General features: G+C 32.5%; 10 protein-coding genes and 1 non-coding gene across 11 annotated transcripts; 6 read left to right on the forward strand and 5 right to left on the reverse strand.

Moving 5' to 3' along the window:
• Window positions 1-222: 222 nt before the first annotated feature.
• On the forward strand, window positions 223-7145 carry LOC25492935 (long-chain-alcohol oxidase FAO1). The gene is made up of 4 exons (XM_013601264.3): window positions 223-567; window positions 4298-4570; window positions 4685-5756; window positions 6161-7145. Exons 1-4 carry the CDS (start codon window positions 322-324, stop codon window positions 6865-6867), a joined length of 2298 nt encoding a protein of 765 aa, XP_013456718.2. The 5' UTR covers window positions 223-321; the 3' UTR covers window positions 6868-7145.
• An 8122-nt stretch (window positions 7146-15267) lies between these two features.
• Window positions 15268-19282, forward strand: LOC11441349 (long-chain-alcohol oxidase FAO1). The gene is made up of 4 exons (XM_003607608.4): window positions 15268-15560; window positions 16403-16675; window positions 16802-17876; window positions 18414-19282. Exons 1-4 carry the CDS (start codon window positions 15342-15344, stop codon window positions 19109-19111), a joined length of 2265 nt encoding a protein of 754 aa, XP_003607656.2. The 5' UTR covers window positions 15268-15341; the 3' UTR covers window positions 19112-19282.
• A 4400-nt stretch (window positions 19283-23682) lies between these two features.
• LOC11440873 (AP-5 complex subunit zeta-1) lies at window positions 23683-34389 on the forward strand. Its single transcript, XM_003607625.4, has 17 exons — window positions 23683-23931; window positions 24024-24164; window positions 24264-24355; window positions 25367-25463; window positions 26345-26388; window positions 27722-27810; window positions 28023-28114; window positions 29357-29503; window positions 30227-30374; window positions 30501-30577; window positions 30870-30941; window positions 31599-31646; window positions 31724-31851; window positions 31940-32099; window positions 32178-32388; window positions 32640-32710; window positions 34118-34389. The coding sequence occupies exons 1-16, from the start codon at window positions 23821-23823 to the stop codon at window positions 32687-32689; spliced, it is 1707 nt and encodes a 568-aa protein (XP_003607673.2). The 5' UTR covers window positions 23683-23820; the 3' UTR covers window positions 32690-32710; window positions 34118-34389.
• Window positions 34390-51206: 16817 nt separating this feature from the next.
• LOC11444629 (uncharacterized) lies at window positions 51207-53003 on the forward strand. The gene is made up of 2 exons (XM_003607603.4): window positions 51207-51674; window positions 52720-53003. The coding sequence occupies exons 1-2, from the start codon at window positions 51333-51335 to the stop codon at window positions 52819-52821; spliced, it is 444 nt and encodes a 147-aa protein (XP_003607651.1). The 5' UTR covers window positions 51207-51332; the 3' UTR covers window positions 52822-53003.
• Window positions 53004-60571: 7568 nt separating this feature from the next.
• Window positions 60572-66270, reverse strand: LOC11440872 (electron transfer flavoprotein subunit alpha, mitochondrial). Its single transcript, XM_003607604.4, has 8 exons — window positions 66045-66270; window positions 65773-65961; window positions 64700-64911; window positions 63124-63287; window positions 62709-62864; window positions 61967-62019; window positions 60979-61119; window positions 60572-60867 (listed from the first exon to the last, which is right to left on the reverse strand). Exons 1-8 carry the CDS (start codon window positions 66123-66125, stop codon window positions 60790-60792), a joined length of 1074 nt encoding a protein of 357 aa, XP_003607652.1. The 5' UTR covers window positions 66126-66270; the 3' UTR covers window positions 60572-60789.
• Window positions 63352-63475, reverse strand: LOC112421519 (U11 spliceosomal RNA). The gene has a single exon (XR_003011845.1). It is a non-coding gene; the product is annotated as a U11 spliceosomal RNA (small nuclear RNA).
• Window positions 66271-69288: 3018 nt separating the features above from the next.
• Window positions 69289-78382, forward strand: LOC11445916 (protein disulfide-isomerase 5-4). Its single transcript, XM_003607605.4, has 15 exons — window positions 69289-69489; window positions 69961-70051; window positions 70170-70264; window positions 71076-71133; window positions 71258-71442; window positions 71575-71632; window positions 72101-72141; window positions 72255-72329; window positions 73326-73382; window positions 75888-75954; window positions 76062-76196; window positions 76549-76770; window positions 77658-77810; window positions 77902-77979; window positions 78105-78382. Exons 1-15 carry the CDS (start codon window positions 69449-69451, stop codon window positions 78180-78182), a joined length of 1434 nt encoding a protein of 477 aa, XP_003607653.1. The 5' UTR covers window positions 69289-69448; the 3' UTR covers window positions 78183-78382.
• A 293-nt stretch (window positions 78383-78675) lies between these two features.
• On the reverse strand, window positions 78676-79743 carry LOC11443374 (early nodulin-like protein 1). Its single transcript, XM_003607630.4, has 2 exons — window positions 79485-79743; window positions 78676-79384 (listed from the first exon to the last, which is right to left on the reverse strand). The coding sequence occupies exons 1-2, from the start codon at window positions 79678-79680 to the stop codon at window positions 78912-78914; spliced, it is 669 nt and encodes a 222-aa protein (XP_003607678.2). The 5' UTR covers window positions 79681-79743; the 3' UTR covers window positions 78676-78911.
• A 2045-nt stretch (window positions 79744-81788) lies between these two features.
• On the forward strand, window positions 81789-85974 carry LOC11443375 (TBC1 domain family member 17). Its single transcript, XM_003607631.4, has 10 exons — window positions 81789-82244; window positions 82826-82921; window positions 83146-83249; window positions 83384-83637; window positions 83787-83909; window positions 84209-84297; window positions 84542-84647; window positions 84829-84926; window positions 85216-85470; window positions 85580-85974. Exons 1-10 carry the CDS (start codon window positions 82155-82157, stop codon window positions 85673-85675), a joined length of 1311 nt encoding a protein of 436 aa, XP_003607679.2. The 5' UTR covers window positions 81789-82154; the 3' UTR covers window positions 85676-85974.
• Window positions 85975-86755: 781 nt separating this feature from the next.
• LOC11443905 (small ribosomal subunit protein S13, mitochondrial) lies at window positions 86756-88859 on the reverse strand. The gene is made up of 4 exons (XM_024781317.2): window positions 88702-88859; window positions 87711-87822; window positions 87277-87510; window positions 86756-87170 (listed from the first exon to the last, which is right to left on the reverse strand). Exons 2-4 carry the CDS (start codon window positions 87768-87770, stop codon window positions 87018-87020), a joined length of 447 nt encoding a protein of 148 aa, XP_024637085.1. The 5' UTR covers window positions 87771-87822; window positions 88702-88859; the 3' UTR covers window positions 86756-87017.
• A 2357-nt stretch (window positions 88860-91216) lies between these two features.
• On the reverse strand, window positions 91217-93981 carry LOC11446281 (thiamine thiazole synthase, chloroplastic). The gene is made up of 3 exons (XM_003607633.4): window positions 93506-93981; window positions 92034-92522; window positions 91217-91530 (listed from the first exon to the last, which is right to left on the reverse strand). Exons 1-3 carry the CDS (start codon window positions 93911-93913, stop codon window positions 91375-91377), a joined length of 1053 nt encoding a protein of 350 aa, XP_003607681.1. The 5' UTR covers window positions 93914-93981; the 3' UTR covers window positions 91217-91374.
• Between the last annotated feature and the right edge of the window lie 13960 nt (window positions 93982-107941).

Below are 107941 nucleotides of genomic sequence, written 5' to 3' on the forward strand. Positions count from 1 at the left end.
TGAATACCACAATACTTTTTCATGATAAAAAAATCTTTTAAAATCCCTTAGAATCATGATCCAATACACTCCTTTAGATTTTAGTCAATTGCATATCCCTTTCTTTCATATCTTCCGCTTCCAACTCCCCACATTTATTTCACTTAAATAATTAGATATCAGTATATCAGATTCTCCTATATATATATATAGAGGTATATTTATCTCAATATCCATACACATAACTACACGCCATATATGTTGGTCCAAAAATAATATTATATACCATATATTAATTCTTTTCATATCTGTATTAACTAGTTCTTTTATAAGGTGTTGATCATGAGTGATCACAATACAGAAAGAAAGATGAGAAGAGAGTGTCATCCATTGTTGAGTGGTGTGAGAGAGAATAGCAAATACAAACATGGATTTTCTGTAGCTGAGATGGAGTCACTCACAAGCATATGTGAAGTTGTGTTGCCTTCATTGCCAATGGATGATGCTCTTACAAAAGATGATGAATCAAGCAAGGATGTGCAGTCTTTCTTCAACATCTCTGCTTCTATGTATCCAATCCCTGACGAGGTATATATATGTTTATATATGTGTGTGTGTATTTACTTTTGTCTTTCTGTGTTTTCTTTCCCCTCTTTTGATCCAAAAGAAATTCCTGAATGCAAGAAAACTGATCCATGTGCAAGTGGGTGGGACTCACACTTAGGTTCCATATGGCTGCGTTGTGCTTGTTCATGTATCGGGTGAAGTTGGTTTAACCTAAAATTTCAAATTTTTGATCGAGGATAATATACATAATACACTCCTGTAAAACTTAACTCGACGAACAATGTTGAAATTGATATGTCGGATGTTTTCATCTGAAATTGAATCCAAAACATAGTCCCATAATTCGTGTACTAGCCTGAGAACCGCGAACAGGTTTGCACGAACCGGTTCATTGTACTTTTGCGAACCCATTCGTCAAAATTCACAAGGGAATTCTCAGAAATACACGTACCAACAACGAACCATCTAAGAGACACTAGAAAAATAAAATAAAAAACCTAGAACTAATTAAGAGAATGCCTAGGGGCGTGATCCTGCTCTTGAAGAGAGGAATAAGCCATGGTCCCCCCAATTAAAGGCATGAGATTCTCTCTGTTATTCAATATGAATTACGAAAGGAAGTTTCTTTATTTATAACATAGCTTTCCACTAGTTGATGTGGGACAATTTTAACTACTAGTACTCATTCTTTTCAAACCTCAACTTTTATAGTTCATGCCTAAATTATGTTTTAGATCCTTATAAATAGGTGCGTTTCCAACATTAGTCCCTACTTAAATTTTATTAAATTTTTTATCTCCAATTTATTTTTCCGTTAGTAAAATAGGTCCTCGCTGTTAATTGTTGCTGATTGAGCAAACGGTGAAGCACACGTGGATGCCACATCTAACTTTTTTTTTGTTGGGTTAAATATGTTTTTAGTCCTATAAAATTGAGGCATTTTAAGTTTAGTCCTTACTTAATTTTAATAATTGTTTTAGTCCTTACAAAAATACCATGCACTCAGTATTAGTCTCTGTTTAGTTTAAATTTGTTTAATTTATGCTTAAACTCTTGAGTTTTTTAACAATTTTTTGTAGACGTGTTAAAAACATTACTAAAAGTTCCTCTGCAAAAAATTATCGCAAAATTTGATTTATATGTCCAAATTTTATTATTTTTATCTTTAATTTTTATCGTTTTCAAAAATTCATATTTAATTTGTTTCATGTTAAAAAAATTCTAAATTTTAGTAATTGAACCTTTCATAGTGTTCTAAACTTGTCTCAAAAAAATCGTTCAGAAATTTAAGAGTTTAAGGATAATTAAACAAACTTTGTTTTAGCAGGACTAAAATTAGAAGTAATTTTTTTTTGTAAGGACTAAAAAAACCTACTAAAACTAGTTATGATAGTATTTTCATCATGAAAAGATATTTTTGACTAGTAATTATTCCAAAAAAAACTATCAATTCGGCAACAAAACCACTCGTGCCCGACAATGCAAGAGAAGTGATCGATAAGATAGTGAAAATCGTGAATATTTTTGGTATTGGGATAGCCATTCCGCCCATTTCGTCAAGATAAAGAAGACATAGTTTATCATAACTAGTTCCTGCCAAGACAAAAAGGGCAGCGCCAATAAATCCATGAGATATTATTTCTAAAACGGCCCCGTTGAGCCCAATATCACTTATAGAACTAATTCCTAAAATTATGAAACTCATATGAGATACCGAAGAATAAGCTATTCTTTTTTGGTTTAAATATGTCTTTAGTCCTTGCACTTTCATCAGATTTTGGCATTGGTCCCTACACTTTTTTTGTTTGGAATTGGTCCCTGCACTTTGTAAAAATATTGGTATTGGTCCCTCTATTAACTTTCTGTAAAAAAAAACACAAAACTATTGGTATTGGTCCCTGCACTTTGTAAAAATATTGGTATTGGTTCCTGCACTTTGTAAAAATATTGATATTGGTGCCACGTGGCGTGAAATGATTGGGCCACGTGGCACTCCGTTGGTTTTGTGTTTTTTTTTTAACAGACAGTTAACAGAGGGACCAATACCAATATTTTTACAAAGTGCAGGGACCAATGCCAAAATCTGATGAAAGTGCAGAGACCAATGACACATTTAAACCTTCTTTTTTTTAAAATTACGTTGACCAAAAGATGTTGAATCGGCATAGTTTATTTGAATAGAACCTAATATCATTAACGAGGGGCAAAATATTGAATGAGCGTGGGAAAATAATTCCATATTAATTCGAACCAACCCATATCCTCCCATTTCATGCAAAACTAGTGGTAGTATACAAGAGTTTAAGCATAAATTGAACAAATTTGAATTGAGCAGGGACTAATACTAAGTGCATAGTATTTTTGTAAGGACAAAAACAACGATTAGAATTAAGTAAGGACTAAACTTAAAATGCCTCAATTTTTTAGGGACTAAAAACATATTTAACCAACAAAAAAGTCAGATGTGGCATCCATGTGTGCTTCGTTGTTTGCTCAATCAACAACAATTAACAGCGATGACCTATTTTGCTAATGGAAAAAAACGTTGGGGACCAAAAATTTAATAAAATTTAAGTAGGGACTAATGTTAGAAACGCGCCTATTTATAGGGACCTAAAACATAATTAACCCTACTTTCATTGTTTATTTTATATTTTTAATTAAATAATTTTGTTATCAATAGTATACTGATTATTAAATTTACACTTACAATGAATCCAAACGTACCAACTATATATACCCCTTTACATACCGAATTTTTTAAAAGTGAAAAACCGCGTACCCGAATTCGTACCATATATGAAAGTGAATTACGAATCATGTGACTATGATCCAAAATACACACTCATAAACATTTAGTGTAAAAGTTATAACTTATGGTATTCCAAAAAACAAAAATTACAACTTATAACTTACTATAAGGTTCTCCCAAGAAAACTTACTATAAGGTTTAAACATTAGTTAACACTTGTCTTAATTTAACAATTAAAATTGATCAGCTATGGTGTGGTTAACGCAACTTATATGGATAGCCAATATAATATGATTATAAAATAAAATAAAATAAAAATAGATAGTCAATAGAAAAACTCAAAATGTTTGGGATTAGTGCAACATAATATAAAGAAGTAAATTTATATATGCAAGGGCTAAAATAAATTTAGAAGAAGTGTTTCCCTTACATTACAAGTAAATTTTAAACGGATTGAGTGCAACATAATATAAAGATCTAGAGAAATGATATTTGTACAACCATTTTGGTACAATTTTTGTACAACTTTCTCTCTCATACTCACATTTTTATTTTCTCTCTTCCTTTTTCACTCTCTATTGTTTTTAACCAATGAGAAGAGAGAAGAATAAAATTGTCTTAAAGGTTGTACCAATATAATTGTCAAAATATCACGATTAGAGTCTATCCATTTAGGGTCGACAACTATTTAACACCAAGCCAAATTAAAAATGTTGGACAGGAGCGACGTGAAAAATCCAAGTTCAACATAGAAATAGTGTTTGACGTCAGTCGTGAAGTGTACATGGGAAAATTCACTTCTAAAATTAAAAACAATTTTATAAAGAGTGACACCCCTCGTCTTACAAACTTATTTTTAAGAGTCAAAAATCTTTAATTTGAACACCTGCAAATGATGGTTACCCTCATCTAATATATCTTATTTAAACAAAATGTTGTCTACATGATTGAATTCATATATCATATAATATCATGTTCTAAATTGTTCAATGCCAACAGGTTGCTGAGATGCTAGTGAAGAGCGGTGTAACAGAAGCAGTAATATTGATAAGGGTGATTCTATGGCTTCTGGCAACGAGGTTGGGCACTTTATTGATTTGTGGTTTGCTCTGTCTTAGCAAGAAATGGCCATTTATCAACAACTTCTCAAGCTTGTCTTTGGATAAAAGAGAAAAGATTGTGCAGAGGGCTCTCAAGCTTAGGTTCCTCACTCCTTTTAGACTCGCATTCGCTTACATCAAAGTCCTATGTCTCTTTGTTTTCTTCTCTTGGGTATATATTATTTCTTCAACCTTGCTGCAAAGTGCCATTTTGTACACTCACAATAATTAAAATTAAACTTCTTATTGAAATATAACAATACTTAAGAAAGTGGACATATTGTAGGTTGATGAAAATGGTGATAATCCAGCATGGAAAGCCATTGGATATGAGGTATCAACAGCTGATGAGAAAATGACCAATGACACCAAAAAGAGACCCCTTGAAAAAGGAATTATAGAAATCATGCATGAACATGACACAACTCTTCAACAATCTCTATCTAACAAAGGCCTCAATGTTACACTTGACTCCAAAAACAACATCCTCAAAATCAAATGTGATGCAGTAGTTGTTGGTTCTGGCTGTGGAGGAGGTGTAGCAGCTTCTGTCCTATCAAAAGCTGGCTACAAAGTGGTTGTTCTCGAGAAAGGAAACTATTTTGTTCCCAAAGATTATTCATCTCTAGAAGGTCCTTCAATGGACCAACAATATGAAAAAGGAGGTATGTTAGCTTCTGTTGATTCAAGAATAGTTCTTTTTGCAGGTTCAACAGTAGGTGGTGGTTCAGCTGTGAATTGGTCAGCATGCATAAGAACACCACAGAATGTGTTAAAAGAATGGTCAGATGAACACAAACTTCCCCTCTTTGAAACCTTAGAGTATCTATCTGCTATGGAAACCGTGTGTGAGAGGATTGGTGTCAATGAAAATTGTACACAAGAAGGATTCCAAAATCAAGTATTAAGAAAAGGGTGCCAAAATCTTGGCTTAAAAGTTGATTATGTGCCAAGAAATTCACCAGGGAATCATTATTGTGGTTCATGTGGTTATGGTTGTCCAAAAGGTGAGAAACAAGGGACTCAAGCTACATGGCTTGTAGATGCTGTTGATAAAGGTGCTGTGATAATAACAGGATGCAAAGCTGAGAGATTCTTGTTTGATAATAATTATAAGAATGCCAATACCAGAAAGAAGAAGAAATGTTTGGGAGTGTTGGCCAAGACTTTAAACAGTAGAGTCACAATGAAGCTACAGATTGAGGCCAAAGTGACAATTTCTGCAGGTGGGGCAATTCTTACACCACCATTATTGATCTCTAGTGGTTTAAAGAACAAAAACATTGGTAGGAATCTTCATCTCCATCCTGTACTAATGACATGGGGATACTTTCCAGAATCAAAATCAGATCTCAAAGGTAATAAAAATATAAAATTTTGTTAGAGTTTAGTTATCAATGATTTTCCGGATGACTAATCTCCGTCACAGAACCTGACTAGTCACTTTTAGTGGGGTGTACCCTCCCAACCACCATTCACAAGTTTCAAACCACGAGACTTTGTTTAAGAGATCCAAGTTCATTTCCACTCATACCAATGTAAAGAGTGTTAGAGTTTAGTTTGTTAAGATTTTAGATAGTTTATTAATCTTCTCCTAATATCTTAACTAGTTACATGTTTGGTACACGGTGTATTGGAGTGATATTCGAGTGAGGGGATTTTAATAACCAAACTCACCGCGATATCAAACAAACAAAAACCAAACTTTGACCAAGCTTATTTTTTCTATGAGCTGAATTTTCATCTATCTGATTTGTCACAGGTAAAATCTACGAGGGAGGTATAATCACATCTGTCCACAAAGTATCTTCATCATTAAATGATCATTCAATATCAGATACAAGAGCAATAATTGAGACACCATTACTAGGACCATCATCATTTGCATCAATATATCCATGGGAATCAGGACTTGACTTCAAACAAAGAATGCTAAAATATCCAAGAACAGCACACTTAATCACAATAATAAGAGACAAAGCAAGTGGACAAGTAAAAACAGAGGGAAGAATCAGCTACAAATTGAATTCAATTGACAGAGAGAATATGAGAGCTGGTTTACAACAAGGACTAAGAATTCTAATAGCAGCAGGAGCAGTTGAAGTAGGAACACACAGAAGTGATGGTCAGAGAATTAAGTGTAATGAGAACACTGGCGAAAAGGAAATTGAAGAGTTTATAGATAGTGTTTATCCAATGGAAGGAGCATTGTGGCCAGGTGAGAATTGGAATTTGTATACTTCTGCTCATCAAATGGGGAGTTGTAGAATGGGAGTGAATGAAAAGGAAGGTGCTGTTGATGAAAATGGTGAGAGTTGGGAAGCTGAAGGGTTGTTTGTTTGTGATGCTAGTGTTCTTCCAACTGCTGTTGGTGTTAATCCTATGATCACTATTCAATCAACTGCATTTTGTATTTCAAATAGGATTGTAGATTTTCTTCGAAAGGGGCAAGAATCAAAAGATTGTTGATTGTTTTCTACGCATACTTGAGTTGACAATGAGTTTGATGATTTCACGGTGAACCACGTTAATTTTTGCAGTAGCTATGCTTTATAGAGCTTCAATTAAATTACAATATCACTTTGATTCCCGTCAAACTCACGGTGACAAAATAAAAGATTGCTAAATTATGGTAATGTGTACTCATGTTTGATTATATATCAAATATAAGTTGTAATCATATCTTCAAAATATTTAACTTTATGTGAGATGGATGTTTCATGTTCAAGCATCATTGTGTTGTTCAAGTTATTGCTGATACTTGTAAGAAACTTTCCTTTTTTTTTTATCATATATATGAGATGAGATATTGGTAGGTAATTCTAACATGAATAAAATCTGTTTCTTTTTATAATGTAATTTGTACCCTAAGGACATAAAATAAGGATTTAAAAATGAAATTAAAAGAGGTAGTGTTTTTCTTCATTTTAAATAAGCTTAAGTTCACTTAATTTAAAAGAGAGTCAGTGTTTTGAGTGTTAGGTTTGATTGTCAAGTTTCTTAATTAAAGAAGGAGGTTTAAAAATATTAGATATTGGAGAAGTCTCACATTACTTAGTGTGGTGAAGTAAGAGGAAGACCAAGGTTATATATTGGACCTAGGTTCTTTGTTTTTAGATGCACCATTCAATGGCACTTTAAGCTTATATCTGACTTAGTTTAAATATTTTCTTTGTGGGAGAGTGGTTGTGCTGGGGCATTTGGGGTGAGAGTGAGAAAAGTCTATATGTTGGGGCATTGGGATGAGAGTGAGAGAAGTCTATATGTTATAAAAAAACTCACATGGTAATAATTCTCTGGTTGTTGTTTGTTTAGACAACAGTCGTGGTTTTTCTCCGATTTTGGAGTTTCCACGTTATATTCTTGTTTTTGTGTTGTGATTGTGCTTATTTTTCTTCTTCAGCCCTTATTTCCTAACAGTGGTATCAAGAGCTTCGATTCAGTAAGATATAACAATTTTTAGTATGCTTTGTGGATGCATCATTGTCTGATCTTCCACATCAGAAAAAAGAAGTGTGGTATTGTGCAACATTGTGAAGGTGCTGAAGAAGGGTGGTATTGTGCACTTGCTATGTCTTATTCAAGCGCAATGAAGTTTGTCATAGAGAAGTTTGATGAAAGAATCAACTTTGCCTTGAGGAAAGTACAAGTCAAGGAAGTGTTGATATTGTAACGTCCTGATTTTTAGTTTATTATCATTTTAATTATTTATATTTAATTGTTTATTTGATGTGTTTGATTTAATGGGTTAGTTAATTTTCATTAGATATCGAGGAGTAAAGGGTAATTTGGTAATTTAAGTGTGAAGGGTATTTTGATTATTTAGGAGTGGAGGGTATTTTTTCGACATTAGTAGAAACTTTTAGGAATTAATTAAGAGAATATAAGTGTATAAGTAAAATGGGGTATAAGTGAAGTAATTGTGTAGTGTTTTCTTTGTGAGGAATGATGGAGACTAAGCCCAATAAAGTTTAGTGAACCAAATCCAATACAAGTGGATATAAATAAGGAATTCCGCTCTTTACCCAAGAGATTTTGCTCGCGCCCAACTGAAATACCGAAAATACTCCTGCGTGAGTTAACTCACGCATGTGTTAAAATTGGCGCAATTTAACTCACGCAACATGCTGTTTTAAAGACAAACAGAATCTCATTTCCTCATTTCTCATCTAAAATCTCCAAAATCTCTCTCAATCACCCAAATCCAAAATTCCTTCAAATTCAAATCAAACAACACTCCATTAACAAGTAAGTTTTCATAATCAAACACCATTAGGCTTTTATGTTTATATGTTAGATTTTTTAGATTTAGGGTTTGTTTAAATTTTGGTTTTTTTTTAAGAAATCATACAATGTTTACATGAAAATGACTAGTGTTGCTTAAATGTTTAGATGTTTGCATGTTTATGTTGTAGTTATGAGTTTTAGGGTTTATGTATAATTTGCACTCCAAATGTTTGATGAAATATTTGAATGAGTTTTTCATTGATTGTTTTTAATTTCTTATTGTGTAGATTTGAAGCAATGGTCGATATGTTCGACGTTCAGACACAATTCAACGGTGGAGAACCTCAGAGGTTGAAGGTTCGGTACCTTGGTGTCACGTTAAGAGGTCTCAAGGATCAATTGCATGAATTCAACCAAGTAGTCAACCCCGAAGACACAATGAGGATGGAATAGGTTCAGTATAAACGTCCAACGTTCGACGATGGGAGAATATTATTCAGTTGGGTGGAATTAACGAACGACAATGACGTGACGAGCATGTTTTTGGAGCACAACATGTTACCGTGGATCGATATGTGTGTAAAGTTGCTGAGATCAACTGAAGACATTCTCAACAGTTTGATTCCGCTAGAAGATCATGATTAGGTAGGGAATGCACCTTCCAACTACAACAATTGTCTTACCTTTGAAATGAGATAATTCAAACTTGCTAAACGACAGCTCTCAAGCATTCACCCGGAAGTTCTATTGTTCCTTTCAAAACAACATGTATTATTCAAAATCAACTATATAAGTTATGATATCAAATTTCTTCATATAAGATGAGTGTCCTAGAATGCACCTCATTCTTTATGTGATGACTCATCTTATACGAGAGAATTCGATATGATAACATATATAGTTGATTCTGCATAATACATGTTGTTCTGAAAGGAACAATTAAACTTTCGGGTGAATGCTTGAGAGCTGTTATTTAGCAAGTTTGAATTTATCCCATTTCAGAGGTAACACAATTGTTGTACCACATATCTCTACCCGAATGTAATGTAATGTTATGACATATTTAGGAACTTAATGTAATGTAACTTTTATTCAAATTTATTTAATATGCAACTTTATTTGAATTTATTTAATACACAATTTTTATTCGAATTCACGCTGAGTTTAATGTAATGTTTAATGGTGATTTGTGTTGGATAGTAATTTAATGGAGGAAATGTTTATTGAGAAGTAAGGTTAGGTTGTGTAATGAGTGTGATTATTAAATAATATGAATACATGTTGATATGTTTTGACATGATGAAGAAACTAAATGATGATGATATATGACGTTGCTATGATGATGATGAATTATTAATGGGAATAAATGTTGATGTGGTGATGAAATGATTTGTTAGTGTATGGATGTATTGATTTGATGATGCTTTGATTATTGGTGTGTTGTTATGCTATATGATGAAGTGATCATGTAACATGAACTATATGAAGTAGCGCATTGTCAAGTCTATACTTGGTATCCATGCGTCATGGTCGGTCCTATTTAATGACGGATGGATTAATCGGTAATATACCTCTGATTATCCAAATATTTAAAGACGGAGGATCACTCGGTAACACAACTCCGACATCCAAAACTTGGTACCACATGCATATAGAGTCAACTAGAACATCACATACATATGAGTCTATGTGAAAGATACATACTATACTATGTGACTCTATGTGAAGATGTTTGAATTGATTATGTGTATTTATGTGGAAGATGTGTGATTTGATTATGGTGATGAGGTGTGAAATCTATGTATTCAATTTGGTGATTATATGGTGATGTGAATACTTGCATATATCTTTATGATGATGATTTGATATTCATTGTATCTACTTAAATACTTGAATGAGGATATGATATTTTAACTTGAATATGTGTATATACGATGTTGTGATCCTAATACTATACATGTGTTTGTATTTCCTCTATGTTGAATTTATATCTTACCCTAAGTGTGACAAATGGTCGCCTACATCCTTGTGGTGTAGACATGCAGGTTGAGGACGCATAGTCGACGTGAGTTCCCATAGACGGCTCGACACCTACTCGTCTTTTACGGCTTTGATCTTAGAGTCTTAGCTAGTAGTGCTATGATTAGGACGTTGGGATTATATTTATGTTATTGGCTTATGTTGAGGAGCCTAGGGTTCGTTTTGATGATGTATTTATTCTGAGATATGATGTGTGACTTTTATGTTGTTGAGATTTTTATTTTCGCTGCAACTGATTATTTACATGATGAACTATGCATGTTTTAGGATTAATGAAGAGTAACACCTTGAAGTATTTGATTAATTGTTGCATTTATAATTAAATATTGTTTGTGGGGTTTAAGGGTGTTACATATACAATCAGAATTACACAAGGCGCTGAAAGGAAACACTTCCAACATGGAGGCCGATAAGTGGGAGGAACTAGACTTAAGAACCGCAAGTGTAATTCTTCTGTGTTTGCCAAAGAATCTTCCTGCGAATGTGCAAAATTTGAGATCAGCCAAGGAATTCTGTAAAAAGCTCGAAGGGTTATATCAGGCAAAGAAAATCTCAAATCAGTTGTTTCCAAAGGAGAAATTCCACAATCTGCACATGGATGAGGGTACGAAAATCTTTAATCATCTTTGTACTTTGAATGATATTATTTTTGAGTTAGAATCTATTAAAGTTAAGATTTATGATGAAGATAAAGCGTTAAGCCTCATTTTGTCCCTTCCACCTTTTTATGTTCATCTCAAACTTGTTTTGATGTATGGGAAGGAAAGTTTGAGTTTTGAAGAAGTTGCAACTAAAATTAAAATTATTTCTGAAGAAAGGAGGATGAAAAGTGATGAAAGCACTTCATCAAGCTTAATGTTGCTAACTAAAAGTGGGGCTAATGGGAAGAGGATCGGTGCAAAGAATATGGCGTGTTGGAAGTGTGGAATGTCCTAGCATTTAAAGAGAAATTGTTCAGGTGGAGCAGTATCTGAAAAAGACTCTAAGAAAAGTGCTAGCAACATCTCCCTTGTTTTGGAAGATGATCGTGATCTTATCTAGAAGATAAAGTGTGTCTTTATGGTATTTCCGTTATACCATGCAAAAGGACAAGTTATTGCTAACGGATTCAAAACAACACACAGGCATTGGTTGACATTTATGTAAGGTTTGCGGTGAGATGTGTCGATGGCTGAAGAACTTCCTGAAAGCCAACATGGGAATTGCGCCATAATCTTTCAACAAGGTTTCGACGTGAAGAAATTCTTAGAATGGTTCAGTTTCAAGTTAAGTATACTCTTTATGGTGGAGTATGATTATCTGTATAGAAATTGAAAGATATTACCTATTGGAGATTGTTGGGTTTGATTGTCAAATTTCTTAAATAAAAAAGGAGATTAAAAAAATATTACCTATTGGAGAAGTCCCGCATTGCTTAGTGTGGTGAAGCAAAGGAAAGACCAATGCTATATATTCAACCTAGGTTCTCTATTTTTATATACACCAGTAAGTAGCACTTTAAGTTTATATCTGACTTAATTTAAATATTTATTTTATGAGATTGTGATTGTACTAGGGTAATAGGGTGAGTGTGAGAGAAGTCTATTTATTGTAAAAAAAAAAATCACATAATAACTATCTAGTTGTCTGTTTAGACAATAATCATGATTTTTTCTCAAGTTTTAAAATTTCCGCGTTATGTTCTTCCGTTAATTCCTAACATTGGGTTCATTCATATAATCAAAGTGATATACAATAAATAGTACTTACATGATCCACCGGTAAATAAAATGAAATTAAAGCACACACTTGAATAAAGAAAAAAAATTGAGGAAACATATGCATAGAAGTATCTATCATTGTGTTTTTTTATGTAGTTTAGTGGCTAAAAATTTGCATTTTACTCTTATATATATTATGCAATATCCCTATCAACTGAACTAAATTTATAGAATATAAATAACTATTATTTAATTAGTTAAAATAAAATATAATTTAATTAACCTCTATAAAAGATATATCCATTTTGACTTGTTAAAAAGAAAATTAAGTACCCCTAAAAATATATAAAATTTAGGTGTTTCTTCTTTTTTCTCTTCGTCATTTGCATGCGTCTAAATAAAAAATTACTTGGATTGCGACGAAGCAAGAATTTATCGTGATATATAGAACTGCGTTTTTTAGCTTGTCCGACCGCCAACCATGTGAAGTCAAGTTCCATTAATTTTGTGTCTTTTTTTTAATATATAAAATGACTTGTAACTAATTAATCATACAATAAATAAATAAATATATAAGCTGCAATTATTAAAGTGTATGTGTGGATATAGAAATTTTACATGATTTTGGCGTGTCTGATTATTATGTTTTTTTAGAGGCTGTCTGATTATTGTTAGAATTGACAATGTACCTAAATTTCGGTATAAGTGATATAAAAAATTTGCAATATGTTGAAAAACATGAACTAAATTATAAATTACATTTTGTCGTTGAAATTGAAAGTTTTTCTTTTCTTTAATAGTACATGCTGGTATGTTAATTGTTATATTAGTTAATGCATTGGTTAATAGCTTTCAATTGTGATCGTCTATTTCAAACAATCATACTGATAAAAAAATAATATGTCATTTAACTATGAATTTTTCAACTATTCCAAAGAGTCTTAAGTATGGTAAAGCAAAATGATAAAGGGAAAAATTGAGAAAAAAGATTGTTTTATTGATTGTATGTGTCGATTTTTTTTTTACAAGTACAGTACCTATAAACAAGCACGCACTAGTCCTACTGATCAAAACAACATGGCATACAAAATTTAGGCTTCCTTGGCTAATTCTGCGAGTAGTGTGTGAATTCTCTCAATGTTGGGGGTACGTGATGTAACACCCTCAGATCCCATATGCGATATTTAGCATTTAAACAATAGATAAATACAAGGTTTAAGGTGCTACGCCTTCATAATTTAAAAAGATATTAAACCTTGTATTTATCTTTTAAACGAATCTATTGTATTTATCTTTAAACATTAATTCTATTAAATAGATCCCAGTATTTTAAACACTAATTCCTCTTAAACAATAGATTCGTTGACACCAAATTTTAAACGTTGATTTCTTTTAATCTGAAGGCTTATATTTGTTCATTTAAAATATCATGTAAATCACCTAAGAGTATAATGTAGTATATCTTTTTATGATTTTCATTTCCTAATTTGTTTCATTGATTTTCTCCATTAGTATTTGCAATTTCCTAATTTGTTTCGGCCATTACCCTCTCCTCTTTCTTCATCCCCTTCATCTTCTTTGGTCTCTTTATTCCTCTTTGTTTATCCTATCTTTCTCTTTCTCTTATTATCAATTTCCAAATCATTTTATCATGCTCATTTTTATTTTATTTTTTACCATTTTTTCACAAATTTTCTTCATTGTATTTCCTATTTCCGTAGTGGATGGGTGTGAGATAAACTGAATTTACTTGCACTCCAATAAAAATTCCGTAGTGGATGGGTGTGAGATAAACTGAATTTACTTGCACTCCAATAAAAATAGTTCACATAAACAAAATTGAATTAATCGTATACATCATCTAGTGACATTTACATTAATTTGTCTATGCACGTATACATGAACAATTTTTGTTTTTTCAGTAAAACGTCAATTGCTTCCATCAATTCAGGTTGAATTAAATTTGCAATTGAATACTTGAATTCCTTTGCAAATTGACAATGTTAATGGCAATTGATATGCTAGTGAATTGAAAGCTATACAAACTCTCAAACAAAAAGTCATACTTGAACTCAAAGCATCCAATTCATCTAAATAAGTCACACATATGAATTCGTTACAATTTCATTATGAGAAGAGAGAATCCGGAGGAATAAATTAGGAAATGAAAATCACAATAAATATGATACATGATACTTTTAAGTTTTCATTTATTAGCATTTGGATCAAATGAAATCAATGGTTAGGATTTGGTGTTAACGAATCCGTTGACACCTGGTGTCAACGGATCCTGACTCATATATATATATATATATAATATTTTTACTTGTGAAAAAATATATATATATATTTTTAGAGATGCTAACGAAAAGGCGGGTACGTGTCCGTCTTTCCGTTCTCTTTATTGGACTAACGTTTGAAAATTATGAATGTTTTTTTTTTTTTTTATGAAATTTTGATTATTAAAAGTAAAAATATAAATGTTTTTTTTTTAATTATAATAAATCAAACTAACCATGATTATCTATTTCAATAACATCAACAATATAACAAAACAAATATGATATAAAATCTAATTTTTTGAATGACATCAACAATAATCTTTATTATAAAAAAAATTATTTAAGAGTATAATTGGGATAATTAAAAAGTAAGTACATATATACTCATATAGTTTTTATACTTTTTAAAGGATAAAAGACAAAAATTGAACATATATATACCCATATCATATTTGTTATACTTTTATTTTAATATTTAAATTTACTGTTATTTATTTCTTATGTGTATTGAAATTGAGGGTGATTTTTAAAAGAGAAAAAGACATTCATAGGAGTATTATCTCTATATATTCATGTGCTTATTATAGACTTTATATTAATTATTTTCATATATAACTCTCCCCTCGTTCTCCTTCAAAAGGAAAAACTCCACATTCTTTTCACATCAGTGATCACAACACAGAAAGAAAGAAAGATGAGAAGAGAGTGTCATCCATTGTTGAGTGGTATGAGAGAGAATCGCAAATACAAACATGGGTTTTCTGTGGCTGAGATGGAGTCACTCACAAGCATATGTGAAGTAATGTTCCCTTCACTGCCAATGGATGATGCTCTCACAAAAGATGATGAATCAAGCAAGGATGTGCAATCTTTCTTCAACATCTCTGCTTCTAAATATCCAATCCCTGACGAGGTATATATATATATGTATTCATCGGTGTTCTCTTGTATCTGATCCCTCCCTCTCCCTCTCTCTCTCTCTCGATCCGAAAGAAGTTCCTGAATGCAAGGAACAGCTTCGATGTGCATGGTGGGACCCACATTTATGTTCCATTATGTTACACGTAGCTGCTTTATGCATGCTCTTTGTTTTTTCAATCAAGCTAGACCAGGGGGCGTACTAGCTAACCTTATAGAGACGGGTAGCTTTGCCTGCCCCCAAAATTTATAATTTTATTAGTATTAGTAAGTGTATTTTGTGTTTAATTATCCAATAAAATATATTTAGCTATTTTAAATAATTTTATTTGTGTAAAATCAAGAGAAATAAAATAATCAAAAGATTACCACTTGTTTAAAAGATTTAATTTTTTGTCCCGTGAGTTTGGCTTAATTGATAAGGACGATGCATAATATATGTAAAGGTACGAAGTTCGAATCCCGAACACAAAAAAAAAAGATTTATTTTGACATTTTTCGATATCTTAAGCAACTAAAAATATAATATTATTAGCAATGAAAATTGTAAAGATAAGCTAAAAAATAAAATTACCTACTTGTTTAAATTGTAAATATAGATAAAGTCAATTATAGATGTGACAACTCTTGATAGCGACCTAATCTATGGTTTTTTTTTGCATATTTTGTTAGGATAAAACTTAGTGTATTTCTTTACATGTTGTATATTGTTTTTTAATTAAAAATTATATCTTATTTTTGAGAACAAACTTTTGAAAATTATGAATTTGAGGAAATCGTGAATAATTTAGTGAAATATCTTAGGAAAATTATGTCGTAAATTTTGAATGGCAACAGGTTGCTGAGATGTTCGAGAAGAGGGCTGTAATAGAAGCAGTAATATTGATTAGGGTGATTCTGTGGCTTCTAGCAACAAGGTTGGGCACTTTGTTGATTTGTGGTTTGCTATGTCTCAGTAAGAAATGGCCATTTATCAACAACTTCTCAAGCTTGTCTTTGGATAAAAGAGAAAAGATTGTACAAAGGGGTCTCAAGCATAAATTCCTCACTCCTTTTAGACTCGCATTCGTTTACATCAAAATCCTATGCCTCTTTGTTTTCTTCTCTTGGGTATATATTATTTCTTCAACCTTGCTACAAAACTTCTCTCACTTATAAATTATAATTAATTATATTTTTTACATTTGATCTAGTTGTCATATTCATATTATACATAAGAAAGAGGATATTTTGTAGGTTGATGAAAATGGTGATAATCCAGCATGGAAAGCCATTGGATATGAAGTATCAACAGCTGATGAGAAAATGATCAATGACACCAAAAAGAGACCCCTTGAAAAAGGAATTATAGAAATCATGCATGAACATGACACAACTCTTCAACAATCTCTATCTAACAAAGGCCTCAATGTTACACTTGACTCCAAAAACAACATCCTCAAAATCAAATGTGATGCAGTAGTTGTTGGTTCTGGCTGTGGAGGAGGTGTAGCAGCTTCTGTCCTATCAAAAGCTGGCTACAAAGTGGTTGTTCTCGAGAAAGGAAACTATTTTGTTCCCAAAGATTATTCATCTCTAGAAGGTCCTTCAATGGACCAACAATATGAAAATGGAGGGATCCTAGCTTCTATTGATTCAAGAATACTTATTTTGGCAGGTTCAACAGTAGGTGGTGGTTCAGCTGTTAATTGGTCAGCTTGCATTAAAACACCAGAAAAGGTGTTGAAAGAATGGTCAGAGAAACACAAACTTTCACTCTTTGATAGCATAGAGTATCTATCTGCTATGGAAACTGTGTGCGAGAGAATTGGTGTCAACGAAAATTGTACACAAGAAGGATTCCAAAATCAAGTATTAAGAAAAGGGTGTCAAAATCTTGGCTTAAAAGTTGATTATGTGCCAAGAAATTCACCAGGGAATCATTATTGTGGTTCATGTGGTTATGGTTGTCCAAAGGGAGAGAAACAAGGGACTCAAGCTACATGGCTTGTAGATGCTGTTGATAAAGGTGCTGTGATTATAACAGGATGTAAAGCTGAGAGATTCTTGTTTGAAAATAATTATAGGAATGCCAATACCAGAAAGAATAAGAAATGTTTGGGAGTTTTGGCGAAGACTTTAAATAGCGGAGTCACAATGAAGCTGCAATTTGAAGCAAAAGTAACAATTTCAGCAGGTGGAGCACTTCTAACACCTCCATTGATGATTTCTAGTGGTTTAACTAAGAATAAAAACATTGGTAGAAACCTTCATCTTCATCCTGTGCTAATGACATGGGGATACTTTCCAGAATCAAAATCAGATTTCAAAGGTAATATTAGAATTATAAAAATTATGTTAAACTTTAGTTTTTTTTTTTATAAACATGTTATTGGTGCGAAGTAACCACTGACTTCCCCGATAATTAGTCTCCGGTCTCCATTAGGAAGAATCCGGCTGGTCACCTAGTGAGATTCCCTCTCCCAACCATAAAATTTCCATTTATAAGCTGCGAACCTGAGACATTGTTTAGTGGATTTTAGTTTGGTTCCACTCGTAACAATGTAATGTTAGTTAGTTACAATTTTAGTTCTTTTGTTAATCTTCTCCTCAGCTCTATATAAAGAGCAGGGTGTAATCATTTTCATTATCTTCTAATTAATATGAAATCTAATGAGTTTTTTTTATCTATCAACATACAGTCTCTAATTGATCAAAATTCATACAAGCATCGCTAAATCATGTAGGACTAACATAAACTTCATGAGACTCGTTTAAGTTTCAAACAATTAAAGAGTGTACATTGCTAGCATAATTCTTTTTCCTAGGAGCTGAATCTTCATCTATTTGATCCCGTGATTCCCAACAGGTAAAGCGAATGAGGGAGGAATAATCACGTCTGTCCATAGAGTACCCTCATCATCAAATGATGATTCAATATCGGATACAAGAGCAATAATTGAAACACCGTTACTAGGACCATCATCATTTTCAGCACTATATCCATGGGAATCAGGACTGGACTACAAACAAAGAATGCTAAATTATCCAAGAACAGCACATTTCATAACAATAATAAGAGACAAAGCTGGTGGACAAGTAACAACAGAGCGAAGAATCAGCTACAAATTGAATTCAATCGACAAAGAGAATATGAGAGCCGGTATACAACAAGCACTAAGAATTTTAATAGCAGCAGGAGCAGTTGAAGTAGGAACACACAGAAGTGGTGGTCAGAGAATTAAGTGTAATGAGAACACCAGTGAGAAGGAAATTGAAGAGTTTATAGATAGTGTTTATCCAATGGAAGGAGCATTGTGGCCAGGTGAGAATTGGAATTTGTATACTTCTGCTCATCAAATGGGGAGTTGTAGAATGGGAGTGAATGAAAAGGAAGGTGCTGTTGATGAAAATGGTGAGAGTTGGGAAGCTGAAGGGTTGTTTGTTTGTGATGCTAGTGTTCTTCCAACTGCTGTTGGTGTTAATCCTATGATCACTATTCAATCAACTGCATTTTGTATTTCAAATAGGATTGTAGATTTTCTTCGAAAAAGGCAAGAACCATAAGATTGCTGATTTTCTTTCTACTTGTGTTTGGATTCCCCTGAGTTTGATGAAATCAAGGTAAATGACAATATTTTTTGCAAAAGTTACACTTTATACGGCTGTAATAAAATTACAATGTCAACGTGTTTCTGTCAAACTCGACAAAATAAAAGATCACCAAATTATGGTAATGTGAACTCATGTTTGATTATCAATTATAAATTGTAATAATATCTTACAAAAATATAAATTTTATGTATGAGATAGGAGTTTCATATTCAATTATAAGTTCAAATATATTAATTTTTCCTTTTCTTTTCTCTTTTTTAATGTCATTGCAATGGTTGGGGTTCGCCTAGTGGTTGATTTGGGATATTGGAGTGTGCTTCTCTTAAGGTCTCAAGTTCGATTCCCTTTAGTCCCCTCAAATTAATCGATTTTTGAATAAGATACCGAATTAAAAAAAAAATACCATTGCAGTAGTTCTTGAGTTATGAGCGACAGAACTAGGCATACCTCCAAAGAAAGTCAAGAAATTGATGAGTAGAAGTATACAAATTCCAATTCTTCCTCACTAAAAATCCTATTTTAGTGGGAAGAATTTCATTACCTTCTCTAAAAATTATCAAAATGAAATTTTTTTATTACTGCATCAAACAAAAGTATTGACAAATAAAAGTAATTTAATTGAATCACTTAAATTGTTTCAAGGTTAAGAATGACATTCCCGAGAATACATGGTTAGGAATTATACCAATGTTTATTATGAGATTGAGAAAAAAATATTCTAGGGTATAAAGGTTCCTAGGAATGAAGTAACTTTCCATGACTTCCATTATTCCCATGAATTTATTCTCATATAAAGAGATGGAAATGTGCATTCCCATGATATTATGCATAGATTTAAGAAGTAAAAAATGTAACTTCCAATTTTCGCATGAATGTCAAGTTATTTGCCAAACACTTTTTTTAATAAATTCCTATGAATCAAATTTTCATATTTTTATTTTCGACTATGTTATTCCTGACTGAGAATAATTTATGTTTCCCCAAAACAAACGTCCCCTAAGATTTAGCACGTGGTTCTAAAATGAATAAAATCTGTTTGTTCGTGAATAAAATCACCATGTCTTCTTCCCGCTAAAAGCATATCATCTTCCTCACTAAAAACCTAAGATTCTATCATATTCCTCTTCACCATTTATCCTATATATTTAATATGAATAAAATATGTTTCTTTTAAATTTTGATCAAGTTGATTCGGAAGAATTGTTGTTAGACGAAGTTGTTTGAGCTTTGTCTGATTCCCAACGGTGTGATGTCAAGTTTAATTATTTCGTGTTTTTTTTTTAAAAATGGATTTATATTTCCGTTAACATAACTCAGTTGGTAGGAATTTTGCATATTATATGTTTTTGTAAGGACATGATGGGACTAGCCAACATGCATGTTATCACAATGTCGGTTTTGAATTAGGGTTGTCTTGTAGTATTATGGCAATTGACATGAGTAGCAAATATGCTAGTTACGAAACAGAACGACGTCCAATGCAGAATGCCAACTGAAATGCATGCAAGCCATTACCTGTACCTGAAATTTTGGTACCATGGGTAGTTAGGTACAGTTGAGATCTATATGTACTTAGATCAACTGCAATGGGTTGTTGAAACCATGCTTCAAAATGTTGAAACCATTGCATGTGGGTGTTGAAAATGGAAAAAAAAAATAATGTGGAGGTGAGAGTAGATGAAAGAATTAAACATGTTGAATTCTGACGCGGGAGACCACGTGGCGCGTTTTCGCTGGCTGAAGCAGGCGCGTGAGCTGGAGGGAGTTTCGGAGAGAGAAAGTTAAATGGATAAAGTGAGGACACGTGGCTGGTTTCGATTGGCTGCTTGAATTTTTATCATTTTAATATTTTGGACTCAATTATTTCATTGCAAATAATTTATTCTTTTTTACCAAAATTCGTGATTTTTTTCTCTATAAATAGAGACTTGGATCATTTGATTTGGACACAGAAAAAAAAAAACCAAGTTTTTCACTCTCTTAATCTTAGTATTAGCTTTCTATTAGTTTTTCTTTTGAAGTTTTAGTCTTTATTTAGTGAAAATTGAAAGGGTAGAGTGTTGAATGAAAAAACCTTTGGAGAGGTAAAAATTGAAAGGGTGTTGAATTAAGAGAGAGAAAATGACGTGGAGTGTTGAGAATTGAAAAAATAGGTATTGAGGGTTGTTGAATATGTTTAACCATTATAAATGGTCTTAGATTATGTAAAGTTAGGTTTATCTGTCGTGTCAGTTATCTAGGGCTCTCCTTGAAAGCTTAGAGAGGAATAGAGGAAAATATTTGGACCAATGATTTACACGAAAATATAGAGATCTTTCAATAAAATTTAAGAGTTATTTTGTAGAGAATGGTAACTTAATGTTTATGATTAATATTTTTTAAATTTTGAAGATATTATAGTAGCATAAATTGAATTTGAAAAATTTCCTCGAAATCCTCCAATATAACTTTTTAATTCCTCTAAATGGTAGAAAACTAAACCCCTCCAAACCTTTCCATCTCAAAACTCTCTATTCTGTCCACCACTTTTTTTCCTTTTTTTTTTTTTTTTTTTTTTTACAAACTCTCTCCTCCCTTAAAACTCTCAAACATAACCTAGATGAATCTCAAATGCGAGAGAATGTTGCATGATAGTAATCAAAATATCTTTATTTTCTCAATAGGATGGGTGAATGAGTTTGAAAACTTGGAAAAGTGTTATGAATTAGGATTTAACATTTTCACCCAAGCGGAACTTGTGCATGTAAAATAAAGTGAAATCTGATATAGAAATTAATTGTTGCCTTTAGAATTGTAGGACTAAGATTCAGTTTCTTTCTATTGCTTGTTTGTTGTTATTAATTATGTTTGATTGTTTATGATGTCTCATTCGTTAGTTAAGTTGTTAGGGGTGACATTGAGCCACTAACGATGTTTTTACTCCAGATTTGTTAGCTGGTAATTTTTTAGGACAATATCAACAACGCTCCGCTCTCAATTATAAGCAAAAAAAATCAAACAAAGTTGATGTATTTAGTTAAAAATTTGAACCAGATACATCAACTTTATTTGACTTTTTTTTCCTTATAATTTAGATTGAAGTACTTTTTTGTCAAAACAAACTATTAAAAAAATTGGAAAAAAAATTGTTAGATGGATTAACCCGTTGAAGAACAGGATGAGGTAATGTTTGAGGCTTTGGCCCCACATTGTCGATGACGATGATCCTGCCTTCGTTGTTCTATAAGAAAATGAGTATGCAAAGGTTCTTGAACTTGAATTGAAGAATCCCTACTCTGATTTTGTTGTTTCCAAAGCGTTGGAAGAATTCGTCATAGCTTTAATGGTGAGATTGCGGGGCTCTATTTACGGCGTCGTTGTCGTGGGGCCTTTCGCCTCTTGCTTTTTCGTCGAAAAACAAACTGAATGAATTAGTTCCACCGTTAACAACAAGATTTAGTATTTATTTTATACATTATAGTTAATCATTGTATTTTCATTGCATTTCAAACTTAAATTGGTGAATTTCTCCACTTTGAGTTTGAGGGGTGACTATTACATTGTAGTTAATTAATTATAGTTACTTGATAGGTTACCTAGTGGTAACAAGAGTAGAAAGTTAGTTACTCCAAGTAGCTCTATAAATAAGCCACTTCAGTGTATCTCACATTCATTCTTTTATCAATCTATATTCATTCTACATGAATTTCTAAGAGTAACTCCCTCATAAAACTCTTATTTTGCTTTCTTATTGATCATTATGATATTCTTCCCAACAATTTCATGATTCATGATAATGCCTTCACTCATCCTATTTAAGTAAGAATGTATGATTTTGTCATCGTTTTTTTTAACAGGTCATTGCAATACACAAAAAAGTTCATACTCATGCTTAAAAGGGAAAAACATGAATTTAGGCGAAGAGTTTGCGGAGTGATGTATCTCATAGAGCTAGTATTTATATTATTATTATCAATGCAATGTGGATTAATTAAGTATCGATACAATCTCAACCTTTTGAAATATATTAATGCAATATAGACTATTAACTAAAGTGTCAATGAGAATATGAGATATATAAATCATTAAAGGATCGCGTTGGATTGAGACTAGTTAACTCACTAATATTTGACTGAGTTTGTTCAATTTATCCATCATCTATTTATTTCGTTTATGAGAGAGATAAACAAATGTGCTAGATTAGTGGGATCCATTTTAATAAGGGTAAAATTGGAATTAAAAGTGAGAAGCTATAAGCTATAAGCTCAAACGCTACTTGAAATAGCTTCTGAAAAATAGCTTATAAGCCCGTGAAATAAGCTATAAGCTCATGGTGAAAAAAAATGTTACTAAACAGAGCTTTTTTTGTCAAACGAACTTATAAGCTATCAGTTAAGAGCTATAAGCTCTTTTTTGAGTGTTACCAAATAGACCCTTAAAACAATTTCTCTTGTACTAAGAAATCAAACTTTCATAGTTATCCAACGGTCCTAAGAAAGGAGAACACGATGTATCTTCTTTATCTAGAACACATCTCGTCGTCTTGTTGACACTTGGCCTGTTACAGTTACCGTCGCTATTTTCCTCCTTCCATCTTCGTCTCTCTCACTCCAGCTATCATTTCTTCGTTCGCCACACTTCAAATCGATCTCAATTCTCACACAATTCGTTTCTAAGAAAGAATGTCAGAGCGTGACACTGGTTGGGATTTTCACCTCCGAACGCTATCTATCAGTGCCAGAGATTCCAACACCGCTAACGATCCCGCTTCCGATCCTTCTCTTCTTCATTCCGTACAACTCTCTCTCTCTCTCTCTCTCTCTCACATAATATCTATGATATGAGATAATTGTGTATTAATTATGGTTGTTATTGTTTTGATTAGGTGAAGAAGCTTCATGAACTATGCAAAACCGAAAACAACGAGGATTTAGTAGCTAGGGTTTATCCGCAGATTAACAAGATTTTTCAGCGTGCTGTTGCTTCACTTTCTCTATCTCAAACCTCCAATGGTCTTCTTTTACTTGTATGCTTTTTTTTTCTTCCTTCTCAATAGTAAATTTATTCTAATATGTGTTTTTTGTTCAATTCAATTTAATTCAGTGTTTTTTTATTTGGTTTTCAGGCAATTCTTCAGTTTTACCTCGACTTTGGGGAGGTTGTTCTTCATGATGCTGATCCTAGTCTTAGGACCTTTTTTCGTTCGTGCTTGAGCAGGTAATTATATCGTTAAGGATTAAAATAAAATGGAACAATTATTTTTGAATATTAACATTAGAGAGAGAGTTGGGGTAGAACCTATGGTAGAAAAATGGTCGAAACTAAGCTTAGGTGGTTTGAGCATGTAGAGAGAAGACTTGTAGATTATGTAGTAAGGATAGTAGATCAAATGAAGAGTAGTCAATCACTAGAGGCAGAGGAAGACCTAGAAAAACTATATGAGAATTATCTAGAGATTAATGAGTTGGATCGAAATATGGTACATGATAGAACATTATGACGTCGTTTGGTCCATGTATCCGACCCCACTTAGTGGGATAAGGCTTGCTTGTTGTATATTATTCTGAATATGTGAAACACTTGTCAATCTTGCTTGCAAAAATTCAAACCTAGCACAAAATGTATTTTAACTATGAATTGGAAGTGCAGATTGCACAATATGTCACATAAATCCAGAAGTTAAAAATACTCACAAAAATCTAAATTGTCATAACCTGTTTTAGACTTCTGTTGGAGTGAGATTACAAGGCTCAATCAAACATAACATCTAGTGGTTAATAATATATGATAATGAACATAAGCAGAAGACTAGGAATATATCAAAGAAATATGGAAAGCAATTCTTCGCCGTTGTTGTTCCTTCACACCGCCATTACTGAGAAACGAGAGCAGGAGAGTTGTGAACCACAGGTCAGGGAGTCTTGATGATTTGTTGGGTATGAGAAAATCTGGAAAATTTAACCTAGTCAGTCTCGATCAGGATTCATGATAATGTTCACCCCTAAAATTGTGTGAAAAGTTATTCCAATAGAACTTGCGCCATCTTCCCTGACCAACAGTAATTAAGAGGGGAGTTTTTGAATTTTACGTCTGAAATGTTTATCCTACTACCGTACAAACCACATCCTAGGAAAGGAGTTTTCCCCTACCTCCGCCTACTCTTATTTGAGGCTGTTATCACAAATGCTGGATTTATCATTCGATTGAATTATTTGTATCCTGTTTCAGGGAGTTTGCTGATCCTGTCGTCGCAGAAGCAATGATTGAATTTCTCATTATCAACAAGAAGAGAATTTTAACTTCCTTCCCTAACTTAATGCCTCAGGTATAACCTATGCTTTGCTGCACTGACGATTATGAAGAGTAACATGTAATAAAAAAATTAATAATTTATTTGAGTATATTTTCGTAGGCTTTGTTTGGGAGTTTGGAGGGGAAGGGATGGGAGGGTTTTGGATAGAAGGAAGGATTAAGTGAAAAGAATGGTGGGGTTTGGGAAAGGAGGGCTTTGGGGGGTTTAGTGTTCTTCATAATACCAAATCTCCCTATTTTGGGGGAACTCAAAAATGGTATTGGAGGAGGGGTTATATAAATTCTTCAAATTCAATTTATGTTGTTATAATATTCTTAAAATAAAAAATATATTAATTATAAGTTCTAATTTATCATTCTCTAAAAAAAATACTCTTTCAAATAATGTGAAAGACTTCTCAATTTATCCATATATTTCCCACCCCCAAAACCCTTCCCTCCAAACTCGCAAACAAAGCCTTAAGGTAGAATCTTTTGTTTAATTATTTTTATGTATTAAATTGATTGATAGGTAACTTGGTTAGTTATACGGTTAAAACTAGTTAGTTACAGGAGAAAACGGGTAATGGGCTAGTGTTGCATAGGTACATGTACGGGTACAGGTACGGGAATATGTCATTTTAATTTAAAATAAAATTTAGGTACGGGTATGCCAATAAAAAAATTTAAAAGAAAAATAGAGGTAGAGAATTTGTATAAAGAAAATAGAGGTAGAGAATTTATATAAATAAAATAGGGATAGACACTTTATGCGCATAATAGTAAGGGACAAGTAGGAAAAGGAAACTGATATAGGCACTTGTTTGAATTTGAATTGAAAAACCGAGGAGAAAAATTAAACATGAGGCCACAGTTAGGACCCTGATTTGATATATATGTCTGTTCTGTTTGCAGTTTTTTCCATTGTTGTTAAAGCTGATAGCTTGGAATGGTGAAAGGTATGTACTTTTTTACTTGGATTGATTTGGGGGAAGTTGGGTAAAGGGAACCAAGATAATTCTTTTTTTCTGTCATATTCTGGAAACAGTTAATACCATCTATAGGTGATCGTGTGCTCCTAAATCTTGAAATTCATAAGGATTTCTTTTCTTTCTATTTTCTTATTCAAACATTAATTTAAATGGAAAGAACTAGTATCAACAACAGGGGTGACAACTTGAAACTAAACACTGTACATGTTTGGTAAATATTGAAAAGGAAATCTGTTTAGTTGCTTATTGCAAGAAATTTGAAGTTGAACTTTCCATGATTTTTATTTTTATTAATTGTGCTGTTGACGATTTTCAAGAAGGATTTGTCAAAAAAGAATGATTTTCAAGGAATGTATCATCACTGCTTAAAGGAATCAAATATAATTGGTTCTTGGTATCATAATTTATTTTCACTTCTAATTAATATTACACGGTTCAGTAGCTATTTCTTTATGGAAATCTTTGTTTGGCATTTTCTGAGTGTAAGTTGTGTCCCAGGACCTTGGACAAGGTTTTGAGGACCAAGTCTGTTGGTTTTAGTAGAAGTACAAAAGGCAGAATTTGTGTTTAGGTGATATCGTATAGAAGAGTTTTACCCTTTGAAGCATGGGTACCTGTAAAACGGCGAAGTACTCGTACAGGGCACATACCCGGTACTGGTACATGTATTGTACTGGTCTAGTACTCCATTTTTCCTCATAATTTCATTGCGAATGAAATTTGTGGCTTCTTCTATACTAGTATGATAATGTAATATTATTATTGCATATGAAAACTTGTATTTTTTAAATGGGCGTATCTTGTACCCGGTACCGGTATCGTACCTATGCCTATGCATCCTAGGTTTTTACCCTGCATATATACTAATGGACAGGATAGGTTTCTGTATTGATTTTTTTGTTTTCTTTTGTTTGTATTTTCATTCTTTAGGAGGATATCTCTTCGTATTTTATTGCCTTCATCTTTTTATCTTAACAAAGTTATTCTTTCATCTGAAAATTAAGGAAAAGTATTTCGCTTTTCTAGCTTACTAAATGTTTGTACTTGAAGTCTTTAACTATTTTTCACTTACCATTTATTAGGAGCTAAAATTTCTTAATTATGAGGCAGCTTGCGTTGAAATAAGTTTAGTATTTGACATTTGTATAAGGTCCGAATTCCTCGTACCTACATTTGACCTGTTTTTTCCTTTTTATGGCATAGATATCTCACATGACTAGCATTATGTTGAATTGTGGTGTTAGAGTATTCCTAATAGACGGGGGATATTGCCTGAATATTTTTTTAACTACTCTTGCAGACTAGAGAAACAAATTTTAAAAGCCTTTCCGGGATTGATGTCACCTGGGTCATTTATTCCATTGTTTCCGTCTTTACTAGACTTGCCTAGTAAGTTAAAGTTATACGACCATTTATGTCTTGTGTATCATTTCATGTGTTAGAAAATATCTTAGTATAACAGGCCCCTAATCAAACTATTTGGATGTCAAATGTATTAAGCTTTAGAGCTTCAGGATATAATGATAATTGATAATCTTTTCCTTCTTATGTCCTTTAACAATAACTTAATCAATTCAACATTCTGTGCCCATCTTTGCTAGTTTTGGTAGTGGCATTGGAGAAGGTGGAAAAAAGCTCTGGACCATTAATTGGAAGCAGCATTGCTTCAATTCAGAAAAATACGGCTCCTAAGGTTATCTCTCATGCTTTGAATTTGTCCGAAGGCCATCCACAGTTGCATTTCTGGACAAGGTGGCATTTAGTATGCACAAACATAGTATTTGTGCACCATGCACAAGTTTTTTTATGACCATCAGATTAGATGAAGAACACATTAATATTATGGTCTCTCACTATCAGATTTCCCTCACTTTCTCTCTCTCTACCTCCTCCTCCTCTCTCTTCCCAACACTTCCCTCCACACCGTCACCTGCTCCTCCTCCTCCACCACCACCCAATCAGCCCCTCTAGCATCATCGCCCTCGTCCCCCACCCTCCTCCCACATCACCACCGCCATGCAAAACTCGAAGCCACCACCCTCTGTCTCATAGAACCCGATGGAATCATCATCCACTCCCTTCCTCTTTCCACCGTTACCATCTCCGGCGCCGCCGGTGGTGGCGATTTTGGATTGAAGCAGTTAATTTTCAATTACGTTTGCTTTCAAGGAAACAAACTGTGTTTTGCGGTCGAGAGGTTGTTCTGTTATGGCAGCTTTTCTGGATTTTACAGTTTCTAGATCTTAAAGAACGGTGTTTCGTAATGTCGTATGGAATGATTTGGTTGTGTACTTGAATTGGAGGAAGCAACATCAATTTGGACTTGTCATAGAGAAATGGGTCAATTCCAAAACAATAACTCATAAAATCATAATGATTGAAATGGTTCAATTATACCCAAAAATCTCAAAACATAGGTCAATTTCAGTACTGAGAAAAAGGTTGAGAGTTTCACTATGGTTGAAAACGAGGTAAAGGAAAATGAAGAAAATGGAAATGGCCAGACCAGGCGAGAAGCATCTTTGATATTGTGAGGATTTGATTAATTTGATCAAAGATTAACATAGTTTTGGATTTTTTTTTAATTTCTTATTATTTTATTTTATGACCTTTTCATTTCTAATTTTCAGAATTTGTAATTAGTTTGGTGGAGATGAAAACAATGATGAAGGAGATGAACAATCATAAGTTCTTAATTCATGTTGAATGTGAAAACTAGTACTGTGTCTGGTGTGGGTGGAAGTTTGTTGTTGGAAGGAGGTAAAGAGAGAAAGTGAGGGAGATATGATAGTGAGAGACCATGATAAAAATGTGTTATTCATTTAATCTAATGGTCATAAAAAACTTGTGCATGGTGCACAAATACTATGTTTGTGCATCCTACATGCCACCTCTGGACAATAGTATAAGTGAACTTAATTATTTTTTTATTTAGATGCTACTTGCCCTTATGGATGAAGCATATACTGGTTCGACGATAGAAGATGGTGGAGGAGATTTTGAATCTGAAGATAGCAGTGCAATTGATGTGACTGATCCTTTGTTCCTTGAGATCTTAAAGGATGAAAATGATGGTATCGCTGTATGTTTACCTTTGATCTTGTAATTCACCATTCTCAGTCCAATTTGTTTTGATTCTGAAGCTGTCGTGTTTACTGTCAATAGTCACTTAGCACTGAAGTATTTATAAAAAGTTCACTATCACTAATAAATAATACTAGTATTTTCACTCCAAAAATATATACGTATATACACACGCACTTTCAAGTATCTACACTTTTAGAAGGTTAATATCCACCCCTGATAATGAGTCCTCTTACATGAACATGTGACACTCACTCAACTCTAATATAATCACCCACATGGCATCTCTTATTTTTATTCTTCTCATTTTCCAAATTCAAGTTCAAATGGTTAATTATCCCTACATATTAAATTCAAATTAAATTCCTGGTAATTTTTAGTTTTATATTTAAAGTTTATTCTCTGAAGTTTTATTTTCTTTGTATAACATTTTGAAAAATAAAATAAATGCCAACAAACTAAAGTTTGAATTTGTATCACGTATATATGCATAATATATTTAAATATAATCTACACACACACAAGATATTTATTTACTAAATAATTTTAACGTTAAGGTTTGATTGAAAGAAAACCATGTATGGGATACAAAATAGATCAAGATAGACTTGTGTTACTCCTAAATATGTTTGATATTATAACTCCATTACAGTTCAAGGTTATTGTTTTTGGGATGTGAAGCTTAACTTATAATATTCAAGTAAATTCCATTTTATGTTAGGAACGGCCCTGGTCTTCACCAGTGATGACCACAATATTACAGACTGCAGCGAGTAATCCTTACTCTGATAGGCTGAAAGCAGTACTCCACCTGACGCCTCGTCTTCTTGATGTCTACTTTTCCATAGCATTGCGTGATGTAAATGATTGTAAGTTTTGTTAATACATATGCATATTTGACTTGGCATTAGTGTATTATCTTGAAAATTTTATTGCGAAAATATATGCATCACCTGGCGTTGTTGACGTTTCCCCATTCTTTTAAACACTTTCAGCTTTGATCTGTGCGTTGCTTCCCCTGCTTATGTCAAGATTTGCAACAATATTTCCAGACAAAGTATTCTCTTATGAGGTATCAATTATATCTTGTAAAAACTGTGAATGCTATGCTTTAGTTGGTCAGCGTATGTGGAAAGTCAATGCAAAATAGTCAAATATTAATTAACTGTTTTCCTATTCTATTGTTAATGCCTTCCGTAGTAAGGTTGCACCTTTTTGTGCGTCAAAGCATTAACTTTTGGGACACCTTTACCTTTGCCTAACTTGATATTGTTATAAATTACAACTTTTAAATTTTTCTTCTGTGACTTAAGTTGCTGTTTCATACCCACTGCTTTGCATTCTAAGTTCTCTTGTGCTTTTAGGTTCATAAGCGGCTTTTGGAGTTCATACTCTCCACATTTCAGCGCTACCCAAACTTCATTGCCCTCTTAAAGGTATCTTTCTGACACTGTACTGTTCTAATTTTTTATTTCACACGCAGTTCAACTTTTAGTTGGTAATCAGCAATTCAGCATGTATTTACTAGAGGACAAATAGCAAGATCATTAATTTTGTGAACATAGATTAGGCTATGTGACAACATGTTGATTTTTTTTGTTGAAGGGCACCGCTAATACATCTGATTAATGCCATTTAAAGCTGCATTCATTTTTGTATTTTGAAATACTGTTTTGTTTGTCACTTTTGTGCTGTGGTTTCATAGCATTTGATCATTTTATGTTTTAGAAAACTATGGCTTTTGTCAAGAACTAACTAATTCATAAAATCTTAAGTTAGACTATGGCTCATGTCAAGAAACAACTCTCCTGAGAGCTTAAGTTGCAGTGCAAAAGCTAATGAATGATTTTATTATATTCAATATGCATCAATCATCATCATTTGAGATCCATATGGGCTTGAAGAACTGATGATGCACAAGCATTCTCTAACTTTTGCCGAAATTCAATCTTTACAAGAATGGGGGCAACAAGGATCAGATCTTGATCGTTTAGTTATATAATAAGCCCTTATACCATGTCAAGAACCAGCCCTTTTGAACTCAAGAAGTTCATGAATGACTTTATATATAATATATCATGATTTCGTTGCAGAAACCTATAATGGCCAGACTTGGAGAAGCTTATGACAGCCCAGACAAGGTTAGTCGAGAGCTATTTTAACTAAATGTGGGAATGATGCAACTATCTTGGATTTAAAATCATTGAATTTTCATTAGACAGAATTGGCATTGCAATTATGTTGGGCCATTGGAGAGCATGGTGGTGGTGGTGGCTCTCACAAAGATGAAGCCCGTGAACTTTTTGAGAGTTTAGAACTTCTTCTGTATGAAAACCTTTCCTCAAGGTATGATGTAGCACAAACCTTGCTTATTTCAGTTCTGGGAGATTTAATGGGTAATTGTTTGATGAATAATCTTTTGTTTACTTGGAAGTCGCCTGGGCATGGCACAGGAGGTATCCCTTAGTTCTGATAAGGATACCTACAGAAGGTCATCACAGTCCAGGCTTATGTGTTTTGTTGTGACGGCCATTGCAAAGCTTGCTACACATCACCGTGAATTACTACCAAGAGCACGTGTATCTTTGGGCAAGGTATCACTGTTTGAAAGGGAAAAACATCAGAGATGTCATTAACGTAATTATTTTTCTAAATAAGGATGTACTTTTCAGGTTGCTCGGTCTCGAATTTCTGACATGAGAGTTTGGAGGCGTGCATGTGATTTCCTGGGTTTGATGAAAGACCCTGCTATATGTTCATCCATATTAGGGCCTTCACGATCTGCGCAAGGTACCACACAGAAAATTGGGAGCATAAACTGGAATGAAGGTGCAACCAAGATGACCGCGCATATTCCGTTTTACATTCTAGGTGAACAAGAAGGTAAACGATATTTCGCTCCCTCTCTGTTATTCATATATCTCTGCACACTCGTATTTAAGAATGCACATGGAGAAAATAATGATATTTTATTTTCCAACTCCCTTACACGCATGAACTTCCTCTTGTTCTGCGTGTGGTTTTACCTGTACCAGTCCGAGTTTTGGTGCTTGAGATAAAACGGATCTTTGCTGCTTATATTTTTCCTTTTGTTAAAATGTGTTGCTTACTTTTGGATTACTTTCTCGTTACAGGACCACCTTTTCATGATTTCTCTTTCTCAGATATCCTTTCAAGAAGATGATGGAAGCGAAGATTCTACTAGGTCTTTTGTTTTCCTGTCTCATTAATTATCATCATCATCATCATCATCATCATCATCATTATTATTATTACCATTTTTTTTATCTGTACATCAATTAAACCCTCCCGTTATTGTCACCAACCTTAGTTAAGAGAGGAGTTTGGATCATCTCCTTCCTCTCATGCACAAAAAGACAGTTTTAGAGAAAGATAGTGGAGGCATAGAGTGGTGGAAGTTCGCTCCTTTCGGGCGTCTATCCCAACACAACAACTCAGTATTGGTGACGGGACTCTCCATAATCACAATGCCACACATCAAAACAATTCAAGTTCTCAGGGATTGTGCCTTACATCAATGACTTTTTTCCACTACATGAGCCATATAATCAATCAACTAAGACCAGTTTGAATCAGCCTTCCAAACTGGAAGGGTTGGGATTGAGACACAGTTTAGACTTGGCATACTGCTCCAACTTCCTAATCGTTTTCAAGGTCCAAGCAAGACATACAAGCCTTTAGGGTGTGTTTGGATGGAGGGTTTAGTTTATGAGGGGAAGGGAGGGAAGGGTTTACTTTTCATTTTTAAATTACGGACACTATGAAATGTTTTTTTAAAAGCTAACATATTAACATGATAAACAATCATATAATAATTCAATCACACATAATTTATTTTAGAAAAACATGTTATATAGTCCGTTATTTAAAAAAGAAAAGTAAACCCTCCCCTCCCTTCCCCTCCTAAACTCTCAATCCAAACACACCCTTAGCTTTAATTAAATTTAATATCTTTTGGAGCTCAGAGCTTTACCATTCCAACAATGACATCAAAACACAAAAATAACAACAAAAAGAGCTAGTACATGGTAAGATCATGGAGATCTTCAAAAAAAAAAATAGCGAGGCAAATGATGCTCCCTTATCCGAAAGCTATTCAAGATAGCGAGGCAAAGGAACACCGCATATCTGCTAAGGTAGGCTCAAATAGCATGGAGGATGCAAAATAATAGTCCAATGGAAAGTCCTAGCGTGACCGAGATTTACCTTGCGATTTGAACACATTGTGTTCAACATGAAAACCAGTGTTGTCACCACGACCTCAACCTGTTATTGTCAAGATAGCTAGATGGACAATTTGTTTCTTTGCTAGATGGAAAATAATAATACATTTGAATATCAATGCGTATTTTAGGGTGAAACAATGGACTACTTTGTCACCTCTCTCGCCATGCCCACCCCAACTTTGGTAGACATGTTGGTCTGTTAATAACAAAAAAATGCATGAAATGCGTTGATTGGCAAGTGATCAAATGGTCTGCAAAATGTAGCAACATTTTATATATAAAGAAACATAAAATTTAATAAAAAATAAAAAGGAACTCGACATGCCAACTCATCATATCTTACTTTTGCTCCAATTTCTTGATAGGTAATAAAGGTCAGGTCAAGACAAGTCGGAGGGCTATGCATCTCAACTCGTCCCCAAAAAAGGCGAGTTAAATAGATTAATCTTGTACAATCTGTTTTGCTACCCCTACATGTATAGGGAACCTCCTATTGTGGTTATGGTGATGCAGTCAACTAAGCCTTATTTTAAAGCTTATGAGAATATCTTAACTTTGATAAATGGGATTGATACTCGGTCTGAAATTTGTAATTGAAGTGTCTTCGTATCCTACTAATGTTTAGCGATTCTATAAACACTTTTTTAATAGAAAACAAAATAGCATTAAGAAAAAACAGAAGGGTTTTTTTTCAACCAAATACAAATACAAAGTACTACATAATGAGGTAACATCAAGTTAACCAAAATAAGCTACTCAATGGTGACAATCAAAGAAAACATTCAAAAACCAAAAGGACAATGATGTAGTAATACACTCTAGAATATATACGTATCACTCGTAAAAAGACATTAATAATTATTTACCTTCGTGAAAAATCATACACATGCCTAACCCTTAATTTCTTTTAACAATTGATGAAAAGTTACCCTAATTCGAGAAAACACACATTTCTCCGATATAACTCGCTATAGATGTCACACCAAAATCGTACTTCTATACCAATAACATTATTTTATGTTAGCCCTCCGATTCTCAAAGAAAAATGTTGGAAGGTAGGTAAAGTCACTAAAAATTGTTCCACACAACACTAGAACAATATAACTCATGTTCTACAATTTGTTATTGGTGGAGTTCATTAACCATGCTTAAGAAAATGAGACAAGTTTGAGCGTGGAGGCTATGGTGCGCAACTCTCTTTATCTCTCTTTACTTTATTTCCTTCTCCTGTACATCCGTTGGTTCTCTTCTTTGTCCCCGTCAAACCGTTTTTTCACCACTGTTCTCAACATAATGTTTATCATTTGTCTTCAAATCAATTCTTCATTTAGGGTGAGGGGATGGTGCCCTAATGAAGACCTACAGACTATGTATTTACCTTTAACTAGCTTCAGGGACGGATCCGGGATTATGTTTTTGTTGTGGTTAAAACAATAATGTCAAAAAAAAAAATGCTCAATGAAATTAAACACTATACTATTTCTTTCAACAAAAAAAAAAAGGAGAATTTTGGTGTGGCTATTGTGGCTATAGCCACACCTAACCATGAATTGCATCCGTCACTGCCTTCCTCCTGTAACACCCCACCACCACTACGCTCCTTCTGTTCCTATCGGCAGCGTAAGCCTCCATCCTTTCCTCAAAATTGCCCCACTTTAACATTCATTGGTTGCTCCTAGGAATGAAAATGAAATCCATGGTATATGTACCAGTGTTGTTGGATAAATATGCACACCACATATCCACGCAGGTATCTGGTAAATAACAACAAAAGTTTACCACGTCAATTTCACTCTCAATTTAACAAAGCTTAATTATCAGGTACGGATATCTGCAATATATGTACGGTTAACTCCGCATTGTATTTATTAATTAACAGATAGTAGAAATATCTGTTTATTTTAGCCGTAAATATTCTTTAAATTACTTACGCGTACCCGTAACAGATTTTATTTGCGGATACCTGCACTACAACTTTTTTTTTTTTTTTCTTCATCCTTAATTGCTCACCTTCGTCTCTCTTCTCAGCATCCCACTCAAAAAGACGATGAACTCAATGCATCCAGTTTGGTATTTTGTCTTGCTGTTCTCAAATTAAAGTATTCATGACTAGCCTTCTTAATTTTCAAAAAGTTTGTTATAACCAAAAAAAATAGGCACATAAGATTTGTCCTTTTTAAAGTGAACAAAAAAATCAATTCCTCCTCCTAATAAAGAGAAAGGAACAATAAAACTATTAATTGATCCTCAATTCTAGGAACCAGGTTGGACTGGAGAACCCTACTCTTGTAATGTCAATGTTGTTTCCACAGTAAAGGTGACTTTTCTCTCTTTGTCAGCGTCACATGATCTTTCTGATTTGAATGTTGTCACTGAGCATCACTGCACTGCACTTATATATGTAATAGAACAAGAGAACACAACTAACTGAAATCTGTGTAAAATTTGCAAGTAGTGTTACGACCAAAACCTAATTGATCCGTTTAAATAGTACGTTCCAAGGCATATTCAATTGTTACACTATTGTGATGTTAGTCCTAAATTTATTTCGTTAGACAGAAGATCTCTTATAAAACGAGGGGTGTTGAGTTTCTCCATATCAAACTAATTATTAAGATGTAAACGTGCAATGCAAGCTGTTGGCTGCACATTAGTTTCTACTGTTCATTGTTACCCTCAAATAGGAGGACATGAGAGCGAAAATTTAGGTAACTGTCTATATATTCATATCATATATAGCACAATTAAAGACTTGTGATTAAATATATACCTTTGCATGTGTTTTTTTTTTTTTTTTGATCAAGTAGTCTAGTGGCTAGATTCACACATATTATGTGTGGAGAAATGGGAAATCCGGAGTTCGAACCCCGACCCCTGCACAAATTATCTCTGGTAGCTACCAACTGAGCTACACTTACGGAATCCTTTGCATGTGAAATTTAATTTGCTTTGAGATGATATTCAATGATGAAAGTAATTAAACTCAAATGAATCAAAAGAACAAAAATAGACAATGCTGGTAACAGAAAGTGTATTTTTATAGGCCAATATTTAAGGTGCGGGTAACAAAAATACACTAGAGGTTCTAGGTGCTTAGTACGAACCAACTGAACACTTCACTTGAGAACTCGTAAAGTGCAATCTCAAATTTAAACTTTGAGAAGATGAATAAAAGTCCAAGTACATAACTTAAAAAAAAAGCAGGCCAGGAACCATACAACACTATTTAAATGACAAGCTTAAGTTCTCGTGAACTTAGCTAAGTTGGTATGGACAATGCATAAAATATGCAAGGTACGAGGTTCGAATCCCGACCAGATGGCCACACAAAAAAAATGACAAGCTTAAAATCAGTAATAAATGTTGGTGTGGGGTGTTACATTAAAAAAGTGTTTGATTCAAAGTGTTAAGGATGGCTTGGTTCTCCATAAACACGATTGGTAGTTCGAATCTTGTGAATGAAACAAAGTTTCGGAGAAACTTTATCTTCTTACAACCTAACTTTACTTGAAAGAACGTTTAAACAAAAATAGAATATAAAGTAAAGACTCATTTTGATCTTTCACAATTTTCATGTGAGCCAATTTTGTCTCTAACAAAAATAAAACTAAAAGTAGTTTTTGACATTTTTATATCAAGACAAATTATTCACTGACTCTATAAAAGAGAGAGTAAGTTGTATTCGTTATGAAAATGTCAGAGATTACTTTGGATTTTATTTTTGTCAGAAACTAAATTGACTCGTACAAAAATTGTGAAAGACCGAAATGAATCTTCACTTTAGAATATATGAGAATTTGAGTAAAAGTAAAAACTCCAAAAATCTCAAACTCTTATATGACTTTCTCTCTATGTCTAAAAAAACTATTGGATGAATATTGTTGATGTGCTAAGTGTGCTTAAACGAGTCTCACATTGAAAAAAAATAATATAAACGTTGAGAAAAGAGAGTTATATATCTAATGTTTTAAGTTTTTAGATGAAGAGTGCTATCCAAAATCATATACCTAATGTTCTAAGTTTTTAGATGAAGAGTGGTGTCCGACCACTTGTGTGTTGTTCAAAATCTAATTTATTGTTTAATCAAACTTCCCTTCCATCAAACTTCTCTTATGATCCAACAAGTATATGGTTATAGAAGAGAACCGGTTGAATTGTATTTGCATGGCTGTAATAAACATATAGTTACACCAATACTTGGTTTTGCTAACTAGCTAGTTCCTATATTTTGAGGTCTTTTGTGACTTCGAATCCATCCAAAAAACCAAAACAGACAAAATTAGATACATAGTCAGTGACTCACTCTTCTGAATGTAATGATTACTGATAGTGAAGCCAATTTATTACATGAAATGAATCTGATCAATTACTTCCTCGTGTCTCATTCTGCATACCACAAATTTTCACTATATGAAACATATTTTGATTTTTGATACTATATTATATCGAATGAGATTGATTTGTATGATGAATAGAGACAAATGCACAATATAGTCGGCACGTAGGCTCTGTTGTGGGACCCTCGATATACGGATCCCTGCCAAACCTGCAGTGTATGTGGAAAAAAAAACCAATCGTACATTACAATAAGGTCTGAATCATAGTGTGAATAAACATTGTAAAATACACCAATATAGCTAATTGGAGGGACCCAAGTAGTAAAAATTCTAAGGTCAATGTTAAAATAATAAATATTGATCGATACTATATGAATAATGCAGGTACCTTGTAGACATAATGGTAGGTATCATGGGCTTTCCATAAATAATGTGTATCAACATGCATCTTATGTGGACCTTGATTTTCCCTTTGATGACAAAGGCAAATGGTATAGAGAAAGTGACCAATCTTAAGCTGCATTTATAGCTCTTTTTGTTTCTTGGGAAGATGATTTTCCTTGCAAATTGCTCATTTATCATGATTCATGACCCATGTGATATTCAGCTTCAACTCATTAAATATGGCTATGCTTTCAAGTATTTGTACAAATCACAGCATTCAGTAATAGTACCAGATATATATACTCCACTTAGTTCATATTCAATTGCTGGTTCTTGTAGTTAGTTCCTTTAAATTTTACTCTATATACAAAAAAATTAGTACTATATGCTTCTGGCAGGTCATCAGAACCAAAATTTTCACTGCAATTGGAAAAGAAAATTAACTGCATAAGGCCAAACAAGATGCTAAGAATATTAATTCTGGATGCTCTTAATTCTATTGTGTGCAGAACTGAAAACGATAGAGATAATAATAGTATTTTTTTGTCTTAACCTTTAGTTGTTCCTCTTTCCCTAGGATACCAAAAAAGAAAGTTGTTATTAAAATAAAATGAAACTTTTTAACTTTTAATAGATTGATTACACAATTTTCGAAACAGTAATTACTATATCCTGGGACATCGGTTAGCATTTCTCTTTAATAATTTGGAGTTGTGCCGAATGTAAGTTAGGGTGAGGTTGACAAGATTGATTTGTTAACCTATAGTTTTTTTTTTAGGGTTAACTTATAGCTTTTTTTTAGAGGTTAACTTATAGCTTATAACTTATAAGTTTATACGGTTAAAAAAAATATTGTTTGCAACTGTTTTTCATTACGAACTTATATTTTTCAATTTATATACCAACATCTTTAACGGAGAGAGTAATTTTCATATGTCTAGCTAATAGAAGGAGTGAAAAAGGACAAGAGTCCAAGTCGTTTTCGTCTTGAATTGGCTGGGTTCCTAAGGAATGAACAAATTAAATGTGTGCATATGTAAACAATCGTATGCTGAAAAGGGCCATGATGATGCTATCGTCATCGAAGTAACTTGTGTTAGTTTGTTTTAATTTAAGTTTAGTTTAGTGATAATTACAATTAGTGGTTAATCACATTTAGATTCAGTTGTTATGAATTTTGTTACAAGTTACTTAGGGATTAGCTCATAAGGTTAGGGTTTGTTACTTAGCTTGTACGTCAAGCAACCTAACCAAACTTGTGTATATAAGCTAAACTCTTGTACATATTTTACAACTTAAATATACATTCAATTTCATCAATCGTATAACTTCTATCTTCTCTCAATTCTCTCTATAATTCACAAATTCATAAATATGCAAAACCCTAGAAACTACAAATCTGCTTACGAGTTCATTGCTTGTTGAACAAGCTTTGTTGTACTGCGCTATCAAATTGGCATCAAGAGCCTGTGGTTTCGTTCTAAAGGGTAATCAAGATCTTCAATCACGCAATTTGAAGGAAGAAACGTTGAAGGAATGACCAAGAATGGTAGCAGTAGTTTCAACACTCATCTTCCAATTCTTGAAGCAAGAAACTGGGAAAGATGGAATGCACTGATGAAGAATCAGTTTGGAGCACAAGATTTGCTGGAAATTGTGCAGAATGGTGTAGATGAATTAGCTGTGAATGCCACTAAGGTGCAAAGGAACGCACACAAGGAATTGAAGAAGAAAGATTGCAAGGCTCTGTTCTTGATTCAACAAAGTCTTGATGAAGGAAACTTTGGAAGAATCTCAAAATCATTGAGTTCAAAGGAAGCATGGGACATTCTTTCAAAGTATCATGAAGGTGATGATAAAGTGAAGATGATTAAACTTCAGTCACTGAGAAGGAAATTTGAGCTGATGCAGATGGAAGATGATTAGAAGATTTCTGAATACATCTCTAAACTCATCAATCTTGTGAATTAGATGAAGGCTTGTTATGAAGCTATCAATGATCAACAGATAGTTGAGAAGATTATGAGGACCCTATCTTCAAGGTTTGATTTCATTGTAGTAGCAATTCAGGAATCAAAGGATGTGAAGACATTGAAGATTGAAGAATTGCAGAGTTCATTGGAAGCACATGAATTGATGGTAACTGAAACAAGAAGTGAAAGATCAATTCAACAAGCCCTACAAGTTCAAACTATCAAGAAGTATGATAATGATAGGAAGAACTTCAAGAAAAGGAAGAAAAACTCTAAGGGGGAAAACTGGTCTAAAGGCAAGAACAATGGATTTGAAAAGGGTGAATCTTCAAAGGAGGGAAATTCTAATCGAAGAAAGAAAATTGATAAGAAGAAGATTCAGTGTTTCAAATGTGAGAAATTTGGACACTATGCTTCAGAATGTTGGTTTGGTAAAGGAAAACAATCAAAGAATGATGAAGACGAAGCTAAAGTTGCACAAGATGATTCAGATGATTCATTATTGATGATGGTTACAACAACAGTACTAAGAGATGCAATTCAGAAAGTTAGTTCTTAGATACTGGTTGTTCTAATCACATGACAGGAAACAAGACATGGTTAAGAGAAGTGGATCATGGAAGAAATACAAAGGTGAAGCTTGCAGATCATAGAGTCTTGGTTGCAGAAGGAATGGGGAATATTGCTATTGAAGGAAAGAATGGAAAAATGGCAATAATAGAAAAATTTCTCTATGTTCCTGGAATGCAGTGCAACTTGCTGAGTGTAGGTCAATTCATTCAGAAAGGATACTCAGTTACTATGAAGGTCAATATGATAAACATCAAAGGTTAGTATTGAAAACTCCTCTTGCAAAGAATAGAACTTTTCAGACCAATATGAAAGCTGTAGAGTTGAACTGTTTATCTGCTATGGTAAAAGATAAAGATAGCTGGTTATGGCACTATAGATTTGGTCATCTCAATTTTAGAGGTCTTAATCAATTGGATGATAAAGAAATGATTTTGGGAGTACCTAAAATTGAGATACCTAACACACTTTGTGATACTTGCTTGTTGGGCAAGCAACCTAGAAGTGCATTCAGTTCAAGTGCAATAAGTAGATCAAAGGAGCTGCTTAATGTTGTATATTCAGATGTGTGTGGTCCTTTATAGGTTCCTTCATTAGGGGGCAACAAATATTTCATCAGTTTTGTTGATGAGTTTAGCATAAAACTCTGGTTATACTTGATTAAGGCCAAAAGTGAAGCATTTGATATGTTCCATAAGTTTAATATTTTAGTGGAAAAGCAAAGTGGTAAATCCATTAAGATTTTAAGAACTGATGGTGGTGGTGAGTATACCTCAAAGGTGTTTGAGAATTTTTGTGAAGACAATGGTGTTGTGCATGAAGTCACTGCTCCTTATAGTCCAGAACACATTGGTTTGGCTGAAAGAAGGAATAGAAGCCTGCTTGACATGACCAGAAGTATGCTAAAGATGAAGAAGATGCCTAAGACATTCTGGGGAGAAGCAGTAAGAACTGCAACATACATCTTAAACAGATGCCACCTAAGAAACTTAATCAAATTCCTGAAGAAATTTGGTTAGGATGCAAGCAGTCAGCAAAACACTTGAGAGTTTTTGGTTCATTATGCTATATGCATATCTCTGATGCAAAGAGAAGAAAGCCGGGGGACAAGAGTGAACCTATGATACTGGTTGGCTATCATGAAACAGATGCATACAAATTATATCATCCTCTAAATCATTATATAGTGATTAGTAGAGATGTTAAAATCTGTGAAAATGAAACATGGGATTGGAGTAAGAAAGAGAATAGTTTCAGTCACACAGTTCCCACAATAATTGAAGATGATGATCAAGTTGAACAAATTCAACTTGATACTGAAGTTCAACCTGAAGTGCATGTTGAAGAGAATCAAGTCACTAGAACTTCAGTTAGACATAGATTTGCTTCAACTAGATTAGCTGGACAAGAAGTCATTCCAGATAATGTAGTTAATGAAGAAGGGGAATTTGTTCATTTTGCACTATCAGCAGATGCAGAACCAATCAATTATGAAGCAGCATTGAATGAAGATGTATGGAAGAATGCTATGATTGAGGAGTTGAATTCAATCAACAGAAATAACCTGACTGAACTACCTGCTAGTAAGAAACCAATAGATGTGAAGTGGATTTTCAAATTGAAATTGAAGCCAAATGGTGAAGTAGCCTAACACAAAGCAAGATTAGTGGCTAGGGGATTCATGCAAAAGGCTGGTATGGATTACTTTGAAGTATATGCTCCAGTTGCTAGATTGGAAATTGTGAGATTGATAATTGCTATAGCTTGTGGAAGGAACTGGCCAATGCATCATTTGGATGTAAAATATGCTTTTCTAAATGGTCCTTTAGATGAAGAAGTGTATGTGACACAACCACCAGGTTTCAAAATCAAAGGGAAAGAGGATATGGTGTATAGATTACACAAAGCTCTCTATGGATTGAAACAGGCACCAAGAGCATGGAACAAGAGAATTAACAGTTTTCTTGTGCAGCAAGAATTTGTCAAATGCAAGTCTAACTATGGTGTATATGTGAAGAAAGGAAGTGAAGGTAATCAACTACTCATCTGTCTTTATGTTGATGATTTGATAGTAACTGGTAGTGATATGAATGAGATATAAGCATTCAAATCACAGATGATGAGTGAGTTTGAAATGTCAGATTTAGGAAAATTGACATACTTTCTAGGCATGGAATTTAATGAAGTTGCAGAGGGATTGGTGATGCACCAAATGAAATATGCATCTGACATATTGAAGAGGGTCAATATGAGAACTGCAATCCATCATCATCACCAGCTGAGACAAATGTAAAACTGATGATGAATGAAGATGAAGAACCTGTGAATCCAACATTGTTCAAGCAAATAGTTGGTTCACTAAGGTATCTATACAATAGTATGCCTGATATTGCATATGCAGTTGGCATAATCAGTAGATTCACCAAGAGTATCTCACCTGCTAGCAGCCAAAAGAGTGATGAGATACATCAAAGGAACACTGCAGTATGACATTTTATTTCCTAAGTGCTTAAATGAAAATTCTATTGAGCTGATAGCATATTCTGATGCTGATTGGTGTGAAGACAAACAAGATAGAAAGAGCACTTCAGGGTACCTATTCAAGTTTATGAATGCTCCAATTTCATGGTGTGCTAAGAAGCAACCAGTTGTAGCATTGTCAACCTGTGAATCTAAGTATATTGCAGGATGTATGGCAGTATGTCAGGCAGTATGGCTTGAAAATATACTCAAAGAGATGGAGATAGAGGTTAGCAGACCTATAGCATTGTTCATAGACAACAAATCTGTTATAAGCTTAGAAAGAAATCTAGTTATGCATGGGAGAAGCAAGCATATAGAAGTCAAGTTTCATTTTCTGAGGGAGCAAGTGAACAAGGGAGCACTGTAGATTGTTCATTGCTCTACTGAGCTGCAGCTTGCAGACATATTCATTAAGGCATTGAAGGTTGACAGGTTCATCAAGCTCAGAGCTTGATTGGAATGAAGGAAGTGGAAACTTGAATTAAGGGAGGATGTTAGTTTGTTTTAATTCAAGTTTAGTTTAATGATAATCACAATTAGTGGTTAATCACATTTAGATTCAGTTTGCTATGAATTTTGTTACAAGTTAGTTAGAGATTAGCTCATAAGGTTAGGGTTTGTTACTTAGCTTGTACTTCAAGCAACCTAACCAAACTTGTGTATATAAGCTAAACTCTTGTACATATTTTACAATTTCAATTTATATTCAATTTCATCAATCATATAACTTCTCTCTTCTCTCTTCTCTCAATTCTGTCTATAATTCACAAATTCATAAATCTGCTTCTGAGTTCATTGCTTGTTGAACAAGCTTTGTTGTGCTGCGCTATCAACTTGTTTTCCTTGATAAGTGTATTAAATAAAATATGTATAATATAAGTATTTTTAGAATTATGTCGGTTAGCATTATGATAGAATATATTAACATGATCAACATCGTTAAAAATGTACAAGGTGAATATGTGAACAAACTCGCAGTATCTAAGTTAATAGCATGTAATGACAAAATATTTACAAATAATATGAGAAAATCTAAATCACCAGATTACACATGCTTCGGAATCTGCAACGTTGACTTCCAAATTGTTTGATTGAATCTGTGATTGACTAAAGTTGATCTTTAAATAGGAACCAAGCAAACACTGCAACAAGACGTGAAATCATACAACGTCGCACAAGACGACGAATAACACAACACCACACTCAGATTACGAAATTGCGAGAGAAAAAACACAAGAAAAAACTTGATAAATGTGGAAATAATTTATTTAGATTGAAAGAAAATGGAAAAATACATAGAGTAATTCTAAATCAAAAAATGATTTAAAATCACCCCTCCTCAATAAATGAAAGAGAGAAAAAAAAAAAAAAAAAAAAAAAAAAAAACGAAGTTTTTCTCACTAAAAAAAACTAGGTCGGCTAAGCATTCAAGAGAGATGTGGATATTAAGTGGTTAGTAGTTTTAGAAAGTTAAGAAAAGGGTGGAGTATCCGTGACATAAATTTTAAACTAGGAAGGTAGTTATATGTTGGTTTTTTTTGTATAAAGTGGTAAATTGTGAATGAATGATTAAGCAAAGTTAATAAACAAGAAATTTAGTCTTCGCAGGAGAGATATCCCTTCTTGAACTGAGATAATAGTGACCCATGCTTTTCTATATTCTCATAACTTCCATTTAAATTAATTATTCAATCAATTTAAAAATAAAATAAAATAAAACTTTTTAGGTTAGAGTTGTTCGAGTACTTCCTTCAGTTTTGGGGTGGAGCATCTTTACTATTTAACGAGAATAACTCTTATGTGGATAAGTTAGTTGCTTTTTGGATCTATTTAGCATCAGTTTGAATCATTGTAAGTGAATTGATTCATTAGTAGAATTAAATTTGAGTGGAATGTGGGTGGTAGAAGTTGTTTTTGTGGTAATTGTGACGATGTTTGAAGATTTTGTTTATGTTGTGTCGTTGATCGTGATGTTAGTTTTGTTTTAGTGTTTCTATTTATTGATTTTGGAAATAGCATTTTGTTAGGAGACGTTTTTTATAGGTTTTTGGATTTTTCTATATTTTCACGGGTGTATGGGTTTTTCATTGGGGGCTTCCCATCATCATTTGTGTGTTGCTACTATAAGACTTCTGGCCTAACACTCCTTGTGCTGGCTAAGATTCAGTGTTATCTTAATAAATTTCATTTTAGCTTTTTAAAAAAAATAAAATAAAAAAATTTGAGTGAAATGATTCTATAAAATTTTGAGTGAAAATGAATTGAATATAAAATAATTTGTATTTGAACACATTCATGTAAAAGTGGGTTGAACTATACATTTATGTGTAAAGCTGATTTTGAAGTTGTAGAAATTGATTATGTCTTTAGAATTGATTTTACTTGAAGATAGAATTTGTGTCTTTATAAAATCAAAATGTACAAATTCTATCTCAAGTAAAATCAATTCTAAAGACATAATCAATTTCTACAACTTCAAAATCAGTTTTGACACTTGTAGAAATGAAACCAAATATCCACTTAATAACTAAATCAAAAACAAGCTAGGAATCTTTTTGGAATTAAAAAACTTCTTTCTAATTTTAAATTTTCTTGATTGTCATGTATTTGATTTTATATCTTAGGTCTTGTTTTTTTAGGTAAATTCTTGTATACCATAGAATTTGGATGAGTACCGATATCATAGGAAAAATTTGTTTAATTTTTAAATTTATTTTAATATAAATTAATATTAAAATGTGACATGACATTTAATGATTTTTTAGAGGACATTTAATGATTTAATAAATGGTACATAATCAACCAAATTTTGTGGATATTATTGTGTTCACTGTTTTTTTTTTTTCTTATATATTTAGGAGCATTAGTTAAGGAAACAAATATAGAAAGGATTTTTTAAAACTTGTATAATCAAATACTTTTTCTTTAAACAATGTAATTAAATATATTTTTTTAAAGAATGTAATCAAATATTTAAAAGTGTAGAAAATGTTATTTTCAATTTCAATTTTTTTTTTTTTTGTTTCTTCAACAAGTGTCCCATGGACACAAGTTAACATGACCAAAAACAAAATTAGTGGAGATAATTTACAATTTCTTTTTTGTGGTGGAGATAATTTACCATTTTTACTCGTTTTGCTATATATAAAAAAAATAGAGTTGCTCTTTGCAAAATCTCCTAATTAAACTTTTTCAAATATGGTTTTAGGATTTCCAATTTTGATGTTAGAAAAGATCTCATCCAGCAAGAAAAAGAAAAGTTATATACCAAACTTCACTGAATTTTATTTATGGATTTGTATCAATTATAGTGTGTTGAAACAAATGCAGCTATATGAATATACATATTTAGGCTTATTAAAAATTAAAAGAGAGTACAAAATTAGAATAAATAAAAACAAATATATGCAGATGATCCTATTTGTGATATAGCTAGGGTTCACATGCTAGCATGTTAAAAGCAAATGGGTAGGCCACTCACATGACGTTTATTAGTCTTGACATGGATAATAAGTATGGTCTGAAAGTGCCATTTCTCTAACCATGACCATAATCCCTGATTAGATTACATCTTTGAAAAGGAAAATACAAAGGATTTGACCTAAATTAAGGAACAATTTCTTCAGAAGTCATGTTAGTTTGGACCCCACTAAATTATATACTCAAACTCCCATTTCATGACATTAATTCTCATCAACCTCTAATTAATTTTCATACCAGTTTGCAAATCAAATTCTAATTAAGGGAAAGTATTGTCTCACATTCGAATGACTTATACTAGTCGCCCATAATTTGGGTACCACTTTAATTAGGTTTATAAACTTGTCATGGGTGACCATTATTCCTGGACTTGATTGTCTTATATCAACATCAGATCTTTACATGGGATCTTCATTTCTCTTCTCCTTCTCCTTAAACTATACTTATATTATCTATCACAAAAATTGCACTTACATTTTCTAAGTGTTTGACAACACTTTGATTTACACCACAATCTAATAAAAGAATATTATATTGAAGTGATAATGTTTTTAAAGTAAATGAGCAAAAACCCAAGAACACTTGGATGGTAAGGAATCTATTACAACTTAACCAGAAATTCTGAGTTCGGATTCATATTTGAAAATGCAACAATGTTGAAACTATTGGGGAAAATGATACTCAGATTCTGAGTTCGAATTCATCTTTAAAAATGCAATAATATTAAATCTATTAAGAAAAATGATACTTAGTTCATACCAAAAAAGTACACGAGCGAAAGTATTTATTCTCAAATTTTAGTAAATCCTTGTATGCTGGCTAAAACATTGAATAAGTTTCGGAAACATTGTTTTTTCAATCTGTTTCTTATTTCTTGGATATGGTCCTAGGTACAACTAATATGGATTGCATGTTAGTTAAGGGATGTATCAATCCTCCACCTTGTATTTTAAGTTTGTTTAGTTTGATAGCTTTATTTTTAGCTTGCAAAATAGTTATAACTCGTTGTATTCTTTTCTTTGTTTTAGTGTCTGATTGGATGGGCGGCTGTAAATTACGTTTTGCTTAAAATTACGGCAAAAAATCACTTTAACACATAAGCTTCAATATCCGCTTCTTAAAATTACGGCAGATTTACATTGAATAGCGTGCATATGTGATTTTGCTTCATCAAACACCACTTCAAACAGGCACTTAAAAACATAAAATGATTTCTTTTAAATCTATAACAAATGGGCCGATATCATGACAAAAGACGAAATGAATTGTCTTTGTAAATAAGTTTTTTTTTTTTTAATAAGATGTACATATGATAGTTTTAAACTAAAATCTAATGAGAATTCACTATGTTAATTAAGTTTGGGTAAATCATTCTCTTATCTCTTTTATTAATAAGGGTTGATTAAGTAAATTGTGGTCAGACAATGTCATGTGACATTCTCGCCACATTACCAGATAAGTGGAATCCCCTCAAAAGTACACCTCATTTCATTTTTTAGGAAACCTAAAAAAATAAAAAAGAGTAAAATCAATTTTTTTTTTATATGTCATGTAGACAGAGAATTTGTTAGCAATAAAAACAGTCTAACTTTTAACCTCTTTCTTAATACTCTTTCAACAGCGTCCCAACTCACATCAATGGCTATGGTCAGTTACATGTGGTCATCATTGTCTCTGCTCGTTGTCACCTTTACTAGCTAACACTAAGGAGGATATATATCCACCAAGAAACTTGAGCTACACAAAAGGTTTCATTGACAAAGACTATGCAAGATAGGTCTCGTGTTTTGTCCTAGACAAAATGGTCATTGAGATTTAATTTTTGGAAAATTTGCATGTGTCCTATGGTCCATTTCTTTTTGGATGATCTATTCGATTATATCGTATATTTTTCATTTTTGTAATAGTTTCACCGTAGATTGCATGCAGGGGCGGAGCCACCCCCAGCTAGCCTGGGCTAGTGCCCAGGCTCGGCTCCAACTTTCTTTGTAGCAAATCCAACCATTACTAGAAATTTTAGTTTTTCCTGCGGATTTTTGTGTAAATTCCGCAGGAAACACATTTCCTGCAGATTTTGCCAAGGATTTAGGTTCCGCAGAAAAGATATATCCGTAGGAAATGTGAAATTATTCGCAGGAAGGAAGTAACGTTTTGCGATAAATTTTTTGCCCATGCTCTATAAAATTTCTGGCTCCGCCATTGCATGCATGGCTATGTCCTACGCAATTCAGGTATGAACACTTTCATGTTTCTAGAAAGCATATTGGGCAGCGACCAGAATTAGTTGTGCTTAGTACTACCATATGAATTCATGTCCTTTCGACTTTGGTATATAAATATGTATGTCCTTTGACTCAGCCAATATTTGAGGAATACAGTATTATGACGTCACATTTACATATAATTTGTTGGAGGGAGATTAATTTTTTTAAGCAAAAAATTATTACTAAAAACGATAACACTAAAAAAAAAGAAAAGATTATTGTTATCACATGTGCATACATTATGCTCTTCAATATATTTCATTTATCTTGAAATCACTTTTTGCTCAATTAGTTATTACATTAGTTGTAATTTTGATCTATGTGATAATATAGGGATGCAAAAGTGCAAATAAACTTAGGGATGTATTCTTCACACCAAGTGTTGTATCCTCTGTGACTTGTCGTATGCTCATTTTCTAAATAAGCAGACGTGTTCACAAAATGCATTTTAACATCAAGGTCAAGTAGTGTGCTACCATGTAGCAAATGAGTAAAAGCGTTATGATCATAAACGGCGGGGGGATCCTGATAAGTGCCAAATTTACACACACATATAGATAGATATATTTCATGACACTTATTAACTAGAATTAATATAAAATATGTGATTTTCCCAACTTTATTGTACATATTTAACTATTAGGGTTTGATGCATGAAGATGGAACTCATTAAATCTTTCCTTACTTTCATAGGTATATGATATGATTTAATAAAAACATTAGAAAGAAACCAACAATGGTCCTCTGAATTAAGAGTTAAACCTCGAAGCAAGATTTTTGGATGAAATAACAGTGAACAAAACACGAGAGGCATCTAGCTAGCTACCGGTGTAGCGGTATCAATGCATTTGCTAAGCCAGCAACCAAATGGCTTAACGAATCATAAAATTTGCTTAGCGAATTTAAGGCAGCACTGAAAGAGGTTTTGGAGCTGGACTTGACCCTAAATTAAATCAAACACAGTTGGCTAAGCGAAAATACATTTCGCTTAGCAAATTTTCACTTACCAAACCTTAATAAATAGGATCATCAACTACCACATATTTCAATCTCATAAACAAAGAGGAGATAATGCAAGGTTGGAGAAGCTTTTAGGAATCAACTTCAACATTTAATATATTCTCTTCTCAATATGTTTTTAATAAATAAAGTGGCTAATTCAAACCATTGGTGTAAAGTTAATTAGAGTACATAAAAAATAATTGTCTTGCCAAATTCCCTCTTAGGCGGCATACTCTATCTCTCTCTCACCTTAAAGGTCAAACTCTCCCTCCTTTCTCACCCAACTTTAACTTTGCTAACTTCCATCATGTCGACCCACCCCAAGATTCCTATATCGTCATACATAATTCATCATCTTTATTTTTCTTGTTGTATCTTACCATAATAATACATGGTGTCGCATTATTTAATCATCATGCATTAATTTGATTTAAAGTTGGAAAGTATACAACTCTCTTAAAAAAAAATGTCTTTATATGATAAATTAATTCTATTTTCTAAAGGGTAGACTTGGAAAAATAAAATCAATTGTCATTTGATTTTAGTTTACTATCAACTTTTTTAAATCTCATAAGTCATATTACATATATAAAGATGAAGTGGTAAGGGCTGGTTTCCCATTTCAATGGAGGAGTTAGAGAGTAGAGTAATAAAGAAATGATGTTGTGATATATTTAAATAGTGAGATTTAATTGAATATGTCAGTAAAATAAAATGACAATGTTTTTTGAAAGAGAATAAAATTACAATGTTGACGATGATGAATATAAATTTATTTATATATATCGCATATGGAATATAAGTTATATATATAGTTATAAGATATATGTATACGTATATATTAATAAATTAATGAGTCCCACATGCACCAAAGAATTTTGTTTAGCTATATATGCCTTTGTTTGGGACAGTTTGCTTCTTTAGAGCTGGCTACCAAACCCCACTAATCAAATCATTTTAGTTTATCCATCTTCTCTTCTCTTCTATTCTAAGCCTTAATTTCTCATAAAGAGAAAGAAAAAGAAAAAAAAAAACCTCAAAAACCTAATGAGTTCCATAAGCAAAGCTCCTACTGATTCTACTGAGGAGAGTGGCTGGACTACCTATTTTGACTACTTCTTTAACAACAGCAACAATGATGATGATGATGATGATACTAACAACAATCACAAGTGTTCTTCTGTGTCTTCATCAACCTCCTCATCCCTTCTCTCAGATGCCACTTCTTTGGTTAACAAAAATGTATTGTCTCATAACCAACATGTTGGGATTGCGAAAGAGTTTTCTTTGGATAGAAATGGTAAAACTGGATCAAGTTTTAAGAAGAGAAAGAATACCGTTGATCGATCTTTGGAAGATACGGCAACCTCTCATCTCAATTGTCTCAAGGTTTTTTTCTTCTATTTCCTTCTTTATTTTCCTTTCTCTAGCTACAATATTCAAATAAAATTATACAAGAATGAATATAAGGAGTATTTCAACACATACACACACATTAAAAGAAAACATAGGGGAACCGGAAGATAAAATCCAGAGTCACAACCTAAACCTAAAAATACATTGAGCAAGGTTCCCAAGACCATTCATAAAGCTTTTTCAAGAAAGAAAAAAGATCATTCATAAATTGAGTTGTCATTTAATAATTGAGCAATTACGTTGATATCTTTAAGAAAATTAAAAGTTATTTTGTAGTATTTATTTATCAGAGATTGTCTAATATGTTCCCAGTCCAACGGTGAACATTCCTGTTTTTATTAAAAATGGTAAAGGTTTACCTTTGCCAATTTTTTTATTTTTGAAAGGCAAATCAATATATTAAAAAAATATTATCTTACTCAACTCGAAAGATCAATCTTTGTAGTTGCTTGCGAAAGATATCTAATTCACACAAAAATACATAAAAGACTGTAAAAGTAATCATTTAAAATAAATATTCTTAAAAAAAAAAAAGTTAACTAACCGGTCAATATGGTTTTTTTTTTTTTAAGGAAATATGATTCTACCATGGTATTTATAGGATATGTATGAGAACCACCCGTGTGACAGGCCGAATGTACAGACGGAAGTAGTAAATAAATTCTCAGGTTCAACCAAATTCTCACACATATATAAATATTTTTTTTTGGTAACTCACACGTATATAAATATCTATAATTATAAGGCTTCCAAGTGCTATTTTTTCAAAGAATGTTTTACTTTTCTCTATTCGGAAAGGGAAGGAAAATGCAGAAGAATTACATAAAGTTATGATTTAATAACAAACTATTTTTCATTCATTTTCCACTTTTCCTTATCATCCTTTTGACCCTCTCTAGTGGTGTATATATATATAGTAATGTTTCACATGCATGTTTGGTTGTTGAAATGTATATATGATTTATTTATGCATTTCCAACTAACAAGTTATGCCATTATGTAAATTTTTTGTATGTAGGAGAAAGGCAATACCTCAGGACAAAAAGAATTGAGTTTAAATGGGAAGGATAGTGACTGCACAGAACTAAAGAAGATAGGTGTTTGTGTAGTTCCTTTGTGAATGGTAGCAAAGCATCTAGGTTAAGTTGTTTATTTTTTTATTTTTTTTGTTAAACGTATATATACTTCCCTAAAGGATCCTAGAATAGTCCCATGAGTATTTGTTGCCCCATGACATATCATTATTGACCATTATTCTCAAAAACTTAATTAACCTTATATGGATATTTAATTGGTATGTAAGTAAAGATTTTTAACACAATCAATTAATTATAGTCATTGGATCGTTAAAAATTTGATTTTAATTAAAACTAAAGTAATATATACGATGGTTGTGATTAATTTTTTTAACTTAAAGTGTATCAAAATTAAACCATGAATACATGAGTGTGCGCGAATGTGTTTTTAGTTTTTTATTATATCATGCATCATTAGATTAGTGCACAGAAGTAATCATTAATATAATGCGCAATATCCTTAAAAAAAATTAATAATGCATAAGGACGCAGTATAATTTTTTTTCATAAGGAAAAATAAATAACCAACGTTTAGATTAAGTGGGATCCGAGGGAACCAACATGGTGTTGGGAAATTTAAGAGCATAACCCTTAGGATGCATTGGGATAAAAAACAAAAAAACAAATGAAAGTCTTCTCGTCGATTTGATGATTAGTCTCTTATAATAGTTTTATTTTTTTTTTGGAATAGAAGAGGGGCAAAGCCCCAATAGTAGTTTTAGAGTTCTAAGTCCTATTGATACATTGAGCATATATTGGGGTCTAAAACTACTAATTAAATGGTTGTCATTTAATTTAATATGGTTGTCGATGATGATTAGTCTCATATGGTTGAGGTGCATCAAGATTAAGGGTGTGTAATAAAATTATTTAAAACGTTAATTTTGATACATTTTTTTGAAGGAATTAATTTTGATACATATTAATAATGTATTAAATAATTTTATATTTATTTAAAGATTTATATATGAGATATAAAATTTCAATTTAACAATAAAATATGGAAAATATATATCTAGTAAAACATTATTTAACGATTTAACACTGGTGATGTCACATACTTAATATGATGTCACTGTAAGAAGAAAAAATTAAATAATGTGTATTTTTAAAATAATAAAATGATATTGCTTGTATTTTATATGTGTGTGCTTAAATAGTATGCTCAAATTTATTCCCAAAAAAAAGAGTGTGCTCAAATGATTGTGACCAAACAAATATTTTCCCTACCGATATATGCATATATAGGAATTAGGACATTCTACCTATGTAGGAAAGTGGAGAAAAAACATTTATTATATTAATTTTTTTGTATTAACCATCTAGTTCATGTGCAAAATGGGTCATAATAATTTAGAGTTCGGTCGTGAGATAAATAAAGAAGTTTGATCAAAAATTCGAATTCTCCTAAATGATTTTTTTTTATGAAACTCATTAATCAATTAAGTTTAATTTTATTAATTTTACACAATGAGAGATTGTCTAATATGAACCCAATTCAACGATAGACGCTTTTAAAAATACTATTTTGTTTTTATTTTTTAATTATAAAATTTATTGTTTACTATTAAAAATGGTAAAGGTTCATCTTTGACATTTTTTATATATTGATATTAGACACACTGATCCAATCCAATAAATAGCGAGTTCAGAACAATCAGCATATTCTGAAGATTGCATATGTACTCTTGCATGCAAATTACTAACATCGATTAAAGCTGCAAAAAAGGATAGTTTTGTTACTTCAATACCAATGAAATTGAATTGAATGCGTTTCATATCATCTTCGAAGGAAAGTGCGGTCTAGTAGTACTGTGGAAATTGGAATGCATGCACATCAATCCAAAAGCAATAAGCACATGGAGATAAGTGTCTGGTGCTGCACAGAAATTGATTTTAAATAAACCGATGAATATATTGTTAGCTTACCTTATGTTATTTAACTGTCATTTTCGAAGTTCAATGCAACATTAAATATTGTTTTACCAATATTATCCTTACTTATTTATTACGGAGAGAGAAATGTATGAAGTTAGTGATTAAACAAATAAGGTTATTATAGTAAAAGTATGCATTGTTCTATCAAAAGTAATAACATTTATTGAATGTATTGGTTTGTGTAAAATGTCTTAAAGTGACACTTAAAAAGAAACGGAGGTAGTAACAGGGTTCTGCTAACAAGTGTCTTAAGAATATTGTTTAAGGAATTCAGAAAAGAAAGTTTGTCTTGAAAATATTTCATTTGTCGCAAAATAATAGTCGTTTAACATTTATGTGTCATTTTTAAGGAAATAAAAATGCAAACAAGTACCTTCAAGACACATTTTAAGAAGTCTAAAGAATAAACTTTATCTTGAAAATGTTTATTCTTGAATATGTAGCAAGGGCACCGATAGCACTTGTTAGTAAGACCATTAAAAAAATGATTAATTATGTTGATTTCGTTGGTAAAATTAGTATTATTATTTACGAAAATTAATTATAGTTAGTGGAGTAGTTAAGTTGGATGAAAATCAATAAATAAATGTATAATAATGCAAAAAATAATAAATGTTGTATTGTTATTTTAAAATGACGATATTTTGAGATAAAAAAAATGTTAAAGATACAATTATTTTGAAACACAGGGAGTACAAATCAAACATATATAAAAAATTATAACTACACAATTTCTAATACAAAAATTACTAATTTTTAATTATTAAACAATGCCTTATGGGCATTTATTAACATTTTTCCTTAAAGTAAATATTGTTTTAGATTGTAGTACACATGTTAAAAATATAATAAAATAGTTAAAAGGTAAATCCTTTTTACTAAACTAACCCTATTAGTTATTTCTGTGTCTCGAATCATCATAAGTTTAAAGTAAAAGATAACGCTATGAGAGTAGTTGTTGTTAATAGGCTAAAATATGGTTTTAGTGTCTGCGAATATGCCTCGTTTTGGTTTTAGTTTTTGTAAAAAAAAAATTGTTTTTGGTTCCTGCAAAATTTTTTGTTTTTAAAAAAGGTCCCTGGAGGGACTATTTTCAAAAACAAAAAATTTTGCAGGGACCAAAAACAAATTTTTTTTTACAGGGACTAAAACCATATTTTAGCCTTGTTAATAATTAGAGGGCATAACTCCAAAAAAAAATTGATTCTATATTGAAAAGTAAAAATGACATTTATTTGAAGAAAAATATTCTTTGTTAAAACGACACTTAATATGATACAGAGAAAGTATCATGATAGCTTTTCGCAAGTGCACGGTCTTATCAAGTAGTAAAAATATCGATACACGGGAAGTTAAAGTAATTATCAATCTAATTTTTAGTTTTGATTAGCTGAAAATGAATTATTTTGTTAAGAGCAATTTTTTTTAGATTAAAGTTTAGCTATTATAAATCGCCATGGGATTGAGGTTTTCATCATAATGTTAAATCATTGACATTCCCTATCTATTTCTCTATTTTATAAGGAGTTCTTTTTTAAGGACAATGTGTTCTTAGGTATTTCATATTTTCTCTCTAAATACATGAATCTATCTCAATAGTAATCAAACTTATTCTTATGGTTGATTATACTCTTTAAATGCACCCTTATTGTCCCAAAACTTGCAAAATTATTCTCATGTTTTGTTTATCTTGTCTGATCTCATTTTATCCAATATCAAATTTTACATCTCGGTCCTTTGTTTGATATTTGAGATATGATTAAATAACAATATCACATTTCACATCTAGGTTCTTCGTTTCATATTTGTTATAAAATTTAATAATGATGAGATTAGATTAGAAAAGAGATTCAGCTTACAAAATAGAGTTTAGACTTGGCGTTGATTAGGGTTCAATCATTAGATTATTTCAACATTCTCAAGACTAGAGAGTCTACTCACACATGATCATAGTTGACAATGGATTATAAATATAAAGACATGAAAGTAAAAGACATGAAGATAAATGGCTGGAAATGTAAAGAACAGGAATGTAAAGAATTGAAAAATAAAGAACAGAGAACTTAAAACAATGCAAAATTAGGCTTTTAACTGTAGAGTAAGATCACAAGTGTCCAAGCTCTCTTTTTCTTCAGAAGTGAGGTCTATTTATAGCCTAGAGTCTTAGACAATACATTAAAAACGAGTTACAAGGGTTTGTAGCACCTATTTTTCTCTGCACAGGACGCACGGTCGTGCTTCAAGGGTGCACGATCGTGCTCACCTTTCCAAGTTTTGACATTCTGATGTGTCCAGAGGTGTGCATGGTAGTGCTTTTGAGGTGCACGGTTGTGCTTGTTTCTATCTTGTTGGGGTGTGCACTTGTGCTTATAGGGCGCACAATCGTAATTGTGCTTCAGCTTTTGAAATTCTAATATTTTAAGATGTGTACTACCCAGATGGAACCATGTACAACCCGTGCTGCTACTTTACGACTTTTTCGTTGAATTTTCTTCTCTTTCTTGGTTCTTTATCCTTGCTCTTGATCGAGGTACATTGGCTCTTTATCCTTGCTTTTGGTCATTTTACACGTATTAAGATATGTAATTAATTTTGTATGGAAAAGAGATATTATGAGTTGTTTTACAAAATTGTTCATAATGAATGGTATAAGAAATATAAATTTAAGAATTGAAGGAAAAGAGAATAATAAATAGTTAAAGGTATAATAGAAAAAAAATATTATTAATATTATTGAAGGAAAAGAGAATAAGAAATAGTTAAAGGTATAATAGAAAAAAATATTATTAATATTTCATTATTATCGTAAAAAGACTTAGAATTTGAGACAATTTTTTTTACCAAAATAACTTATTATTAGATAACATTTCCATAATTAAGTTATCGTTTCCTTTTCCTTATCCATGTTTCAACCAAAGTCCAACCTCTCTCTCCCAATAATAATAAGAAAATATTGGAAGAGATTTGGAGAATATGTATAATATAAAATATATAACACAAAGATTTAGAGAAATAATGTACTATAATACTCCATCTAATCTCCATTATAAGTAAAAAAATATTTTTCTTGATTTATTGAATAAATGATGTATCTGAACTATATTATAGATCAAATATATCATTTATTCAATTTATTTAAAAAGTTGTTTTTTTGTTGGACGGGTGATCAAAGAGAGTATTTTACTTGTAACCAAAATTTAACTATATCCCGCTAAGTAGGTAGGTGACACAACTTTATATTTTTTTGAGCGAGGAGAGGTGACATCACAGCTTATGAAGGCAGTTCCAAGCTAGCATGAAGCAGGGAAAGTGGAATGAAACACAGTTATTTATTTATTTTTAAGAAATTAAAATGAGATATATTACTACCATCATATTATCTTTTCGACATAAGATGTGCCGGAGAAAATAGCTAAAAGATACAACACAAGTTCACAAAATAAAAAACAGGTTAGCCAATACCTGCACAAAGAAAAGGGTTTTGACATCAATTATGAAAACTGAAAAGAAAAGTATCGAATTTGGCTTTATACCATTAGAAAGAAAGAGGTTTAATTTTCTCCACAAACTAAAAAGGAGAATTTTGAATACCACAAAACAACCTATCATTTCCTTCCTTCCAAATCACCCAAGTGCTAGCAAACCAAATCAAGTACATCAAGGAGCACCTTGATTTGGTATAACGTGAAGAAGTACCAAATTGATGAACCGCTGAATGAACACAAAGTTAAGTTCTTATTAATAATTAGGTTCTTGTTAACCAATGTCCTATGGTATTTGCTAAGAAATTTATAAATAGAAATTTTGTCTTAAAAATATAAGATGATATTTTTTATTAAGTAATTAAGTAATGATTATATTGTTTTTTTATAAAAATTTATTTGTTTTAGATGTTTAGCCAATACTCTTATAACTCTCTTTAGCATTCTCCTAACAAGTAAAGGCAATTGGCCAAACTGATATGGTCTATGCATATGTAACTAACTTTTTAAGCTGTAGTTAGCTAGTTTAGTGTAATTTTCAAAATGATTAGAAACTTTTGATGGAGAAAGTTGGCATTATTAAAGAGCATATTTGTGAATTGTGATATAGTCTGTCATTGCCTTCATTTAGCCATGCTTTTAGCTTACTCTAGAGCTATTATATTAGTCATGCCTATAGTTAATTAAGTATAGAGAGAGAGAGAGACTAAACAGATGAGATGACCCTATTTGAAAAAATTCACGAACTTAATGATATTTTTTAGGAATTTTAGGGATCGATGGTGAGTGATGATGACTTTGTGATCCGTCCGAATTTTCATTGTACTTTTTCAACTGTTCAGTTTTTTTTTTTGTTACAAAGAAAAAAGGATAAAAAAATAAATAAATAAAAAACTAACGTCTCACAAATCGAGTACCATTAGTATCAACAATTAAAAGGGGGCCTAAATCTGTAGGGGGTTTCTATAAACTGTAAGACCGACATTGTTTCTAGCACCCGTCTTCGCAAACCAGTCCGTACAAAAATTACCTTCGCGGTAGATTTGAGATATATGTACCTGCCAATTATTACGTTGCAGCAGCTTACACACCTGTTCAGTTTATTTATGTGTATATATGAATTAAAAAAAAAAAAACTCATTAATAATTTTTTGTTCTTAAATATGTCATTACTTCATGCAATTTCACTATATTTTAGCATTAGTCTCTGTATTTTTTTCATTAATCCCTGCACTTTATAATTTTTTTATCAATTGTTTTTTTTAAATAGGATCGAGGGTGTAAATAAATTTAAATGAACATATAATAAACTTTTAAAACTATAAGTAAATAGTAATAGTTATAGGAGAATACTAAATTGTGTATTTAAAACATGAGTTAAGAAACTAAATATAAGAGTGTTTTATTGAGACTTGTAAATTTGGTGTTTTGAAAGTTTAATTTTTTTTAAGAAGGTAAAATAAAGTGTATTAATACCAACAAAAAAATCCTATCGACATAAAGTATATTAACAGGGACTAAAACTACGTGTTAATTTTTTTATAGGAATCAAAATATGTCATTTTTTATGAGGATTAAAAACGAAATTGACTATGTTTATAGGGACCAAAAACTTATTTAACCATGCAAAATTTATATGAAACTAAATTTGTGTGATTGGTCATTAATAATTAATATATGACAATAATCAATGGTTGGCTCCTCAAAAAAATCAACCGTTGGATTATAAAAATTCATTGTTTATAATGAGTTAATTAAACAGAATAAATCTCGGTTAGAGTTGTTCCTGAAAAATCCAGAAGTCCTAACTCAACTGCCAAAATGTCGAAATTATTAGGCCAGATGCCATGACCGGGGTTCGAACCCCGGTACCTCCACTTGTGTGTGTAAGTTTATAATGACTTTGTCATTTCGTCTATCTAAAAAAAAAATTGTTCTTGAAAATCAGCATATGTATTCTCTATATATATATAGACACACGGTAGTAGAATAATTAGGAATCCATCCGGCACGAGTTAGGAATTCTTTGTATCTATATAGTTGTTTTTAATTTGACAAATTATTGCATAGCTGTTAGCAGCCACAAAAGGGCAGTATCTTGTTTTCATTTAAATGAATTAGGTCACAGTTAAGAACTCCATAGAGGTACAGATGACAATTCTTTTTAATGCTTATATGTCTGTCATGCTCAAGAGAATCATTCAGTTTTATAAAAAGTTAATTTAATGAGAGCAATTTAGAGAGGGTAAAAAAAAAGTGAAATGGCATGAAGAGATTTGATTTTATTCTTTTTTATGCTTATATATGTGTCATGCTCAAGAGGTTCATTCTTATGCTGACCAGACTTTCCATTCCAATCCGCAAGTTTTTCACATGTGTAAAGTGATTTGATATAATTTTTTGAAGAAATTAAAAGTTTTTTACCCACTATAGTAATAATGCAAAATGAGCCTATTGGTAGTATAATGTTCCACTTATAGACTTCATTTTCTTCTACTTTTTCAGGTAAACAAATGCTATTGTGAAATTGTATTTCCAAGGATGATACATTAAGCAACTGTTACACTATAAACATATATGCATGCACACATTTTATTTTTTCTCAGGAAGCTTCTCCAACAACTCTGGTAGCACCTCGAATAAATCTCCTACGAGTCCATAATCAGCAACCTGTAGTTCAGCATATCACATGAGGCAAAACTGTTTCAGGATTGCTCATGGCAAATAAAGTAGAAGCTGGACAATAAATAGCTTTTTCAGTTTAAACCAAAAAGCAATTACCTGAAATATAGGAGCATCGGCATCGTTGTTCACAGCAACAATGACTTTGGAATCCCTCATCCCTGCTATATGTTGAATAGCTCCAGATACACCAAAAGCCATATAGAGTTCAGGAGCAACAATCTTTCCAGTTTGTCCAACCTTCATATCCAATTTGAAAATAGGAAACACGGATGTGAGAATAAAACTAGGCCATGAACTAAAATGGAATTGAAGTGGCTACTGAGACTCAATACAAACCCAATTATAATGCATATTAAAATCCCTCAAATGATATGCCATTGCATGAACTTACAGTATCTAGTCAGGAAAGCAGGAAAATATATTTTGTTTCAACCAGATAGCAGCTTAAAATATCTTATCTAGAAGGGATGTCTGACAAAATGGTTGGAATTGTGGGATGTGACCACTAAATTCAAAGGCCATAAATTCAAGTTGAAGAATCAAATTAAACCTCTAGCATAAGGCTACCTAATATAGATCCATACATCATATCCAACCCTTCCTCGGACCCCATACATAGCAATTGGACAGGCTGCCGTTTTAATTTTCCAAATTACAAAACTTGCTAAAAGAATGAAAGGAAATATTAATGATTTGCATAATGCCATACTATACTTGACAGAAAATAAACTATATCAGTATATGTTCAGCTTTAATGTGTTTAGTATTCCCAAAGTGATAATTGACCAGTAATTATCTATTCCTCTTTGTTCCACACACAGATGTTTTTTCCATTTTCGACTTTTATGTTTTTAATTATCTTAACTTCCATAGTATTTCTTATTTTGACAGAGCAGTGTGACAAATGACAATTAGGAGCATAATCCTGGGAGAAACGGAGTACACCACTAGCCAGGGATGTAAAAAGTCTAGTCCAGAGTGAGACCTCGTCGTTCATCTTTTATCCAGTTGTAGTTTTGTATATGTTTGTGTGCGTATTGTTTCATCGGGTGGTTAATTTTGAATTTGAAAGGAAGTAAAGTACCTGGAGATCATTAGCAACAAATCCTGCATCAACAGCAGCACGAGTAGCACCAACTGAACAAAGGAGAGAATGAAGTTAGCAGATTTTACTTCATTCACAAAACGAACAATATGATAAGGAAGCAATGACAATGAAACACGCTATCATGTGTTAAGGCATGGAATTATATATTAAAATATATGGTCATGCTAGCAAGTGCCCTAAGGCTTTTTTTTATTTATTTATTTAAAAAAAAAAGGAACTGACGAAAAGCAGTGGCGGAGCCAGGATTATTGTAAAGCCCGGGCAAAAAAAAATTGCAACACATTTATAGCGGTTTACATAAGAAATTGCAAGCAAATAGTTAAAAAATCTAAAGAAATTGCCCAATTTATAGAGGGTTATATAAGAAATTCATAGGGATTTACATAAGAAATTGAAAAAATTTGGGCCGGAGCCCGGGCGAGTGCCCGGGGTCGCCGGGCCATAGAACCGCCCATGACGAAAAGAAACTTTGTCTTGAAAATACAAGTCAAACACATGTAAAGTCATAATTACACAATTTTCTATGTAAAAGTTACTACTTCAAATTGCTTAAACAATGCCCTAAGGGCACTTGTTAGCATTGTCCTTAAAATATTCTCCATGCCATCAATGAACTGGAATTTGAATCAGGGAACCTATTGTGAATCCAGCAAAAAAGAAATAACAAATCTCTGGCTATACAAATAAGCATCATAATAGCAATAATTAACAATAATACCAGCAGCACCAAGTTTCTTGGCTAGATTTTCGATCAACTTAAAGTTCTCAGCACTCTTTAGTGCACGACCACCAGTAACTACAATTCGTGCATTCCCAAGGTCTGGTCCTTCGTCATCCCGAGAAGTTTGAGATATATACCTAGACTTGTCCAGATCTGCCAAAATGACGAAGACTTTAAGTTTGTTTTGCCACTTGGAATTGTTCACATAGATCCAAGTCTTAAGGGGAATTAATTGATCAAATCGATGTAAATAACTAAGGATAATTATCCCTGATACAAATGATCCATTGATCTTTGTAGCATCAAACCAGGATCTATAGTCAACAGCTAAATAAGGACACAAACATTCCTACTTGTGTTTTCAGTTTACCCAAAAACAAATTGTCAATGCACAAGAAAAAGATAAACAGACCTTCATCAAAGGTTGAAAGATCAACCTGAGATATGGAAGCCTTATCAGATTTTGAGTCAACAGACTTGTGAGAAACAGGAAAAGATGTGGATCTAATTGTTAATATACAAGGACTGGCACCAGTATATCGGACTGTGCAAAGTGCGTTTCCTGCATATATTGGCCTGTACGAAATTAAAATATATATAATTTTAGTCAGACAAAGAACTCAACACATATTTTTTTTTTTGAGGGTCTGCTTAATGAGCCAACCCTATTGATTCACAAAAATTATGCCAGTCATATGTCGTGATAGCCATACAGCACTCATCAATATGATGAGTGTGGCATATTTAGCCAACTACCCCTTTTTTAACCCGACACTTATATTTCATAAGCAGGTTCATAATAAATAACTCAAATACAAGAAGCAAAGCATGCTGCACCAGTCAGCTGCCAAAACAATAAAAATTAAAAAACTAAAAAGACATCCCTACTTTGTTAGCCATCTTTTTAGCTCTGTAAATATGCCCTAACACATGCAAACTTGTTCATTTTAATAATATCCCATTAGCTATGGAGGTGAATTTAACAGAAGAACAAAGTTACAAGGGTACCTGCTTGTGAAAGTATAAACGGTTATGGTGTCTTATTTTAGTCAATCAATGTACATTAGATTCTCGTTTTTTTCTACTCTTTATTTATTAAGACTTAAGTGTGGAATGCAAAGATCGTCTACTATATACATGAACCAAATTTCCGGTGTATCACTTCAGTCCTCACCTAAGTCACAACTCATGAGTTCAAAATTGGCCTGATGTTTTGTATGAAGACCTAGAAGCTAGCTATGGCAAATACATCCTGATAACAATACCTACCCTAGGTTTGAAGGATAGATCCTCAAACAGTCCAGGTTTACAGGTTTTTTATTTGTCTACCTCAGAATCCAGATGAATATCAGATCAAGTGTCATACTTTGTTTTTAAATAGCTATTACAAATACTAAAGAAATTACTAACGTAGTTGACTGTTGAGCTAAACTAAAGGTTATCATACTAAAATTGTGGGCGAGTGGAATATGCCTAGATTTATAGTTGCGCTGCTGCATTTCTATTATTTTTATGCAAATATTTTTTCAAGGATTCATAATACACAACAACAATGAAGATTAAGAAAATGATAAAGACAGAATCTTGATTATATAATAGACTAACTAGAATGCTAAATGATAAAATTGTTTCTTTTCTACCCAGACACAGTCCAAAGGGAGTGAGATTTTCCATGAATCTATAATACGTATGTGACAGTTTGCAAAGCAAGAGACGGATGGAACAGAAGCAGTATGTCTCCTTCATAACAATAGCCTAATCGCTAAACAGTCAATAACTCAAAGAATAACAATACCAAACAGAGGGTCTTGTCAAATAGTAACAAACCACAGCAAAGAATTTGCTTAGTAAAGATAACAATTCCATGTCCAATCATGACAACGTAATAGTGACCAGTATCGAATTATGCAAAAAAAAAAATATTGATTAAAACAAAACAAATAGAGAACATGAAAACAGAGTGCCTCACAAAAATAAAATTAACGCACCTTATAAAAGTATGAGAATCAGATATTCCTGTAACATCAGTAACTGGAGAAACATCTAAAAGAGCAGCAGCACGCGGCATGACATTTTTCCCAAAAGAATTTGAAGCTGCAATTATATGAGAGTAACCATCTCTTTGCTGAACCAAATGTACTAGTTTAGCCCAGGGTTCTGCCAATTGGTTCTTGAATGTATCTGAATCCGCCACGAGCACCTACACCACAAGCAGCATACCCAAGCAAACTATGAAAACTCCCAAATTAAATCTCCCTTTCCAACACATATCTGCACATACACAATCTCCACCCTTTCTCAACTACAGCATGTACATTTTCTTTTCCTCTTTTTATCATTTCAAGTTCAAAATAAAAAGTTCAATCATTTTGAGCACATTAGCAACTATACCCAATAAAAACATAATACTAACTAACATAATAATTTACCAAAAAAACATCAGCAATAATAATAATAATAAACTTCAGCATTAGTTTTATTTTGTGGTGTTAACCCTCCAGTTCCTAGGGAAAGGGCCCCTGATAATCTAGAGTTCGGCCATGAGGTAAGTATAGCCTAACAAAGAATTGTTTCACTCAGGAATCAAACTCAGTTCACCTGAACAATTCGTCCTTTGGTGGAGCTCATTAACCAACTGAGCCCAAATGATTGGTTAATAAACCTCAGTATTAGAAATCAATGAATCTAAAGTCAAATCAATGTATCAACTTCGCAATCCAGGTCCCTAACAATCATTTCTTCACAAATTCACTCATTTGGGACGGTGGTGATCATTCAATCAAGATCAAACAGTCCAGATTCAAACTTGGTATTGTAAATTATAAAACAAAAAATGAAATCTACATTTTTCTTAAATAGGTTGACCAAGTATATTGGGACTGCGTGAATGCAGGAAATTCCCGACTGCAGTGAATCCAATTTCACCAATTACAACTAACTAAGACTTCATTTGAATACCTTAATTAAGGAAACTCGAGCTCATAGTAATTTAAATTAAGTAACTAAATTGCATGGTTCCAGAACATATAAGTAACTGAAAGAGGTGAAGTGAGTGAGTTACCTTCGAGATGGAAGGGTGGGAGGAAGCAGCATGTGAAGCAGCCTGATGAAGAGAAGGACCAGAGCCAGCTAAGAGAAGAGAAACGGAAGAGTCGTCATTGTTAGGAAGACACGTGGCGGCGTGGAGTGCGGAGAGAGAAGGAGGTTTGATGGCACCGTTTTCGTGCTCCGCGAGGACAAGAGTGCTACCCTACACTACATCGATCCAATTCAGCAACAACGGCAAAGTGGAATGATATAAAGAAATTGAGATAGTGAATGAATTATTATTACGTTTCGAGAAGTGGAAAAGGATGGAGGGAAGAAGAAGGTGCGTTTCTTAAGTGCTCCTCTGAGGATCATGCGAGTCGCCATTGTATTTTTTCTTTTTTCAGAATAATGGTTGGTGGTGATGATGCTGATTCAGTTTAAGGAAGGATTATGAGAATTAGAAAATGATGATGATGAGAACAAAAAAATGATAGGGACGGTGACGTGTTCATGTGTGTAATAATCTATCTTAATTTTCCATTTGCGAGTAGGCAGCTGCCATGGCATGTGATGCTGCCTCCGTGTGCGTGAATGAGTCACTCGTGTTTCTCACCGAATTTTTTTTTTACAAAAATAAAATCTTATTCGTTCATTCAAATCGAGAGATTACATCATTCAACATCGCTAAAAACGTAAAGATGAATCTGCATGCGAACAAAAATATATGATAAAATTAAAGTGACCGGAGTATTCATGACCTCCGAATTTGCAATGTTGACGCCCAAATCTTTGATTGAATAATCGATCTTTTAATATGAATCAAATTAACACCGCACGAAGACGGAAAATCAAACAACGCTGCACAAGACGACGAACAACAAACCACCACACTTAGATGATGAAATCACAAAGAAAAAACTTAGATCTATGTGAAAATCACTTATTTAAATTGAAAAAGAGAGAAAAAGATGAGAAGGGGTGATTTCAGGTCAAGAATTGACCCAAAACCACCCATCAACGAAGAAACCGTAAGAGAAAATCTAGAGAGAGAAAATTAGGACCGGCTTGTGGAAGAGGGAGAAGAAAACAATTCAAAAAAATATATTGTTTTCCTTTATTTCATATCGGTTTATATCCGACTCTCTCTATCTCACATATAAGTCACTTTGGAGAAAAGGAAAAAATCATATCAGTTTTTCTCACCGTAATTTTTAATACTCCATGTCCCAAAAAATTTATTCAAGCATTTATTAACGAGTGTCCCGTACATTAGTTAAAGAAACAAAACGAAAAATATTTGCACCGTAAATATCATCTTTTACACTTTTTAGACATTGACTATACTAATTCCTTGACTAGTGTTCCAGGGGCACTCTTTAACATTTTCCTTTATTCAAATATATTAGATTTGAAATTTTTAATTTTAAAGGGCATTTCAATAAAAGAAATTTGCATGATGGTTTTTTTTAAAAGCTAAATTTAGTGATAACAAGTTTTTGTTCAAGACCAATAAAAATAAAAAGTTACAAAGCAATGGGTGCATAAAGTTTCTCTGCAAAATACTAAAATAAAAAGTTAAACTTGTTGCTTCACAAAGAGTTACTAACGATATCTAAACAATTCAAGAAAATAACAAACAACGCGCCCAAATCACAAACACCAAAAGTCTACTAAGACCTATATGCACACATAATCGAGTACATTGACAAAAACTCCAAACAACAAGCAAACATACTCCATAACAACACCAAGAATCGGCTAAGCAGCAAAGTATCACCCCACCACCGTAATCTTCCACCCGAAAACAAACAAACCCTTAAATACGACAACATCACGAACATCGAACCTTCACACATCAACCGCAACTAAAATGACAACCTTAAATCCAAACAAAAGTCTCGGTTGTACCATAAACTAACAACCCTCATCCCTACCAAAATAAAGAGATAACAATCGCAACCACACCTCGTCAGACACAAACTGATGCAAAATAAACTTTTAGATTCCAACTCCATTTATAAAACAAACAACCATCCTACTTAATTCTCTCTCTACACGATAAAAAAATTAATTAAGCCCTCTGATACAATGACATCATAAACAATAGACCTCCAAAGCTAACCAAAAGCTTCTCCACAAAACACTAACACCTCTTGTCACTGCAAAAATAAAGAGACAACAACCACACATCGTCAGACACAACACGACACACACAAATCTTTCTGACAAAAATAAACAGACTTCCAACACCATTCATAAAAACAAGTAAAGTGGCGTGTCCATCTTACTCAAACCTCATCTCCACAATAAATAAATAAAGAATCAAACCTTCCACTACAACAACATCATGAACACCATACCTCTCCACAACAACCTCAATCAAAACTTCAACCACCAAAGTCAAACAAAAACCTCGCAAGTTAGGATTGGCAACCCTAAGACGAATCTACAACACCTAGTCATGACTTCAGTTAAAACAAGGTATGAAGGCGGCAACACCACCCCATACCTAAACAAATCCAATCCTCTCGCACAGAGGAGCCAATTTTGAAACATGCAGGCACAATAGATGTAGCGACGAAAAACCATCAACCATTTAGAAAAACTCTATATCCAACACGAAATTTGACAAAAGGATTCGATTGAACTGCTGCCACCACGTAGCAAACGAATAAAATCATTATTAAAAACCACGAAGCAAATCAAGATCCACGAAACAAACGCCATCGACAACGAGAATTACCGACGCCGTTTGAAAACAAACCATAATAAACCTCAATATATTATATTTTGGAGGGAATTTTGAAGAATATAGATTATTTTTCTCTTTCAAATTAAGTATAAATTAAAAATGACATATCATAATATATTATTTTCATTTTCTTTATGGAAAGCATTTTCAAAATATATTTACATACATCAATATGGTAAAAATTTGTTAACATGATGATGATTAGAGCATAGTAATTACATACCGAGTAATTTGAGGTCATGCAAAATCGTTGTTATGGCTGAGATCATGCAAGAATTACAAATTCAAAAAGATTCTTTATTTTATTCAAATTTAAAGGGATGCTAAAAACAATATTTATTTTTGACATAAATCATTTATTTTTGATTGGACAGTATTTTTTTTTTCCTACTATAAACCACCATAATCATAGCCTTTAAATTATAAAAAAAGTAACAAGAGTTTTTCTCTTTAACAAACAGCTCCAATATATTTTACGACTTAAGCTGTTTGGTCGGTCTGAAAGTAATTTTTGAGTCAATTTTTAAGTTATTCAACAATTTATGGCAGATTTCATGATCTTTTTGCCAACAACGAGACTTAAACATGCTCCCTAATTGATGCTTTTGCAGATCAAATTGGAATTCTTTTTTAAACAAAGAGTCACCGGTCACGTTACCAAATCTAGTTATACAAAAACAATTTATTTTATAGATAAGAAAAATAATATTTAGCTGTAATAAATATTTTTTAAGGAGTAGTTTTTATTTTTTATTTTTGAAATATTCTATTTACCTCAAAAAAAAAAAAGAGAGAGAATAATCAGAACATTTTCGTGAGAGAGAGAGAGAGAGAGAGAGGGAGAGAAGAAACGGAAACAGTAATAAGCTACTTCTGAAGGAAGAAGAGGTAGCTACTTGCGTTGGATCTACAATCTCAATTTCAATCAATCTCCGTTACTTTCTTCTTCGCCACCATGCTTTCTGCTAGCAAACTCAAATCCGTTGATTTTTACAGGTTACAACAATTTTCATTTTCATCATTTTCGTTTCATCTCTTTCTATTTACCTTCCGAACTCGCACATTTGAGCCTCAATTACTTTTGAATTTTGTTTCTAGTTGTTTTATGCTTTGATCATGCTTGAATTCTATCGTTTTTTCTTTTGAAAGAGATTCGAATCGAAAATGCACAGCTTAAGAAATTAACAACATAATATTTGGTGTTATAATAAGCATAATTGAAAGAATTGAAGCATAATGTGAAAATTCGACTCAACTATTATGCTTAATTTCAACATTTCAAATTATTTTCTTGGAAATTTTATCAATAATTTTGTGAATTTTTTATTACACCGACATAACCATAGGGGATGTGAATTTTATGAATATTGAATAATTTAGAATGCATGTATATGTTCCTCTTTTTTATTTTACCTTTTATAATACTATTGAAATGTAAATGTTGTTGTTGTTGACTTTTGTCAACAGAAAAATCCCAAGAGATTTGACCGAGGCGTCGTTGTCGGGAGCAGGATTATCCATTCTGGCGGCTCTCGCCATGATGTTTTTGTTTGGAATGGTTAGTTGCTTTATAATAGTTAGATTAGATTATCGAATCGAACATAATACTATTCGATATTTTACTGCCTTGGTTTTTAACTTTCATTTTGATATTTGTCTTGCAATCGTGGTTTCAGGAACTTAGTAATTATTTTGCTGTTACCACCTCTACATCGGTGATTGTTGACAAAAGTTCTGATGGTGACTTTTTGCGCATCGATTTCAATTTCAGGTAATAATGGAAATAGGTATTTGTTTAAATATGTTGTTTCTGGAAGGCCGTTAAAGTTCGCGTGTTAACTATTAGTATTAATTAGTAATATATGCAAGTTATTGGCGGGGTTTATGGTTTTCCGAGTTTTGACTTTCAACAGAAAATGCAAGCTTCTGTCACTTGTATTTACAAATTGATGCTATTGTTTTCAAGAATACAGAAATGTTCAATAAGGATTTGTAAAGACTAGCTTGTTAGAAGATCAATGAGTTATTTGTTACAGTATTGGTTAATTGAATTCATTAAACAACATGCTTTGTAGTTTGGCATTTTAGATGCTTGAAATACTCTTGTAGGAGGAAGAGAGGTTAAGAGTTTTCACACCTTTCACGCTCGTTTTCAAACTGAGTATGGCTAGGCCTTTTGTTGACACATGATCATTTTTTGATCGGATCGTTGTTGAAATTGGGAGTGGGGTGGGGATGTAAGCTAACAATATAATCATTAAAAGGCTGGGGGTTAATTTTGATACTTGACGTGTAGTGATGGTTTTTGAAATTGACATGAAGTCCAAACATTGCCAAGGCTGTGCCTTCATCTATTACACTTCATCTGTTTTTCTAAAAGTTCCAAACATTGCCAAGGCTATGCCTTCATCTATTACCCTTCATTTGTTTTTCTAAAAGTTCCATCTCACTCCCAACTTATTCAGAACTTGTAGCTAATCCTAGTAATATTATCAGCATGTTGATTTTATATTGAAGTTCTTTATAAACTTTATATTCCTCTATTTCTTTTTTCTGGCTGATAGTGTCAACTTATCTTGCAGTTTTCCTGCACTCTCATGCGAATTTGCATCGGTTGATGTGAGTGACGTGCTGGGAACAGTAAGTTTCTACTTTATTACTTTGTTTTCTTATTCATTTTATACTAACTTTTTATATTCTATTTTATCTCTTGTTCCCTGACGTTTTGGTATTAGTCCCTCATTTTTTTACCTCTTACTTACAGAACAGGCTCAATATAACAAAAACGGTTCGTAAGTTTTCTATTGATTCAAAGTTAAGGCCCACTGGCTCCGAGTTTCATTCGGGAACGATTGCAAATGCTGTTAAGCATGACGATGAAGTAGACACAGACTTTGTTGAAGGTTCTTTGCCACTCACATCACAGCACTTTGATAAATATGTTCAGCTGTAAGTGGACCAAGATTGATATTGATTCATTTGATTTTTTAGTTATGCAATAGCTCATTTTATAGATTTTTTCCACTTGAAACACACGGTTGTTATGCACCTTTTACACCATTTTTAATGATCTTTTTGCAGGTTTCCAATCACAGTTGTAAATTTTTATGCACCTTGGTGTTCCTGGTGCCAACGTTTGGTAATTATTTTATCCTTTTTTTTTTTATCTTTTCTTTACTTCAGGAAATAAGGGTTCTACCTGATGTATTTGTTACCTACATTGGCTTCTGTTTCCTTTTCATTGATGTCTTATTCTTCCTCAAAAGATATATCTCGTTTTAGTTACAAGCCTTGTAGCGGTGTCAAAGTCTAATTCAATTGTTTAGTGCCTCCTCACCATCAGATACATTTCACTAGTGACTAATGTAAAGTTGTGATGCAGAAGATTAAATGATGTATTGATATGTCATGCAAAGAGTGCTAATAGCTGCATATAATTGGTCCACATAAGATTATTGGCAGTTGCTTTCATACAATTTTTTTTTGAAGAAGCTGCTTTCATACAATAAATTAATTATGTAAAATTTATTTTCTTCAATGAATGATGGTGTGATTGATATATTTCTGTACTTGTTACATGGATTTATCATCTACTCTTTTGTTTCAGAAACCTTCATGGGAGAAGGCGGCTAAAATAATGAGAGAGAGGTACTTTATTATTAAGTCATTGTTTCTCAGACTTCTTGAAAATTTATTGTAGAATGTCTACCCTCTCTCTGCTAATTCAATGTCCCATACGCGTATCATTACATTTTATTTAGATATGATCCAGAAATGGATGGGCGTATTCTTTTGGCAAAGGTAGATTGCACTCAAGAAGGTGATTTATGCAGGAGGTACTGTTGCTGTTTTATTTACTGTTTTTCTTACTTGTGGTTTACATAGTTTTCTACTTATCGGAATCACACATAGAGACAAATACAATGTTGCAAAGCTAAACCTTGAAAAGAAGTGCTTAGATACCGACGAACTTGGAATGGAGAAAGAAAAGGGTGAGATAGACTTGGTTATCTAAGTAGAAAAAGAAGGGAGAATAAAGTTGTGGAGTGTAAAAAAGGGGGATAACAGTCTTTTGAAGAGGAAATGTTGGACAGAACTCAAAAGGAATATGTGAGTGGGTCCCATTCTGGTTTTTCCATATTTGGCCAGTGCAGCAGAATGATGTGTCATATCATCTATTAAGAAGTGGATATGTCAATTTGACCCTTATAATAATTTGAATCTTTTTCATCAATTTGTCTTGCTCGTCGCTCATTAGGTATTACTATATGAACTGTCAAAGTGCATATATATGCTAGTAACATTGTAGGGATACTTATATAAAGAAGATGAAAACATGAGTAAAAATAAGGAGTTTGTTATTGGAGTGTATTAAAGAATGTGTTGCTAGCATTTCTCTTCGCTCAAATATAATGTCTTTCAAAAGAAATCCATCAATTGGGACAATTGAGAATAAATCTGTGGTTTTTATACCGTTAATTGGATCTACTAGAATTTGCATGTTGTTGATTCCTTTAGATTCAAGGTTTAGTTTCTGTTTGTGTGCCATGTCTTGTCCTTCCAGACAAGAAATACGTAAAGGATTTTATAATCATGTTAAGAATCTGAAATGTTCTAAAAGATTTCATGTTATAGGTTTTGTAGAGATTTTTAGCATAGTTTGGAAAAGAAAACAAATATCAGACACTTTCTTCTGTTCTTGCTAAATTGAACATGGAACTTTCGTTATTATAATTTTGTTATTTTCTTTGTCTTGGTTTGTTGCATTCCCACACACTCTTGCTATTTTCCATCTATGATTCTTTTGCCATTGTCTCATTTTCAATGTCCAGGCATCACATACAAGGGTATCCGTCTATTCGCATCTTTCGGAAAGGAAGTGATGTCAGGTAATAATTTCTGCAAGTAAAATCATTTTTATTTGTCCGTATTTGATACAAATTTCCCATTTACATTGAATATTTGAATCAACAATCATGTGTAAGTGTTTATATTATGCATGTCTATTAGTTTATTGTTACTATACAATTTATACTGCATTAATATCATTGAAGTTATCCTTGTGTAAAAATCTTAATAAATATGTACTCATCTGCTTATCCCTTTTTGGATATTTATATACATATTCAGTCCTGTGTAAAAATCTTAATAAATAAGTACTCATCTGCTTATCCCTTTTTGGATATTTATATACGTATTCAGTTATTTGATTATATTACATTTGCCACATGTGTAATGCCATAGGTTTTTTGCCTTTCACAAAATATGAGAATGAACTTAAAACTCATATCTAGAATGTGTGTAGGGTTAGAGGCCAAAATTGAAATCTTGTTAGAATCAGAATCAAATTTATATATTTAATTATAAGGATTAGAATCATAATTTACGATTTGAATTAGTAAATTATATCAACTAGCATTTATTGTATTTATTCTAAATGCTATTGACATAATTAAATATGTAAATCACTTTAGAGGAGCCATATCCATAAATGGATTTGGATCCTCCAAAGTGTAAAGTGAGCAAATCAAGGGTTGTTATTTAAATAAACTCATGATTTGTTAGGATGTACCTACAATATCTACCTTGATTTATTAATTAACTGCTGATATTATTCACTTTACACTCTAAAGTGAGTTCACTTTAGAGGAGCTGGATCAATTATAAATAGAGGTGAGTGTTGTCTGATTTAGACACAAAAATCACGAACTTAACATAGTATCAGAGCTATGTGACAATTGGGGTTCATTGAAGCCGCTGCCGGCAGCGAGCTCCCACGAGAGAAGTCTTCCGGAAAGATTTTATATTGTTCAGTGCTTCTGCAACTCGCTTCCGTGAGCCTCCTATAAAAACTTGTCTTCTGTTTTGTCTCTTCCAGTCACTGTCATCGCCACAACCATTTTGGCTGTTACTGGCCAATACTGAAACATCTCCAGAGGATTTTCAACGAGAACCCCACCATCAGGAGCAGAATCTCGATCTCCCGATATACGAAACCTTGGAGTTGAACACAACATGCTCAGATTGGAAAGAAATATCTTGTATTGTTTTATTTCAATTGCTATGGAAATATCAATTTCTGGCGAAAATTCCTGAAGGAATAGTAAACTGAACATGAAAATCCTCGTTTGATTATATTGGGACCTCTTATTTGCTCTTCTCAGGCAGTTGACGTTTCCGTCCTGCTGCATGCATTCACCGTGCTTCATCTAGTGTTTCTCTTTCTCGTCGATGCGTTTCTCTCTGCATCCAGGTGTGATTCAACCAGCCCTGTCTTCTTCAATGGAATTTTTTTTCCAATAACCACCATAGCTAGCTTCATAACCTCTGGTGAGTCTAGACGTCTTTGCTATAGTGACCTCCAGCAGCACTTTTGGCCAAGGCTACAGCCCTGTTGTTTATATTTTCTCTATAGTACATCTTTCGATTGTAGCAAGCAGAAGGGGAGTGTTAGAATCAATCAATCAAAGCTGTGTAGTTTATTATAAGGATTTAAATCAGTAAATTATATTAACATTCCCTCCGTCCCTAATCTTTGGTCCTTTAAAATTTGGATACATATTAAGAAACGGGTTAGATAAGTTTAGATCCTTTTACCCTTAATTCATTTAATGAAAGTAAAATTTATTTAATGCATGCTTTTGGTTTTTGTAAGGGTACTAAAGGAAAAACATCATTAATTATATATTGGTTTTCTAAAAGAACCAAAGTTTTTTGAGAAAATAAAAAACTAAAAGGACCAAAGATTATGGACGGAGGGAGTAATATTATAATTTTATTCTATTTATTCTACATGATATTGTAAATAGATGTGGGTGTGAGAATGAAAGTGATTGATTGAATTATGTGTGAAAGGTAATGACAATTCTTCACTGGCATATGATGCAAGTGTCACAATCATTTTGTGAAATTGGATACAAGCAGATAAAAATGAGTTTGATTAAATATAGATTTGTTTTTCCGCTATTGACTGAAAAAGAATATAAAACTGGTGTATTCCTATAGCATTTTGTGGAAACCATTTCTGAATCATGGCGCTGCTGTGTTCCCAGTAGATCAGCTGAATATAGAGAATTAGTATCGATGACTAGTGTACTGGTAAGTAAAGCTAAGTTGGTGAAATTATCAGGATTCACTGCTTTGAACTTCTCAATTACCACTTTGAGCTTCTGAATGAATCAATTACTAGTAGACAATGTCGATTCTTTTATAATGACTGGTTCTCTCCTATGTATATAGAGGTTTTTCAATTCCTATTCAATCATATTTGTTTGATATTTCATGTGAGTGTGTGCGTACGTCCTGAATTCTGCGCCATGTTGGAGGTGGCTGGATTTCTGATTTTTTGCATTCGGTGAATAAAGCTAGTTTTTTGAATGCTTTTCCTATTTCAGAAGCGACCATGGACATCATGAACATGAGTCCTATTATGGAGACCGTGATACAGAAAGCCTAGTCAAGGTTCACAATATTTAATTTTGAGTTAAAATAATTTGAATCAAATTTAACTTTACAGTAGACTGGTTAATGCTTTCCCATGTAATTTAACCTGACTTCTCCGTTTGCAGACCATGGAGACTTTAGTGGCATCTCTCCCAACAGGATCTCAACATCTAGCTTTGGAGGATAAATCCAATGGAACAAAAAGACCAGCACCGTCAACCGGTGGATGTAGAGTTGAGGGATATGTGCGTGTGAAAAAGGTAAACTCGGTTAAAGTTTATCCTTCAACCTTATGTTTTAGAAAAACTCTTCTGTTTTTTAGTTTTCTGATGTGACTTGAATTAAGTGGTCTTATATTTCGCTGGAAGTAACTGATATAATTACTACTTTTTTTGTTTTTGTTTTTGTTTTGATGTTTGCTTCTAATAGACTTCAGCTGTTCCATTTAAAAAATAGACACGTCATCTGTTAATATTAAAATCACTGGCTTTTTAAAAAAAAAAAAACCCAATTCACTGAAAAAGAACAGGGGAAGTAACATTTCTAGTGTTTTCCTCCTGGATTTTCAATATAATATGTTGAAAGAAATATAAAATGTTTAGGACATTGCAGGTTCCAGGAAGCTTGGTTGTCTCAGCTAGATCAGATGCACATTCATTTGATGCTTCTCAAATGAACATGTCACATGTCATCAACCATCTATCTTTTGGAAAAAAAGTGACACCTAGAGCCATGATTGATGTGAAGCATTGGATACCATACTTAGGTATTAACCATGACAGGCTGAATGGACGGTCATTTATCAACACTCGTGATTTGGAAGGGAATGTTACTGTAAGTTTAATATTTTATATCAAAAAATCTTATAACTCAGTGCAAACTTCACTATTGGAATTTGTATGGTTGCTATAGAATGTTGGATTGCATAGATGTCCAGAGCCTGATGAAGTTTTTGTTCTATTTTTTTCTCTCCTTTCTTTCATTCTATAATGCCTTACCGTGTACCACTCAAACCATCATAAACTCGGTTGGGCCTTAATGGTCCTTCTCTTTAACTCTGTCAATCACCCAAAAAACTATCTATCTCATCTGGAAACTCATTTTGGTACAAATTACAATGTGGAATGCTTATAGATTTTCACACTAACTTGTTCTCTGCTTATTAAAGTTTCCCTATGTTGTCAAGTTCCTCAACTGCTTCACTCTTTCACTTCGCTAAGCATAAACATGGGATGAACATTTAAATGTCCACGTTAGAATTTTAAACGCGTTGACTTAGACATATCTCCTACTCCAGACTTAAATATAAGCAAAAAAGCACATGTATTTTGTTCAAATGTGCACCAAGTACATGTACATTTAAGTCCAGAGGGAGTATTTTCTTGAAGTGTATCTGCTAATATCACTCTATAAATGTCCAATTTTTTGGTCATTATTATCTGTATGCTCCCCTAATGTCTTTCTGAAGCACCCACCAAGGAGACAACCTACTGAAAGAAATCAATATGCAGTGGAGACAATCAAACTTAGTTCTTCACTCATTTGTTTTTCATTACTGTTACTATGTTATCTCCACTGAGATAACACAACACAACTTCTCATTGATATATTCTGTTCTCATTAGATGATCCCAATCATGTTTATTTTTATCTGTGTGGATGTTGATATTTGAGATTTATTGTGACCATGTTATAATACAACAATCTAATATGTGTCTGCAGATAGAGCATTATATTCAGGTAGTTAAAACAGAGGTAATAACCAGAAAAGGTTATAAATTAATCGAAGAGTACGAGTACACAGCACACAGCAGTGTGGCACACAGCGTGAACATTCCTGTTGCAAGGTTCCATCTTGAGCTCTCCCCTATGCAGGTCAGAACATGGAAGTCATGGTTCAAATATATATACGGACAGTGTGTTTAGTAAATTTATTTTAGATTTACAATGTATGTTTTGTTATCAGGTCTTAATAACAGAAAACCAGAAGTCTTTTTCACATTTTATTACAAATGTCTGTGCTATCATTGGGGGTGTTTTCACGGTTAGTATTTTCTATTATTGATTCTAGATACTTTAGTTTTATCTTTTTTTTGTTGATTATACTATTGTTAACAAGTCTTTTTTTTTTTTTTTTTTTTTTTTTTTTTTTTTTTTTTGTGATTTCAGGTAGCTGGAATCCTTGACTCGATTCTGCATAACACCATTAAGGCAATGAAAAAAATTGAGATTGGCAAGAATTTTTGATAGATAGGCGAAAATTTTGTATAGCACAATGCTTCTAATTTTGTTATAACCAGTTTCCTTGGGAGTTATGTAGTACTTTGATTTATATAGATATGTTCTAAATCATACAAATGTACTTTTCTAGTTGATACTTCAGTAAAATGATAATCACAGTTTACAAGGATAAGGGTTTCAAGGTGCATAATGCACTGAACTGATAAGGTATATTGGCAAAAATCCGTACGTCAAGTCCATATTTTCCATCGCTCCATTGAATATTATAGTCAATCTAGAATGAATATAAGAGCATTGTTATTTTGGTCAATACACTTCTCTATAATCTCCCCTCTTCCTCTCCCATTTCCACCCTTTCTTCCCGTTCCCCCCGCCATCCCTCTACTTCTCGCCCCTTCGCCTGCCTCCTTTATATATATAACATCCACCCATGGTTGTTTTCCCCCACTGGGATTGAGGGATGGCAGAGAAAGTCATAAATCAAATGGAAAGTAAGACATTTTCCGTAAAAAAAATGGGTTTAATTCATTTCATTTTCACATGTAACATTTTTACATTATTGATCAAGAAGCACACAAAAGAGTACATAAATTATTGCCAACTTATTTCAATCTTCACAAACAAATATCAAACAGCATCCCAACTTTGAACCAAAGACTCAGTTCATACAGAACTCAAAAGATAGGAAATAAAGAATAGAAAAAACAAACAAATACATAAACAACACTCAAGCACTCATAGATACTTGGATAAAATTAGAGCTGAAGCCATGAAAGTTCCAACAGAGCCAGCTAGACTGACAAAGTTTGAAGCAGCGCCATTACGAGGAGGATGATCATGATCACTAGTAGCAGTAGGAGGTGGTGTTTGGTTCGTGTCTGGAGGTGGAGATTGACCCTCTTGGTTAGAAGGTGCTGGTGAAGGAGGTGATGATGATTGAGGTGATGGTGGAGTAGCATTGCTTGTTTGGTTGGTGTTTGATGAATTGTTGTTGTTGCTTCTGTCAGACAGAACAATCACTGTTACTTTCTCATTTTTGAGACAGTTATCTTTGTTTCCACTGATGAAGAAATGAGGCCCTGATTGGTTGAGTTTGAAGACTGTGTGACCATCAGAGAATTTTGTAATAGGTGAACCAGTGTTGCAACTTGCATAGTCTTCACTCTTTACATAAAGCACAGAGTCTTTGCCAGATTGGTAGTTGAACACTGCAGTAAGCATGTACAAAAATTATGTTTTCACTCTTTAGATATAATTGAAAACACTAAAAAATTTGAATAAATAGGAGTAGATTAAAGAAGAACTTACCTAGGGAGTCTCCAACTTGAAAACGGCTCTTTTCTGCCCATTGATTAAAAGGATTGTTGGAATCACTTGGAACACTCCAACCCTTTTGGCCACCAACTATGAAATCATATGCAGCACTCTTATGAATCATTAGCATGAGACAAAACCAGCTCAAGGCATGGACTATTTTATTAGACCTTAAAATGAAGGTAGCCATTGAAATATTAGGATTACAAATCAATTGAGAAAAATGCTGAAAATGTTAAAGCTAGAGTGATGGAAAGAATTGAGGCATCATTGGAGTATTTGTATGGAAATTTTGCAAACCGTGGAAAGGAAGCTATTACAACTTTTTATTATTCTCCCTTCTGGTTTGGTTTACTTTGATTCTTGTGCAAAGTATAAGTTCACTTTCATTGTCTAGAGTATGAGCTCTTTTTGAATATTTTTGTAGCTTGGTATGTGGGTTTGTACTTTCCTTCATGTCATCAAGAATATTCATATCTTGTGATATGGGGCTATTTAATTCCATACACTCTGTTAATGTGAAGCATTTTTTTTTTTGTAAGTGGCGGCAATGTTGATTAATTACGTGTCTGCATTTGTTTTAGACAAATATTGGTTGTTACTAAAAAAAATTCCATCAATAATTAAAAGGTTTTGCATGTTTTGTACCAAAAAAAAAAAGGCTTTGCATGTTTTGGATGCTTCATAAGTCTATAAATGATAATCGTCTCTCCTTAACAATGGTATTAGAGTCCAAATCGACTTGGTGGGGGAGTGGGAGTGACTCTTAGTGTTGGATAAAAAACTCGGAGAGTCTCACACTTGAGAAAAAGAATATTGATGTGTTAGATGTGAGTTATAACATTCAAATAAGAGTAGACGTTGAGCAACATATAAGTGAGAAAATCTTTATACCTAATGCTTTAGAATTTTGAGTGAAGTTTTGGTGTTCAGACTTTCTTTAGCCCAAATATGTTAATCTAACTCAATGTTTAAGACTCCATCGAAAATTCGAACAATGTTGTTGCAGAGAATCAATAGAATAGAAAACAACTCATCTCTTAAAATCAATAGAATAGAAAACAACTCATCGCCTTAAAATGGAAAAGAAAAAAAAAACTACAGAAATTGAGATTGAAAATAGGCTAAATGATTCAAGAGGATACGAGTTTCAAGCATTTTCTTAACTAATTTAACTAAAAAAATTATCTAAAAAACATTTTAAACTTGCTAGATCGACATATTTATAACTAAATTAGTTTTTTTCTTCATATAAAGTGTTAAAATCATATCATATACTTATTTATTTTTATCAAGTTTTAAGTATATTAACGTATTAAAGACTCAAATCTATAAATTTGTTTAGTGGTAAATGTTAGCAAAACTAACACTTCTTTAAGTTTTTGTTATAAAAAAATACAAACATCATCCCACATGCAAAATGACTGCAAATATATTTGTTCTTGGTTCTTCCAAGATTTCATTTTTTTCACTATAGATGATGTATTAGAAACGAAAATTAGGTAAAATCATAGGCACCAACAACTTATTTATAAACATTCTACCATACAAATGAATTGATAACTATTACCATTCAAACTCATCTAGTTAATTTAAAAGCAATATTATATTTAAAAGAATATTTTTAGGTGACTAAGTGTTTCATCCTCGTGTAATGTATAATGTTGATTTAATAAAAATAAGGGAAAACAAATCATTGAAATTTTGAAGCACTAAATACTTTTCTTATTTTTTGTCGAACCGACTCTAATTAGATATTAGATAATTTTTTCAATCGCAAGAACGAATAATACTATAAACTTCGACTTACAATGAGCGACATCAATTGTATCAATAATTTTAAACTTTTTTTTTTTTTTTTTTTTGAGGGGAACAATTTTAAACTATTATTATTAAAGATTGATATATTGTACCATATGAGACACATCCACTCTAGATGTGACCAATCAAGTATATCTCTTCCAAAGGTTTGACATATACTAGGTCTTTGTTCTGTACCAAGCTGCTTCGTTAATATTTTTCTATTTTTAATCACTCAAATTTCAATCCATTCCATTCAGCCAAAAAATTAGGCCAATTATATCTTCATTGTTATCCACTCCTAATTTGCAAAAACAAAGACCATTTCCTTAAAAAAGTAAACGAAAAAGACTCTTATGATAAGTCAACATGCATGCAAAAATACACAAAGCAAAAAACAGAAAATTTAAAAAAGGTGAGAGAGAAAAAATATAGATTGTGCAAGTTTACGCATTAAACGGCAAGTGTTTGTGTTCGTGAGGTTGTGAGTCATTTTTGACAGGGTATGAGGACTTCCATTTCCCTAACACAATCACCATTGTTAATCCACAAAAACCATCAATTTTTAAAAAAATTATAAAATACAAAAACACTAATAAAAAACAAAATAATAAACTATTTTTTTTGTGGTTTTTGTTTATCTTGTTTTGTTAGGCTTTGAAGCTTAGCCTACCCTATTGACCTTGGTTGGATCCCCTTTGAATTCTTCATCAAAAACTTTAAGGAATTTTTTTTCCTGAGTTTGGTTGATCATTTCAAAGGGATCCAGCTTCTAGGTGCTGGCTGTTGAAGATATTTAGAGAAGAATCATTGCCTCTAATTTTGCATATAGATTTTTTCTGAGAATTCTTTAGATTTTTTGGGATGTGGAGAGATCCTGGAGTACCTGCTGATTCTTTCTATGAAACCCGCCCTGAATGCACCGATGTTCCCAAGTCTAGATTTAGGATCAAGGTATGTTTTAAATCATATGCATCATATATATGTTAAGAGTTTCACATTTGATAAGATATAGTTTGATAACGTGTTTGGTGGACGGTTTTCTATTGATAAAATATACTTACATGCAAGTATAGTAATATGTTTGCATGTATATATTGGATTGAAGAAAATATATATTTTTTATGTAAGCCAAAGATATCTATGTTGTGATATATATCTTTGGCTTGGAAATATCTATGTTGTGCTATATATCTTTGGCTTGAAATGAGTTTTGAATTGATTAATGAATGCCATTGAGTTTTACATTTGATCACTGAAGCCAATTTATGCATACAAGAATCCACTATTAGAAGTTACAATATATAAACACAACCATACAAGTTTGTGATAGAACTTGATAAATATAATTCTTGTCATAGTTATATCTTATGCAAAAGTAAAAACCATATCACATACACTAATAAGTTTCTGTACCTTAATGCAGAAATTGTATGCATTTAGCTGAAAAATTTGATGTTCCTTTAGATTTGAGGTCTTTGTAACATTAATATATAATGTTCGTTAAATTTGAACTAGTTTTTGTTGTTCTGCAGGCTGGTAAAACTCTAAGTGAAAGAAGGTGGCGTGCTGCATTTTCTCCGGAAGGGTATTTGGATATAGGCAGGACTCTAAGCCGAATCCATCGTGGGGTAATTGCATTTTCAATCATAAACTCTTGCTTTAATATGTTTCAAGATATAAAGTTTGCTCCTTCTCTCATACTTCATTTACATGTTAATTAGGTTCATAAAGAAACTTTATCTTGTGAATAAAAGTTGGTGTAATAAAGTTATCCTGTGATAAAAGATAGCTTAGTTTGTATCATGAAATTCTACTAATAATTTGTCTTACATTACCGAAATTTCCAAACCAGGGAATCCATCCATCAATTAGAGGAGAAGTTTGGGAATTTCTACTCGGTTGCTATGAACCCACGAGTACATTCGAGGAAAGAGAAGAGATAAGGCAGCGCCGAAGGTAATCATTTTTCCTTCTATAAGCTCCTAATTACTGTCACATTCTACTCTGCACCTTAAGATTGTTGTGTTTTACATTATAAATCTAATCAATCGTTGATTAGTTTGTTGTATAACTTCTTTCTATATTTTCAGGACGCAATATGCTGAATGGAAGGAAGAATGTCGCCAACTGTTTCCTCTTGTAGGAAGTGGTAGATTTATCACTGCACCTGTAGTTACCGACGATGGTGTACCGGTTCAAGATCCATTGGTTTTGTTAGAAAATAATCCAGAAAATGGAGTGATTGTACCTCCTCAAGAAGTAGGTGCTCCAAGCCCTAATAATACAGCAAAGAAGGTGACAGACAAAAAAGTAATTCAATGGATGTTAACTCTACATCAAATAGGTTTGTGAAATATTTTTAGGTTCTCAATGCACTATAATATGTATACTATTGGATGTTTTTCAAATGAAGAAATGTAAAATTCTATCATCATAAAATAACTCACATGGTGAATTATCTTACTTTCTTTTTCTTATATAAACACATTTCAGGTCTTGACGTGATTCGTACCGATAGGACACTGGTTTTTTATGAGAAGAAAGAGAATTTGTCAAAATTATGGGATATTCTTGCTGTTTATGCTAGGATAGATAATGATGTTGGCTATGGTCAAGGTTAGTCATTAGATATGTGATTCATTTGAATGTAATTTTTTTTTGTTGCCTCTTTTCGACATTGACTAATACTTGGTCATTGACTTAAAATAGCAGAAAATGTATGTAGATGTAATGATAATTGTGGTTGTTGATATCTTTTAAACCCTGATATACTGCAGTTGCATACCGCAATTTAAAACCTTGACTTATTCATAGATTAATTTTAATTATGATCCACTTGTAATCTTATGAGAAACTAAATGTAACCAGAATTTGAAACTAATGTAAATTTCTGGTTATCATTTTACAATTTGCAGGAATGAGTGACCTATGCTCTCCTATGATAATACTGCTCGATGATGAAGCTGATTCTTTCTGGTGTTTCGAGCGTCTGATGCGTAGATTAGTAAGTTCTACTCTATATGATTTATTTCATTATTAGTATGGTCTTAATCATGGTCTGTCTGAAATGATTTCTTGAAAAGCAAGAAATTCTCATGTTTGGTTATTGTTTCATTGTTTTTTACCCAATCCAATATTTTGGTGGCACAAAATGCAAGATGTGTTTAAATGTTATTATTTGTATCTACAGTTTTTACTAAATTTAACTATGTCTTTGTTTCTTATGATCTTTATTGTAATTTTTAAAGCGAGGGAATTTCAGATGCACCAATAACAGTGTGGGGGTAGAGACTCAACTAAACAATTTGGCTTCAATTACTCAAGTAATTGATCCAAAACTTCATCAACATATAGGTATTTCCTTGAATTTGTTCTTCAATGTTATATCATATTGTTTTGACATTTAAAGGTTCAATATTTTCCTCCATATATTTTGTTACATGCCCTTTTTATATTCTGTAGCAAAAAAATTCATAACTTCATGTTCTTAAAAATGGAAAGTAACTATGAACTGTCTTTTAATGTTGGTGCACAGAGCATATTGGTGGAGGTGACTATCTGTTCGCTTTTCGGATGTTAATGGTTCTATTTCGTCGAGAATTCTCCTTCTGTGATTCATTGTACCTTTGGGAGGTTAGCTTAGATTCTTTTCTACTAATTGTATTCTATCTCATTTCACAAGCAGATGAACATTGAATCACATAGTAGAAAATGTGTCCTCAGTATGTATACATTGTCCAATTTTTATTATGCCATAGCACATTTTCTTCATTGCTAATCATGCCAATTTTTAACAAGAGTTTGCATAAATTAGACACAGTTGGTTGAAATCATGTTTTTAACTTCCTTCATATATCAAGTTTTCCTCATTGGAAATAACTTATAGTGATTGTAATAACTAATTACTTGAAGTATTTAACAGATGATGTGGGCTCTAGAATATGATCCCAACATGTTTTGGATGTATGAAGATTCTGAAGAAACTGCTGAGGAATCTAAAGCAAGATTAAAGTCAATACGTCATTATGGAAAATTTGAGAGAGAAAATATGAGAAATGGAGCAAAGAATACAGAAGAACCTCCTCTTCCCATATCTATTTTCCTTGTTGCTAGTGTGTTGAAAGAAAAAAGTGCAACACTACTCCAGCAAGCACGAGGCCTAGATGATGTCGTTAAGGTTTGTTGTCCCAAAAAAAGTTCAGCTTTGTTTCTTTTTTACTAAACAAAATATAGTTTTCTTTGTTCATATATGGATTGACTTTGGCCGTTGATTTAATACTTTTCAGATATTGAATGACACAAATGGAAATCTAGATGCCAAAAAAGCTTGTATGGCAGCATTGAAACTTCACAAGAAATATATGAAAAAGGTGCAACATTAATGTGATCATGTTGCAGAACATGAGTCGTATTTTTCCAGTTTGTCATGCATGAACAATGCATTCCTGTTTATTTTGAATCCAAGCCCTCTGCAGTAGGTTCAGTCAAATCTCAATTGTTGGGTTGAGTTGTAACCCAGATTCAACGAATGAGATTGAACTCGCTACGCGAACCTCTATTTCTAGTTACCAAAGAAATGTATGTTGATTGTGTCATATATATGTAAACAAGATATGTGGCAAATAAACTCTCAATTTAGTCTTTAAAATATCACTTTCTTTCTAATTTAGTCCTTAAAGTATCAATTTATCTCCTGTTTAGTCGGCAGTCCTTAAAGTATACACAATTATGTCCTTACTCCTTCCTTAGTCCCTAACATAAACGAAAAATTGCCAATGTAGTCTCTCACTTGATTGTAGAGACTAACAAAAAGGATTTCACATACTTTAGATGTTACTTATCATTTTTATATACTTTAGAGACTAGATAGAAGAGAGATTAATTGAAGGCTTATTCAATATACAGTACATGACACTCTAGTGGCTATACCAATGCTTATCACACCTTCACATGCAATCATGTTGCTTCTTAGTTCTTTGGTTTCAGTATCTCTTTCTCCTTTTTACTTATCTTATTCCGATATAATTTTCTTTTGTTATCAACTCATTATACGAGGAAATTGAAATCATTGCAAACCAAGAAACCCTAGCCTCGAATATAGCATATGACATTTTCTTTTTCGTTGATCAAGAGATGTGTTACTTCCTGCATGGTGCCCTCTGTTAGGGGTAAACAATATTGGAGTTCCTCATAAAATTTGGGTTGGGTTTTACAGAATTCAGAAAGGAATTCAACCATCAAGTCTTAGATGAGCAACAACTGTTGTTGTATGTTATCTTTAAAATATTTTTCTTTTGTATATCTAAAATAACAAAAGTTGTGCATGAAGTTATTCTGCTCACTGTTCATACTTTGTAAAATATGTGATACGACAAAAAGGGTAAACAAAAAGGGAATAACCATCCGTGTCAAGGAAATTGATGTTGACCAGCATTTCTTGCCTTCAACATGGTATTTATTCATTCTCGCGGTAAAGTGATATATGTAGCTCTCATTGAATGGTTGATTGAATAAATCAATTCTTACAAAATTCAAAATCCAGCAAGACAACATCAATACAAATACTAGAACTGACATTCTTGCAAAGCAATGTTAAGCTAATAAGCATGAAAGGGTAAGTTCAATGTGTGTAGATTTGGCTAATGCAATCAAGTGCCTAACAAAACTTATTTGATAAGCTCAAACCAGAGCAGTAACACAACTCATCTGTTACTTGAGCAGCATTTATCTTGAACCTCCGTAAGTACGCATAGTCCTCCTAGTGCGGGCATTTGTATGAGTTCGCTGTCCCCGACAAGGTAAACTATCAGCGTGCCTAATCCCTCTGTAGCATTGAATACCCACCAACCTTCCCACATCTCTCTGAACTAACTTTTTCTGAAATAAAGAGGAAAAAAAACAAAACAATGGTAGACATTATACATTATATTATGGAACAAAACAGAGAAGGTGCAAAATCAAATTGTAAAGAAGATGAAAATACCAAATCATTTCCAATCAAGTACTTGGAAAGCAACTCACGAAGAGAATATAGTTCTCTTTTGCTTAGGTCCTTCACATATTTGTTCTCAACTCCAAGCTCACACACAATGTGATGAGCTTTTCCACGGCCAATCCCATGAATATGCTGAAGAGCATACTCAAGCCGCTTGTTATCTGGAATCTCACCTCCCAGACCACCTCCAATGTTTATATTCCGCACTTGCACACCGCGAAACTGTACAAAACCAAAACAGTGCAACTATAATGATTTTTAATTGCAAAGCATGCCGAGATGCATTAATCCCTAAGTTGAAGCTAAGAAAGAAACAAAACCCTACACTAAGCAAAGTCATAAAAGTGCAATTGAGGCATAATGTTCTAAAACGAAAAAGGACCGCAGTCACAAACCCATAATAATGAAAAGAGAAAACTCACTGATAAGTTTTGCCGAAGGCAGACAGCTATATTGGAAAACATTCCGGCAGAGCCAAACATCTTGGAATCGGATGATTTGGAGGCGCGCCTAGTTAAAAACCGGAACTGGGGTCTGGCAGCACACAAAGTTGAGAATCAATTATCAATCAAGTTTTCAAATAAATAAGAATTGGTAATACTATAAATACAACAACAACCAAGTTTTATCCTACTAAGTGGGGTCGTCTACATGGATCAAGCAACACCATAATGCTCTATCATATACCACATTTCTATCCAACTAATTAATCTCTAGATCTTTCATAATAGTTTTTCTTATAGTTTCTCTAGATCTTCCTCCGCCTCTAGTGATTGATCTACTCTCTATACTACATAATCTTCAGGTGTTCTCTTTACATGCCCAACCACCTAAGCCTAGTTTCCACCATTTTTCTACTATAGGTGCTACCCCAACTCTATCTGTCTCTAATGTTGTCATTTCTAATCCTATCCCGTCTAATCTCACCACACATTCAACTCAACATCATCATCTCTGCTACGCTTAATTTATTTTATCTTTTAGGGTTGGAACAATCCCTTATAGAGCATAAAACCAAACAGCAGAAGTAACAAAACTCTTTTAAAAACATATATCAAGCTTAAGAAAAACCCCATTCAATTTTGAAACTATCACAACATTTCAAAATGATAGAAAACAAAAAAATGCATAGATATGTGACACATTTTGAAGTAAAAACCGTCGTGGCATTTTATCAAACACATAATGTGCACAATTGAACTGTAAATAATAGAAACACCCAGAGTCTCCTACTTATTCTATGTCTTAGATGAACAGGAAAAATTTTGAAATGCAAAAAAAATAAAATGAATCTGTATAACAGTAACATTATACGGATCAATTTGAATTCATTATCAACGAAAAATCATTCTTAACAAATAAAAATAATGACTCTAATATATTCATGAAGTTTAATGGAAAGATTTTTCTTACAGAAAGCAGTATTTTGAGAGATGAAGCTTGTTGAGGTGTGAAGATGAATTGAACTTGTTTTGGTTAAAGAAATGGAAGAGAAAGTGAATAAAGACGGAGAACAGAATCTGAGAGGTTTTGGAAGATCTGTAGAAATGAGCCGGGTGAGTCGACCCGGTCCAAACCGGTCCACGGTGGAGTTTGGGTTGTAAATATGCGGGTCTATTTCTTAGTGTTTTTTTTTTGTATTATATCATTTCACTTATTATTTTATATTACATAATTGATTACTTTTTGTCAAAAAGGAATCATTTATTTATTTTTTGTTTAAAAGAATGTTATTTTGTTTTCTGATTTTCTGATGTGTCTTTAGTCTGGCTGTTTTGTTTTGTTTTGTGGAGTTTTTTTAGATATTACATCGATATGCGCCATCTTCGTATCTTTTTTCACCATCTCTTTGCATCTTCCTAAGAGTTTCGATCTCAATAATATTTATCGTTTCAAAAAAAAATGATAAAGGAGCTCCCCTAAATCTGAGTTATTAATCATTCTCTCCTGAAACTAAAGTGCTAACACAAAAGAAATATTTATTTTTAGAGGACCGACACCACCTCTAATAAAAGTTTCATTTTTATATAAGGTCTCTTTAGTAAGATATCATTTTGAATTTATAGTTTGTGTCTTGCTCATTTGATTAAAAAAAAAACTTATTTGATAACATGCCACAAGCTTATAATTTAATTTTACTAGCTTATATTGTTTTTTATAAGCTAATTTAAATTGTTTATAACTTATAATCATTTATCTCAATTTTATCCTTGTAATCTTAATTGAAAAAATTTAATATTCTTTAAATATATCATTTTTATGTCATTGCATACTAAGTTCAACTATTAATTTTATCAAACATTACCAATTCAATCAATTAAATTATTCGTTATGAGCTGCCTCTTATTTTGTACAAAATAGAGTAATAATGAACTTGGGGTTGAGGGTATGTCAATAATGGTTCAAGTATTTAATTCCACTCTTATTGAAGGTGGTGTCTCTAAAAAGGAGCATTTTAGCTGACATTATATAATTTAGATATTTAATATAATAGAAAATGTTAACTGGTATTCTGGAACACTAGTTAAGGAAATCAATATATTTGAGATTTTAAATTGCAAACGCTACCGATTTCAAGTCAAGAAAGGGCTGTTTACTCAAAAATATTGGATGGCCAAATCCTCCCTTTGTCATGCAATATCAATATTTTCCCTGTAGTAATCTTTTTATGAGAACTATATAGCAAATTCCGTTTTTAAGGGGTATGATTGGTGTGATATATGATCATTTTATAAATTTTCCTTCGATGGTATTAGTGCGCTCTCTTGGAATATCACGGAGCTAATAATTACAAGACTAATAATAATCATCCCACTTTTCTCATCATTATGGAAAATCATTCTCCTTTTGAAAACAAGAATTTTTTGAGAAACTCATGGTTACAGTAAAGTAGTTGTTGTTGATGTTCAAGGCCATTCAGGGGGAGTATGGATTTTCAAGCAAGATGGCAACAATTTAAATGTGCAAGTGGACTGTGTAGGATATTCACAAAAATGCTATCACTTTCAGCATTTCTTTAAGTACTAACAAATGGTGATGTACAAGTCTCTATGCTAACTCTATTCCATATTTCCATCCACCCGTGCAAATTTTTGACAATATATCTTTAATTTCAATTTGAATATTTCGGATCCTTGATTGCTGATTGGTGAATTCAATGAGAACAAAGAGGGGAAACTTTCATCAATTTAGAGTTGATGGCTTAATTTATGTTTTGGGTAACTGTAATCTTATCGATCCTAACGGTGTTTGGGGGATTTTAGTTAGCACAGGAACTGTAGGAGATCATAGAAACATTGCTAAGAAATTAGATAGGGGAATGGCTAATTTGCTTTTGATGCTTAGTTTTTCTCATATTTGGCTAAGGAATCGATCACAGACCAAATGTGAAGGCCTTGATCAAGTGCTAGTATAGAGGAAAATAGTAGGAAACCCTATCTAAGATGCAGAAATATCCAGTTGGATAATTAAAGATAAATGTTGATAGCTATCATAGTCGCAGTTTGGAAAGCAGACCGGATTTGTGAAAAGATTCTAATGTATGTTGAGTACAAGTAGTGTTCTTGGGGCAAAAGATCCGGGATTTTAGCCTAACTGTTTGCACATAGAGAGGGCTTGCTGCGCCTTTTTTCTTTTGGTTTTAGTTGACTCCATTTTTTTTGTTGATTGACGATATGACAAAAGTCGTTAGAAACACACATACACACAAATGGAAAAGTTGAAGTTTGAACTCCAGTCACGGCATTTGGCCTAACAATTTCGGTCTTTTTGTCGGTTGAACTGAGACTCGTGAAGAGTTGACTTCATCTTTGTATTGTTAAGCATTTCATTTATGGGAGGATTGGGGGAATTCTGTCCCCTTAATAGTATTCCCTTTTCATTAAAAAACAATCATAAATATTAGTGGAGGAGAAAGAAATGCAAGGAGTTGGCAAACACATTCATTCATATTAATGACAAAAAAGCTCATACAGAGTCACATCAACCTGCCCATAATCACTACTAACAAACAACAAAGACAAAGTTTTATTTCTGGTTACTAGCACTTCGATACTATTAACTAAATAGTTAATATGGTAACAATAATTAAGCTTCTGCAATATCAGCAGAATCAGCAGCAGCTAGGACAAGCTCAGGGTGAATATTTCCTGCATGATCCACAGCATTTGGAAGTCCCAGTGCTCTCAAGGCCAAATGAGCTGCCTTCTGTCCTGAAATCATCATTGCTCCAAATGTTGGACCCTGCAATTTCAACACCAAAACAGTTAATAATGGCCAATTATATATGAAAACAAGGTATTTCAACTTCTAAAACACAAACAAAAACATAAAAAAGAAAACTTGAAGCTAGCGCATTACATGAATCTCAGTTGGTTATCCAAATGAATAAAGTAATAATGAAAAGAAGAATTGCATAAAGGACAAGAAAGATTCCATGAACAATTGAACATAAATTTAGCAGACTGGGACCACGACTTTTTGATAAAGAGAGTTGTCTCATTAGGTATGATTATGAATTCCTATTAAGTCCCACTTTGGGGTTGGACCCATCATATCAGTATGACACTAGCCATATCAAAATGTCTCTTAGTGGTATTTAACTATTTGAAAATTAAACGATCAAAGTCTAGCGCAAATGATTAGTGCGCAATGTATGTGAGTGTTGTAAAGTGTAAACCATATGGTACCGAGTTTGATTCCTACTAAAAAAAACTATTTGAAAATGAAAAAGGTGAAAAATTTACCATTCTTGGAGCACCATCAATCTCAGCAACCTCCATGCCAGTTACTATCATTCCAGGAACAACCTCCCTAGTGAGCCTAACAATAGCATCCTCGGCAGTGTTCATGTCGAGGGCCTTCATTCCAGGCACGGTATCAATCAAACCAATACTCTTGAGCCTCTTCACACCAGTGGCTCCAAAAGGACCATCATGGCCACAAGAGCTAACCACAACTTTAGACTCCATAACATTTGGGTCCATGCAGGATTGAGTGTCATGGTTCATTGAAACCAAAGCCCAGTTAGTGACAACACCACCAACTCTTTCATTCTTCACAATCAAATCCTCAGCAGCTACAGCATTGAAAAGCTTCACGTTTGGCCTTGCTAGTAGCTTGCTCATGATGGTGGAAGTGAAGAGAGCAGCATGCTTGATCACTACATAGTCGTCCTGTTCATCATACTCAATTTCAAGCTCGTCCAAGAAATGATGTGCTGGCTTACGCACAACCTGCATGACACACATCAATTCACACAATCAAATATCACTTTCACATAATCTTGGTTTCAATTTCATCATATTGTGAACAGTTCATTTGCTCGTTTCTATAAGTCCACAAGAAATATTGTTCATCCCTAGGAACTCATTGAATAAGTTAATCCGTGACCCTTTAAGTCTCATTCATTTGATCTCCGGTCTAATTTTTAAAACAATGAATAAAATCCAACGGCAAGTTCATCTTTCCTCTGATTAAAAGTAGTTAAAATTCAAACAAAATCAATGAACAACTTTTCAATCACGAACCGTGACGGAGAATCAGATGACAAATATGTAATTATAATTATTAGAGGAAATATGAACACGTCAATGATCATCTAGTTTTTAAAACGTTGGTTTAATCCAACGAATCAAAATAAAATAAAAACATAGATATGTATTCATTTTTCTCTAGTAATTATAATTAGATATTTGTCATCCGATTCTCAATCAAGGTCATGATTAAGGAGTCTTTTAGTTGAAAAAACAAACTAAAAAAAAAACACTTTTTATTATTTTAATAGTGGTTGTTTTCAGATTTTTACAAAAATCATTTGCAAAAAAAAATATTTTTAACCGTAAAGTGATAAACTGCTCCTGGTAGCTTTTAAAAAATATGATAATAAACAAAAGGATATTAACCCAAATTTTTTTAAAGCCAAAACAAACGCGTATAATTGAACAATTCAAATCATAAACGAGTCAAATCAGATATCACGTATATTTAATCACATGCATCAAATATACAAGGTTGGGGTTCAAATTCTGGCCAGTACAAAAAAAAAAATTGATCCAATTTTTAAAACATAATAAGACATATATCAAATGAATCACACCAAAAAGTCATAGATGGCCACTAATGTGCAGTAACAATAATTATGGTATAAAACAAAATCAAAATTATTAGATCAAAGTGAGAAAATGAAAAGAGAATAAATAATCATCGTATATTTTACCATTGCAGAGAAGAGTTGGCCACCTAGCCAAGCACCACCACCAGGACTCACAGATTGCTCAATGATAGCGATCTTAACGTTAGGATTCTTGCTAAGCTCATAAGCACATGACAAACCAGCAGAACCAGCACCAACGATGACGACGTCGGTATCGGCATGAGTCACCATGTCCGTCATGTACCTACGAGTCATCTCACGTGCCACAATTGACTCCTTGATCGGAGCAAATTTGAAGGCGTTGAGATCATAGGAGGGTGGTGGTGAAGGTGCAGCTGATGCAGAAACGGAGATGGAGTGTCTTGGTTTGAAACCGAGGCTTAGGGTTTGGTTGAATGAGGAAGGTTTCTCTGTGAGAGAAGAAGGGGTTGAGAGGAAGGAGGAGGTAATGGTGGTGGAAGCTGAAGCCATTTTTTATGTGAAATTATTACAATGAACTGAAGTGTGAGAGTTCAGTGGTGTGGTTTTGGTGATGGCATAGGTAGGTTATTTATTGGTGAAAATTGGAGAGAGAAACTTTTTTGTTATTACAATTTTCCAGAAAAATGCATGAACGACACGTGGCACAATAGATTGGAAGCAAGCATCAGCACAGAAAATTAGAGAATTGGATGGTTTGGATTGAATTTCATACCACAACAATGGAGATTGTTTCATTGTGTAAAATTGAGAGTAACCCCGTTTGGGTCCCTGAAAGTGCACCTCGCTATCAACCACGTCCTTGGATCAAATAAACGAACCAAAAACTCCCTCATCTGTTCCGTTAGTCAAATGCATCCAAAACGTTAACTTGGTGTTAACGGTGCTGATGTGTCGGTTATACTTGCCACTTCAGCTGTTGTGTTGGCCTTCCATGCTAGCAAGGGACTAAGCCATTGGATGTCCACATAGGGGAGGGATCAAAATGACCACAATTATGTTCTGCCTTCATCTTCTTCAATGCCTCCAATTCCTTCATCTTCTCCAACACTATTCATAAACTCATGCTCAACAACACCTCTACCCAGAAATGATGATATTCAAAATCAAAATTCAAAATTGATTAACCCCTTTATCTTCTTCTTCATCATCAATTCAAAATCCATAATCCAACAACCCAAAACCATTCTAAACATAAAAATCTTAAATTTCCTCAAAATTTCATGGTTGTTCATGCTCAATTCCATGATATTATTTTTCTTGCAACCATGGCTTTTGAAACAAAAAAGAATATTATTAACTCAAATATGATGTACAGAGAGATGGGCATGAGAAGGGTACTCCTCAATTCAAACTTTGTTCGGCTCCTGGAGGGCAAATTGGGCAAGAAAATGAGCCTCCCAATTACCTTCTCTCCTAACAAAATAAAAAAAAAAAATATGTGATGGAACCTTTCATCTTCCTAACACCCTTTATCAAATTTCCCAAGTAAGTCCTAGGTAGATCTAAAACTCTATTAACCAATTTGATAACTATTTCACTATCGCTTTCAAAAACCACCTGATGCATAAAACAATCTCGAGCCAGCTCCATCGAAATATAAAGGGCAAAAGCTTCTGCCATGATTGGATCAAGTTGTCCTTCGTTGATCCAGGTTGCGGATGCCATAACATTTCTATCTTCATCGCGAATCACAGATCCTAAACCCCAACTCCCATCAAGCTTCGAACTCGCATCGTTGTTTGCCTTTAACCCATGCATGTATAGGTTGATCTTGAAAGTGTTGTTTAGAGACATTATTTTTGTCTCTTGGAATGTTTTGAGAGGGAGGGTATGAAAGAAGATGAAGTTATGAGCTTGCAAATTTTCTACAGAAGATGGAAGGGATATTACGTTCATTCTCGTCCCTCTCCAATGTGGGAGTCACACATAAGCATCCAACATGGCAACCGTAATGGACACATCATCACACTTAACGTTCAGTTAACGTTTTGGACGTGTGTGACTAACGGAACAGATATTGAGGAGTTTTTGATTCGTTTAATTGATTCAGGAACGTGTCTGATAGCGAGGTGCACTTTCAGGAACCTAAATAAGGGTTTACTCGTAAAATTGATGATAAGATATTTTTATTTCCCATAAAAAAAAATATTGTTTGATCTCAAATTAACTATTGATATTATATTAAAATTGTGTAACTTAGACGACAATCTATCGCGATTTGAATATTATTTAAATTGTGTAAATTGAACGACAATCCATCTCGATTATTCTATGTATTCATTTGTATTATATTTATCTTATCTTATTTGTTTTTATTTTTATTTTGTGGTGGTCAGGGTTTGAACCTCGGACATTTTATTGGTTATTTAAGTATATTAATGAAATATTAATTTTATTATCAACTAAACTTTCAATTTATGAAAAATTGCATGAGGGTTATGTCAAAAAAATAAAAATCGCATGAGGGACACATGCACATTAAATAGAAATCAAGTATCTGCATAGAAAATTAGTGAATTGGATGGATTGGAATTGAATTTCATAAAGCTCGTATTTGTTCGATCTAGATTTACGATGGAGTAATAAAATTTGTTTCTTCAATCTCAAATAAATGGTTGATATTAACTACAGCTTAAAATTGCGTAGACTTGAACAACAATCTATTGCGTGATTCAAAAATTATTTACTCATGTATCGCATATATCAAGTGTGTAATATCTTCTTAATTTTTTTAAGGAAGTGTGTAATCTATTTATCTCGTCTTTATTATTATTTTGAAAGGATTTATTTATCTCGTCTTATTTGTTATTTTAAAATCAGCGAAACATTAATTATAATTTTTTTCATTAATGTCTCGTTGTTTATCTCAATTTAATATGACATAAAAACCATTTGCTATTTAGAATAATTCATTTAGTGATATTATATTAATTTTGAAAAAATTGAAATTACTTGATTGATGAGTTTTAACTCTAGTCGAATTTTTTGTAAAAACATATCTAGTCGAATTGTTTCAGCGATACTCGAGTTTTATTCCTAGCTAAAATAATCATCGGTTAAACTTCATACTCGTCTTTATTTAGATCCAAACTCATTGTTGAATGCCATTAAAAAAAAAAACTCATCGTTGAATTGACCTATTAAGAACAAATAATGTTATAAAAAGGTTTAATTTTTTTATACTTGTTTTAATTAAATTGTGAAAACATTTTCTATATTTGAAAAACTACTATCATAACGTTGAGATTTTGAACATACCAAATTGATGATGGGTCAACCAGCCATCTGCTCTGGTTAATTACTTATTCAATATTAATTAGGTGTATTTGACTCTCTATATAAAATACTATATAATAAAAAAAAATATGGATTTGTATATAACAACTCCTTTTTTTAGACATGAATTATATGGCAGAGGGATTGTATGATAATTAATTTTTTTTATATTCCCTAAAAAATTATTTGTTTTTATGGAAAAATGTTTTTATTTTTGTACATTGGTTATTTAACCCTAATCATTGTATTTTTATATTGCATGTTGATTATTAAAGCCTACGTGCGATTGAAAAAGAGAAATACTTTGTTATTTGTTACAAGAAAAGTGAGATATACTTCAAACGAATTGAAATTTTATAAGACTTACACATGGTAATAGTTTTCACAGTTAGCAAATTACGCCGTTCACTAATTTGTATTTGGATGGAGAATTTAGGAGGAGGAGAGAACATATGACTTATTTTGTCTTTTTTAATTTACTAAGGTTTAAAAGATTTTCTAAAAAACTAGAATGACACCATAATAAAATGAATAATGATCGTATAATACTTCAATCATACATAATTTATTATAAATAAAAATTTTATATTTTCTATAATTTTAAAAATAAATGTAAGACCTCCTCTCTTTTTCTTTTAAACCCACAATTTAACACACATCTAACATGGTTTCCGTCAAACTCGATAACATTTTCTAAAAGTAATCCACGAGAAGAACACTAAGAGTATACAAAAAAAGTCACAAAAACACGAAAAGCAACAGCTCGGAGAAAATCAACAGAGGCAAAATCAACCCCATGGTAAGAGAGTAGCACTTTGTTGATAAACATCACAAATAGAAGCCGAATTTTTTGCTTTAATCCTCCAAAACAATAATTACTTAACTTTGTCAATCTATTTTGCCAAAGACTCTTCTTGTTGTCAAAAAAACAATAATTACTTAACTTTATCAATCAACTTTGCCAAATACTCTTCTTGTTGTTGAAAATAGCGAGAGTTTCGCTCTCTCGATAGAACCTAAACTGACACCATCCAAACAATATGCATTGAAGTCCTATTTTTGTGTGGTAAATCAACAGAGTTAAAGTGCAAAAATTACCAACCAACTGAAAATGGGACACTGATGATATACCTAGCCTCTGATATAAATCCATAGATTTAAAAAACAAACAAAAAAATATACCCAAAAAACAGATGATCAACATTCTCCTCATTAATGCACCCACCAATGCATACTTTCAAATATAGTTAAATAATTTCATGCCTAACCTAGTTACCCCTGGTGAGAATGTGATTATGAAAGCGTCTCCAAGCAAAAATAGAAAACTTTTAAAGGAACATATTCATTCTAAATTATTTCTTGATAGTCGTCATATTGAAGTGGTTCTGATGTCATTAATAGTTAATAGGCATCGCAGACCCTTTTTCAAGCGATAGATTCTACTGCCAACAACCAATAAACTCATCCTTTAAAACACGGTAGATAATTCACCTCCTAGTAAATAATCGTTGATGCTATTTCCAATCTTCAACACTTAAACTCCAATCTAAAACACACATCTCAACTGAGACATCTTTACTTTCCACCAAATCAAATAGTCTCATAAATCTAACACACGATGCCCCTCGCTCCAACCAACCATCTATCCAAAAATGCATATTTATTGGATGGGTTTTGGTGAGATTAGCGAGTGATAGGTGTTTAGATCTCGTTTTTATGTGACTATTCACGATGGAGGTTGAAGATTTGGCTCTAGTATGGTCTCTATTGTTTTGTGGAGATTGTGAACTTATTATGGCGTTGATGATTAGTTTTTTGTATTGTTTTTTGAGTAATGATATTTGAACAACTTTTTTGCTACAAGTTTTGTGACAACCTTGTTGTGCTCTCTTTTTATTGGTCAAAAATAATGGAGAGAGAAAAAGGAAGAGAAAGAATTAGAAGATAATGTCAGTATGAGAGAGAAAGTTGTACAAAAATAGTTGTACAAATATCATTTCTCTTGTTTTTTAGTGGTAGCCCTTTGTTGGGTGGTGTCTTTATTGGTGTTTTGATGTATGTTTTTTTTTTTTTGTGTTCCGTCTACATGCGACGCTATTTGCTTGTTGTTTACTTACTTGCCAATTTCTATTTATCTTGTGCAGAGACTTAATTATTAATAAATTTTACCTTTAAAAAACAATTTTTTTTTTTGAAAGGATTTACAAACACATTTAGTCCCAGTATTAGGAGTTCATCTTTGCTCCATTTATGTTTGCTCCATTTGCTCATTTTCAATGCATAGATGTGTGACACGTGTTAAAAAAAATTCAATGGTTGAGATTAAAATGCCTCACCACATGCTCTCTCCACTATAACACACTGATTCTTCTCTCCTTCACCTTCTCCATTCCCCCAAATTCTTTGATTCACTGTGCTGAAAGAGTATGGGCAACTGGCATCATCATTGATTGGAACATAGTTTTTACATAATCGTTCTTTCTTCATAAATTTTATGTTAATTTTTGGAACAAATTTCACATAATCGTTTTTTACATAATCACCGATCTTATTTTCACGTAATCGTTTTTCACATAATCACCAACCTTATTTTCACATAATTGTTCTTTCTTCGCACTGCAAAAGTTACCGACCTGAAATTGAACGAATCAAGTTCACCTCCGAACCCGTTAATGGGCGATGAATCTGTAAGTGTTCGATTCCATTTTCAATTCTGTTTCTATTGATGGTTTTATTGCCATAGTTGAAACTTTCTAGCTCCCACAATTAGGGTTTTATTGCTTCTGATTTTTGTTTTGTTTTTGGTATTTTAGGGCTATGAACGGCGGTGGCGGTGGCGGCGGCACCGATGACAGAGAGACGCGACCATGATGATGAGAGGAAGACGAAGGAGGAGTGTCGCACTGTTTCCGAGAAAGAAGAAGAGAGCGGTGTTTTACTTTTCATTGAAAAAGTGCTCATGCCAAAGCTTTTAATCTCAACCCTTCTTTTTACATTTGCCACATGTCACATATCAATAAAGTGAAAAGGAATAAATTGAGGAAACTTAAATGGAGCAAAGATGGACTCCAGTATTAGTTATAAGTATAAGGATGTCCTACCGTCGTTGCACCATACAACAATCATAGAGAATCCAGTTAGATACACAATCATACTATGCTTACAAAGTCATTTTCAATTTCGAAATTTTGTTGCAATGGAAATAGAATAAATAAAAGGAAAATGTTAACGAGTGCCCCCGGAATAATAACTTTTTATAAAAACTTATGTATTCAATACATTGGAAATTGACAAAAAAAACTTATTTACAAGTCTTTAAGAGTCTAGTATGTCTCTTAATTTCATGTTTTCAACATTTATATTTGTAAACATTTTTTTCAAAGGTTGGGTTTTAATTGGACCTTGCAGTCACCGCACAGGATCCATTCTGAGTAAGAGTTAATCTTAGATAGTTCAAATCATCTCTGAGAATGAATTGTCATTTTAACTATAATTAATCTTTTTCTTTTCTCTAATTTTTTTAAATGTAGTTATAGTTAAAATATTTATGTTTTCATCGATTTAAGAATCCTAGACTTTTTTTCATTAAAGATACCTTTTCCTCCCTGTTTTTTTTTTACAAACTTAAGAATCTTAGACTCTTGTCATTTTTTTTGGGTCAGGTCCTAGACTCTTGTCATTATTAAATGACAAAAGTACTCTTGTAATTGATCAAATATTTGAAAAACGGCATGGTAATAACAAACTAAATACTATCATTATTTCAAAGGAATGAATTTATAATTTTTTTTTTTGTACAAGAATGAATTTATAATTCTATTAGGATAGTTTCTAACTCAGTTTATATTTAGGATATAAATTATAAAGGTAAGTCGGTATAGATTAAAAAATAGCTTATATTATATATCTCTTTGATGCATTAAACATGAAATTTAAACAAGATATCGCAAATTTATCATCCCAACAATCAAACAGACTTTAGTTCCATTTAACTAGGCATGGCAACGAAACCCATGTCCATGGGTACCCGCCCAAATCAACCCCGATTTAACGGGTTTTCCCCGATTTGACTGGGTTTAGGTATAAGTTTGGATTTTCTCCGATTTCAAAATACGGGTACGGGATGGATAACAGGGATATATGTACCCACCCCGAACCCACACTCAAACCCTACCAAATGTAGAAAGGTCATATTTTTATTTTTGTTGAGGGGGTTGATAATGATATGCCATGTTAGTTGGTTTGATAATTGTCATGATATAAGAACTTTCACTGATAGTTAAAGGAGCGCATATTGTTAAAATGAGCGCAAATTGTTGGATAATGCATTACAACATTATCATTGAAGCTTAAAAAAACTCTTTTTTATTAAAAAAATTTTGATTCAATGCAGGGACATGGATGAAGTCGGAATACCCGAACCTATTGGGAACGGGGATGAGATTCAATTTCTCATCCCCGTAGGATATGAGTAAGGTAACGGGTAAGTATATGGGAGTAGGGGAAGAGGAAGGCAAAACCCGTCCCCACCCCGTCCATTGTCATGCCTACATTTAACAATAGAAATTTGTACTATATCTACTAAGTACTAAGTCTATGTCCTAAAATTGTAATCATTCTGGAATATTTGTTATTAAATGTTTCAAATGGCAATAACCCAATTAGAGAGGGTTCCTTATAAAATGAACCCATGAGAATATTGGTCCATGATGGACCAATTTTTTTAACGGTTAGATTACATGAACTCCAAAATTTTATCATGATCTATAAACACTCAATCTAACCCATCTTCCCTTATCATTTTATAAAAAATTCATTTTTACCCTTTATAATTATTTTAATTTAAAATATTACATATTGTTATGGTAATTTTTTTTTCTTGACACATTTGTTACAATAATTTTTTTTGTTGGTGTTTACACTTTTTTTTACGAATTTGTTACGGTAAATGTTTGACAGCTGCGTATTATTATTTTATTTTATTTTTACGAAAACGTACAAAAAAATTTTAAGGAGAAATTTTTTTTTTTACAAATAGGAGAAATGGTACATGCTTTTTTTTTTTTAAATAAGAAAAGATACGTGTTATTTTTAAATAATACATATTAATGTTACCTGAAAAGTTTAATTTAATCACCGTTATCAATTATTTATTTTTTCATTGTTTTTTTAGAATAGTCATATTATCCTTTCCAAAAGACTAATAATAGCAGTAATAATAAATAATACATTCTCTAACTGTTCATTGATATCTTTTATAAAACAAACTTTCTCGTTGCTATGTTTAAGTAAATGAAAATAAATTTTTGTGAGTAAATATTAATTTAATATTATAATATAAAAGATATGTTAAGTTATTAAATTCTAAATATTGATCGAAAATTATAGGTTTTTATTGAAAACAATTGAAGATTGAATGTTGAAATTACAGAAAGAAAAAGGCAGGAAAATAGTTTGGAAAGAGTAAAGGAAATAGTTAGACGTATGAGGTGCATTATGTTATTGTGCATACATATAATCCAATGGTTATAAATATTGGTCCATTATAGACCAATACTTACACATATCCAAGCTAAATGCCACCATAAGAGAGATAAATAACAAGTGGTTCCTAGTGTCCAAAGTTTTCTTATTTCACGAAAGAGCAAGTCTAGCCAGGGTCCAAATTAAGTGATGTGTATGGATTTTAATCTTTTATTTTTTATGGGGCAGGTGATTGTTCCATGATTTTCCTTGTTTCATGCTCTTTACGTGATATACACTTTATAAAGCCACCAAAAACAAAAGGCTTAAATTTGTGTCACCATATCCAAATATAATGAAGTGAAGGAGATGGGTTCTTTGTTTTATTTTCTCGCAGAGTCACACTTATATTTTTTAAGAGGATGGATCACGGACTGCATCAAAATAAAACCGATGGTGTCGTCGTATCACATGTTTGGAAATCATGAAGGTGGCTTTCAATAGTAAATATGTTAGTACAGTAAAAACAAAAACTTAGTGGCAAAAAAATAATTAAAATCATAGTTTTATACTCCTGAATATGCGAGGACATGAAGACGAATAATCACAGCTAAGCTGTTATTTGGACACAAAAGAAGATATCGTATGTCGGACATGGTATACAATACATCTAAGTAATTGTTGTTTTGTTCTTCATGACCATCATCCGATAAGAGAAAAATATGTTATAAAATCAAAAAATTAGATGTTTATAGTTTTTGACGATATAAAAAAAAAATTATATGTTGGTTTAGATACAAGTTCTCGTGAGCTTAACTCAATTGATAAGGGCAACACTCAGATCAAACATTGGACACCACAAAAAAAGCACAAAGAAAATTCTTTGTAATCTAGAATTCGACTGAAAAGAAAATAAAGTCTCGTATAAAATATGTTTGTATCGTGATATTGAATTTGTATTAAAAATCATGGCGGTGTAAACCAATATAACCGGATTTGTTTGGACTATCTTTTACTTGCACGTAGGCATGCATATTGCATATCTCAATAGTTAGTATATCGTGAGGTCATGAAAATGTCTGTCATAGTTAATTTAAAATAAAATCTAAGTTATTTTTTAAGAATTGTGAGTAATTTTACCTTCATCAAATAAAAGTAATCACATGAATAGATTTGAAAATGGTACCCACAAATCAGGTTTTAGCTCTGTTTTTAAATTTACTTAGTGACTAATTTTCAATGTTGTTTGGTAAATTACTCACAAATTTTTAAAAACTTTCTAAAAGAATTTAATATGATGTTTATCTTGTCTATATCATACATTTTAGCTCATGCCTCTTTACCACCTCAATTTTGGCATCATGTACTACAAATGATAACTTACCTCCTCAACATCCTCAACAAAAAGCTTGCCTTCTAAAATCCCACTAAAATTCTCTACCAAAGACTGACATACTTTCATTTTAGGCTTTGTTTGAGAGTTTGGAGGGGAGAGGAAGGAATGACTTTGAGGGAAAATATAGGAAAAAATTGATAAATCTTTCACAGTTTTTGAAAGAGTATTTGTTTAGAGAGTGATAAATTAATGCTTATGATTAATATATATTTTTTTAAAATATATTATAACAACATTTTGTCAAAAATAAAATAAAAATTATAACAACATATTTCAAATTTGAAAAATTCATATAAACCATCTCAAACTTCTCAAAACCCTCCTCTCAATGTCTTTTTTTTTCTTTCTTTCAAAACCCTCGGCTCCCTTTCCCTCCAAACTCGCAAACAAAACATTAAAGTCTTTGGTTGTATGAATTGATGAGTCGTAAAATAATCATTTTAAAGCATGTCAATCTTGATGAATATATTTTTTCGTGGTCCTCTCTAACCTTTAAATATGAATTTTTAGATACAAACGACACACCCTTTTTTAACTTCCAGGTGAGTATAATTTTACTTTAAATAAATAAAAGTTAAATAAAGTTATAATAAGTTTGAAAAATAATCTATACCTATTAATAAAGGCAAAACATGAGTTTGATGTAGCCTTTTTTCCATTCCCAAATTATCCTTTAACTTCCAAGAGTAAAAAAAAAAGTATTCCAAAACACCGGTTTTTATTTTATTATTTTATAAATAAATAGAAAAGTCAGCAGTTCTTTTTTGTTTTTGTTTGACAGTTTTATATCATGCAAGTAAATTGTAAACCAACTATTTTCTATCCCCTGAATTAACAAAGGAAAAGCCTAAAAACGGAACTTTTTTTTTTTGGAAGATGGATGGAAGACCCTCTTTTTTGTTTTCTCTAATCATCTATTGTTTCTACATTCTTTTGTTGGTGAAAGGATCTACTATTTCTACATGTTATTCATAAGTATCCTGTTTCTACATATTATTCATATAAATCATCATAAGTCTTTTTTAATGACTGTGTTTTTGTTTCTTTATATTTTTTAAAAGAATAAGAAAGAAGAATGGTGGTTCATGATGGTTGAACATAATCGTATCACAATGGAGTTGATTGAAAGGCACAGTAGAGAGCCCCTCTAATAAAGGTTGATTGTGTTACTTTATTTAGTAAAAAAATTATGTTAGTTTATTCACTTTGCTCTTCCCATTTACACTCCAGTTTCTTTTTATCGAATTAAACTTATGAAATTTTTGTCATAAAAAATTGAAAGAAAACCCAGTAAATTGATCAAAAAATTGGTTAAATATTCAACTTCCTCATAGTCGCCTGATATCTATATTAAAAGACAAATTAGCAAGTAGTTATCTAAGAATTTCTCATAAATTGAGACACGTAATGCCGGGACTTAGAAAACATTTTAGTCCAATTCTATCTATAAATGTTCTTAAGAGGGTGTGTGTGTCAAGTCCTTATAATGTGTATCGTTGGATGTAACTCTTATCTTAGGTTTTTCCTTCATTCAAATTTTTTCCCTTTTGTTTAGATGTCATTGTGTTTGATTGCAATTAGCATTCTTTTAATTATTTTATTCACAACTTCAATAGACATAGATAAAAAAAAATGAAGAACATGAAGACTCTAGGTGTTACCATTCATTGTTCAAGACGCACTAAAGCATAACTTGGACAAATATAGAGAATGTACAATAATAATTAAGTTATAGAAGTTAATATATTATTGATGTGTCTATGATAGTTATTAATTAATGATACATATATTATTGATGCTTATTATATGTGTTATAGTCTCATTTATTTTTCTATTATCATATGTTCAATGTGAAAAGAAAGAGAATGTATCATCTACTCCAAAAGAGTGATAGAGAGGAAGAAGAGAGAGAGTAATGGAGTAATAAAAAGAGAAGGAAAATAAGGAGACATAGTGGCTATGCTTGGGGTGGAGAATTCGTCACCAGAGAGAGAGGTATGCTAATTGTATTTAGACTGTATTCTTATTATGTTTTTACAATTAATTTTATTCTCCCATTTCTTTCGCAATCTAATAATTGATTCACTCCATCCTTAAATATGTCTAATATTTTGATTTCAAAGGATCTGATTTAAAAAGAAAAATTCTTACAATGAAAATTGAGGATGCATTAATTGAGTACCGATATAGTAGCATTTTTTGCTAATGAATTAGAACATCAATTACGTAATTTTTAACCAATCAAGTGCATATTAGCAACAAAAAGAAAACTAATGAAGTGCATCAATATAATTATGCAATTTTTAACTAATTATTAGTGCATAAATCATTTGAATTACGTGATTATCATATCATTCTTCTTAGTTTGTCTTGCTTGGATGTACTAAACAATTTTGATTTATGCATTGAGAAATTGTAAGTTTCTTGAATCAAAGAAAGAAATAAGAGTATAACCAAGCTTTATAAAAGAGACACAATATAGTTTAAGTTACCACCAATATAATGTGCAAAGAACATGAAAACGTAGCAGATAATGGTGTAAAAATGCCAAGCAATATGGAATGGATATATATAAGTTCAAGTATTATGACACACAATACATAATAATGTCAAAGTATAATTAATATTTTTGCACACTAAATATATTTTCATTTTTACTGCTACTACATATTTTAAAGGTTTATATTTGTCTATACACTTTACAATTAATTTTATTTCTATAATATGTGTAATACCTAAATAGTTGATAAACTTTATTCAAATTTTACAAAAGAAACAGTCAAATATATAGTTAAATTAGCGTAACAGCAAAAAAAAAAAAAACAGAGAAGACAGTAAAACATATTATATTTTTGTATGACACACATATATTTATACATAGAAACATAGTCAAAACACTAACATAAAAGGAGCATAGTCAATTATAAACGAGAATTGCTGTTCTCACATATAGTATGGCTGTGCCACACCAGTAAAATACGAAAATGCCCTTCGGCAGTTAACTGCCGAAGTTTTTAGTGAACCGGCGGCAGCTAACTACCGAGGATTTCCTCGGCAGTTAACTGCCGAGGAAAACTGGACATAACCAGAACGCAGAAACTCAGTTTTCTTCATTCTTCAAAATTTCTTCTAAACCATCCAATTTCTCCAAATTCGATTTTTCAGCAAAATCAAGTGCATCATCTCCATTTAATCACAATTAAATATCTTGACTCATTTTTAATCATAATGTTAGTTTGGGTAGTTTTTTTTTTTTAAAAAAATGGTAGTTTTCATGTGGTTAGGGTTGATGTAGGAATTGACTTTTTTATGAGTGCATGTAGTTTATAATTGAATGCAGTTGGTTTAATTGATGATTGAATGATGTTAGGGTATAATGTGGTTTTGATTGGTGGCAAAATAACACATTTTGAGTATGTTTGATACTTTGCACACAAAGTGTTTGATAAAATGTGTCAATGACAATTTTATTGATTATTTAGTTAGTTTAGGTATTGGATACGATCTTGATTGTAATTCGAAAACGTGTATCTTGAATTAAGTTGAATGCATATTGAAAAAGTGTATATTGAATTAGGTTGAATGTGTATATTGAATTATGTTTAGTTTAGGTTGAATGTGTATGATAATGCATTTGATTTTTTACGTTTGAATGTTAATGATAATGTGTATGATAATGTTTAGGTTCAATCAATGTCTTTATTTTGGTAAAGTGGTTTAATGTGAAAGCGGTTTATGTTTAGGTTGAATGTGAAAGTGTAGGTTTTGTTTAGGTTTACTGTTTGTTGATAAAGTGGTTGAATGATATTAATTTTTATTTTTTATTTTTTGTAGATATGGCCGATCAGGACCCCATTGATCCATCGAAGATGATTGGTGGTAGGCGTGCCATGACTCAGAGTCACCGCAGGGAGAGACAGAGTGCCCACATCCCAAAGAGGGGTAGAGGTCGGAGGGGAGATGACTCAGGAAGCTCTCAGGCTACACAGCCTGAGGAGTCACAGGTTGTTGACCCGTCACAGCCTGTTGACCAGACTGGGGTGGAGTACCTGAACTATCAGGATCAGGTACATCATGATGTGACGGACGGTGGATATGACCAGGATCATATACCACATGAGCAGGATGCAGGAGACGAGGATGACATTGCAGCAGCTGCTGCACCGGAGGTGTTACCTACGGACCTTCCCTTTCCTGGTGGACCGGCTGACTTGTCCTTGCTCCACTCTTATGCCGGTCATGTGGCGTTGCCACTCTGGTATAATTCAAATAATGTAAGTGTATTTTTTTAATTGTTTTTTCTTTATGTTAAAATATTTTCTTTAATTTAAATGTGTGTTTGTTTAATTATTATATCCACTTTTATATGTGTTTTTTTTAAT

Source organism: Medicago truncatula, chromosome 4, assembly GCF_003473485.1.
Source record: "Medicago truncatula cultivar Jemalong A17 chromosome 4, MtrunA17r5.0-ANR, whole genome shotgun sequence".
In the NCBI taxonomy this organism is placed as follows: Eukaryota; Viridiplantae; Streptophyta; class Magnoliopsida; order Fabales; family Fabaceae; genus Medicago; species Medicago truncatula.

Excerpts from the sequence above, each read along its gene's own strand:
- LOC25492935 (XM_013601264.3), top strand. The coding sequence starts at position 322 with ATGAGTGATCACAATACAGAAAGAAAGATGAGAAGAGAGTGTCATCCA. Across the intron at positions 4,571-4,684 it reads TCTTTGTTTTCTTCTCTTGG|GTTGATGAAAATGGTGATAA; the intron begins GTATATATTATT and ends GACATATTGTAG. Across the intron at positions 5,757-6,160 it reads ATCAAAATCAGATCTCAAAG|GTAAAATCTACGAGGGAGGT; the intron begins GTAATAAAAATA and ends GATTTGTCACAG.
- LOC11441349 (XM_003607608.4), top strand. The coding sequence starts at position 15,342 with ATGAGAAGAGAGTGTCATCCATTGTTGAGTGGTATGAGAGAGAATCGC. Across the intron at positions 16,676-16,801 it reads TCTTTGTTTTCTTCTCTTGG|GTTGATGAAAATGGTGATAA; the intron begins GTATATATTATT and ends GATATTTTGTAG. Across the intron at positions 17,877-18,413 it reads ATCAAAATCAGATTTCAAAG|GTAAAGCGAATGAGGGAGGA; the intron begins GTAATATTAGAA and ends GATTCCCAACAG.
- LOC11440873 (XM_003607625.4), top strand. The coding sequence starts at position 23,821 with ATGTCAGAGCGTGACACTGGTTGGGATTTTCACCTCCGAACGCTATCT. Across the intron at positions 30,375-30,500 it reads ATTGCGTGATGTAAATGATT|CTTTGATCTGTGCGTTGCTT; the intron begins GTAAGTTTTGTT and ends AAACACTTTCAG. Across the intron at positions 31,647-31,723 it reads CTTATGACAGCCCAGACAAG|ACAGAATTGGCATTGCAATT; the intron begins GTTAGTCGAGAG and ends AATTTTCATTAG.
- LOC11444629 (XM_003607603.4), top strand. The coding sequence starts at position 51,333 with ATGAGTTCCATAAGCAAAGCTCCTACTGATTCTACTGAGGAGAGTGGC. Across the intron at positions 51,675-52,719 it reads CTCATCTCAATTGTCTCAAG|GAGAAAGGCAATACCTCAGG; the intron begins GTTTTTTTCTTC and ends TTTTGTATGTAG.
- LOC11440872 (XM_003607604.4), bottom strand. The coding sequence starts at position 66,125 with ATGGCGACTCGCATGATCCTCAGAGGAGCACTTAAGAAACGCACCTTC. Across the intron at positions 62,865-63,123 it reads TCTTTCAACCTTTGATGAAG|ATCTGGACAAGTCTAGGTAT; the intron begins GTCTGTTTATCT and ends TCATTTTGGCAG. Across the intron at positions 62,020-62,708 it reads CAAGAAACTTGGTGCTGCTG|TTGGTGCTACTCGTGCTGCT; the intron begins GTATTATTGTTA and ends TCCTTTGTTCAG.
- LOC11445916 (XM_003607605.4), top strand. The coding sequence starts at position 69,449 with ATGCTTTCTGCTAGCAAACTCAAATCCGTTGATTTTTACAG. Across the intron at positions 71,134-71,257 it reads TGAGTGACGTGCTGGGAACA|AACAGGCTCAATATAACAAA; the intron begins GTAAGTTTCTAC and ends TCTTACTTACAG. Across the intron at positions 75,955-76,061 it reads ATACAGAAAGCCTAGTCAAG|ACCATGGAGACTTTAGTGGC; the intron begins GTTCACAATATT and ends CTCCGTTTGCAG.
- LOC11443374 (XM_003607630.4), bottom strand. The coding sequence starts at position 79,680 with ATGGCTACCTTCATTTTAAGGTCTAATAAAATAGTCCATGCCTTGAGC. Across the intron at positions 79,385-79,484 it reads TCAAGTTGGAGACTCCCTAG|TGTTCAACTACCAATCTGGC; the intron begins GTAAGTTCTTCT and ends TGCTTACTGCAG.
- LOC11443375 (XM_003607631.4), top strand. The coding sequence starts at position 82,155 with ATGTGGAGAGATCCTGGAGTACCTGCTGATTCTTTCTATGAAACCCGC. Across the intron at positions 84,298-84,541 it reads AGCGTCTGATGCGTAGATTA|CGAGGGAATTTCAGATGCAC; the intron begins GTAAGTTCTACT and ends TAATTTTTAAAG. Across the intron at positions 84,648-84,828 it reads AAAACTTCATCAACATATAG|AGCATATTGGTGGAGGTGAC; the intron begins GTATTTCCTTGA and ends GTTGGTGCACAG.
- LOC11443905 (XM_024781317.2), bottom strand. The coding sequence starts at position 87,770 with ATGTTTGGCTCTGCCGGAATGTTTTCCAATATAGCTGTCTGCCTTCGG. Across the intron at positions 87,511-87,710 it reads GCCTTCGGCAAAACTTATCA|TTTCGCGGTGTGCAAGTGCG; the intron begins GTGAGTTTTCTC and ends GGTTTTGTACAG. Across the intron at positions 87,171-87,276 it reads ACTTGATTGGAAATGATTTG|AAAAAGTTAGTTCAGAGAGA; the intron begins GTATTTTCATCT and ends TCTTTATTTCAG.
- LOC11446281 (XM_003607633.4), bottom strand. The coding sequence starts at position 93,913 with ATGGCTTCAGCTTCCACCACCATTACCTCCTCCTTCCTCTCAACCCCT. Across the intron at positions 92,523-93,505 it reads GCCAACTCTTCTCTGCAATG|GTTGTGCGTAAGCCAGCACA; the intron begins GTAAAATATACG and ends TGTGTCATGCAG. Across the intron at positions 91,531-92,033 it reads TTGATGGTGCTCCAAGAATG|GGTCCAACATTTGGAGCAAT; the intron begins GTAAATTTTTCA and ends TTGAAATTGCAG.